Below are 119013 nucleotides of genomic sequence, written 5' to 3'. Positions count from 1 at the left end.
AACTCTGTTACTCTGGATTAGGCGAGTCCATATCTGTCATCACGGGATGTCCTTCTAACCTCAGACCCAACCCAAGATTAATGCAATCACTGCCTAAATTGAATGTGGTGGTCTCTGAGTCCCATCGTTGTACCATCTCGAGCATAAGAACCTTATCAAATGTAGTGGGTGGAATTTGCAGTGGTTGTCCAAACGGGGTGGCATCCAGAGCTTCAATGTGCTCTCTCGTTAATGACAACTGTGAAATAAAGTCCCTGAAGTGTTTTGGCAAACATCTAGTGCAAATTCCCCTTGATGCCATGGTTTCAAAATATTTTCCTTAATGAAATTGTAAATCCAAAAAAAATGCATAATTACTAAACATAAAAAACATGGACTCACAATGGATGGGGTTTGAATGCGACTATAGGTTATAGGCTAAACAATGGAATATTGAGTTGGGTTCAATAAGACGCAAGATATCAGACAAAAAAAATGGGGGAAACTAATTTCTTTCATACAAAATAGCAGGCAAGAACTATTCTTCATAATCCAAAGAAATATCAGCGTCAATTATTTCTTCCAACAAGTAATAGATAGCATGAAATTGCCTAATTTTTTTTTACATTGCAATATGAACTTCAAGTAGTCCATTCAGTTGAAACAACAATTATGGAGTCTGGGGAAGAAAAGAAAGTTCACCTCACCGTCTCGTCTGTCTACGTCAGTGCAAGGAAGGGAAGAAGGCGGGAAGGTCAAGGGGCAAGGGAAAAGATAAAGGATATTTACGAATAGCGATTAGATGATGAAAATGAGAAGAAGAATGTAGATTCCCAATGGACTAGAACAACTGATTTTCCATTGGAAGCGCTGCTAAAAATATCGGAGGTCAACATAGTCATCCATGCCGGTGCAAGAGAAGAAGGATGTTCGTTCAGTTAGAGGTTAGAACGAAAGGGAACAGGGAGGAGAGAAAAATTACAAATTGCATTTACTACTAACCCCTAGGGAGTAGTTGAGGGCCATCTTTTATATATATACGAAAGGGATGGTCTCCCCTTTCGCCAAATGGCGGTAATTTAATTACTGATTATGATTAATTACCGATTATAATTATTAACCATTACTGATACTAACTATTACTGACTATTAATACCAAATCCGATTTTATATATAAACCCAGTTTAGATAAATACTTTTATCTATTTATTTTAACTCGGTTTTAATAATTCTTGATTATTACAGTAATTTATTAAATATATAATTAGTGATTATAATTAATAATTACTGTTATTATAAATATTGTTAATAAATAGATATTTACTTTAAATTAAAATTATAGATAATGTTAATAAATTTAGTAATTATTGTTATGTCAAAAAATAATTAAAAATGTTATTAAGAGTTATCGATTATTTAATAAAATATTATAAGTATTGACTATTACTGATATATAAATACTGATAATTTAATTTAATTTTGGTAATCATTAATTTAATGAATATTTTTAATAAATCCTATTCATAAATTTAATAATTACTGCTATATTAAAAATAAGTAAATAATATTATTAAAACTATCATTACTGATTATTTAATAAAATGTTATAATTACTTACTATAATTGATAAATATTGTTGATAATTAAATATTTAATAAATAATGTTAACAAAAATCACTAAAAATAATGTTTTGTCTTTTTTCTTATTGAATTTCTTTGGTTTAAATTTTTGGGTTTTGTGCTTTGAAGATTGTTACATAATGTTAGTTAAAAATGCTATTTGCATTTAGCTTAATGAATTTCTTCAAGGTTCTAAATATTGACACGGGCCGATACACCCTGCGTCGGTGCTTTTTTTTTATGTTTTACTTATTTTTTCAGAATCAATTCAAAGAGGCTGGGTTAAGGCTTGGCTACCCTTTGAACTAGTGGCTCACCCGATACAACCCCTATAGGGCGTACCAGGAAGCCACCAGCACAATACGTATTGGCCGATACAGACCAATACGTGTCAATACTTTGAACCTTGAATTGCTTTGGTTTACATTTATAGATTTTGTAAGTTGAAGATTTTTACATATTGTAAGTTAAAAATATTGCTATTTGAATTGTTTTTTTTGAAATCTGTTATACCTAAAATTGTCAAATAATGTAACAATAACAATTGTCAAATAATTATAAAAATTATCAAATATAAATTAAAAGAAATTACCACCATTATACATAAATTACCAATATTTATAAAAAAATTAATAAAAATAAAAAGAAATTATCACAAATTAGTAGACTTTAGGATGATAATTACTTAAAATTATCAAATAATATAATCCTAAATACACTAAAATAATTTACCAAAAATTATCATAAATTAGTAGAAATGTCCAAAACTAGCCATTAAATTCCATAAAATGGATAAATTATTATAATTTACCAATAAACTATCATATAATAAATATAATATAATTAGTAGAAATTAGTATATTATAATAATTCTCATAAATTATTGGTTGTTTATTTTTTTCTTTACCTGCTTGTTTATGGTGCAATTTTGAGCAGTAATAGTGAAGGGAGCCCATAAAGTAGGCACAATGGTTAGGTTAATATCCAGAACATTGTAGTAAAAGCATGCATGCAGCATTAGTGCTCAGCATAACGGTTGTTAGCTGCCTGTGGATGAAATTATCACCTAAATTCAAAGTGAGAAAGATGAGATAACTTTTGCCTAATTGAGTATTTGATTGATAGATTATAGACATGAGTGGATCTTTGAAATATTTCCTGGTATTAGATTTTGATATTTGGAAGAGTTATTTTACTTTTTGCACAGAAGAAGATGCGTTATTTATTTCTTTAACTGATCCCAACATGATGATAGACGTGCGCTTTGATGAAAATTGAAAATTAGGGGTGGTCATCCTGGCCTAAGCTTAAGATGCTATTTTCTTTTCGTTTTTTTTTTTTTTTTTTTTTTGAGCACAGCTTAAGGTGAAAATTGAAAATCAACTCTGAGTGAAACATAAGCTGGATTTCGACTTTAATCCTAATACAACATAGGCTGGATTCAGAGTTGGTTTGGATCAAACCGAGCCTAATCAGGCCTAATGGGATTTGAAAGGATTTAGGAGTATATTTTTATACAACCATCTATTATTGGGCTTTGTTCGTCTAATTCCCAAAGTAGAATGGAATCGATGGATTGAAAAACAATGCGTAAATTTCATTAACAAATGTATATTTCATACATAAATACACATATACAATTAAAATGAATAGGAGAAAAAATCCATTATAACAACACATAACAATGGGTACAGGTATAAACAGCACCTCTGAAAAATCTAGTGCACTTAACACTCAAAACCAATTCCGGATCTTCTGCCTACGAAAACTCTGCCCACTTCTACTCACAGTACACTATTCCCGTAAATTAAGAACTTCTCTTTCTTCATAATATTACGTAGGAGGATGAGATATTCGACTGCAGTGTTCTGTGGGTAAAGGTGGACAGAGTTTGTGTGGGCAGGAGCAAGAGATCCGGACTCCATAAAACCCAGTCTCTTGATCATTCTTTGTGATGTCAAACCCTAGAAACAGGTATGGGACCCATATAAAAATGGGTCAGGTTTATACTGCCAGAGCTCAGCCCCTGCACAGACCTCAAAGAATTTTTTTCCTTTTGGGTTCTTTACAAGTGTTGGGTCGGGTCATGGGGCGAACGACAACTAAGAATTCAAGACACAGAAACGCAACCCTTTGATACCACATGCCCACACTTCATACTTTCGTCTAACAGCTTCCTACCACCGTCGTATTGACAGGTCAAACCACCAAAAGTTTTGACCTGCGAGATCATCAGTGTTAAGAGCTAGATGGTCAAGGTTCTAATTAATTTAATCAAATCGACATTAAGGTTAAAAATGTCATTTTGTACTTAAGTAAATAAAACTGGTAATAGATAATACATTTGCAAAGTATAGACTACTATATATAAATTATAGATAGGTTTTATTAAATATGCAAAATTACAGGGGTTATTTTAAATGACCCTTTATAGACATAAACATAACAATATTAGTTTGCACTTATAAAATGTTTTAAAAGCCACTTTTCAAAAAAATATTATTTTTCCTTCAGTTGTCTGGTCATTAATTCAACCGTATGTACACATACATATTTTCATCAAAGTTTAAAATATTGATATGCTTGATACGTTCGTAGAGGTGTATCAGGCGATATCAGTAGTGTTTTTCTTTTGCTTTCTTTTTATTTTCTTTTCAAAACTAATTCAGGGGGCGGTTTAAGGTTCCTCCACCCTTTAAATTGGTCAGAACCTTGATACACTCCCTGTAGGAACATATTAGGAAGCCACTGGTACGATATATATTAGTCGATACAGTCCAATACATATCGATACTTTGAACCTTGGTAACAACTTAAAACTAGATTTTTGATAATATATATATATACAGAATGAGGATACGTGGCCACCTAAGCGTAGAGTAAATGGAATCCACACGAGCTGGGCATTAAGTCAGCATGCGAAAACATCAATACTCGTGCGACTCTCACACCCCATCTCTCTATCTATCTATCTACAGAATCGAGATACGTGGCCACCTGAGCGTAGAGTAAATGGAATCTACACAAGCGGGGCATTAAATCAGAATGCAAAAGCCAAAAACATCAATACTGGTGCGACTCTCACACCCCGTCTCAATCTTCCTCTTTCAACCCCCTCCGAGGTTCACTCCCCTTTCTCTTCCTGTTCTCTCTCTTTCTCTCTATTTCCCTCTCTCTCTCTCTATTTCCCTCTCCCACTCTTTCCCTCTCTCACTTTATCTCTCCCCCTCTTTCCGTCTCTCACTCGGTCTCTCATATCCGTCTCTGCCAACTCTGACCAACTGGCTTTGGTTGTCTCTCACCATCCCACAGTGAGTCATAGGGACCGGCTTTCGTTGTCTTTCACCATCCCGCCACGGCGAGTCACAGGGGCCGGCTTTCATTGTCTCTCACCATCGCACGGCGAGTCACAGGCAAGTGAACGCTGTTGTTTCCAACAATCGTTGTCTCTCTCCCTCTCTCACTCTGTCTCTCATTTATGTTCCCCTCTTCCTCTCTCACTCTGCCTCTCGTTTATGTTCCCCTCTTCCTCTCTCCCTCCGTCTCTCCCCCTCTCACTCTGTCTCTCATTTCTATTCCCCTCAGATGCTGTTGTGTCTCTCCCTCCGGCCAACTCTGTCTCTCTCCCTCTCTCCCTTTCAAGTGAACGTTGTTGTTTCCTTGAATCTTTGCATGATGGACGTGTACTGTAGACCACCTCCAGGCGATTAGAAGATTAAGAGCCCATAAGACTTCACAAGTATCAATAGGGCTGCCAATGGGTTGATTCTACCTGACCGCCCAAACTGAACCAAACCGATTATGTCGGTTCAGGTCCCATGATTTTGTTCTGATTAATAATTGGGTCAGTTACAATGAACTAATGAACTCCCAAGATTGTATGCCTTTGTAGGTTTTATATCCCCTACTATGCATGTTAGACAATGTTGATGTAAATATATTCTTTTTTCATCTAATTAGTTTACTTTCCCAAATCCTAGACATATCCAAGGTTCAAAGTATCGATACGTATCAACCCATATAAGCCAATATATATCGTGCCAGTCACTTCTCGATATATCAGGGTTCTAACCGATTCAGGGGGCAGAGAAACCTTAAACCAGCCCTTAAACCAGTTTTGAAAAAAAAAAAAAAAACATTATCGATATCACCCGATACGCCAGTAAAAAACACTATTGATATCGCCCGGTACGCCCGAGCGTATCCATATTTTGAACCTTGGGCATATCCCAAATCCTAGGCACAAGTAATATGAAACTAAAACCATATCTTTCACGTAATATATGGATTCAGTATTTAATTGGAAAAACATTAAAGAATGTGACGTAGAAAGTAGCTCCTTGGCAGGTTCCAGTTCTAACCCCCATGGTTCTACCAAGGGGATGTCACCCCTCTTTACAAAGCAGAAAACGAGTATTGAACTACAATACTACCATATCATTTTAATGGTTCTACCACACAATGCATTGACTTGTAAAAGCAGAAAAAGAACTGAATTGTCTCTGTATAATTATAAAATATAGCAAGATATCTAGCTTCACAGTTTAGTTCTTGGGGCCAATGTCCTTGAGGGCGCAGATCTGCTCTTCTCCCATTGCCGACATGACCGTCACCACGAGATCCTTTCCTTCAGCAAACCCATCTTTAATCTGTATGTAGAAAATATAAATCATCAAAGCCCAAGTCCACCTATGGTAGCCAATAGTTTAAGTAACAGAAATTGCACTTGAGTAATGGGTTCTTGAAAAGTGAAAACTACTCCAAATCCAAACCTGGGTGAGCAGATTATCATCAGTGGGAAGCCTCAAATCATCCTTGGTGTTCCCACTTTCAGTGAGAAGACTCACCTACACAACCACAACCACAATTAGTTTGCTAAATGAAAACTTACCAAAATTGATTTAATTTACTGAATAATAACAAACAATGCTAGGCACTTCACAGTTTTTAAAAATATGCCCTCAACAAGTATGAGTTTTTAAAAAATAATGTGCACAACTGCATTTCTCATGTGTTGAGGAAAGGTGGCACCAAATGGTGACGTGCCAAGCTTTTTTTGTACTAGCAGATCGGATTGTGTGTAAAGGAGCTGATGTCAGATGCATCACCACCACCAATCAATTTTCCACGTGAGTAATACTTTGCACGGCCAAGAGTCAAACTGGTCCTTATCCTATATATCTCTTAATCCATATTGTGAGAAGTACAAACCCAAAGATCCTTACAAGAAACTAAAAGTGACAAATCCAATTGTCTCCATTGGTAGATTTCCTCTAAGGCTCAGTTTGGAAGGAGTACAAATGCAAATTTATAGAGTGCAAATACATACAAAATTATACAAAATACAAGGTTTTACACAACAAATTTGCATTTGTACTCCTTCCAAACTGAGCCTAAAGTTCACCATGTGGATCCCAAACCCCCAACTCAAGCTAGCTAGCTTGGTCACTCCAGTCTCTTTCAAGTATTTGTAAAGCTTGAAGCACAACTAGACTGGAAGGGATTCCCGAAGCCTAAGACACAAGGCAAGGCACACACCTGGAAGGAGAGAGGTGCCACTTCGGAAAAAAAAAGACTATAAATAAATTTTATATAAATCTGTATGTTGAATCATTGAAATATTTCAAAAAGCCAATTAGTTCAATTCGTTAGAGGCTGTGAGCACTAATGTCATTAATACAAATGGTGTAATCTAAAATATTGGAGTCCCAAATAGGCATAACTGTCTAAACTCTAAATATCATAATTATAACCTACAGTATACTAGAATTGTAAATTACATGCTCAATTTTAAAAATCAAGGTTAATTAATCAAAACATAGCCAAGACAGATGAGTCTCACTTGGGATCAGGTGAGGTGCACCCCACAAAGTGAGCCTAGCCTGTGAGCATCGGCACACCTGTGGTATTTAAAGCACTGCCACTTTCATAAAACCCCACTTTTCCAGTAACCTGTTCACACTCCATAAAAAATTGCCCTTACTCTCTCCTACAATAAGGAATGAAATCTATAAATTTCACTTTTTCCTCTCTATTAGAGATGGCAACAGGTAGAGTACCCATGAAAATTGCCTTCCCATTCCCAAACCTGCCTAAGCACCTTTGATCCCAAACTCGTTTAGTTCTTCCTCCCAATTTCCCAAACCCATCCCATCCCAAATCCATTAAACCCATCATCCCTCTTATGCAAAAAGGTTCATGGTATTTCTATTTATGTTATAGAAATAATGGGACACAATCACACAAGGGGAAGGATTTGAATCCTCCCTAAACCCTTTTTACTATATATGTTATTTCTTATAAGATACATTTATTAGGGTTTGACTATGATACCAAAAGAACTAATAAACAATCAACTGGTATCATGAAAGTGATAACAAATTAGATGTTCTTATTTAAATTCATGGGGGTTTTGATTGGTAAAAGCTCTCCCAATATTATCAATTCATGGCATCATAGATTTTCCAATACTTAATAATATACTATATACACAGGTTAATAATCAAATAATGGGAGTAAGTACCTATACATACTATACTATATCCTCTGTATTATGAATTTGAAATGTAATCTTCACCTTTTCATGCCATACTAAGCACTAACTCACTACCATGGCTCATTATAAACTAAAATGGAATAATGAAACTTTCTGAGTAAATAACTTACAAAACCATCTTCAGAGATGTCAATCAGCTGATAGTCAGTGCGATTAACATGGGGAGCCTGCAAAAGATATAAAAAAAAAAGTGACTAGCCAACCAATAATAGTCTATAACACCCATGGAAAAGGTTCCAGAAAAGCAAGGCAAAGAAAGAAGTCCCGCAAAAAAAATAAATAGATAAACAAATAAATTAGAAAATGAGGGGAAAGGAAGATTACATCACAGTTGTGGGAGGAAGGTACTATATCTTCAAGCTTCTTCCCATTAAATATATCAATACCCACAAAGTGACACTTGGCATGACCATGCTTCCCTGTTTTGGAGGTAGAGACCTCAACAACCTGTATGCAGAGAAAAACACACATACAAAAAGAAAAAAGAAAGTCATAAATTAGGGTAGACTATGAAGCTCGGCATCATCCATTGCAAACAGGCAGGGCTGAAAAGTCATTCAAATTGTAAAAGCCTACACTACACAACATTTTTTTAACAATAAAATTACACAACCTTAACATAGAGCACGATTGCATTCAGTTATTCACATTAAAGCAAATGCAATCAAAATAATAAGACTAATAGTAAATAAATAGTGATCATGTAATAAGCACAAATTATGAAATAAGTAATCTACAGCAGAGCAGACTCCAACCATTTAAGGAAAGTAGGGTGGCCAGGTCTTGTTCTCTATCATTTAAAAATGGCAGATTCAGCATTGCTTCGTTTACACAGAGTATAGACATACTAAGGGGCCATTTGGTAACATAAAAGATGAAGTTGCTGAACTGAATGACTTATTACTGTCTTTCAGTGGATATATAATTAAACAATAAAATATTCAAGGGTAATAGTAACCTCCCAACTTCCAACTTCAGCCATTAAGGAGCCCCCGACCTTCTTAAAATCTTATTTACTGAAAGACAAAAGCAATATGCTTTTCAGTTCAGCCGCTTCAACTGTTATCAACAGCCCCTGACTCACCAAGTAGCTCCATGAAAGCTGTGTTTTAAAAGCACAAGGGGCAATTTGCGCTGAGGTGCAAGGCACAAGGCACATGCCCTTCTGAAGCAAGGTGCAAAAATACAAAAAAAAAAAAAAACAAGAGATTCAAAAAAAATTACATAAGCATAACATGTAAAGCGTATTCAAATGAAAATTTAAAAATAAAATCAAACATATAAAACATTTTCAGGCATGTAAAACCCACAAGCTCTCTTTTCCTCAATTGCATTACTTTTAATAGCTAATGTGATGTGAAACATTTTGCATCATGCTTCTACGAGCCACCTTTGTACCATGCCCCTTGAGGCAAGCCCAAACAAGTCCATATTAGGGTCTTAAATTCTTAATCCTCACACAAAATAAAATGATTTTATAATTTTAATTGCCTTTTAAGAAGATATTTTATTAGGATGAATCATGAATGAATGAACAACATTAGCAAAGAGGGTGTTTGTAGAGCTTCGATGAGCAAGCAAAGTGAGTGAACCGTTGGGTCAAAAAAAAAAAAAACAAAAGGCAGACGCTGCACAAAAATTAAAAAAGGCACACCAGGCACACCTTTTGAAAGTGTTATGCCTAGGGCCTAGGCGCATACCTTAAAATGCACCTCGCCTGAGCACCTAGGCACGCCACACACCTTTTAAATCACTGCATGGAAGAGAGATTTTCTGACATATTGAGGTCTCAAGGAAGAAATCTGGAATATGTATCTATACGAGAGAGAGAGAGGAATGAACGACACCATCCGAACTCTTCCTTTTCTTAACTATTAATTCAAAAAAGAAAAAAAAAAAAAAAAAACTCTTGGAACAACCAGCTCATCATTGAGCCCCACCTTCCCACATCACACGCAACCAGCATTTAAATGCACTGGGGGCATCTTCCAATGATTTAAATAAAATGGCCACACCTTCCATCATGACTCAATTCCTACAAAAGTCCAGACATATCATTCTTCCCAAAAGACCCAATAAGAAAACCAGAATGAAAATCTCAAATGAGGTCTCCTTGGGCAAATTCTCACAAGACCAACACCCATATTACAAGGATAATGATCCTAGAATGATAATAAACACCAAAAGAAGAATGAAGTGGTGCCACATGCTCCAAGCATGACTGCAATGAAACAGTAAACACAACATAAAAAACATCCACACTGATTACTGTACAAAGATAGAATAATTCACCATAAACTATGTTCCAAAAGTAGCAGTTCACTGTTCACAGCAGAAAAGAACAATCTGAGGAGAGGCTAGAGCCCCTAAATCTTCTTAGCATTATCCAGGACAACTTCAAAATGAGTAAAGGCATGAAAGTAAGATACAACATACAACTTTCCATTAACTTCCCACTTCCATAAGCATCCTAGCTTAAGGTAACATAATGAGCACCCACAAAGCCTAAGCAGAAACCAACAAGACTAGCCCACAAAACCTCAGTATTCAACTTATGGTCACTCCCTTCAACTCAAATGGCTAGATACATGGTAATCTCATGAGAGGGAAGAGGCAAAAAACTATAAAAACGTCATTATAAAAGAGGCCCCCACGGCCACACCACTTCAAATTTCCCACTACCAGTCATAACAATAATAACACCTAAGTCCTAACTGCAACATCCATACTCATGGAAATGACAGAGATCCTCACTTCCTCAGGATCAGAACAAGCTTATACATCATAAACACAGAAAATTGTTAGAAAATTAACATAAACGCTTAGAGCTTAAAATCCTTTATAGAAAATACCAAAAACAAAATTAAACTAATCTAGGAAGCAAAACCAACAGGACTTACAATACAAAATAGCACCACTTAGCAAAAGCAAGAACACTACCAGTCATAACAATAATATATTCACAGGAAAAACAAAGATCCTCAGTATCAGCATAAGTTTATACATATTGAGCACAATAAATTATAAAAACACTAATGTGTATGCTATTGCGTTTGAAACACAATAGATAAAGTACCAATAACAAAATTAAATTAATCTGGAAATCAAAACCAACAGGAATTCCATTACCAACGAGAACAAATTCAGCCACAGGCGATGCTATTGAAGCAAAAACGATACCCTTCCTAATATGAGCTTCTCTAACAGAACAATCCAACTTCGTAACTGAACCAGGACATCTAAGATGTCACCAAAATTACAAAAACCTGACAACTCCAATTATAGTATCCAAGAACCCAGAAAGAAAGTCCAATTTCTACGAGAAGATTTGCACAAAGAGATGTCGTTGCAGAAATTATGAGGGAATATAAATTTGCTAATAACAAGTCCTTTGAAACCAGAAAACAATACCTGATAGGAAAACGAAATATCTGGATAAATATCCATATTGACCCACCTAATAGAATATAAAGACTCCCATATAATTTGGAACAACCAGGAAAAAAATAAAATACCACTGAAAACTCATTAAAAGAGGAAAGTAATAAAAAGAGAGAGAACCCACATATCATGGAGGTTCGAATACTAGAAAAAGAACAGAAAAACAACAACAATCCTGAACAAAAACATAGCCCAAGCAGAACTTATGAAAAAAAAAGGAAAAAAGAAAAAGAAATGAAAAGCACCTATGCATTAATTAAACAAAAATGCACCAGATAAATAAAAAACAATATCCACGAGGAATGAAATCTAGCAGACAATAAATTTTGAGAGTCAAGTAAATCATTGAGATCTTGCAGAGACTCAATTTCCCAAATGAATGCCTTCTTCAAGCGATAAGTAATTTAGAAGAAGAAAAACAAACACAGACATGCATAGAGAGATTTATAGATCAACAATTGATACCTTGCAGGGCCTTCCCTTAATGACGATGTAGCCGTTTTTACGGATGGTTCCAGCCTGCTGAGGAAAGGTCTTGGATGCTCCAGCATCGGCCTTCGACTCAAAGTGATGATCGTCGTCCGACATCTTTTCTCTCTCTCTCTCTCTCGAGTCGCGTCTGAACTGAATACTCCTCTCTCAGGCTCTCACTTTACTCAGCTCAACAGGAGACCAAAAAACACATACCCCCTTTTCAATATCTGCCCCCGTATCTCTCCCAAATTCAGTAAATCCCAATCCCCCTCGGAATTTTTCTTTCAAAAATTTAAACCCTCACATTCTAACTAGCTAGAGTTTCACCCTCATCTGGTTAAGAAATTATAATCATGGCTCTTACTTTCTCTGGCCTCGTTGATTTAACGGCGAAGATCTATTAGACAAAAGGATATTTGAAGGTGTTGGATGCTTGGGGTACGAGCGCTTTGACCGATTACCGAACAAACCTTTTTGGATTTTTGTCTACTATTTCCTTTCCTTTTTTTAGAGGTGACATGCTAGACTGTTCGGTTCTCCACTACTGAAGTGTCAAAATGACACGTGGTAAAAGAAAGGTTGTGCAGGTGGCATAAGATGACCTTTTAAAAGAAAAATTACATATTCGTGTCGTTTACATTAGGCTAATCTCATTTGGTCCCCTAAATTGTATCAATTCAGTATCTAAAGTCTAAACTTTCAAAATGTGTAAATTTAGTATCTCGTTAATATTTCATCATTTATTATATCATGTGATAGATATATATAATTTAAAATTGTGAAAATTCTCGATCAATACTCTTACTTTGACTAGAGTCGACCAAATTTAAAATGCGACAATCCAGTATTCAAATTTTTAAAATGTGACAATCCAGTACCTACCATTGATCAGTCCATTAATCAATGGTTAAGTGTCATTTGAAAAGTCAAAAGTGCCATTTGAATGTTATTTAATTCTCTTTATCAACCATCCAAATGTGACAAAAAAATGAAGAGTCCCAAATCCTAGCCTCTTCTATTCAAAAAAGTTGGTGACTGTTTAGAAGAAGATAGAATTTGAGACTATTCATTTTATTGTCAATGTTTGACTGGTTGATAAAGAGAATTAAATGGCATTCTAAGGGCATTTTTGACTTTTCAAATGTCACTTAAAAGTTTATTAACGGATTGGTTAACGATAGGTACTGGATTGTCACATTTTGAAAGTTCGAGTACTGGATTGTCACATTTTAAAAGTTCAGGTACTGGATTGTTGCATTTTAAAGTTCAATGACCAAATTGTCACTTGAAAAAGTACAGGGGTCAGGGCACTCATCGGGAATTTTCCCATTAAAATTTTTAGAATATCAAAACCATATGATGTAGGTATATTCGGTCGGTACCTTGACATGTAGCATCGCCCAAGGCACCCCTATCAATCTACACACTACCGAGGGCAACAAGGTAACTCCCACGGCATGCCATTAAGGAGCGTTTATTACAGGCACACATTCTCAATGAATTTACCCTCGACACACTTATGAAAGGATTTTGACCAGCTGACGCCTCTCTAGCTCCCCTCTACGTGACAGTGATCTATGAGACGGTTACTCGTTGTTCATTACTCCTCTCTTGGATGGCTCTAACTATAAATCACGGCTAAAGATACGAAAACACATACTCAAGCTAGCACTTACTCTCCTGTTGTGACCTCGGCTTTACTTTGAGCCCTTAATTGACTTGACTATCGGAGTCTTCGCCCCTGGGAACACTATCGGGGCCTTTGATGTCCTTTCACTCTTAGTAAGTGGGACCTGCAACCTTTACGCCTTGGAAACTACTACACTACCTTTGGTTCCAAATCGATAGCAACACTACCTTTCAAAAAAAAGGGTAATTTCTTAAACTACCCTTATGATTTAACTAATTGACAAGTGTACCCTTAATGTTTGAAAATTGACTGATGCTACCCTTATTGTTTCTGACAATTGTCGAAACATTACCAGGACCATTAAACATGGACGAAAAAATGTAAAATGATTGTTTTACCCTTAAACTCAACTGGATGAAGCCACCAAAGAGATCGAAGGAAGCGAAGATTTGAGAGAAAAAACTAATTGTTTCTGATCTAAAACCCATATTAGAAATGATCGCCTTTTATTGTTTAGATTTTAGATACATGTTATCCGGTGAAGGAGGTTCAATCTAAATCGCCGCAGCTAAGAGTGCAGCGGGGATGGTAGGGAAGGAAAAATAGGGGTGGTGAAGTTGACAAAGAAGGAGAGAGAGAGAGAGAGAGAATAGTCCTCTAAATGCGATGTAAAAGGACTAGAATGTAACAGTGATTTCTGGGTGTTGAAGAGCTAATGTTCCTTAGACGCCTCTCTATTTTATCTAGCCAATACCTTTACCTGCTCTGTCTCTTCTTCATTAGATACACATATAAACACTCTTTTGGAGTTTTCTTGGCTTAAGGATGCAAGATCAATCAAAGAAGGAAAGAGACAAAGTACAAGTAAACTACATAAATTGTTGACAAATTAGAAGCCGTGATGTTGTATCTTAATGTTGTTTCCGCTAATTTGACCTGCGATGGAGATAAGGTGATGATTGGCAAGCTTTCGGTGGGTTTTGACTACCAAATGGATGATTCCGGCTCTTCAAATTCCTCCGTTGTCAATGTTGATGCTTCGAGCAACGGAGGAGATGATGATTCCTGTTCAACTCATGATAGGCGTGCTGGCGGCGACGATCTCTTCGCCTTCAGCTTTGATATTCTAAAAAAAGAGGCTGTTGCTGATGAGGACAACGACGACGAAGGTGATTCAGAGAACGGTAATATGATGATGCCGACTGGTTTTGTTATGAGGCAGCTCTTCCTAGTCACATCGGACGAAGGATGGAAAACTGACTTAAATGTGCGTGTAGAAGGCCAAAAAAATAAAAGAAAGGAGAGTCAGGAATCCTTTGGTCTTCTGCATGCACATTTCAGTCAGTCATGCTTTCCTTCTTCAGGTTCTCCGGGGAGCAGAGCGTCAAGATCCATCTCCTTCTCTGTGCTCTGTGAGGAAGTGAATTAGAATCCACAACTATTGAAGATGGTCTTCTTGGCTTTCGCTTTCCCAGGATCTCTCCTTGGCTTACTTTCTTTCCTGTTGCTAGAATAATTAGTGTTGATGGAATAAAAGTTGCCACTGCAAATCTGATTCGATCTCTCTATCAGCCATCAATACATCTCGAGCAACAGCCTCTGGTCTCTTCGTCAGCCATCAAAATCCAGATTTGCTCCTCCAAGCGATTATACCTACACGATCCTAGGTAAGAGAGAGAAAAATAGAGAGGTAAGAGAAAAGAGACCGGAGGTCTGAGGAGAAGGGGGTTGCCGGTCAGAGGAAGGGGGCGAGGGAGGAGTAATATTGGGTTTTAAAAGAATTTTAAACGTCACATGGTCTCATGTGTATGCAGGTTTTGAGAGAATACTAACAGATGTTAATAGTAAGGGTAGAGTTAGTCAATTATTAGAAACTGTAGGGGTAGTGTTAGTCAATTTTCAAACAATAAGGATACACTTTGTCAATTAATTTAAACGTAAAGATAGTTTAAGAAATTTACCCTAAAAAAAAAGCATTATTCATTATCTTCTACTTTAAAGAATTTTGAGTCAGACCAAAGACCTAGATTAAAATTTTGCATTTTTGTGAATTATTTCAATCAAACTCAAGAAACCCATTTTGGTTCTGTGTCATTTGGTGTTTTCTTAGAGATGGGTTTGAAGAATTTCGAGTCAAACCAAAAACCCAAATCAGAAAGGTGCATTTTTGCGAGTAATTTCAATCAAATTCAAGAAACTCATCTAATGAGTGGACTGACTGCCCACTGATCCTTTTTGTTCTCTAAAACTTGGGTTTATCCTCTCACAATCAACTTGGCAAGGAGTTGAAAATGTGGACGAACTTGTGGGTAAGTGGGGTGCCCAAAGGTGGGTGAAGTGTAGTGAGTTGAGGAGGAAGCAATAAGAATTGCCAGCCAAACAGTTTAATTTTTTGGATGTTCTTTTCATAAAAGGGTTGACCAGGTAAATCCTATAATATTTATTTATTTATTTAAATTTACTTTGATATAAAGATAAAATAAATTTAAATGATAATATAAAATTATTTGTTCTTTTTGATATAAAATATGTCTTTAAAATGTCTCTCTCAATCATATTTCTTTTTTCTTTTTCTAGTCATTGTTTTGCTCCATTCAATGTATTGTCTAGCTTAAGAATATAAATAAAAGTGGAATAGAAAAAGAGTATTATTCCTATCAAGGATATGGTTTGCTTTTTTTTTTTTTGGTAATGAAGGCTATGATACAATACTTGCTAAGTGCGAGTCTGGGTTGCCTAATGAGTGAGCATTTGGGCACCCATTTGATGAAATTGCCAAACGGCAAACACCCATTTCTCTATCTGTATCTTGCTCTACGGAGGATAATGGACGTGGATCATACCCAATTAGGCTCTATGAAGATGGGTGTTAAATGGGCTAATGGGATGTATCCTAACCCACCCTATTGCCACTCATGTTTCCATCAAAATGACAAAACCTCTCTCCTTGCAAGAACTATCCCTCCTCTTTCCTCTTCAATTTTCCTTTGTTTTTTTTGGTAAATTGCTGAAACCTCCTCTGAAGTTTTTATCTGTTGCTAAAACTTTCTCTAAAGTTTGTTAATTGCAATCATCTCTTCTGAACTTTTTGACATAGTTGTAAGTAGACCCCCTGGTATAATTTTATAAAAAATGGCATGAAAATGTCCAAAATACCCATGCAATTAATTAAAAAAAAATGTTTGTTTTCCAAATTTTCTCTTCATATGAATCACTACCCTAAACCCTTTCCATCTTTTTTCTGAAATTGATTTATTTTCTAAATTTGCCCTTCATATCAATCACTCAAAGGTAAAGCTGCAACTTTAAATTCTCTTTCTTTTGCTGTACATAAAGTTTGTATTGTTTTTTCCCATAGAAACCAGCCTCAATAGTAATCGTATGGGTATTTTGGACTTTTTCATGCCTTTTTTTAGAAGATTCTACCAAAAGGGGGTCTACTTGCAACTGTATTAGAAAGTTTAAGAGATGTGATTGCAATTACTAAACTTCAAGGGAGGTTTCAACAATTTACCCTTGTTCTTTTTAATGTCTGTTTAAAGATGCTCAACTCTTATAAATTTGGATTGATTTGGATTGTTATGTAAGGAAAGGAATGACTCACAGGAATATTTTAGTTGGCAATTGACTGGCCCTTATCAATTGGAATCAACTAATGTGTTGTCTCCAATGGTTTATACATTTATCTTGCTTTGCTACTTGGAGAATTGCTTTTTTAGATCCAAATTCCAAAGCTTCACTTGGACTTCTACATTTGTTTTAGCGTTTGTTTGGCATCGTTGTCGTTGCTCTAGAAAACGGTGTCACATCAGTGCTATGCCAAAAAAAAATGGTGCTCCAGAAAACGGGCATTTGTTTGGAACCATTTTCCATCAAAGGCAATGCTCCAAGCCACGCTTTGAAAATCAAGAAGGCATGGCCTGGAGCAATGCCAAATTTGATGTTTCCTGGAGCTGCAACTTGTTACTGCCAACATGGATGTGAGGTGGCAGTGATATGGCATTGGATAATGGATACCAGTGCTGAAAACATTTTCCTGGAGCATTAGTACCAAATAAAAAACATTTCTGTTGCTCTAGGAAACGTCCTACCTGGCAGAAAAGTTTCCAAACAAAAATAAGGCACCGTTTTCTCATTAGAAAATGATGTTGCATCTGCAGCATCAATGCCAAACAAATACTTAGTTACTAACTAGTCAAGCCTGTATAATATATGGGTGTTGTTAAAAGAAAGTGTGGCATGATTCTTATGACAATATCAATTGGGCCAAGTGGTACCAAGTCCAACCCAAACTATCTTTGGGTTACATGTTGTTAAAGAAAAATGTGCTAATTTTTATTATTTCTATTACATTTTATTAGTTTTATTACTCTTATATGAGATGCATAGGCTTTGTTAAGTGATATTTAGACAAAAGACTTGGGACATTTGTAATTGGGCCACTTGAGCTATGTATTGTCTAATAAATTAAAAAAAAAAACAAAAATCTAGAAGGGATTTAGGAGATGGAGAGTTTCTTTTTATTAAGTTAAATTTTAAACATAATTTATTATTTTAATTAAATTATGTTTTTATTAATTTGTATCAATTTTAACTAATAAAATAAATTTTACTAAGCCTGTTAACAAATTTTTTATTGTGTTTATTGTGTTAGTTGTTTATTAATAATTTAAGTTTTAATTTTTTTATTAATTTTACTAATTCTAAAGTAAGTTAAGAAAATTAATTTAATCAATTTGTTTTAATAATAAGTTACTTAATAAGTTAATCATGTAAAGTAATTTTTAGATTTTTAATTTTCACTTATTTTTATTTTTTGTTTCTACTTTTTATTTTTAATATTTTCTCGATAAATATTAATTTTATATGTTAAAGTTTTCTTTGTTATTTTTATTGAAATCTTCTCTTATTTTATCAATTAATTAAAAAATTAAATTTCTATTTTTGTTATTTTTTTTATCTTTTTAGAAAATTTCCCTTATTTTATCATTTTCGGTCTATTAAAAAATTGTTAATAATTTTTTGTTATCTTTCTTTATTTATTTTTTAATTAACAAATTTTTTAGTAAAAATTTCCCTTATTTGCCTTTTGTTTTCAAAATTGCATAAACAGGTCAAACTGACCAAACCAGATTGGTCCAGTTGAGTATGAATTGGTAATTGAAGCTAGCAAGTGGATGGTTCTCGAGTAAAACAACCAACCTTGCTCTTTTTTGTTTTGAAAATTGCATAACCGGGTTGAACCGAGTAAACCAAAATGGTCCAATTTGGTATGAACTATTAATTGAAGTTAGTGGGCTTAACAGTTTTTGGGTATTCAAATAACCTAACCATTATTCATCTTCTTGATGCATAGCAATTTTTAGGCCTGCGATTCATTTCTTCTTTTGCTTTATTCTTCTCCTAGGAAACTAATAAAGTTTGAGAAATAACCTAATCCATTTAATCTACCACTCAATGCTTAAAAAATTAAGTTTGTCGCAATAAAGTTATAAAACAAAGGAAACAGTTCATGTTCATAGTAAGTATTTTTAAAAAATTCGTAGTGAAATTTTCACATTATTTATAGAAAAATAGTTAATTTTTAACAAAAAAATTCTAAAAATATGACAAAAATATTTTATTAAAAAATTAATTATTAGTGAAATTAATATTTTAACAAAAAATCTTAATTAATAATAATGAAATTAATAGTGTTTTTAATATTTTTCAATATATATTTTCTAAAAATTTATATGACAAGTTTGGTAAACCAAATTGGATCAATCAAGATCTATTCGAATTGGTAACTTAATAGATTGGGGCAATCACTTTTGGGGTTATGTAATGATTTAATCCATTAGAGTAATCCAAGGTTCAAAGTATTGACACATATCGGTCGATACGTATCGTTCTGGCACTCAACCGATACGCCCCTACAGTGGGTGTATCGGTGGTTTGATCGGTTCAGGGTGTGGCGAGGACCTAAACCGGCTCCCCTGAACCAGTTGACAAAAAAAATAAAAAAATGAACCACCAAAAGGAGTATCTATTCACCCGATACGCCCACACCGGCGTATCGAGTGTATCAATATTTTGAACCTTGGAGTAATCTTCTTGAGAACCTTGACCCATCCTACTACAATGTCCGCTCGACGAGCATAGTATAAGCAAACACAATATCATTCAATGTCAACACAAATAGTAATGTGTGAGCCCCAAAACGTCCAATGGAGAGAGGAAGAGAAACATTTTATAAGGGTAAATCTAAGAATAGTATCTAGTACTTTTGGGGTTGTCGCAAGTTAATACCCAAACTTCAAAACATGCCACTGCAGTAATTGAATTCCTGAAAACTATCAATTTAGTACCCATGTTGCTTCCATATATGATCGATAGCTTCAACATCTCCAAAATAAAATTAAAAAAAAAAACAGGAATGGTGGAAGCGAACCAAGGATGGGCAAGGACTCCATCCCCCATCCTCGATCATGACCCATTGGGTTGGGGAGATTGGGCACACAGCGAGGATGGGGAAATTTTCCATCCCTACTACTTATAAGGGGAATTGACATAAAGAGTTGAGTCTTCTTGTCATATAATTTTTTTCTTAGAGTTTGACTATGATACGGGAAAAACGTGCGACCAATCAATAGGTATCATGTAAAAGTAGTAAACAATGATATGGTATTTATCAAAATTCAGTGGGGGCGTTTGATTGGTCAAAACTAGATCTGGCAAATGGGTTGGATGGGTCAGTTTCGGGTTGGGTCAAGGCACTTGGGGTTGAGTTTTAGGTTGGGTTGTCAACCGTTAGACCCTAACTCTAAATGTTCGGGTTAGGGTTGACCCATGGGTCAATTTGGGTCATCTCAAAAAATAACTAAAATTAAAAAAAAATAAAGAAAAATACATAAAAAAGTCAAAATTAAAGGACTTAACCTTAAAATTCCAAATATAAAATAAAAAACTTGAACATTTAACAATTTAAAGAATAAATAATAAAGACTAAAGACTAAATAGAAAAAATTAAAGAGTGAAAACTTCTAACAATGCATAAATAGTCCCAATTAAACTTGACAATCGGGTCAATGGGTTGACCCATGACCCAACCCAACCCAACCCCTTTTTTTCCTGATTGAATCGAATCGGGTCATTCTCACATTCAGGTAGCTAAATATGAGACCTTAACCCTGTTTTTTCGGATTAATTGAGTCAGATTCACGGATTAGATCAACTTTTTGCCGGTTGTAATCAAAACTCTTCCACTATTATGTCTTTTTGGAAGCATAGATTTTTCCCCTTGCTTAATTTAATACCTCCATTTAATTTGATACCTTTTGGTTGTAAGTTCATAAGTGCCAACACATGTAATCGCTACAGTGAAGACTTTGACCAAAAACACCAAAAAATCTGCAATAGAGATAAGGTTACACATGTAAAACTCTTTATTATATAAGGTTATTTTCTAATTAATTGCCGGTCTACAATAGAGGCCTCCCAAGTCCCATCTCCAATGCACATGTCATCAGTGAAGTCCTTGTAACAGATGTTCTATAGAGGCCACTTCAAAGCATAATTTTCATTGAACGACAGGTATGACATAGATTGACAAGATAGACAAGGTAAAAGAAATTAAAAATGCCATATGAATTAGTTAGTAAAACAATATTGAATATAGTTACCACTTACCACTAAAAAAGGATCGAATCCTGCCTTCACTCTCCACTCCATCTTCCTCTACCCCAATTTTTCCAGGATGAAATCCGCCATAAACATGACTAAGTTGTGAGGCTTCTCCCTACTATGATTTTATATGCCTTCATAAGGATTCCCTCTCTAAAAGATAAACACAATTATGTATGTGATATGTTCCATAACAAAGTTATTTATGATGTTGTCAACCAGCTTGTTAGTAAAGTTTTATATTGGTTGTATGGAAATTTGGGATTGAATCTCATATACACCTGGGTTGAGAAATGGATTAGACCCCGTACCATTGTAGGAAAGGTTTTTTGTTGTAAATATATAGGGGATATAATGTTCCAATTATATCTTAGATTTAAAAGTTTTCATTAGGGATAAATCTGCTGGCACCTCCTCTATACCATGACAGGTATATTTGCACGGTATATAAATAATATATATTTATCTCAGAACATCTAATTCCAGTGTAAACTGCTGAACTATTTGATAATGGCTAAATTTCTCCAACTGAATGACTTAATACTGTCTCATAGTTCAGCTATTCCAGTGGTTACATAGTTACTATCACTTATAATAATTAAGAAGGTTCTAACTGGGTGGTTGTTAAATAGGGGGCGTTCTTTTTTGGAATTTTGAAAAGAGTGAAAGTTGGTCAATGGGATTTTGGTTTCCCATTGACCAAGAATCCCATGTTCTTTTTTCATATTTATGTGGGGATTAAGGAAAGTTTATTTTCCTGAGTATATCCATCTCTTATGTGGATAAATAACTTTACACTTTGGAGGAAAAATTATCAATATTTAAATGGGGCAAAAATGTCAATTTTAATAATGAATTTTTATGGTTAAAATGATTATTGCCTTATTTACTTAGGAAATAAAAGAACATGGATAAATACACTTACCCAGGTAAGGTAATTGCATTTATCCGGATAAATAACTTACAGAAAAACAAACGGGGCCATAGGGTCAAATCCCACTTATCTCAGGATTGAGGGACAAACTAGCCCCTCTTATATATAGCCTGTTTGACTCTTTGTCTAGCAGAAAATAAAAAAATAAAAAAGAAAATACGTACATAATAGCATGTTAGTAGCTTGCGTACTCAAATCTTTAACTCTAGTGATCCTTACATTGAATATTAACTAAACATGATGTTACCACCAATTGTAGAGCAGTTCTCAGCTTGATCGTTGCAAATTATTCCTAGACCTAAATATTATCTAATCCGATTTTAATTTGAATCCAATTTACTTTAATCAAATTCAGATATATATCCATCTAGCTATAATTGGATCCAATCAGATCGCAAAGTATGATCTACTTACTAATGGCAGATCAAATTCGGATATTCTAGATCCAATCCGTTAGGGTTTGAATTAATCTGATTGTATATATACCTATATAAAAGATCAGTTTTTAGTATTATAGTTCGAATTGGGAATTTAAATAAACCAACCCATATTTTATGTAAAGTATATAATCCCTTTTTATATTTAACTTTATTACTTTATATTAATTTTATACAAATTTATTGATATTCCAATCAGGTTAGATCCGAATCAGGTATCTAGATATGCAAATGAATTGAATTCAAATATAAGTTTTACACATCCATTGGATATCGAGCTTGGATTCTTATGGGATCATATTCAAATGTTCCTATCTGAATTTGATTTGATCCAGGGGAGGAGGCACGGAGCCAAGTATAAAGTTGGGGGGTCCTTACCCCCCCCCCCCCCCCCCCCCCCCCCCCCCCCCACACCCCACCCCACCCAAACATTTTGTTAAAACCAGACCTTTGTATAAATGTATAGTAATGCAGTAATAAAGTGGGTCCTACCCCCCCACACCCCACAAAAAATAAATAAATAAAAAAGAACGAAAAAAAAAAGATAAAAGCAAAAAGGTCTCATTAAAATGTTAAGGAGTGCTCTCTAATTCTCTAATGTCCTTCCACTTAACTCTCAAAATTATAAAAAAAGAAAAAGACATTGTTTATTTTTCTTTCATAAAAATCCCATAATAGACCCAAAACCTCCAACCCTATTTCTCTCCAAGCCTTATCTATTCTCTATCTCAATTTCTTATTTTTGCCAAGAAAACAGACCATAGGAAAAATAAGCCAATTACATTTGCAGCCCCATATGATTGTATTACCTAATTTACTATATTAACTTCTTTAAACTGCCAACAACAGATCTTAATTTTAATGTGTAACTACTTAATTAGAATGGGCTAACTTCACAGATTCATGTAGTTGGCCCCATATGTTTTATATTTTTTTCTAACTCCCAAAGCAAATTCATTCAATTAATCAAAATCTCAGTTACATCAGACTCCAGAGTAGGAACAACCCTATTAGCCTAGCCAGTTTATAAGCCGCCTGGTTGCAGATTTTCGGGGCAAATGTAACTAATTTCGATTAGAGATGGCTGTTGGGTAGGTTGTGGAACTAATGATAATGTTCCACACCAATAATAAATTATGGGCCCTATTATGAGAGGTGCAGGTATATTTGGGGAGAATGAATTATGGGCCCCATATGGGTTTACAGTGGGGCCCATAATTTATTAGGGAGAATGATGGTTCAGCTCAGGGTCAGAATTTGTAGGGTCAAAGTACATTTGGGGGAGACCGGGTCTACTCCTCACATAGGACGCCTCACAAGCACATCCTACCATTCATTGGGAACATCTCCCATACTTATAAGTTATTATTCATGGGAGATGTTCCCAATGCACGGTGGATGTGCATGTGAGGAGCAGATCCCATTCTCATTTGGGGTAGGTGCCAACTCGGAATTGATACCAATTCACGAGCAGATATGGATGCATAGAATGTGGGTTTTTGACCTTTTAAATATTTATAACTCTGTAATAAAAATCAAAAATTTGCATTGGGCCTATCCATACTTCCCTGTATATTTTATTACTGATTTAAAACATTATCATTAATTCCATAACCTGCTGAGTATCCATCGCATTCAGTTAATCCTTTCTCAAATGTGACTGAATAGCCAGGAAGGTATGAACGAAGGTTCTTGTAGCTCGCAATGAGTTTGTATACCCCCATTATAGTTGGAACAAGGCTTGATGATGATATGTAGTAACTACATAGGAAATAGTAGACTAAATATGATCCAGAAATCTTTTGCATAGAAACTTAAAACAAGGTAACATTCTACAAGAATGTTTCAACTATTCCGACCATGAGCATAAATATTGGGTTAAGGACTCATGGGATCTGTGGCACTGGTCTCAACTAGTGGAGGATCTACTCAAATCGCTTTCAAGTAAGTTTGTTTCACTTCTACGATGAAGGTGCCAAAATTGTTGATTTCCTCGCCAATTTTGGATGTGGTAGGAGAGAGAGTTATTTTTTATACTGTGGAGGAATTTCTCACTGGAGCCCCAGAAAAATTCCTCAAGATGAAGTATCTGGCTGGCCCTTCCTTAGAGTCAATTAAGTGTGGTTTTCCACGGTCTATGGGTGTGGTTTGGCAGGAGATTGGCTGTGCTTCTCTTGTGTGTGGTTTCTCTTTCAGCTGTTGGGCCAACAGGCTCTTGTCCCCATGAATGCCATCATTCATGAGTAGATGTTCCCAATGTCGTACGGCTGTAGTGTCGGGCAATCGCGGGTAAGAGATTCGAGCTCCATTTTTTATAGTTGCCCCTCCATTGAGAGTAAACTTGAAGAAAGAGACTTTCGAACCTGTCCAAGCCCAACTTCAGTTGAATTGGTAAACTTGGCTTTTGACCTCAGGTTGGGTCGAACCCAATGAGTTTTAGGGCTGATATGGACTATAGGATTATGATTGATCTAATGATGGACAATTTTGTTGGCCACAATAGTCCTTATGACACAAATAGATTGGAAAACGTAAGGAGATTTGGTACGGAACCCTTATTTTAGAAAAATGTCATAGGAATATTGAGTGTTGAACTAAGGTGTATTAAGTATTAGACCTTGTTTATAAAACAACCACAAGGGATAAATGGGTTTGAAATCAAAAGGGAAAAATGAGTTTCTCTTGGCAGCCTCCATTGCTGAGGCAAATTTCAGCTTGTAAACCTTGGGAACAAAGAAAACGTAAGCCCTTTTATCAGTTCATGGGGCAGTTGGGGTAAAACATGAGCACAAGCTGGGTATAGGGTAGGTGGAATTTCCATAGTTTTTAGATTGGCTACATCATTAGTTGACATTGCCAAATGAGGTAGATTGTGTAGGCAAATATTGCATACTGAGCCTATATAAAAACATTATAGGCTGCAAATGTTGCACGCTACCTCATGTAAGATTTAAAACCTGAGTGTATAGTGGTATCAGGATCCAATATTTACGGGTTTATTTTCACTTCTTGAATTCAAGGGTGCAAGCATCATTAACACAAGGGTGAATATTGTAACTTTTTATAATTCTAGGAAAACTCCAATAGAAGAGCTGATATGGATTATTTGGTCAATAAACGGAGAGCCCCAATAATCTTCGGATCAACCTGATTATCAGTGAAAATGATAAGCTCTCTAGTTTACTCGATTAGGAGTTTAACCCTTTTACTGGTAATGTAATTAAATTCCATAAACAGAGAAAAAGAGCCATTAAGTACAGCGTACAGAGGTTTACTCGATTAGGAAATTAACCCTTTTACTGCTAATGTAATTAAATTCCATAAACAGAGAAAAAGAGCCAATAAGTACAGCGTAAAGAGATTGATGAGGAAATTTTTTTGTTTAGGCTGCGTTTGGTTGTAGTACAAAACAAAATTAGATAAAAATTTGTACCTGGAGATGCAGCTGCAGGTTGGGTTGCTCGCAATTAACAGGGAAACATCATCAACAACAATTTTAAAAATAATGGTGAAAACTCCATCACCGTTGTGGAAGCTTGGGCAGTTTTGGAAGTGATCAAATGTGCTAGAGATTTACAAAGACGTAATTGAAGGGGATTCAAAACTCATCATAGACTGCATTACAAGAAGGGTCATCCCTCCCTCCCTGCTCTTCAAGTAATGTGACAGAGGATATTCACAAGTTAATACAAGGGAAGCTTATTTTCCACCATGTCTATAAAGAGGTAAATGAACTTGCTGGCTTTCTTGCTAATTATGGGCTTATCAGAGATGACAGCTCTTAATTTTCTTCGATGAATTGGAATTTGGAAAGGATCAGAGTTGAGGATCTCTGTGGAGTGGGGATACACTACCCTGAAGAGTTTCTACTCCTCTTTTCCCTTGTTTGTACAAAAAAAAAAAAAAAAAAAACTATGATTTGCATTTGTACTCTTTTTTTTTTTTTGTCTTATCTACACTCCTCTTTTCCACTACCTTTCCTCCTATTTCAATTCTCTTTTAGTTCATTTAAAATGGGGATCATATCATCTTGCTCCCAGTCTCACTTCCAAACAAATAAGAAATAACCCCCCTACTACCTCCATTCTCTTGCATAAAAGATGGGACCACACCATTTTACTTGCTCACTTTTTACAAACAAACAAGGTCAAAGAAAAAGTAACTTGGCCTATTTGCACGCCCACGCATTTACACAACCAAACGCAGCCTAAATTATAGAGAACCCTACTGATGAGCTCGTAATAACCAGCAGTGTCTAGCATGTAACAAACATCAGATACCTCCCATGAAAAGCCGAGCCAATGCAACTCACCTTGTTTCTATAATAACTGTGAATCTCACTTAGTCACTTGTACCGTTTGGACAGCAAAAACTTTCCAATCCACATGTATGGTTTGGAGAGAAACCCTTATCCCCCTTCCTTGTGAAGTGAAAACTCATTTTACTAGGTGAAGAAACAACTGGTGTATACAAATAATTCAAAATGCTTTGAGGGTTTGAATGTATCTGCACTTCCTTTGATAACATGTCATCTAGGGTAGAATCTGAGAAGGTGGTAAAAATGAAAATTTAGGAGGAATCACAACATCTAGGTCTATAATCTATAAATACTAGTTTGGATTATAAATTGGCAATAGGTATAGGCTTTGAAATGTGGAAACAGGGGTTTTGTTTTGTCTCCTATTAAGGACTATCTTAAGAGATGTAGATCTTCCATTTGACAAAAGCTCTTGCGGGTTGCTTACAAAAAAAATGTCTTGTGGGTTTATTACATTCAATTTGTCCTCGTCCTCATTTTCCCACTACCCAGTAGCCACACTTCACAATCCACCTGCAATTTCCTACCAAGCTATTGATTTTTTTTTTTTTTTAGATGGGAAAATGGCCATTTCTACCACGCTGAACATGGCTATGGATAAGACTTGCACATGGAAAAATGGTGATGATACAAGCCCAACATGGATTGCCTTGGCTGCGTGCCACGTGTCAAATTTGTAAAAAGAAAAACAAGATTGTATGAACAACAAGAATTTTCTTTTCAATTTCTTTTCAAAATTGATTCATATCTCAATAAGCTCTGGAGAATGGATTTGAACTATCTATACTTAAATTGGAAGCCACTGTCCATGTATGTATGATCATGAAAAATGTGGATACCAACTCTAGTATGACCAGAAGAGCCTGAGAAGAACTGGATAGATCACAACCCCTGCATGAGAAGTAATAAAAGAATAAATTCATTGAGGGATGAAAACTTCAGATTTTGACTTTTCCACCAAACACTTAAATTTTACATTTCTGATTTGCAAGTAGACAAGCAGGACCAGGAAGGAAAAAGACCACATATCTTTGAATAAGGACATATATTTTATTACCTTACTCTTCCTATTTTGTTTTATATTTCATCCGTCTTTGTTGACAAGTTAACATCTCAGTACTCATAAATATACTGAGAATTCCTGCCAGAAGAAAAGTGGGGAAGAAAGGAAGGAAAGCTCTCTGCAGGTTAATTCACATGTCCAGTCCCTAAGTTAATTGGTATATTATTGGTTATAGATATCACACCAATACTTGTGGAGCCACAGTTTCAACCAACTCTTCCAGATTTTGGTTGGCAGGTCACTATGTGATGAATGAGTTCTGAGGATGGATGAGTGTGCTATAGAAATGAAAAGTACTTTTGTAAAAATATTTTTAAAAAAGCACTTTCGTAGAAGTGTTTTCGTAAAAGTAATCTTATAAAAGCACTTAGAAGTGCTTTTATAGAAGTAATTTCGTAAAATTGCTATTGTAAAAGTGTTTTCGTAAAATTTCTTTCATAAAAGTATTTTTGTAAAAATGCTTATATAAAAGTACTTCCACAAAAGTGTTTTATAAAAGTACTTCCATAAAAGTGCTTTCGTAAAAGTGCTTTTATAAAAGTGCTTCCATAAAGTTTTTTTGTAAAAGTGATTTCATAAAAGTGCTTTTATGTACAAGTACTTTTATAAAAGTGCTTTTGTAAAAGGACTTTCATAAAATTACTTTTATAAAAGTGTTTTGATAAAAGTGATTTTGTAAAAGTACTTTCATAAAAGTGGTTTTATTCCAGCTTCAGTTTTGATCGGTTTCAAATTGGACAAGGGTTTCACCTCATGATTGGATTATTAAAATTTGGTTTAGGTCCAATTCAGACCAATAAGAACATGGACTGATTTATTTTGGATTGGCCCAATCCAATAATTATAATGGACCACCCAAATCCAATTTGATAAGGTTTGGATCAGATTGGGTTCAACCCAAAACCGGTCAATTGACACCCCTAAACACCACCACCAACACAACCAACATAAGCAGGACCATCAATGTCCACTTCTACACAGTCCTTCCATATAAAACACAAACAGAGAAACAACTGTATAAACTTGAGACTTGAGATATCCAGCTGCTTGTGTAACTTGAAACCTGAAGTATCTCTCCTTCATGCCTGTCATAAAGAGTATTATTTCATTTGCTATGAGAGAGAGGGGTGAAGGTGGCTGAAGATCAAACTCCAATGGAAGAAGCATTAAACTAAAACAACTCCCAGCACAGCAATTTTACTTGCTAAATTTTTACCAGTGAAATTGAGGAATCAGAACTGTTTCTCTTTCTGATGAGGAAGAAGAAAAGAAGAAAAATAATGAAGAATGTGCTTGGAAGAATAAGTGAATGGCATTCTCAAGGATCGATTTTTTGTATTTTGGACTTCTAAGCTTTCATGCTATAGATGATAAGATTAAAAAAAAAATCAAAAAGGAAAAGAAAATACAAGAAACCATCCAAGTTGAAAACAGGAGCTCAAAAATACTGTACAATTCCTCCCATGGTAGCACAACTAAACTCAAAACAAAAAAAAGAAGAGAGAAGAAAATTGTGAATGGCAAATAACTTAAGAAAACAAACTTCTTTCTCTTAATCCTTTTATTGCTTTCTTTAAGGATGCATCACAGGTTCAATGTCTTTAAGGAGCCCAACAATCTGCTGCATACTTGGCCTCTTTGATGGGAGATCAGCTGTGCACAAGTACCCAATTCTCAGGACCTCCTCCATTTGCATCTCTGACCTTGTCCCACAAATTTTTGGATCAATTGCTCTTGAACCCTGATTTTTTCTGACGAGTCCTCTAACCCAACTCACCAAATTTGATTCTTTCTCCTCTGGATAATCATCTCCAATAGGTTTCTTCCCTGTAAACAGCTCGAAGAGAACAACTCCAAACCCATAAACATCTGACTTCAGAGTTGGTGTTGGGGAACCGGCTTCTGGTTGAGAGAATTCTGGAGGCACATAACCTGGAGACCCACGTGAAATTTCTTCCTCCAAACTATTTCCAAAAATCCTAGCCAGTCCAAAGTCAGATAGCCTTGGCTCCAAATTTGAATCAAGATAAACACTGCTAGCCTTAACATCTCTGTGAATTATTGGAGGAGAGCAACCATGGTGAAGGAAGGTTAGTGCTCGAGCTGTGCCAAGTGCAATTTTGTGTCTAAATCGCCATGTTGTTAATAGCCCTTCAGAGCCAACATTCTGAATCCCATTATTGTTATCTTCTTCCCACATATCCGTGCTCCAATCTTCTGTTGTCTGAACTCCAAGAGGTAGATCATGAAGCAAATTTTGCAAATTCCCATTCTCCATGTAATCATAGATCGCAATCCTCTGATCTCCAGCTAAACAATAACCTGTCAACGGAACGAGATTAGGGTGTTTGATCCGGCCAAGATATTCGAGCTCCTTTGCAGCGTCCTGGTCATTCATAGTCGACCCATGCACCAAAACTTTCACAGCTACATGGATTCCCCCAGGTAGCAATGCTCTATAAACTGGGCCAAATCTCCCTTCAGCCAGAAGAGTTCCACGATCAAAATGTGAAGTTGCAGACAAGAGGTCGGCAAAAGTGAAATTCAGCAATGGCTTCTCAAAAATTACAACAGGGACTGCGGTCGCAAGCTTAACATCAGCAACCCAAGTGGTTGAATCTGTCTGGAAAGAAAAGGGGCCTAAGATGTTGGGTTCTTCTTTGAACGAGAGTTGCTTAGATGCCCACCTCCTGGTTTTCCTTCTGCATCCAAAGGCAAGACAAAGCAAGCCTACGAGAAGGCAGACAACTGCGATAGTTATGGCTAAAATAAGTTTGAATCCCTTGTGCGTAGAGGTTTTTCTTCTGAAAAGATCTGGGTTTGCAGCTATTGGGCAGCTGTTCAGTGATCCAATGAACGCAGTTCGTAAGGTTTCAGGGGGAAATCTTGAAGCACAGAGGGTTAAGTTGTTATAAGAGAAGTTGAAGTTCTTCATCTGGTGTAGTTTTTCAATCACAGATAATGGGATCTCCCCGGTCAGATTGTTCTGTGAAACGTCTATAACTTGGAAATTGTTAGTACGCAGAAATGGAATTCGGCCAGTGAGATGGTTCTTGGAAAGGTCTAGCACTGTTAAGCTACCCAATCGCGAGATTGCATTTGGAATTCTTCCTCCGAGATGAGTTTGGGACAGGTTGAGGTATTCTAGAGCTGAGAGCTTTTCGAGTTGGGGGAATTCCTGCTCAGAAAATCTATTTCCGGCGAGATTAAGGTGTTTGAGATTCTGGGCTTGGTTCAAATTATGGAAGAACACTCCGCTGAATTCATTTGCAGAAAGATCAAGGTAAACCAAACGAGACCAATTGAAGCTAGAATTCAAATGTACCTGGGATATGTGACCTTGAAACTGGTTGCGACTGAGGTCGATAACTTCCAGTGGCTCCTGAAAAACAGCCACCACGGAACCCTGGAATAAGTTCCCAGAAATATTAAGATGAGTGATCGACTGCAGCCCAAGAAAATCAGAGGTCCTTCCACGAATCTCATTTTCAGAAAGGTTCAAGCTTCGGAGCTTGGGAAATGCGGTACCGAAACCATTTGGAACAGTTCCGTTGAGTTGATTGTATGAAAGGTGGATGGAGACTAGAGATCTACAATTAAGAATTGCTGAAGGAATCTCACCGGAGAAGTTGTTGACAGAAAGGTCGAGACTTTCCAGTACACCGAAGTTGCCGATGTTACTAGGAATAATCCCAGAAAACTGATTATACGAGAGGTTAAGGACCCTGAGACTATTCCCCAAATTCCCGAAATCAGACGACAAACCGGTGATATTGTTCTTGCTCAGATCCAAAGTTTGAAGCTTGTTGAGTTTTCCAATGGTGGTTTCAGGGATGAAACCAGTGAGACCTAATCCAGAAGCCAACAATCCAATAACATTCTCTTCTTTGTCACATAAGACATGTTTCCATGAACAAACTGGAGCGGATAAGTTGAAAATGGATGAAGAGTTTACACTCATTTTGTTGAAGAAATCAGAGACAAGGAACCTATCTGTATTAGAATTTTGAGAAACTGAAGGTTTAAAGAAGAGTGTGAGAACCAGAAAGGAAACAAATAACCCAGAGCCCATTTTTGTGAAAGCCCTGAAAAGAACAACAGAAGGGGAAAAAAAAAAAACAAAAGAATTGAAAGTTCTTCAGGCTCCAGTTACCTCCCTCAGAGGTCAAAACAATCACTTTGACATTAACGGTTTTGGGGTCACTAAGAACTCCGTCTTCTGCCTTCTGCAACTGTACGAAGAGGCAAAACCACTAACACATAGTGAAGAGTAGTTTTAGGCCTTCAAACAAGAATGCTTTCTGGGTTCAAACTCATCTCAGAATTTCAGAGCCACCACTTTTCTGCAGCTTCAGGGCCATGTTACATCAAGAAAAACCCAATCCTGATTTTAAAGAAACTGTATATAAAGACCACTTACTCAGGAACAAAAAAGATGGCCTTTTGAGGACTATGTGAACACCAAATCGTCTTCTTTTTCTTTCGTTTGGGAATTGGGAGTATTACTATTTAGAAGAGAACGTGACCTAACATTGTCTGGCTTTGTAACTCCATGAAAGACAAAAAAAGACAACCCAAGTATGCAAATACTCAACACTGATGAAGCTCTTTTGTCTCTATTTGGAACATGAGAAACTTCGACTTTCTTACATTTTTAAATTAAAAAATGTAATTACAGAGAAAGGAAGAGGGAGTGAAGTGAAGAAAAGTAGACAAGTTCAATCAATGTGGTCAGAGGTTGGTTTTCATAAATGGTTTGAATGCGATCTATTAGGCTGATGAATTTAACAGAGCCGTAGGTAGGATTATGATTCAGGCCAGCTTTTCCTCCCAATGGGCAATGGGTTGTGTTTCATTCCAACCCCAAAAAATGAACAGAAATGTCAAGAGCTTTATAGGGAAAGCAGGATTGAAACTGCGTAGAAAGTCAAATACTCTTGCAACCAACATTAACCATACATATTTATTAACAAATAAAATATCCTTTTTTAACTTCTTTTGTTAGTTCAAATTTCAGGTTATGAATAATTAACTTAATTTCTCCTTTTATTTATATTTAATGAATATTTGTATATTGTAAGGATATACCTTAATCCATGGCAAGAAGATAGAATCTATAAAGTTAAAAAATAAAATTAAAATTCCACAGCTCTAGAGGTTCACTGCAATAAGATTTGTTTGGTGGCTTGAGAGGAACCCATGAGTAATTTATTCATTTAAACAAGTGGGTTGTTGTATTTTGAATCTTTGATGACTTCATTCAAATTTCATGACCATTTTTTTCTCTTGAGGGTGGGTCCGTGTTTGGTATGATAAAATATAAAAGAAAAACAAAAAATTGAGGGAAAGTTCTTATGGAATTTTACAAAACTTGGTAAAATTTCCTCCAATCTTCTGTTTCTCTTTTGTGTTTTTTATCAAACCAAACATTTCTTAAAGTCTTTAATGAATCAAGTTGTTTTCTTTAGTCATTACTCAAGAAATCAAATTGTATTATGGGTCCCAAGCCCAACTCATTGTTAGGTTAAAAGAACCCACTAAATCATCAATATGGATCAGCTTATTTGTGGGGGTCAGCTCTCTGAATCTTCATAGCCGAAGTGATAACAAGTGATCAAACACATCCAATTGTCTAATCAGTCCAATTTCTAAGCTAAGGACCTCCATCTCTTATCATTGTAAACTTGGGCTAGACTCAATCTAAGAGGAGACCCACCGATAGAAAGGTCCTGGTCTATGAGTTGGTCAATTGGCCTTGTGAATGGAATCTAAGGACCACCATTGCTGCTGATTCTGCCCCCTGTCACATGGTTGCTCCTTTTTTTTGAATATGCCAAGTTGAGTACTTGATGAAGAATAATGGGTTCAATGAAACATGTGCGCATGCCAAGACTGACAACCCTAGGAGGAGAAGCCTTTCATGATTTGCATTTATTGAAGTGATGGAGTAAAAAATAATCAATTGGCACGATTAGCAACAAACAAAATAGAGAAGAATTCTGTCTTGTTTCATGGAATTGGAGACGATGCTGAAATAACTGAATAGAGTGCATATTGTTATATTGATTTGAATAATAAAATATTGAGGTAGAGTGATCAACCCAATGTCAGCTTCAGCTATTGGGAACTTGCAGCCATTCACTAAAAAGCATGGTTTTGAAAATGGGACTGGACGGTTGGACCGGTTGACTTGGAAACCGGTCATGCAACTGGTTCTGTTTCACCCTAAAATCGTTCCTGAACCAAAAATCTCCATTGATTAGGTCAGGCTGGCCAGCAACCCACTGACCCAAGTGATTGAACTGTTAGCCGGTTGATCCAGATAACGGTTTGGCTGTTTTTTATTTAAATTATTTTTATTTAATAAATTAAAACAAACTATACATTTGAACTGAATGGTCTAACCATTCGACCCAGGAACCGGTTCCCTGTCCGATCCAGTTTCTAAAACTTTGCTAAAGAAACAAAGAAATAAGTTATTCAGTTCAGCCACTTCAACTATTGTCAAAGGGCCCCCAAGATTCATCAATGTTGAGGGTATTTGCTGATGAAGTTTGTTTATGCTCAACAGCTTGGTTGGCTCCATGTGGGTTGCATTTGGTTGGCCAATGAAATTAAGGCTTAGTGAGATACTCTCAGCACTCCCAATGAAATTTAAGTATAAGAAGCCTAAACTTCTTGATATGGTGTAGTGAATCAAGAATTAAAATTTAAAAATGAACTTTGATGTTATAAACAAGATTCCATAGTTGAATGGGTTTGAGAGTTGTGCCTGATGCAGTTGAATCCCATACCCATTCACAGAGAGAGAGAGAGAGAGTTTAGGTGGGCCATTAGATAGCTTTTGTTTTGGATTTAGATCGAGTTGATAAGGAAAAGATTGCTTGGGCTGGATCACCTGTCAGATGGGTCTCAGTTCCTTGCATGCATAAACTGGCCTTGTACAACAGCAAAGCATATTTCAACCTAGATTCTCAGCCATTAGATTTGAATAGATAATGGGCAGATTTTGGGAGATTGGTGGATGCTTTTCCCAACTCCAAAGCATTTGGTTTCAAGATATACCTGTGTCATTCATGTACTGAATTACAAATGAGGCTTCAATTTCTGATTACGATCCTGGTTTAGGAGGTTTAAAATCAGTTATACATTCCTTTTGTTTGTAAATACGATTTGCATTCTTACTTGATATAAATTTGTACTTTTTATCAAATTTGTATTTACTTGCAATATATTGTATTAGATGCAAAATTTGAACCACCTTCTTCCTATTTTAATTTTAGGCAAAGTTAAATCTAAAGCAAAAGTAAATTAGAATTTACACTCCCATGCATATACAATATGCATCAGAAATTCAGAGTACAAATGAAATTCTCATTACAAATAAAGGAATTAGGATATGTTCCTCACACCAACCTTACAGGCACATCTCACCATGCATTGAGAATATCTCCCGTAAATAATAACATATAATACAGGTGATATTCGGATGTACCTGTAATCTGTGTGAGACGCCGTGTGTGAGGAACAGATCCGATCTCCAAACAAACTGACCCTTATCAACAGAGAGAACTTGTCAAATTTGTATCATCTCAAATTACAGATTCCAACAAGGAATACAACAGTCAATTCAACAGAACAGGATCTGCTCCTTACACATGGGCGCCTCACAGGCATATCCACCGTGTGAGGTCGGTGTAAGGTCCGTGCAAGGAGGTGAGGTCGGTGTAAATATGATTTGCACTGTGAGATCGGTGTAAGGCGCCCTGTGTCAGGAACAGGTCCGGTCTCCAACTCAACCCATTAATCAGGCTACCCAAATAGCAAGTTTAGGTCTGGACTGGACCTTAGCTGCTTGATTTAACCCGGCTGAGCTTTTAAGTTTTGGGGCTGAGTTGTTAGATTCTTTGCTTTTGTAGTTAATACAGTTATGATCCAAATGCAATATGGTACAGTGTTGGTACTTCTGTTACTGCTCTACCTAATTCAATCATATTTATGACTATAGACCATTTCATTCCATAACTTGTATCTAAAACAAGGACACTGGAAGTCTGGAAGACTGGATCTTACTGGCCTGAATTAAATAAGAAAGTAGAGTCCACTCACATTTTGGCACTAACTTCACTCTTTCGGCAGATCAGATGTAGACCTGCACATGGGCCTGGGCTGGGCCGGGCCAGGTTCGGATTGGGCTTTCACTCTGTATTAACAGATTTTTTTAAGGCCCGAACCCGAAATTTAGCCCATACTGTTACTATTACTGAAGCGGCTGAATATATATATGTATATATATATAAGAGAGAGAGAAAAATTATAAAGAAAAGAATAAAAAATATATATATTAAACTATAAATATGTATTTCAATAAATATTATATTATTTATATATTTTATATAATATATAAAATACATATTATATATTTTATAAAATATATAATGCTGAATCGGGTCGAGTTTGGTTTTTTTGACAAATCCCGTGCCCGGCCTGAAACATAGTCGGGCTTACTGTGTTAGGCCCAAAGTTAGGCCTGTGGACCTAATTACATGACCAAGCCCGACTAGGGTGCAGGCCGGGCCGAGCCACTGGACTATCCGACCCATGAACAAGTCTAATCAGATGCTATCATCATGCTAGTGCGTTAGGTCCTGGTCCAGATTCAGGCAGCGCTAGTGGGACAGAAATTGTCAAATTCTGAGAGTTATTGCATGCTCTTCGCTGCAACCTAGGTTCTAGATTTGCCACGTGGCTAATACAAAACACCGATTGGTTTGGTCATGGGTCATCTCCCGGACCACATCCTTTATATTGACTTTTTTGTGATCAGGTGATAAACTGAAAATTAATTGATGTTAGTTGCCCAACAATTCAGCTTGTTGACGCTGGTGCATACGAAGGAAGCCTACCTGAAAAGCCAATCCGGAGAACCCAATTTACATGGTCGTCTATTAAAGCTAATTTTGTTAGATTCTTTAAAGCAACTATAAGCTAAAGCAATGCAACCAAAGCTGGACATTTTGAACAACTCTTACAACGCCATCTACTTCTTTGCCACGTGGAAAATTCTGAATCACGTAATAACTCGGTGTCTATGGTGAATTATTTCTAATACTATTACTATTATTATGAAAACCCCTATTATTTCTTCTTGAGGAATTGGTAGATTTCCTAAAGTGTCTCTAGTGAATTGAGTCCGACACAAGCAATTTTGTTTCAACCAGACAAGATTTGACAGAGTAAATGCATGCTTATATTGACAGGTGACAAGAACGATTCACGATGATGGATTTAGAGATGGAAAAGTCAGATATCCCCATCACAAGTTGACCCCACCCGTGGACCATGGTCTATCAAATATCAATCCCATTAGGCCATTACAAAAGTGGAACTATTGGTTAATGGGTCCCACCCAAGCCCAAAAATACCAACCCTGATAAAGAACTGACCCAATGAAACAATTATTAGCCCTCTGATCATCTGATCACATGAATGGATATAGATACAGTCACCAATTCCACTGAGTGCCGGATCATAAAACCTATGGAAGTGGCGAAGTGTTCACTGCTCAACTCCCTCAATGGTTGGTGAGAGACCATATATGATTTCAGACTTAGCATTGAACATGACAAGAATCTGTATCTGAGAACTCTTTGATTGCAATTGAATGGTGATCTCAGTTGGGGTACTGGCCTGCATAATTTCTCTCAAAGGATGTGCACGTGTCTATCAGCTCACAACTTTAAATGTTGTCACAGCTTTACTTTGGTCTAAGTCACTCAGCACCCAGGTGGATGTGACTCATCAAGGCCGGATGATCAAACCCGGCTTGCCCATAACACAATCTATCATTTAGGTCCGAGATGTTTGGGTTCATGGATGTAAATAACCCATGCAGGATGTTGACGTAGCAGGAAGGAATTCTTTTCATGCTTGGAATTACTGAGGGTACGTTTGGTTCCATGGATGCCTAAAATCGGAATCCCGAAGTCCCATTCCTGGCGGTATGGGCTTCCTCTACATGGGGAATGGAATTTTTATTCAAAAGTCTTCAAGAACTAAAGAATTTCTGAACAAAAAACCCCTCAATCCCTAATATTAATAAAATAGTAATAAAATAACACTACAATAAAATATTAATAATCTAATAATAAAATACTAGTATAAATTAAGTACCAATAAAAATATTAATAATCTAATAATAAAATATTAGTATAAATTAAGTACCAATAAAATAATATTATAACAAAATATAACAAAAATAAAATAATAATAACTAAGTACCAATAAAATAAAAATATAACAAAAATAATAAAATATTAATAAACTAACTCAATTGAAAAATTTTGGATAAATCAAATTCCGACTCCAAATGAACCAAACACCAATGATTAGAATCCAACTCCGATTCCATCTGAATCAAATAGGCATTGGGAATAGACAATTCGGATACTAACAGTAAACCAAACGGATCCTAAAAAATGCTGCAAAGTATACAAAGATAAATTTCACCTGAAAGAGAAGTGCATCAACACCCTATACAACGAAATCAATTTCATTTCTCCCCATTGTTTATCATCTTCTCATCTTCTCGTCGGCCTCACTATTGACTACCCCTTCTGTGAATATTCCACAAATCGTATCCCCCAACCAAAAAAAAAAGCAGCATAATAGAGGAAAGAAAAAGGATGCAAGAGATCCAGATATGATTAACAAAAGATTTACAGATATGTGCTATATCAAGACTTTCTTGATGTAATGGCTCTTTGAAACCATGGCACTTGACTTGACAAGCATGTCGCTACTGGGACATGCTGAGAGAGAAGCTGGGCAGTGTCCTTCCACCAGGAAACCTCCATTTCTTTCTCACGGAGTTTGTGCATTGTGCATTCCAAAGCAAACTCAAGCTCTGCTATCCGTTCTTGCTGTCTTTCTTCCAGTAGCTCATGCAACTTTCTCTCCAGCTCTGTAGGAGAAACTCCATAGTAATCCTCAGTATCTGCATCTTGTAGATTGTCCACTTCTATAAAACTTGTACTTTGGCTTCCAGAGGGAACAGTATCATCATCTCCCTGTTATTTTCAGCGCTTATGTGTTTGAGAATAGAAAATGATGGCATCATAAATTCAAGACAAAAAGAGAATATGTTCCTGGAGATTTCATATGGAAATTTCTCTTTAGAATGACCTGAATATGTTGATCAGAAGTAAAAACCTGTATAATCAATATCAGTTAATTCATAGGAAGATGGATTTTCCACCCTCAACATCCTTGCCCTGTGCTCAGGGATATCAGTTTAAAACTTCACCTTTCAACGTTTAAAAGTATATTCAACATACACCTGAATTTTATAACATGCACTCAAAACCTTTTGCTACACTTGGAAAATTAAAACTGCAAATATTTTAGGAAGGAATAAAAAAGTAGGAATTGGACATGCAAAGACCAGCAATTGGCAATATGACACAGGAGTAACAGCATAAAATCCTATAATTCCTAATAAAATCTCAAACCACAAACATGTGTAACAAATTATTACTTGGTCATATGTACTCATGATTCACAACCCCCCCCCAAGCTTTCTAATTTCTCTAGAGGAAAGGAGATCTTCAAATGTTTCTCCCAAATATCATGCAAATTTGATATATCGGCAGAATTTTAAGATGGACTGTCCTAAATATTCCAAATTCTGAAAAGATATTAAGGTTTTTCTTTTCATTTGCCACAATCAACAGAAAACAATTGCAAGGCCTAATAAACACTTGACTCCACCAGAAAAGAAAAAAAAAATGAAAAATCTTTTGATGCAGAACTTCTAAGTCCTTAAAGGATAAGTACCTGAATCTAACACTTAAGATCCATCTAAAAGATAAGATAGAGACCCAGACTGCAGTCGAAGATAGGTCCATAGAACGAGAAGTTTACTTGGCACTCTTTTATATCCTTCAAAACTTTTGCAGGGACAAACTCAAGGTTTTAAATGGATAAAGGCATAGTTGAGGTGTAATGTCCAGGAAAAGTGAGGTGTAAGCCTCAAGGCGTTGCGAGGCATAAGACTCAAAAATTAAGAAAAAAAAATAATTGACAATTACATAAGTTTATAAGCAATAAGTTATTGCTTTTAAACATTAAATAAAATAATAATACATCAATTAACAATTAAATATATTTTACATTACATGTTTCAAAATGCAAAGTTCTCAAATTATTCCAATGACCAAGAAGAAAGAAATCATATGAGAATCATTCATATAATTGATATTAGATTTATGGTGATCCATTATTTAGATGAAAGGAAAAGAAACGAAAAATAACAAACATGGGATGTTAAATTTAGAATAATAAGGAAAAAATCCCACTTGATTTATCCAAGAGAAACTAAGAACCTGATAGGCCCTTTTTCTTTGCACTGAACCCTCCTAAAACACTAAGAGAAACTAATAGAACTTGATTTTCCCTATTGGTTTTTCATTTTTACTCTTTATTTGGCCTACAATCATTGAACTGCTCAATCTTTACATTTTGAACTATAAAAATGCATAAAATATATTTTTTTTGCATTAAATCACTAAATAATCATTGATTGTTGACGCTTACGCCTTAACAATTTGAACTCAACCTACACCTTATGTCATGAGGCTTGAGGCTTATGCCTCATTCTTCCGAAGGCTTAAGCCTTGAGGCAAAATCTGTGTAACTTGTCTCAAGGCATACACCTCACGCCTCAAGGCTTAAGCCTTTTAAAACAATGGACAAGCTTCACATAAACCACTTTTGATATAGAAAAGAAAGACTTTCATAATATGAACCAGGTGCAGATTCCTTGATCCCTTGATCCTTCTACCTATGCTATCATCTCCAACTTGGAAGATTCATCAATAGGTGGCATCATCTTTCCTCAATATGCACACATATGAAGCCTGTTAGGCAAGAAGATACTTGTTGACAGTTGCTCCTTCAAGGTTTTTGTTGAGTTGGGCTGACTTCTAGTTATTGGGCCCAGTTATTTTGTTCTTATTTTAATTTGTTAAGTTAGGAAGTTGTTGGGCTTTAGGCCCATTAGCTTATGTTTTTTAAGTTGTGACTATTCAGCTACTTTAGTAGCCGCCCTACTAAGGGCATTCTTGTAATCTTTCATTCTTTTAAGTTAAGTATAAAATATAATGAGGGGTTGGCGGCCAGAACTAATTCAATTCTGATTAACATCCCACTCTTTCTTTCCTCCCTTTTCTTCTCTACTGCTGAAACTCTTCATCTTCTTCTTCTTTCTCTTCACAAGGAATTCATCCTGATTTACAAACAGTGATTTCTACTTGGTATCAGAGCAAGGCCGAAGGTTCCTTGAGCTGTTTTCTCATGCAGCCCTAGATCGGCCAATTGCATGGTGATTTAAGAGGCTGATCAAAGATCTCAAGTAAGCCCAGTTTTTGGATTTTTTGGTGAATTTGTTTTGCCCTATAGCTGGTCTAGGGTTTCTCATCAAAATCAAGAAAAACTGGAGAATGGGGGAGAGTCATGTTTCCGTTGGACTCTTTAATTTTGACCTAGGAAGTGGTGCCCTAATTTTTTAAGGTTCCTTGGATTTTTCTATAGGGGGCCTCAAGTCCTGCCTGATTTGGAGGTTTCTGGAGAGAGCGGCTGCCTCTTCTCTCTCTTCTCCCATCCCGTGGAAAAGGAATCTTTTGTAGAAGGACCATCTGGGGCACCAGAAAGGTGTCGTTGGTTCCAAAAGTGTTTCATTTGATCTTCTTGCATATTACAATAATTTTCTTTGCACCTTTTGAGAAGTATGGATGGTCATGGAGTTGAAAACAAGCCCGAGAGTGAAATGGGACCAGTTGGTGGAGGTGTTGGAGACCTTTTCGGGGCTGAGACCATTACTACAGTTAAGTTGGATGGTTCAAATTACTTAGAATGGTCACAATCTGCAAAGATGGCCATTGGTGCTCGTGGGAAGTTAGGGTATATCACTGGTGAAGAAGTGAAGCCCGAAACTAACAGCTCCAGGTGGGTACAAGAGAACTATATGGTGATGACTTGGCTGTGTAATTCAATGTTGCCCCATATAAGTAAAAACTTTTTATAGGCAAATATAGCTAAGGAAATATGGGATGGGGTTGCAAAAACCTATTCACAAAGGGAGAATGTTGCTAGGACTTGTCAATTGAGAAATCAGATTATTGCTACTAGGCAGGGAGATAGACCTATGGTAGTTTACTTTTCAGCCCTTAAAACCCTATGGCAGGAGATTGACCATTTAGAGACATTTGCTTGGGAGTCCACTAAGGATGCAGCTGCCTACCAGAAACACCTAGAGAAGTATAGGGTATTTGAATTTCTTGTTGGCCTTAATCCCGAGTATGATATTGCAAGGCAGTACATTCTTTCCAGGGGCAATGTTACCCTCTCCCAAGCATATGCCTTTGTGTCAGGGGAGAAGAGCAGGAGAAATGTGATGATGAAAAATTCTGGGTTTGATCAGTCAGCCATGGTTAGCACTGTGAGACATAAACAAGGTGGAGACCGGTGTGGCAGTGAAATCAAAAAGGAAGACAAAAAAGATTTGATCTGTGACTATTGTAAGAAGCCTAAACACACAAGAGATACTTGCTGAAAGCTTCATCCACATCTTGTGCCGAATAGACTCAAAAATAAGAAGGGAAATGCTCACATGGCAATCACTGGTAACATTCCGACCCCTCATACTACAGCTGCTCTAGAGTCTGTTGCAGCTGCTACAGTAAGGGCCGAACTTGAGTGGTATGGGCAGTTTCTGAACCAGCGGGATACAGCCAGTTCTAGTTCAGAAATATGCGGACAGCAAGGTACAGGTGGTTCTGGTGGAGTTCATTCTACTTCCTTTGCTCACACAGGTAGTTCACATGCCACTACAAATAATGTTTCTACTTCAGGTAAGGAGGGACCTCCTTGGATTATAGATTCTGGAGCCTCAGAGCACATGACTCATAGCTCCACCATTTTTTCCTCTTACCAGCTCTGTTCTGGCAGAGACAAGGTCTCCACAGCTGATGGATCTCATGTTCCAATTGTTGGGAAGGGGTTTGTCAAGATTAGTGATTCCATTTCCCTTCCCTCTGTCCTTCATGTTCCTAGATTGAGCACTAATTTGTTATCCGTTAGTAGTTTGATTAAGAACCTAAACTATTCAGTAATTTTTTCTCCTGGTCATTGTATCTTGTAGGATCTGGATTCAAAGAGGACGATTGGGAGTGGTTGTGAAGTGAATGGAATCTACCTCCTGGATGTGCTTCCTCCTCATCAAAGTCATCATGTCAGCAGGAATAGTGAGTTAGGGTCTGTGGGTCAAATTATGCTTTGGCATAATTGTTTGGGCCATTTTCCTTTTTCTTCTTTGAGTCTTTTGTTTCCAAAGCTATTTGAGTCCGTTAGTTTGCCAAGTCTGGAGTGTGAAGGTTGTCGATTTGGAAAGCATTGTAGACATTCCTTTAAAGCTAGCATTGTAGACATTCCTTATCATGTTCCTTTTATGGGTGGTTATCGATATTTTCTCTTATTGTGGATGATTTCTCTCGATATTCTTGAGTTTACTTGATGAGATCTCGAGATGAGGTACCATCCTTGGTAAGGCAATTTCATCAGATGGTGCTAACACAGTTTGGAACACGAATAAAGGTGTTCAGATCAAACAATGCCAGGGAATATTTTGAAAAACACCTTACTCCATATCTGTTAGAATATGGTGTTGTCCATCAGAGCAGCTCTATTCCTACAGCCCATAGTAGAATGGTGTTGTAGAAAGGAAGAAGATACACATTGTTGAGATTGCAAGAAGCATGATGATCACATCTATAGTTCCAGTTGGGTTTTGAAGTGATGCAGTTCTCACAGCAGTATATTTGATGAACAGGGTGCCCTCTCGTTTACTTGGATTCAGCACCCCATTCAGTCTTCTTTTTCCTGAGAGGGAAATGTTTCATATTCCTCTCAAGGTGTTTGGGAGTGTTTGCTTCGCACATATCCTTAGTCCTCACCGCTCGAAGCTTGACCCGAAGGCAAAGAAGTGTCTTCCTTGGATATGTAGAAAATCAGAAAGAGTACTGTTGCTATGGTCCAGTCTCTGGGAGTCGGTATGTTACCATGGATGTCACTTTTTTTGAGTGAGCAGTCTATCCCTCTCTCAGTTCCAGTCCTTGTGTCCACTACTGTGCCTGCTCCTCCTGTGTCACCTACCTTACCACCTCCCTTGTGTCTTGCTTCTCAGCGTTACTCACGACAAAGACTTCACAGGGAGGTTGATTCCACTGTAGTAGAACTCACATCACTTCCTATTGGTTCCTTGGAGACTCCAGATTCAGTTGACACGGATTCAAGTATTCTTCTTGATCCCTCTACTGTTTCAGTTCCCACTGATTCTACTAATCCTGTTACAGATAACCTAGACCTTACTATTGCCCTCAGAAAAGGGAAGAGAAAGTGTACTGCTCATTGTATTTCACAATACTTATCCTACAGTGGACTTTCTCCTTCCTATCGTGCTATTCTTTCCTCTCTTGACTCTATGTCTATACCCAAGGGTGTCAGTGAAGCTCTCTCCAAACCTGAGTGGAAGACAGCTATGCAGGAAGAGATGGAAGCTTCAATTAAGAATCAGACATGGGAGATTGCGGACCTACCAGAAGGCAAGGAGACTGTTGGATGTAGATGGGTTTACACAGTAAAATATAAGGCAGATGGAAGTATAGAAACGTACAAGGCCAGACTCATTGCAAAAGGGTACACACAGACCTATGGCATTGATTACTTAGAGACCTCTGTTCGGATACTTCTCTTGCTGCCACATACTCTTGGCCCCTGTTTCAACTTGATGTGATGAATGCTTTCCTAAATGGGGATCTGCAAGAGGAAGTGTATATGGATCTTCATGCTGGCTTCTACAGTGATGCTGAAAAGGGATAGGTATGCAGGCTTAAGAAGTCACTTTATGGCTTGAAACGATCTCCCAAAGCATGGTTTGACAGGTTCAGAAAGGCCCTGGTTGCTTTTGGCTACACTTAGACTCAATCTGAGCATACCTTATTTGTGAAGCAAAGGGGATCCTTGGTGTCAATCCTAATTTTTTATGTGGATAATATTGTTGTCACAGGGAATGACCTAAGTGAGATTGATTGTTTGAAGAAGAATTTACACAAAGAATTTGAAATTAAGGATTTTCGAGAACTTAGATACTTTTTAGGCATTGAAGTTGCAAGATCAAAACATGGAATTTTTATCTCTCAGAGGAAGTATGTCTTGGATCTTCTTCAAGAAACAGGGAAGCTTGGAACAAAGGCAATCAATACTCCTATTGATCAGAATCATAGAATTAATGCATCAAAAGGTGAGCTAGTAAAAGACATTGGGAGATATCAAAGACTTGTGGGGCGGTTGCTATACTTGTGTATGACAAGACCAAACATTTCCTATGCAATAAGTGTGGTAAGTCAATACATGCATGCTCCACGAGTCCAGCATTGGAAGGTTGTTGACAAGATTCTTGCTTATCTGAAGGGACACCTGGGCAATGGCATATTGTTTGCTAATCATGGACAATTGAAACTCTTGACAGTGTGGCCAGCCAGAAATAAGAGGAAGAGAAGAGAAGTGAAGAAGAGAGAAGGGATTGGCAATGTAACAGTGCTGGCGGCGCCAGCTTTTATTATAATATATATAGGGCGGCAGAAATAAGAAGGGGAAAGACCCTTGTGCCCCTGCTATAAGTGAGTACAATAGCAGACATAACAGAAGTAAAAAAATAGAAATAAAAAACGCTTTAACTAGCCAAACAAACCCTAACACCAACAACTAAATTATTTCAACACTCCCCCTCAAGTTGGAGCATAGATGTTAGTCATGCCCAACTTGTCACACAAATCTTTGTGCCGCACATGATGAAGACCTTTGGTGAAGATATCTACAAGTTGTTCTTCTGAGCTGACATATGGAGTACACACTTCTCCATTTACAAGTTTCTCTGTAATAAAATGCTTGTCCACTTCAATGTGTTTCGTCCTATCATGTAGGACTGGATTAGCAGCTTTATTGTCACAGTAGAGTGACATAGGATTGCTCACTGCAAAACCCAATTCACCTAACAGATTTCTTATCCACATGATTTCAGCAACCCCATGAGACATAGCTCTATACTCTACTTCAGCACTAGATCTAGCCACCACACATTGTTTTTTACTTCTCCATGTGACCAGGTTTCCTCCTACAAAGGCACAATACCCACTGGTAGACTTTCGGTCATTGACTGCTCCTGCCCAATCTGCATCAATATATACTTCCACCTTTAAGTGACCATGTTTCTGGAACAACAAACCAGCTCCGGAAAACTTCTTGAGGTATCTCAGGATCCTCTCTGTAGCTTCAAAGTGAGTTGTCCTAGGATTGTGCATGAACTGACTAAGGACACTCGCTGCATAAGCAATATCAAGCCTGGTCATAGACAAATACAAAAGTCTCCCTACGAGTCTCTGGAACTTCTTCACATCTTTCAAAAACTCTCCCTGATTGTCTCCCAGATGATGATTAGATTCAATTGGTGAGTCAATTGGTTTTACCCCCAACTTGCTTGTATCTTCTAGTAGATCTAGTACATATTTCCAATGGGAAATAAAGATGCCCTTGTGAGAGCGGGCAACTTCAATTCCAAGGAAATAACGTAAGGGGCCTAGATCTTTCACCTCAAATTGAGTGGCTAAGAATTTTTTTAGTCTCCGTATTTCAGCCTCCCAATCTCCTGTGATCACTATGTCATCCACATACACAATAAGGGCTGCAATTTTCCCTTTACCTCTTTTGACAAATAGTGTGTGATCTGACTGGCATTGTTTGAACCCCATCTGTTGAACTGCTAAATGGAACTTACTAAACCAAGCCCGAGGTGATTATTTCAACCCATATAAAGATTTTTTTAACCTACACACCTTTTGTTCACTGCCTTTGGCACAGAACCCTGGGGGTTGGGTCATGTACACTTCCTCTTCCAAGTCACCATTCAAGAAAGCATTTTTTATGTCCAATTGGTGAAGTTCCCAGTCAAGATTTGCTGCCAATGAAAGAAGGATCCTGATAGAGTTCATCTTGGCTACTGGAGCAAAAGTCTCTACATAGTCCACTCCATATACCTGTGTAAAGCCTCTTACTATCAGTCTAGCCTTGTACCTTTCAACAGTTCCATTAGCCTTGTGTTTCACTATGAACACCCACTTGCACCCCACTTGTTCCTTCCCTTCAGGAATGTCCACCAACTTCCAGGTGCCATTTTTGTATAAGGCATCAATTTCTTCCTGCATTGCATCTGCCCATTCAGGTTTAGACAAAGCTTCTGCCACATTCTTAGGAACGGGGACACTATCCATAGAAGAGAGGAATGCACGGAATGAAGGTGAAACATGATCATAGGACACAAAAATAGAGATAGGATGATTAGTGGTACAACACCTAACACCCTTTCTCTTAGCAATAGGAACATCAAGATCAGTGATGACGGGTGAATCAACATTTAGAGGAATAGACATATCAATAGGAGCAAGTGTACCTAACTGATGAGACGGATCTGCCTCTGGTGAATCCGATGATGTTGGTTGCATAGTGTTAGGTTCCACGGCTCTTAAACTCTGCTGGCTTTTATGGCGATGATGAAAAACCCGGAATGGAGGAGGATCGGGTAAAGGAGGTAGTTGAGTTTGAGTCGCCTATTTCTCCTCAACCCTACTCTCCCCCTAAGGAGAAACCGAGAAAAAAGGTTGATTCTCAAAGAAGGATACATCAATGGAGACATACACTTGCAAGAGGTAGGATCATAGCAGCGATACCCTTTTGAGATAAAGGGTAACCAAGAAAAACACAAGGAATAGCCCGAGGATCAAGCTTACCTCGAGTAGGGGACAGGTTATGGACAAAGCAACGACACCCAAAAACACGCATCGGAATGGTGGACAACGGAGCTGTAGGAAACAAAAGCTGATGTGGGGCCTTATACTCTAGTAACCGAGAGGACATGCAGTTGATGATGTATGTAGCACACAAGACTGCATCCACCCAAAAACGTTTTGGCACATTCATATGAATTAATAAGCCATGAGCTACTTCGAGAAGGTGACGGTTCTTTCGTTCAGCAACACCATTTTGTTGGGGTGTCCTGGCACAAGAGCTTCGTTGAAGTGACGCACTTGAAGCAAAAAACTCTGTGACATCACTATGGAAGTATAACTTCGCATTGTCCGACTGGAAGATATGGATTTCCGTTTGGAACTGAGTGAATACCATGCGTTGAAAATCTTTCACAATTTTTGGCACTTCATCTCGAGATCGCATAGGGTAAACCCAGGTGTATCTAGAATAATCATCAATCAATGTAATGAAGTACTTATATCCAACCTCAGTGGGTAGAGTAACAGAGCCCCAAGCATCAAAATAAACAATATGAAATGGAAATTCAGATCTTTTATTTCGCAAAGGTAAAGAACTTCTACAATGTTTACTCAATTGACATGCCTGACACACTAACAAGGACTCAAACAACTTTGGAAACATAACATTTAATGACTCAAAAGAAAGATGACCTAGACGACTATGCCATAAATAGGCTTGACTCTCACTTGACAAACTCATGGACTCTGTAGCCACAAGACCAACTTTATTCTCTAACACATAGAGACCATCCAACATGCTTCCTCTACCAATCGTCTTCCCCGAGGCCAAATCCTGAAACACACATGAAGACGGAAAAAAAGTGACTGAACAGTTCAAGGAATGAGTTATACTACTAATGGACAACAAATTAATAGGTAATTTCGGAACATGCAGTACATTAGGAAGAGTAAGGCCAAGTGGGAGAGGTATGGTACCTCGGCCAGCTACGGTAGAAAAAGAACCATCAGCTAGTCTAACCTTATCTCTCCCAGAGAGAAGGTTATATGTCTGAAATAAATTTGACTTACCAGTCATGTAGTTTGAGGCTCCGGAGTCAATAACCCAAGGAGAATCAGTGGTATGGATGACACATGGAAGGCAGTGGCAACATTACCTGATGTAGACGCAAAGGAGGTAGAGGGAGTAAGACCAGAATCCATCTGGCGGAGAGTCCTACCATACAATTCCAAATGTTCACGAAAGGAGTTGATAATTTCTTCCTTAGGGTTAGAACTGGGATGCCTCTCCTGAGTTACCAAAGGACTAGTTTCTGTCGATGCCATATTAGTTGAGTTACACTTTTTCTGATTCTGCTGGCTTGGTTTCGATGCCATATCTCTCGTGTGTCGTGTCTTCTGGCAGTGAGTGCACCAAAGTTTACTCTTATCATCTGTTTTTTTTCTGAGTCACCTTTTTTAAAAACACCTCCGACATTTGTATATGAATTTCCCCGAACAGCTAGGGCAACTGACTCCCCTTCTACACAATTCATCACACTTCTTCTACTCTCTTCTAACAGCACTAAGGCATACACTTCCTGAACTGATGGCAAGTCTTTACTACCCAAGATCTGCACCCTGATGGACTCATATGAAGGATTCAGCCCTAGGAGAAAGGCAAAGACCCATTGTTGAGGTATAAGTGACTTATATGCCTTTGCATCTTCATCACACTTCCAATTCACATTTTGATAGTGATCAAGTTCTTTCCATATCGATGTCAAATCAGAATGGTACATCGAGAGACTCCTCTCCCCCTGCTTGCAAGTAGAGGATTCAGCTTGCAGTTGATATATCTTGTCATAGTGTCTCTGCTCTGAATAGGTGGACTTCGCTTGTTCCCATATCTCACAAGCAGTTTCAGCCCACATAAAAGTCTTCCTTACTTGTGGCAGCATGGAAACCAAGAGCCAAGACATCACCATACTATTCTCTTGGTTCCACCTATCATATTCAGCACTTCTAGAATGTCTAAGAAAATTAATCAGCAGGAGAGATCCTTAACACTTATAATCAAGCCAAATAATTGAGATAACAGGTCATCCTTGACCTACAGTCGCCTTAACACAGGAACAGAATCACACGATCCCGAAAAGCAGAGGTATAAAGATCTGACAGCATTCAGCAGCCCAGATTCATTGGTTTTTTCACTTGGTACACGACCAAGGAGGGTAAGGAAAAGAAAAAAAGGAAGGACTGTACCAGTTGTAGATCTGTTTTCCTCAGTCCAGATTCAGATCTTTGTTCCGCCCAGATTCAACAAGTTGGAAGAGTGAAGTTTGTTCGATCTGTTCTCTCAGTCAATATTCCCGCTCTAATACCATCTTGACAGTGTGGCCAGCCAGAAATAAGAGGAAGAGAAGAAGAAGAAGAGAGAAGGGAGAAGAGAAGAGAAGGGATTGGCAATGTAACAGTGTTGGCGGCGCCAGCTTTTATTATAATATAAATAGGGCAGCAGAAATAAGAAGGGAAAAGACCATTGTGCCCCTGCTATAAGTGAGTACAATAACAGACATAACAGAAGTAAAAAAATATAAATAAAAAACGCTTTAACTAGCCAAACAGACCCTAACACCAACAACTAAATTATTTCAACAGAAACTAGAGGCTTATGCAGATGCAGATTGGGCAGGATGCCTTGATGATAGGAGATCTACTTCAAGAGTATGCACCCTTGTTAGGGGTAACCTTGTTTCATGGAAGAGTAAGAAACAGACAATGGTGGAAAGATCAAGTGTTAAAGCTGAATACAAGGCCATGGCACATGGAGTTTCAGAACTTCTTTGGATCCGTTCCCTATTGGGAGAGATTGGTGTACAGGCAGAAGAACCTATGATGTTGTACTGTGATAACCAAGCAGCAATTAACATTGCCCATAACCCAGTTCAGCATGACCAAACTAAGCACATTGAAGTGGATAGACATTTCATCAAAGAAATGGCGACTTCTAGGGAAAGTTTGTCTCCCATACATTGCTTCTAATTTGTAGCTTGCTGATGTCCTCACAAAAGGTGTTGCAAGGAACAAGCTGGAGCATGATCTACGCAAGTTGGGAATGTGTGACATTTACTCCCAACTTGAAGGGGAGTGTTGAGTTGGGCCGATTTCTAGTTATTGGGCCCAGTTGTTTTCTTCTTATTTTAAGTTGTTAAGTTAGGAAGTTGTTGGGCTTTAGGCCCATTAGCTTATGTTTTTTAAGTTGTAACTATTCAACTACTTTAGTAACCGCCCTACTAAGAGCATTCTTGTAATCTTTCATTCTTTTAAGTTAACATCCCACTCTTTCCTTCCTCTCTTTTCTTCTCACTGCTGAAACTCTTCATCTTCTTCTTCTTTCTCTTCACAAGGAATTCATCCTGGATTTCTACTGTTTTTTCATTTTTTTTGATAAATAAAGATTTAAATCAATTCATTCATGGTTTTTTATTTCAGTTCTATTTATTTGTCTTAAGTTGTTGGGCCTGGGCCCATAATACTTTTTATGCTTTTATAAGTGCTTTTTAACAGCCGCCCTACTAAGGGCTCATTAATCTTTGTACTTTAGCCACATGATAAAGTATAAATACAAATAGAATGCCAACGGCCCAACACTTATGACCCCCCTTTTCCTTCCTTCTATTCTCTTTATTTTCCTTTTCTTCTCTCCTACTGCTGAAACCTTTTCTTTTCTGTTTTCACCTTTTTCTCTTATTTCGTGCTGTTATATAAACTTCTACTTGGTATTGGAGCCAAGTTTGAAGCCTTGGAAGTGGGTTCCATGCTGGTTTAGGGTCAGCCGACTACATGGAATAGGGAAAAGGCTGATCACCCTCAATTTTGGAGCCTGATTCTTAGTTTTTTTGGAGTTCTTTTGCTGCTGCCCAAGATGCTGGACTCGGGTAACTGCCCAAAACAAGAAGAATCAGAGAGAGAAGGGTAGGTTCTTCAGTAAAATCCTTTTCTAGACTTCCTTGGGATAGGCAATTCCCTTTGCAGAGGTTGTTTGACATATTCTTGGGGATCGACAGCTGCTGGAACTCTGACCTCTTTGGACAATTTGGTGGATGAGATCGATCTGCTTAGGATTTTTTTTTCAGGGTGTGTCTATTCTCGAGTGTGATTTCCCCTTTCTACTGGGTTCCCAGGTTGTTTCTGGGATGTTGTTTTTGCTCCAGAAATCAGTTCAATTTGACCCAGAAGCTTTTCCTTTGACCTTTTTTGGTGAGATTGTTTGAAAACCAATGGCTGCTGGTCGGAGTAACCAGAAGTCTCCTAGTGATAACAAGAGACACACCCTTTGCAGAGGTTGCTTGACATATTCTTGGGGATCGACTGCTGCTGGAACAGTCTCTGACCTCTTTGGACAATTTGGTGGATGAGATCGATCTACTTAGGATTTTTTTTCAGGGTGTCTCTTCTCGAGTGTGATTTCCCCTTTCTACTGGGTTCCCAGGTTGTTTCTGGGCTGTTGTTTTTGCTCCAGAAATCAGTTCAATTTGATCTGGAAGCTTTTCCTTTGACCTTTTTTGGTGAGATTGTTTGAAAACCAATGGCTGCTGATCGGAGTAACCAGAAGTCTCCTAGTGATAACAAGATGATTCTGGCAGGTGCTAGACACCCAGAATGCAGGAATAATAACCACAGTGAAATTGGAGGGTGCAAACTACCTAGAATGGGCTCAATCTGCACAGATGGATATTGATGTAAGAGGGAAATTGGGATATACCACTGGGGATACAAAGAAGCTAGAGGTCTCAAACACATCGTGTGCAAAATGGATGCAAGAAAGTATATGGGGATGACCTGGTTATGTACCTCAATGCAGCAACGTATTAGTAAAAAATTCATATGTGTAGACACTGCAAAGGAGATTTGGGATTGTGCAAAGGAAACTTATTCTCAGGGTATGAATGTGGCTCGTGCCTACCAGTTGAGGAGTTAAGTGAATAGTTTGAAACAAGGGGATAAGTCACTAGCAGTTTATTTATCATCCTTGAAGACTTTGTGGCATGAGATTGATCATTTGGAGACAGTTGAGTGGCAACGTACAAAGGATGCTAGCACATATCAGAGGCTTGTAGAGGCAACTAGGGTTTTTGAGTTCTTGACAAGACCTAACCCAGAACACAACATCATCAGGCAAAATATTCTCTCTTGTGATAGTGTGAACATGTTTCAAGCATATTCTCTTGTTTCAAAGGAGGAAAGTAGAAGGAATGTCATGCTCCGACCTTTTGTTTTTTAAGCCACATGAATGGTTAGTGCTACTAAGCCCCGACCTAGTGGAGATAAGGGAGGTAGTGGTGAGAATAAGAAGGAGAAGAAGGATGTGGTGTGTGATTACGGAAAAAACCTAAACATAGTAGAGACACCCACTGGAAACTTCATCCTAATCTTATTCTACCTTGTCTCAGAAACAAAAAGGGCAATGCCAATGTTGCAGTGATTGATGAAACCATGGAGTCTATTGCTACTACAACTGTTAAGGCCCAGTTGGAGAAATATGGGCATCTAACTCAAAAGGATACTGATAGCGGGGAATCCTCTAGTGCTAGACATTCTACTTCTTATTATGCCTATACAAGTAGTACATATGCCACTATCAATTATGTTTCTATCTCAGGTAAGGAGGAACCTCCTTGGATTATAGACTCAGCAGCCCTAGGACACATGACTAGTATATCCTCTACTTATCAGTTATGTTTTGGTAGGGATAGAGTTTCCATCACTAATGGTTCATATGCACCCATAGTTGATAGAGGCACCATTAAGGTGACCAATACCATTACCTTTCTCTCTGCCTTACATGTACCTAAATTGCATGCAAATCTCCTTTTTGTGAGTAGTTTGACCAAAAGTTTGAATTGCTTAGTAACGTTTTTTTTTCTGATCATTGTGTTCTTTTAGGATCTAGAGTCAAGGAAGATGATTTGGAGCAGTTATTAGGTGAATGGGATCTACCTTTTAGGCTTCTAGAGACACATCCTCGGCATCGAAGTCATCATGTTAGTTGCAATTCTGGAGAGTCCAAGTCAGTGAGTGAGATTATGTTGTGGCATAATCGATTGGATCATCTATAATTTCATTCATTGACTCTTTTGTTTTCTAAGCAATTTGAGTCAATTAAAGTGTCTAGTTTGGAGTGTGAAAGTTGTCAATTGGTGAAGCATTGTAGACATTATTTTTCCCCTAGTAACAAAAGAAGTGCTTCTCCTCCATGGGTAGTTTTAGATATTTTTATTGTTTGCTGATGATCATTCACACTATTCTTGGCTATATCTAATGCACTCACATGATGAGGTTCCATCCCTTGTTCATCAATTTCATCAGATGATTCTTACTCAATTTGGCATATGTATTAAGGTGTTTAGATATAATAAAGTTACACAGTATTTTGAAATAAAAAACTCTAGCTGCATATCTTGTGGAGTATGGAGTTGTTCATCAAACTCATGTACCTATTCTCCCCAATAAAATGGGGTGGCAGAAAGGAAGAATATACAAATTGCTGAAGTGGTTCAAACCATTACGATTGCTAACTCTATTTCAGTTCATTTTTGGGGGGATGCAGTTTCCACAGCAATCTTTCTAACTAATTGTATGCCTTGTAGAGTGCTTAGCTTTTAAACCACATACATTTGCAAAAGAACATGGGATTAACCAACTTTCCCACCCCAAGATAACGGTAAACAAATGGGGCCTAAGTTTGATCCTAAAGCTAAGAAGTGTGTTCTCCTGGGATATGCTCTGCATCAGAAGCAGTATTATTGTTATGACCCTGTGTCTAGGAGTCATTTTGTTACAATGGATGTCACCTTTTATGAGTCCACTACTTTCTTTTTAGATCTTCCTTCTCAGGAGGAGTGTTCTTCTGTTCCTCCTCACGGGGAGAGTTATTCTGTTCCTTTGCCATCCCCTCCTCTTCTATCTAGTCCTAAAGTTCCTCCACCACCAACTTCTATAGTTCCTTTACCAACTCCTCTCCATTGCTCTTCTCAATTTTTTTGGCAGCAGCATAGGAGGGCTGATTCTGATGCCCTAGAAGAACTGATGCCACTCTCAGTTGATCCTACTTCAGATTCACTAGACATATATCCAAGTATGCCTATTGTTCCTATTACTGATATTGTCCCTATTACTATTAATGATACCTCAATTCCTTGTGATATTGATCTTCCTATTGCACTTCGCAAGGGGAAGAAAAAGTGCACCTCCATGGCCCATTGCATTTCACATCACGTCTCATATAAATCCCTTCCATCATCCTACTATGCTTTCTTGTCTTCTCTTGCTGTTGTGTCTATACCTAAGGAATGTCACTGAGGCTCTTTCCAAAATTGAGTGGAAAAAGGCTATATAAGAGGAGATGGATGCCCCTACAATGGGCAGTAACCCATTAGAATCAAGAAATATATGATAACTACTTACAAATGGGACCATTTGAAAAGACGAAAACCCTTCACTGGTGGGTTGCAGATATCAATTGTCAGCATGCTTGAGGTGACTTTTTTTGATAAACAACTTATTTAAACAGGATATAATACGGAAGAAATAGCAATCCACATAAAGAAAAAATATATGATGAACTCAAAAGGAAAAGAAAATAAGGTATATGCTATCAGTGCCTCATACCTCTCTCAATTGCTCTTGTGGATGCCTCATAAAAACACCAGTATCCAAATTGATTTGCATAAGCTCCAATTCAGATTCAAGCTCTGCCCCCAGCTTTTCCATTCCCACTATACCTTCTCCTGTGGGTGTATCACATTTTGAAAACTCATCACATTCCATGGTGATTTCAGAATCTACCAGATGCTGAAATGATGCACAATTTTGAACAGAAAGATGGTAATCCGTCTTTCCACCATCATGTGACTCTTCGGTGAAACAAGGGACATTATCATGTGGATCAGACTGCTTAGAGATTACATCTCTCAAACATAGTCCATCTTTAGCTTCTTTAAGAAGCATTTCCATTTGTGCCTGCAGCTCCATCATTTTACAGTATTCATTTTTTGTTGCAGCAACCAGAAAAGCCAGACCAACTCCTAGACCTAAGTTGAACGATAGATCCTTCATATGCTTTCCTGGAAGGGGAAGGAAAAGAATATTTGCTTGAGATAAAAAAAAAAAAAAAAAAAAAAAAAAAAAAACAGATCAGATAAGACTAACAAAATAAAATAATTTAAAGAAAAAAAGGATCCGATGAGGCTGCTGGAGTAAAATACTAGCTTCTACATGCATTATGTAGCGTAATGATTCCTAAACTTACAACTTCATATTGCAGAAAAATTATCAATACCAGCAATAGTTATTTACAGCAAATTTCAATATCTTGGAAATTATAAGATGCAAGTAACAGGCCATACAAAATATGAAAAAATAGCAAAACATTTTCAGTTTTTCTCACATATCCCAATACTCTACATTAACTATGACAAAGTGGATGGCATTCTGTCTCACAATATCAAGCTCAAGGTTTCCATACCATATTACCTACAAAAGAAAAAATATGTACCTTGAACAGAAATGTTCTAGGCACTGCATAAGATCCTAGCACTAATAAATGATTATGTCGGGTTTTTCATGTGAAACACTTCCTAATTATGAGTGCCATCCTTAACTTATAAAAACAAAATTTCACACAGTTGCTTCTAACAGGGAAGTGTCAGTTGAACAACTAGCTGGTGTGGGTCTGTAGATTCCACAGGAACTTGGATGATTGGGAAGTGGGAATTCTTGAGGCCATATTTAGTACACCGCAAGATGTCAGGCCTGGTCCCAGCTCTAGGGATTCTAGGGTTGCGGGTATGGGAGAGTTCTCACTGTTTCTCTACCAGATGTTGCTATATGGCATTGCTTGGTGCATTTCAGATCTCTTGGTCTTGGATTTGGGGTGACCAAGTCTCTATCAGCATCATTTTCTTTATGTGGTGTGTCGGGAAGGAGAAGATCCAAACCATTGATAATCTGCTGCAGTAAGGTATGGAGATGGATAATGCTTGTAGCCTGTGTAGATTGGCACCTCAACCTGTCCATCATTTGTTGATTCACTGTCCTGCCACCTACCAGATTTTGTGTTGGTGCTTTCTGCAGCTATTTCAGAATCAGTGGGTCCTCCCCCTACTGTTGCTGATTTCCAGTCTTCTTAGAGTGTTGGTGGTTTATCGGTTAAGTGGATGTGGAAATGGCTTTCAAGGAAAGTCTGTATCTTTGGAAGCCATTATTGGAAGGTGTTTGGGTGGCATTGTAGTGTTTAGCTTCCAATGCTTTGCATCTTTGCATTAACATACAAGAATCTTGTTTTCATACTCATTTATGCAGAAAAGTTAACATAACGGCATACTCTAAAACCAGTGTTTTAAAAGCACAAGGTGCAAAAAAAGCACATAGGGCATTTTGTGCCTGAGGTACAAGGTGTGTGCCTTTTCGAAGCAGGACACAAAATTTTTAAAAAATGCAAAAAAATCAAAATAAATTAAGAAAATACAAAATACAATTAATTAGAAAATTGCAAAGTTTAATTTTAAAATAGATATTTTAAAAGGCCTATTAGCTCAAAATCTAAAAAAATGCAAAAAAAAATACTATTAATCTAAATTAAGAAGAATGCATTCCTTCTTGAAGCATGGCACAAAATCTAAAAAAAATAAAAAAATGCAAAATAAATTAAGAAAGTACAAAATACTATTAATTAAAAACTGAAACTTTTAAAAATCCTATTAACTCAAATTAAAATACATAAACATAACATGTAAAATATATTCAAGGTGAAAACCAAAAATAAAATCAAACACAGAAAACATTTTTTTGATAAATATAGCACATAAAAGATATTCAAGCATGTCAAACTTTCGATTTCTTTATTTCTTTCCCAATTGCATTATTTCTGTAAAATCCCTATTCAATTCTAGGTTCAAGTAGAGAAGAAGAAGAGAAGAAGAAGAAGAAGAAGGAGAAGAAGGGTTCGACCAGATGAGGAAAAATCAGTCCCCCCTCTAGTCGACCCACTTGTATTTATCTCCAATAACATAGTTACAAGAAAGACTATATTGTCCCTCATAAGTGATGGGACACATAACTTAAACTTAGATAAAATAGACCTTTCACTCTCAAATAGATAAACCCAAATGACCAAAATACCCTGATTTGTGTACTCTAACACTCCCCCTCAAGCTAGAGAGAATATGTCATATAGTCCCAGCTTGTCGCAAATATAATCTACTCTGCCCCGAGACAATCCCTTTGTAAAGAGATTTGCCCACTGATTTCCTGAGCTCACATGAGATGTGGTTATCACTCCACTTATCACTTTCTCTCTCACAAAGTGACAATCGACCTCAATATGCTTGGTTCTCTCATGGAAAACTAGGTTGGAAGAGATGTGAACAGCAGCTTGGTTATCATAGTATAGTCTCATGGGTTTGTCAACCAAGAACCCCGTCTCTTGTAGTAAGTTCTTCAACCATACTAGTTCACATGTGGTATGAGTCATAGCTTTGTACTCAGCTTTTGCACTACTCCTTGCCACCACTGTTTGTTTCTGGCTCTTCCAAGTTAACAAGATTGCCACCAAGGAAGGTACAATACCCTGTAGTTGATCTCCTATCTGAGATAGAACCAGCCCAATCAGCATCTGTATACCCTACTATTTCAAGAGTCCCTCCACTTAGGTATAGCAAACCACGACCTAGAGCACCCTTCAGATACCTAACAATCCTTCGAACTGCTTCCCAATGAGGAATCCGAGGATGTTGCATAAACTGACTCACCATACTCACAGCAAATGATATATCTGGTCGGGTAATAGTCAGATAATTCAACTTTCCCACCAACCTCCTGTATCTTCCAGGATCATCAAACTCTTCACTTGCATCAACACTCAACTTGACATTAAGTTCCATAGGAGTCTCTGCTGGTTTAGCACCTAACAGTCCTATTTCTTCAAGAAGGTCAATAACATATTTCCTTTGACACAAGTTAATTCCATGCCATGACCTTGCAACTTCTATTCCCAGGAAGTACTTCAGCTTACCCAAATCTTTCGTATTGAAGTGGTCCTATAGGAACTTCAACCTGTCAATCCCATTACTGTCACTCCCAGTTATGACAATATCATCCACATACACCACTAGCAAGATTTTCCTTGAGTCATGGTTGAACACAGAATGGTCTACCTGACATTGTTTCATCCCAAAGTCTTTCACTACTTCACTGAACTTGCCAAACCATGCACGTGGAGATTATTTCAGTCCATAAATTGTCTTTTTGAGTCTACAAACATTACCATCCTCCCCCTGAGCAACAAACCCTGGCAGTTGCTCCATATACACTTCCTCAATGAGATCGCCATGTAGGAAAGCATTTTTTATGTCAAGTTGCACAAGAGTCCCAATCATACATAGTAGCTAATGAAATCAACACCCGAACTAAACCAATTTTAGCCATAGGAGAAAATGTCTCCATATAGTCCACACCATACAGCTGAGAATAGCCCTTGGCCACTAACCTGACCTTCAATCGCTCCACACTACCATCTGGAAGATACTTCACTGTGTAGACCCACTTACACCCAACAGCATGCTTACCAGGAGGAAGAGCAATGAGTTCCCACGTGTGATTGTGTTGTAGAGCAGAGAGAAGAAGAAGAGAAAGAAGAAGAAGAGAAGAAGAAGAAAAAGGAGAAGGGTTCGGCCAAATGAGGAAAAATCAGTCCCCCCTCTAGTCGACCCACTTGCATTTATCTCCAATAACATAGTTACAAAAAAGACTATTGTCCCTCATAAGTGATGGGACACATAACTTAAACTTAGATAAAATAGACCTTTCACTCTCAAATAGATAAAACCCAAATGACCAAAATACCCCTGATTTGTGTACTATAACAATTTCGAATAGCTAATGTGATGTTAAACATCTTCCAACCCTAATTCTATGAACTGCTTTGTACCAATCCCCCTAAGGAAAGCCCAAACAAGTCCATGTTAAGGTCTTAAATTCTTAATCCCTTCAAAAATTGTTTTATAATTTTACTTATCTTTTAAAAACATGTTTTATTGGGAAGAATGAATAAACAACATTAGCAAATAGGAGATTCTCATGGACTTGCCTCAAGGGGCTTGGTTAGGGGTCCAGCGGCAGAGCCCCCAAGCCAACCAATGTATTCCAAAAAGTACATGCTTGAAATGAGACATAAATATAGGAAATGTTGGAAATATCATGGATATATTGTAAAAACTATAGACATGGTGGAAATGTTAAAAATATAGAACAATGTTCTACGAAATGATAAAAGAAGCATAAACACACCTTTTTAAATTATTATCTTGTTCCAAATCATTAAACAAAGTTGAGAAACTAAGGTTATAGACAAAACAATACATTGTAAAGGTGTCCTATAAACCTTAAGATTCAGAACTACATAATAGAATGAGTTCAAGTAAAATTTAAACTCATAGAAAATGCAAATGGTTCTAATAGATCAACTAAATAATCTATTACACAAACAGAAACAATATTTAGTTTCATGTTTGAAATGAATATCAAGCTAGCTTGAAGTGATAATCATGTACAGGTGGGTAATGATATTGCCACTCCACATATCTACAATATTGTCACCAACTTATGTTATAATTCTATCTCTTATACTCTACATGGCACTCGTAGTGTTCACTAGGAAATATGCCAGTTCTAGTGAAATTTTGTGTCACTACCCATGGAAATGAAAATATTAGGACATTCATGGACATTTTAAACCATGTTCTCAAGAAGCTGACCCTAGGCCTAGGCAAGGCACAGAATTTTGCAAGGGGGCTGAATTGGCTGGTTGTAGCATTCAAAATTGGCATTGTCACAATTGGTCAAGGAGGAGGTTGTTGCTACAATTCCCCCTACGCTGTGGCACATTAAAAAATGAAAAGCAAACCATTTTTCTGAATTGCCCTCTTCTTATTGCAACAATACCTTTAATAAAAATTTAACACTTAACACCTAGCCAACACATCCCTTTACTAAACTTGTTTAAAGAAAAATGTTGAAGAATCAGATATTTGTTGTGTTGCTGATTATACTTCACTGCAATGGTAGATATACACCAAGATGCCAAACACCATCTTAGCTCCAAAACTAAATCAAGAGTTGAAAACTGTTTATACAAGAAACAATCAGATCCAAACATCTCTTCCAGAGCTTGGGCCCATAGTTCAGATGGCTCAAATTCTACATGAAAACCCTAAGTTTGTGCACTGAATGTCTGAACATTGTTATCAAAGTGTTGGCTACTCACCTACTAGGCATCAACTTGGTAATACTAAACAAGTTGACAATCTAGTCAACCAGAAAGTTATTTTTAGGCTTTACTTCTATTACAAATTACTTTTAAGATCTATTTGTTTGTGTTTATTTCTGATTGTTTAAAATAATACTACATACTTTGCTTAAAAAAAAAACATACTACAGATGCATTATTTTCCTATATGAATGCTAGCTGCTTTCTATGATTTATGATGGCATATGGTTGGCTGATGTATAGCTTTTTTTTCTTGATAGGTAGCTGATGCATAGTTTTCAAGGCACCAAGTTGAGGCTAGGTAGCAGGGAATATCTTGTTACTCAGGCGTCACCTAGGTGAAGTGTTTTTTTAAACAAAAACCCTAAATCTTAGGGTAATTTCCTAGGCTCCATAGCAACCAGCTATAATCTTTCATTGGTAATAACCAATAATCCCAACATGTTAATGAGAATAAAAATAAGAATGTGTTGATTCGACAAAGTTTGAAGTTCTTCATTGCTTATTGGTTCAGGTCAAGTGTTCAAGACAACACACATCAACATGTGTGTTGCTAAAACCCTAACAAGTAAGAAATTAATAAAAAGAGTGCAGTGAAAATAAAAGTGCAGTGAAGTTCTTCTGGATCTTCATCCAATCAGTGATGTGTTGGTCTAAAGATGCAAGCAAACAAAGGGGCCACATGAAGTAATCAAAGTTGCACCAAAAGCAAAGGTTATACTTTCTTATCTTAGGCCATGCTTCCTTTTTATGTTTGGAAGAAAAACTATAAACTAAATGGTATATTTCATTCCTATATGACATTCTTGTAATAAATACCAACTTATATATGATTTGCATCAATATATCAAATATAGAATTTCCTTTTTTATGGTCCATTAGTACCTAAGCACCAAGTGATCATTGCATCATCTAGGGAGACCAAAATGACTAGTCAACACCTTATCATGTTACACTGACACTCATGTCTAATATAACTAATAAAAGGGCATTCTCTTTTCTGTATTTCCACTCAACTTTTTCAGGCCCTTAAGGAGCTGAAATGGTGTGGCAAAATTCTGAAACTTCTGTTTCCAATTATCCACTACAGTCCAAACAAAACTTACCATATAAATCTTAGGTGAACAAATATTACGGATTGAACTTTGAATTCAGAGTAAATCATAGTTTGAGTATTAGAATGTTTCTTATTGTGTAAAATTAACCTTGCCAGCTTTTAGGCAGAAGAGCTACAGCAATATTTTTTTTTTTTGGTGAAAAAAGAGCTACAGCAATCTGAGGGCTTGGGTTTAGGACTGGAAATAATATCCCCATTGGATTGAATTAAAATGATTTGAAAACATTTTTGCTTAGATGTTGGTATTGAATCATGTGGAATTGACACTTCAGATTCCACATGTTTCCATCAAGTTCCTTTCTATTTACAATTCTTCATGAGAACAGAATCAGCAATGACAGCTCTCCCAATTATTTTAATTATGAACTTCTGGCCACTTTTAATTCCACAGGGGAATTGATTCCGATTCAATTTCACCCTTCAGTAAACACGCACAAAATGATGGAAAAGGAACTTGGCAGCCTAATCTCCACTCCCAATTCCAATTCCATCATAAACCAAACACAGAAGTCAGTTTCTCACTGAAATATTCAAAATATACTAGTATGATCTTTCCTGACTCTTATCCACATAACATGAAGGAAAATAATTATGCAATTGACTGCAGATTTGAAACCATAAACTTCATTTTTTGTGGCTTCTGATGACTAGTTGTTCTTTTGACAGGTATTAAGCCAGTCCAAGTGGGTTGGACACGCATTTTATTAAGTTCTGCGTCAATTCAAACCCCAGTGAGCTGCTCTTATAAAGGGGTTTCCTCAAATCAAAATTCTGAGAACCTATCAGTAACAATTCTTAGATTTATGAAACAACAATAACCAGTGATTTATATCCCAAGCTCATAAGCATTGTTAAGATGGGTATAACAGTAAGAATCATGAAAATACTTACAAAAGGACAAAAAGAATTAATAACTAACTCAAAGAAAACGTGTCCATCTCTGCAACAAAGTTAAGCCCATAAACCAAGCTAACCAACTAAAGAAAAATATCGAATTTAAAAGGAAAAAAACAATTTCTTTGGAGTGTTGATCATCACCTAATGGAGCGACAACATTAGAAGCTCCGGCAGTTTCTTCTGCGATGGTTGACGATGATGATTCACCTTTTGCTCCATCACTCGAACAGCACAAAGTTAGTGACTGTCCAACTTCTTCTCTTTCAATCTCCTTTCCTCTCCGACACCACTCAATTTCTCTGTTCTTTTCTTCAGCCTTCGACGACGGAAACCTGCGCTTGGACCCGCTATTAGGCCCCTTGGGCTCTCGCTTGAGTAAAGATAACCAACGTGAGACAATTCCAGTTGGCAAAAAACACACAACATGCTCTCGCTTTCTGGTCATTTCACCGTCGTACTCATCGTCGGTGTCGTAGTCACCTCTGTTCAGTATGTCGATAATTTGCATCTCTTGCTCTTGCTTTCTTCAAAAGCAGAATCTCGACCGTCGACGAGAGCACCTGCACTACACTTCAGACCGGAAAGAATAGAAAATTTGAATTAATTTAAAAGAAAGTAAAAAAAAAAAGAAAAAAATCGCAGAGCTAAAGCATGGAAGAATACAGACTCACTTCCCAATGAGTCAGAGAATTTCGCTATCTGAAATTAATGATTCCAGAACGTTAAATTGATTTTTAAGCAAGAAGAATTAATTAAAGAGATAAGCTCATAAGCAACCTCGGATTCTGTTCGTTGCATAGCTGAAAGCCTATGCCATTGCTCTTTCTCGATGTAGTGATTGTGGCGTACCATATTATGGTGCAACGAAGAGAATTAACTCTTTTTCACTTTAAAGCGCCACATAATCAAGCTTAAAAAGAAAAGTATTTTCAGGTAAAAATTCAATGATAAATATGAAGGGGTTCAATTGTAGAATTAACATTATGACCATAATACCCTAACCGACGTCTGTCTTATTTGTTGTTAACAATTATTATTTTGGGTTTTATGGTCATTTAGCCATACCCTTTTCAGTTTCAACTTTTGACTGGAACGTACGGGATAGAAAGTGTTCATCCCCATCAGCCGTTCAGCGAAGATTCCCGCTATACCGAAGACGTTTTTGGAGTTCCCTCTAAGAGAATATTATAGAATACTCCATGACTTATTTTTATATCGTACAACACATTACCATCATCCGATCCGACTGGGTCCCAGTTGGTCATACGTACATCAACTAAAATCAATATCGAGGTGGGTCCCACGCTTTGTTCGCGTCTATCCGTGGAATTGTCTTGGACTCATGTGTCTTGGGACTGCCCGGCTGTTGGGGTTCTGGAGGATCGTATAGACGGGAAATTTCGTCTTGTGTTGAACCTTGAGGCCATCCGGTGGGTCCAACCTAACAACAGAGCTACACTTAAAAAATAGTAGGAAGGGGAGATTTATAACCATCTGATACACTGGCTTTATTTCTCGACCGTAAGATGTTTCACCGAAAGTCCACATAGATGGAATCGTGTTTCACGCGTGTGTGGACCCATTGAAGCCCAAAATCCAGGCCCAAGGTTTCCTTGTCACAGATTTGAAAATCAGTCAGGCGCAAATTTCCGCGAGTTATTATCCATCCCGTCATCCGTCGAACTTATCCTACACGCTCAAGCATTATAGGGCGAGTTCGGATGGCTCCCGACGGAGTGTGCCCCACAGCCCGAGTACGGATACGGGTCGGGGTTTGAGCTTAGAATGCTATTCCGGGCTGGGGTTTTTGGATCAGGCTCATTTTAATTTTGATACAATATTAAAATCTAAATCCGAACACGGCCCATGAACAACTCTATTCACGACTGCTTTTATAATCGTACATTAGGAACATCTCTAGCCAGGGAGGATAGAAGAGGGAGATGTTCCTAGTGCACAGTTGTAAAAGCTGTTATGACTGGTGGTTGGGACCCCCGTTGGGATTAGATCGTCTCCACAGCCCATCCTCATAGACCTCCAAAAGTGTGATACCTTTCTACTCCAAATTCAATTGTCCCACATCTGATTAATAATCCAATCGGATACATCCATTAATGGTCAAACTGAAGAGTAACTGATCAGTTAATCGATTTATTTTCCTATGAATGCATCTTTTTAATGGATTGATCCTTGGTGTTGAAAAAGTTGGTACCGTTGAAGAAATGCATCACAATGAGCAGTTACTAATTCCATTTTTAATGAAGAAATTTCGTTAACAACATAACAAATGCCTTACCTACCCCCCCCCCCAAAAAAAAAAAAAGTTTAAATAAATAAAATAAAATAAAAAATGAAAAAAATAAAACATTAAAGACAAGACATAGACTCAAGCAAAGCTTAGCTAACCATGTTTGGGAGTGATTATGTTAAAAACTTGCAGGGTCCCATGCGATGCACAGGATTTATCAAGGAAAGTAAAATAACCAATACTTATAATTAAGGAAAGAATGCAATATTGTTTAAACTAATTAAATCTTTATTTTAATAATTTTTTTATTAAAATGTTTTAATAATTTAATAATTTGGATTAATTATATTAATATTTTTAGCAAGAAATAATAATCATTGCTAACTACTCAAAAAAATAATTATTTTTCCACATTATTTGTTAGTGTTCTATTTTATTTATTTTACTTTATCAATGATTAAGTGTTTTGATTTTTTGTAAATATCACTTAAATACTTAAAATAACTAAATATCAGTAAATATATAAAATCAGGCTATAGTCATAATTAAATTAATCTAAAGTTAACTTTTTTAGTCATTAACTAAATTAATATAAGCTCAAACTCAGGGTTTAAGACTTTGGATTAGGCTTAGATTGATCCTCGTCCTCACCCAATTGGCCCAAGTTGCATGTATCTTAACATTCATAATTGGACTAGACCAAAGTTTTTCTAATTTTCACTTCTTTCCCTACCTTTTCTTTCAAACCAAACACAGCCTTAAGGGCTTTTGCCAAAAAAAAATTTGTGATTTGTAGTGGAGATTTGAGCTAAAGAGGATCTCTGAATTGTTGAGATTCACCTATTGCCCCAAAGTTTTGCTATGGTTGTTGATCGGGTCATAGCTGAGCTGGCCCTACAAGATATGTGGCCGCCCAACTATCGCCCTGCCACGTCATCCTTGCTCAACCACGTCGACCTAGCCCGTCTAAGCTACGCTAGTGTGGTGACCCCCCATCTTTTCCTTTCAGCCACATCAACTACACGTCACAGGGATGAGCACAACCACGAATAAAGAGGAACAGGGAAGACAACTCCGCCGGGGAATGGGACTTTATCCCGAATACCTCAACGGCTAACCTCATCCCGGCAACCCCAGAATCCCAATCCGACCAAGACATGGATCTTTGGCTATAAAAAGGTACCCCATGCTCGAGGTAAGGGATCCGACTTTTGAGACCCCTATAGCCACTTAGCTCGGACCAACATCCTCATAGCTCAGACCGACCATCCCACCACCTTCTACTGACTTGAGCGTCGGAGTTCTTACCCGGGGATAACTCCTCGGCCCTCTGACTTTTGTTTCCTTGATCACAGATCTTGAAACGCGGCCTCGTCCTTGTAGCTCGGACCCACCCTGCCAACAAGAACTATCTGATCGCCTTCCTCAGTTCATGCACTACCATAGATTGAGCAGCATCAAATTGGTGCCATCTGCGGGAACCGAAAAAAAAAGCCTTTCCCGAAAATCTTATCCCTCGCTACGCAATCAAGGAAGTAATCAAGATGCCTAAAAACTAGCCTGAGCGATCAACTGACTATTCCCCGACTCAGGAGAAGCGACACTCCCTGCACCAAGAAGTCTCGTAGCCTTCTGTCATGGTAGATCAAGAGTAGTTCCGATCCATTCAGGAAAAGGTTGATAGGATCTTCAAATTTATGCAAACACTAGGGTCTGCTACACCGCTCAACTGGGCTGCCCCTCACACCCCGACATGCACAAAAGACGATCCTCGGACCGAGGACCCCAAAGCGCGCTGGACAAACGCAAGGGGAGAACATTCTGAGCACATGAGGCAGGACACGACCCAAAGGCCCACCGCCACAGCCAGACACACCAGTCAGTGTGCACCCCCGCCAAAGAAAGGCTCGGCAAAAGGACGTCGCCCTTCGTGGTCTCCGTCATCGAGTCAAGTTCAGTCAAGGATCACCCCACACGGCCCAAAAGGGATGTCGTACGCACTACAGCCTTGAGTAGTAGAGACGCCAAGATTAAGGAATTGCGGCAACGTCTGGAAGAGTTGGAGCATACGTCCGCCCCTAAGAGCCCAATATCCGCCGCAGATCAACCTGTGCAGGCCACCGAGCATATCACCAAGGAGCCGCCCCTCATCCAGGACATCATGGACGAGGTACCCCTACCGGATGGCGAGCCCCCCAACTCGACAAGTACGACGAAAATTCCGACCCTTTCGACCCCATCACGGTGCTCCAAGCTCATATAATGCTACATTGTGCATCGGAGGGACTGATGTGCAAAGCCCTTGTAACCACAATGCAAGGCCCAGCCATGGCATGGTACTCCTCCCTGCCGCCGATGTCTATAGCGTCTTGGGCACAACTGGAGACCCAGTCCCTTAGGGACTACCTAGCGAGATTTAACAAAGAAGTGCTTCAATTCAGGGACTTAAATCAATCAGCCGCGGTGACGGCCATACAACACGGACTCCGCCCTTCCCCGTTCAACTTCTCCATCTCCAAGAACCCTCCTCAAACATTGGTTGTGCTAATGAGCAATGCACAAAAGTATATCAATGCTGAAGAGGCCCAAACACAACTCAAAGATGAGGATGAGAAGCCTGACAGAAAAAAGAGAGAGAACAACGAGCGAAAGTCAGAGAGAGCAGACAGAGATCCCAAGAGTCCTCGCACCCCTCCGCCGACCTATCGGAATATTACGCCGCTTAATGTTCCGTGATCTAAAGTCTTGATGCAAATCCTTGACCGCAACTATGTCAGGTCGCCTGAGAAAATGAAAACCCAAAGCAACAAGAGGAATCGAGACAAACATTGCAAGTTCCACAATGACCACGGCCACGATACAGAGAACTGCTTCGACCTGCGTAACCATATTGAAGATCAAATCAAGCATGGTTATCTCAGCAGCTTTGTAAACAGAGCGGAGAAGTCAGCCCAAGAGGAAAGAAGAGCAGACAAAGCTCGGAACCCTCCACCTCGTGGCCCCCAGCCGGCGTTATCCATGTGATATCGGGCAAAAGCGCCTCCGGAGGGGAAAGCAGCTCGGGACGAAAGAGATATGCTCAGCTGTGCAAGATCGATGACCGAGGTCGAGGGAAGAGGCGCGGCATGTCTATTACCTTCACTGATGATGACCTTCGAGGAGTCTAGACACCGCACGACGACACCTTGGTCATCACCGCCGAAGTGGCCAATTTCGAGCTATGATGGATCCTAATCAACACAAGAGGTTCCGCCGACATGTTGTTCGAAGATGCGTTCGAAAAGCTTGGCACCGCCAGAGATCGACTTGCACCAGTTAGCACTCCTTTGATGGGATTTTCTGAAGAGTCCCTCCAGCCAATAGGGAGGATAGCTCTTCCCCTCTTGATTGGGGATGGCAACGTAACTGCGACGGCCATGGTAGATTTCATCGTGGTACGCTGCCCCTCCACTTACAATGTGATCCTCGGCAGGCCAACCCTCAACGCCCTGCAAGCAGTAGTCTCAACATACCACATCACCATGAAATTTCCAACCAAGTACGACATAGGTGTGGCGTGCAAAGATCAGAAAACAGCGTGACATTGCTACCAGTTATCCTGCCGAGGACCACATCCACTGACCGAGACATTGATGGTGGAAGCATATGAACTACATGATGAGGTAAAGGCACAACGCAGCCAACCTGTGGAATACCTCATCCAGGTCCCCTTGGTTGAGGAAGACCCCAAAAAGACGATCCGAGTTGGTTCCCTGCTAGGCGACCATCTACAAGAGGAACTTATTTGATTACTGAGGAACAATGCTAACGTGTTCGCCTAGTCGGCAGAGGACATGCTTGGAATCGATCCCGAAGTTATCACACATCGGCTGAACATCGACCCTTGTTACCGACCTGTGAAACAGAAGAAGAAAAACTTCACCCCAGAGAGGTGACAAGTGATCGCCGATGAAGTACGGAAGTTGCTCAACGTCGGATTCATTAGGGAAGTCAAATATCTTGATTGGCTGGCCAACATGGTGATGGTGAAGAAGGCCAACGAAAAGTGGAGGATCTGCATTGACTTCACCAACCCAAATAAGGCATGTCCCAAAGATAGCTTTCCCCTTCCCCGGATCGACCATCTCGTCAACACAATAACAGAGCATGAGCTCCTAAGTTTCATGGATGCCTTCTCAGGCTACAACCAGATCCAGATGGACCCAGATGACCAAGAGCGGACGGCCTCAAAAATGCCAGCGCTACCTATCAGTGGTTGGTGAACGAGGTATTCAAGGAGCAACTCGATAAGAATGTGGAGGCATATGTCAATGATATGCTCGTAAAAAGCAAAAAGGCCAAGCACCACCTAGCCGACCTCTACGAAGTCTTCGACAGACTTAGAAAGTACAAGATGAAGTTGAACCCGACCAAGTGTGCCTTCGGGGTTGGCTCCGACAAGTTTTTGGGATTCATGGTAACACAGAGAGGAATCGAAGCAAACCCAGAGAAGATAAAAGCCATCCTTGACATGCCATCCCCCCAGACCCACAAAGAAGAATAGTGACTCACCAGGAGAATAGCCGCCCCCAATAGGTTTATGTCCAAATCAACAGACCGGTGCCTCCCCTTTTTCAAAGCGCTCAAACAACCAAAGAACTTCTAGTGGACGAAGAAATGTGAGTAATCTTTCCAGGAACTAAAGCAGTATCTAAGCTCGCCGCCCCTCTTGACTAATCCAAGCCCAGGGACAAGCTATTGCTCTACCTCTCAGTCGGGGATGAGGTCGTCAACTCGGTGTTAGTTAAAGAAGAAGACCGAGTACAAAAGTCGATCTATTACACTAGTAAGGTCCTCAATGGCGGTGAAACCCGATACTCCAATCTTGAGAAGTTGGCTTTGGCTCTCGTCACCGTGGCCAAGAAACTCAGAACCTACTTCCAGGCCCACAACATCCGAGTACTCACTAGCCAACCCCTCAAGCAAATGCTATAGAGACCGGAAGTGTCGAGCCGTCTGGTCAAAAGGAATGTGGAACTGAGTGAGTTTGACATCACGTACGCCCCCGACTGACGATCAAAGCCCAAGCCTTGGAAGACTTCATCGCGTAGTGTACGTTTGCTGTGGAGGAACCGGCCCCACTGCCCCTAGCATGGACCCTCTACGTTGATGGCTCGTCGAACAAGCAAGGCAACGACGCGGCCTTATCCTCCTCGGCCCAGATGACGTAGTATTGGAACACGCCCTCAGATTCGAGTTCAAGGCATCTAACAACGAGCCTGAGTATGAGGCCCTGATTACTGGGCTCTACTCACCTTAGACCTTGGGGCACGACAGGTCGAGGCCTTCAACGACTCTCAGCTCGTATTCAACCAAATCCATGGCCAGTTTGAAGCTCGGACTCTCTCTATGGCGAGCTACTTACAACAGGTACAGGAGCTCATTCAGCGGCTTGAGCACTTCGACATCCAGCAGATCCCCCGGGCCGAGGATGCTCGAGCCAACGCCCTTTCAAAGCTCGCCAGCTCGCCACAATCCGACCTTGATTCAATCGTCCGTCTAGACACGCTATCCTAGCCGAGCATCGCGCCATCAGCCGTTCTCATCCTTCCAGTGCAACATGGCTCATCTTGGATGGACCCCATAATCGAGTATCTTCGAGAGGGCACCTCCCCGGAAGACTAGTGTATATAAAAGAGGGGAAAGGTTAAATGTGTATTTTTGCCATATAGAACAGGGTAAATTACTTAAACCTCTCATTTAGTTTCTCCCTTGAACTTTGAGCTCTCCATAAACATCTCTTCACATTTCAAATAAATTATACAAATAAAAATAATAATGGCACAAAGATATTAAAAACTGTGATATCATTTTTTTTCTATTAGCGTCTCAACATCAAACTAGCAAAAGGGGTTTATTTGTGGGGTTGAAGAGATTAAAATTCAAGGGAGGCTTAAAAAGTTGTCAAAAACTATAGAGGAGGTAAGGGTGTTCACGGGTCGGGTTGGTTCAATTGACCTGATCTAGTCGGTTTATTTATTGACTAAATCGAAACCAACCGACCTTGAAGCAAAACCAACCCAAACATGAAGGGTTGGTTTTGGTCAATTTAATCGGTTTATTTAACTTCTCTTTATTTCTCTTTTCAAAACTAAATAGTGAAGACTCCAACAATTGTCTCTCCATTCCAATTTTCAAGAGTCTTTGACAGTAATGCTTGCTAAACTCAAAAAGGTAATAAATAACTTTATTTAACCTCTCTTTTTTTCTCCTTCCAAAATTGAAGATTGAAGACTCCAGCAATCCAACATGTATGTCCATTCCAATTTCCAAGACTCCTTCACATCAATGCTTGCTAAACCCAAAAAGGTAAAAAATAACTTTACTTAAATTTAAAGTTAACCATGATAGGGAGTAGGGCTGAATAAGGACTACTTAGTAATTACCTAAAGCATATAGGGTCAGTTCGGTTTTCATGTGTAAAAATTGAACCACGTTATCGGTTTATTTTCTCACACAAACCAGAACCGACCGCTCATTTTGAAAAACCGATCAACTCGGATTGAGTCGGGTCGATTTGGTCGGTTTGACATTTAATGTGAACACCCCTAAGAGAAGGTTTAACTAATTTACCCTATAAAAATTATTTTATAGAGTAGGCTGTTTAGTTAGGGTTAGTTTTGTCATTAAAAATAACAATGGCACATGTAGATCATCACTTTTATTGTAGCCAAAAATGTTGATTTATATACCAAAAAAGGGGGGCATAGTTGGTATTTGAAAATGTAAAATGTTGGGAGTACTTAGGTCATTTTACATTTGGCATTAAGACTGTTTCATTTGGAGTCTTTTGGAAGGTTGGTGAAGTCATTCCATTCTGGCTTCTTGTAGCCTTTAAACAAGTTAGGATGCATCCTTGGCCATCCTAACGGTACTTTCTCAAATTGGTGCCTTAAGATTTCACTCCCAAGTGCAGAAAGATGAGAAGAAGATTTTAGTCCCATGAAAGAGTTTGATCAGGGAGAAGCAGGATGAAGGGCAAGAAAGAGGAAAGCTAAACAAGAAAAGGGGCATCCATTTCAGGTGTAGACAAGTTCAAATTTAAAAAATATGCAGCTTCAATCTATTCTTATTATTGGAACTACAATGATTTAAGTCACTTCAGATACCATATTGATTTACCCAAAAAAAAAAAAAGAGACAAATTGGACAATCTGTTCGTCTCTTTGATCTTCGCCATTTGCCAACTCAAGGCTCAATTCTCCATTCTCTGGAGGTTGCTTATAAAGAAGGCGAAATTATTCTTCATGGTTAAAACAAATGCTCTCCAGTGATAGGTCTAACGTGAAAGCCCAACTCAAACCTTCAAAGTTCTTGCCTCCATCACCATCATCACTCCCTTGCTCAGCCTAGGGGTGCAAAATGACTGGATCATGATCTCATCCGATCCAAATCTAATCCTATTTTTGCCAGATTTTAATAACCCACTGTCGGAATTTTTGGATCAGATAATAGGATCCGATTGAAAATTAGATCAGATTTAGATCACCCCTATCCTATCCAAAAAGATCCGATCTGGCCTATATATTATATTACATTTTAATATATATGTTTATATTACATTTTTGTAACTTCTTTTATAAAATGACATGTATATATTAATATATATGATGAAAATATTTGAAAAAAAATACTTGTATTTTTTGTTTTCTTTATATAAACTGTAGTTTTTTTTCTCTTTTAATAATTTGTTAAATTTTTCAGAAATTAAATCAAATTAGATTTGGTTTTGGATTCAGATATCCAACATTCTTAATGGATTAATTAGGATTCAAATCACCATTTGATAGGATCTACGATTTATATTATCAGATCGGACTTGGATGTACCCCTTGAATCCAATCCAATCCATTTACATTCCAAGCTCAACCTCCCTTTTCCTCTGTTTGTTGGTGTCTTGGTGATGGTGTTTCACCTCATGCAAATGTCCAGCCATGAGTTCCTGTCTTCCCGTTCGGCTGCGTTAGTTTTGAAGGAAAAAAAATGGGGAAGGGTAGGGAAGCCTTACAAACCTTGTATAAGTTTCCCTGTCTTTCCCTTCCTGCGTCACCTCTACCAGTGGGAAGTCTCTCACTGGTGACTGGTGTATGCATGGCTGCAGCTACTTCCGGCTGCTCTCTGGGCTCAGCAACAAACAAGCGAGACCCCTCTAAAAATCAGTGCCTGAGATCTGTCTTTGCAAAAGTTTAAAGAGAGAGAGAGAATAACGTGTGTACAAAATCACAACTCCCATTCATAAATTTTGTGTAACTGATCTTATGCATATTTTGCCTTGGATTGTTTTTATCTTCAAAGATCAAAATCTGAAGGGACAAAATATCACGGTCAAAATTAAATCAAAAATATGATGATAAACCTTTCTCTATCCTCAAGCGAGTCATGAGACGATACAGCTTGTACCTGACTCAATAACCACTTGTACTTGGTAACTTGATTCCAGAAGTTCATTATAGACTCTTTCATTGGACTTCCTTTTGCCTTATTCCAGCATCTTCATGTTCAACCTGACAAACAACAAGAACTTCAGATATTTAATTGGGTTAGCAGAGATTTCTTAACTGGGAAAAGGGTAGAAAAGAAGTTATGGCCCATTAATTGCACTGTTGGGTCCACCTTCCAGAAGGGATAGCTATAGCCTATAGGGTTGTCTAGTGAATAAATTGCAGATTTCTATCATGTAGGTTATTTAACGAAGTTGGCCACTACCACAAACTTGTTAGTTCTCATTCCAGGGAGAAGAAAATTCTGTAGTGTAACACTGAAAGTTGCATACATTTCCATAAAGGACCTCGATCAACAATTGATATACTCCTTCAGAGTAAGGTTCCTGACCACCTTTTCCCTTCGTGTTTCTTTTTTTGGTTCCTAGTGGTATGCTGCATGTGTTGCTAGGTGTACCACGTCTTTTTGAACTGGTTTAGTGCATGTAGATTTTTGTGTGCATGGATGTAGGATCTCAAGAATATGATTGATATTTACCTCAATAATCACCCTTGCTTTCTTTTTCAACTTTGCACCAGGTTCTTCCTTCTCAAGCTTTTGCTGAGAATCTCTTCTCTCCCTTTTCTGATGAACTGTTTTCACATCATCTTCACCGATGTCATCTGCATCATTAACTAATCATGTTCAATCCAGATGAATATTATCAGAACCAGTGCATTCTTTTGGATACATGTTGGTGAGTGGGACTGTGAGTCTAGATATTATCGCACATGTCAGTTAAACAGCTAGAAGCTTGCCAGCTGTAATTCCGTTATTTACCTTGTATAAATTCCCCTGTATATTGAATAAACCGCAGTTGTTCCTTTCATTTTTTAATTATCGCGCATGTCAATTAAACAAAGTTGAGCTGTGTCGGTTAAACAGCTGGAAGCTTGCCAGCTGTACTTTCCCGGCTGTGCTCCTAGCCAGCTGTAATTCCATTATTTACCTTGTATAAATTCCCCTGTATATTGAAAAACCGCAGTTGTTCCTTTCATTTTTTAATAGATGCATAAAACATGGACATGCACAAAACATGGCTATATACAAGAAAACGTTAGGACTTGGTCCCATTATTAGCTGTGTACCTATTATGTATATAAATATGCATGTCTGTAGTGAAATTTTTACTATATAATGCCAACATTTGCCTTGGCCTCACATCCAGACCACCATCACTTTGGTCTATTTATTTTCCTATCCCCTACTTTTCTCTTCTCTTGTGCATGTAAATGCATATGCCACTCAACTAGTGAAATGTTAAAATAGACTCAATAATTGATTGGCAAGAAGATTCATGTTATATTACCATAATCACCATCCTTCAGAGACTCATCAATGGCAGGACCACCAAAATCCTCCATATCTTCTTCTTCAAGTTCCTCATAGCCTTCTACATATTCTATCTCAGGTTCCTGCTCATGTCAGCAAAGGACACAAAGGCATTCACATTATTGATCATGAACAGGAAAAACAAGTAACTTGTGATGACCATACCTCCTCTTCATCCTCACTAGCAGCCTGTAGTCCTTCCATATCAAGAACTTTATTATATTCCTTGACAGGATAATTATATATGTCACCATAAACTCCTTTTTTAAGACGTTCTAACAATTCTTTCTCAATACTCTGCAAAAGATCCAATATTTTTAGAAACAACTGGGATGTAGATGGAAAACCGAGTGAACCAACTCATAAGATGAACATGATAACCTTATCCAAAAGTGCAGCCTTTTCAGCCTTTTCTTCTCTCCTAGCCTCTCTCTTTTTCTCCTTCCTTGGTGTTGTCATTATCTTTTCCCTGCAACACAGAAAAGAATGAAAGAGGTTAAGGAGAGGGAGAAGTTTAATTATAAATGATTAATAGTGCATGATGTAATATGTAACCACCACCGTTTCTGATATAAAGAGCACCAGCTTTTAAGATGTTATCTATGATCTCATGCTTCACTGCAATTCAAAGCCCACAATAATCAACTTTCCCCCCATTTATTTGAACATGCTCCAGTTTGATAGTATTTTGTATGAATGGTTTACAACATCTAATTATTTCCTAATATTGTCACAAAATGTTTTAATTTTCATGCATATCAACATGAAATGATGATGGCCTCTTCTCCTTGTTGATTGTCTGCAAGATTTTTTTCTTTTTATCTAATGAAATTATGTTACTAACCAAAAAATTATATTAAATGCAAAGTTCTCATTTTACTTGTACATAGATATCATTCAAATAATTTGAGTTTCTCCTTAAACTCGTTGCTTCTTTCAAATTTATCACTATAAATGACTTTTTGTTCTTTTTTCCTTTATGAAATACTTTTAGTTATACATAATTTAATAAATATAGTCAACATGTTAACATTTTAAACTCTTATGAGAGAATAAATAATGTAATGGTATAAGTATATTCATATCCAAATCAACCAATCAAAAAGATATTCATATGCAAATAGAACTTTTATGTTAAACAAAACATAACAAAATAATATTAATAAATAAATTATACACAAGAACCACTACATAATAATTTTTAACCCTAAAATTTATTCTGAACGGACAAAGAGGCCATATTGAAACATGGCAATCATGTTAGATTCACAATAATGTCTTTTTTTAAATTTCAAAAAAAAACCCATTAAAAGAATAAAGATAGAAAAAGGTGATAAGACATCATCCAAGAGAAAAAACCCCAAAAAAGCAAACAATTGCTGCCAAACCTCACACTCAAAACCTGAAAAATAAAAATAAAAACATCAAACTTAACAAATATTTTGAAAGGTTAAACGCCATAAATTTTACAATAAATCCAGACAAAAATTCAGGTACTTCTGACATATTTCTTATTTTAAGTGGTTAGCCTCTCCAACAAACCAACATTTTAAAACTTACTTGCATGTTCATTTCCATATTTCCTCTAGTGTTTTCAACCCGCCATTGACCTGGACAGTTGAACCATCTGAATCATCACCCTGGCATGATTCCAGGCCTGGTTTGCCTAAAACCCGAAATTTGGTCAAAAGTCAATGACCTGGTCAAAAACCATCCAACCCGAACAGTTGAACCTTGACTCGACCCGGTCACTAGGCCACGGGTTACACACTCAATGTACGTGCAAGCTTTCGGAGTCCATAACTTTGTGCTCAATTGTTTGATTTGGGTGATCTTTATATCGATTTAGGGTAACTTTTTCAGATCTATGCATTCCAAGGTGATGAATGCCCCACTACTTTCACCAAAAAGTTCTTTTTGGCCTCAAATCACAATTTTTAGCAATTTAACAATTAAAAAACTGAATTAAAAATATAAATTAAACATAAGATGATTATTATATATACATATATTGCATGTAAAAATAAAAACACATTATTTTATTGATAAAATACATCTTTATACATACATACATACACATATATGTATATATAAAACATGCCATCATGTCACAGTCTGACCCGTAAGACCCAGACAGTCAAACCGGTGACCCACGGCCGAGAGGCAAAAATAGATCAGCCTCCGGGTTAGTTTTTAAAGCACAGATTTTCTTTCCCCTTAAGATGAACATTTGGCTTCTGGTAATCTATCCTATCTTGCAAGATGGAACTCTTGCAAAGTTTTAACCTTAGATGTGGTTGGATTGAAGGAGTCATAGTTTGACTCAGATCCATATACCCAAGTTTTTTTATCACAATACTTGCTACATGTCTAATGTCAAGCTCCAAACTTAAACCTGAAATAATTGAATAAGGTTTTGGGTGGAACTAAGTCATTTTAAAATATGATTTACAGGTCTAGATAATTATGAAAACATGAAAATGAAAATTATTAGCTAAAAGTGACATGAGATAATCTATATTAGCTATATCTTTCCCACCTTCAACCATGAATTTTAATTAATATAAGAAAAAACATTCTTTACAAACAAGGTTTATTTCATGATATTCCACATCAACTTGCAGAACTGAATAGTCAACAGTATGTCAGTGTATAAATACTAAACTAGTGAAAGAATGGTAGGATCCATCGTATGGAAGCCAAAAAGGTTGCGGAATGGGTGGGCGAATTTCAAAAAAATTTCCTACCTTCTTCCAACTGGGAATCATATTCCCTAAATTTAGAATACAATATTCAAGGATCCTACTTGAACCATAACCGAACCAGATCTGAACCAAAAGGCAAAGGAGGAATTATACCTGATCCAGATAAGCAGTATCTCCCAAAGTTGGTGTTCACGCCCAAAGAAGACACCAAGAACCGCTCCTAATGAAGATGACACAGCAATCTATAGAACGGTACCAGCAGAATGCGTCCTACACACTGAATCCTTCACAAGAATCCTCTAGAAACACTGAGCACCAAATCTTTTCAGTTCCTTCTGCAAAACTGATATCAAGAACTGATTTCTTGATTTCTTTTCTCAAAGATCGAATTTTTTCAGAGAATGGCGGCAGCTGGAGGAGAACTCCTGAGATGAAGATGGCGAATGCTGCTTCTCTTCTCTCTGAAGTGTATGAGATCCTATCTCAATTCGCAGGAAGATCTTCTTGCTCAAAAACCTAGGTTCGAATTCTGTTAATTCTCTTTGGATTTCTCCTCTTTCTTCTTGATTAAGAAATCTCCTAATCCTATTAGGAGTTATCTCAATCCAAATCAGCATCTGGATAAGGGATGATCTTAATCCTATCTGCATATTAGGTTAACTTACTCCTGATCTTATCAGGAGATTACCATATTCAAATCTTATTCGAATTTGGTCTCCTGGAGTGGATTAGGTTAAAGGCCCAATCCTTTTGCTAACCTTATCTCAGATCCACCCCATAAGTGGGTGATCATATCAACCCAGTTCGAAATGGGCTTTTGGCCCATTAAGTAATCAGTGCTCAATTGGTTTCCAATCTGCTGCCCAGTTGGGCTTCTTTGTATGGCATGGGACCCAAGCACTGATCTACACACCAACCACATGGGTTCGGCCCAACCTTTATTACAAGGCCTAGCCGAATTCACTGAAAAGCCCAGTGAACCCCTGAGCCCATCACATGGACCCTATGGGCCCAACACACACTAAGTGGTCCCTAGGCCAAACCATCTTATAAAACCTAGGGACTGTGGGCAGGTGCAAGATTAGCCCATCAGGTATTATCCTAAATGGCCTTACACTTAACCTCTCAGCCCATAATGATCAAGCACTGCCCGACAAGAGAGGACCTCTCCCTCGGCTGCAAGGAACAGTGCTGCACTCTCTTCTCACATAGATCCGGGGAATTAAAACCATTTGCAAACAACTTGAAAATGAAAATACCTATATATCATATATATAAATTTTGCAAAACAAAATTCCAACGATTGAAATCAACTGCCGGCAGTTTGGTTTCCATCAGAGAGAGTGCATTCCCGATCATTACCTTTGTCCAACGAAGGGGCTGATCCTATCACTATGATCACACACTTAGATGAATTCTCAGACTGTCCCAACATACCCAGGTTTTAACCCCCGCTAAGGATATCACTGATTGGCATATCAAAGACAGCCCAATCCGACACCTAGTGAAGTATCATAATCGAGTCTAGGGGTCAGGTGTAACTTTCCAGTTTTGCCCATCTGTCTCTAAGGTCCAGCGCAATACTGGAAATCTGGTCCGGTTCAAGGATTCGAGTAATCCCATACTGCATGTGCCTTGGGTCTTACCCTGGTGGCCGAGACAGGCCATCCCAACACTTGGCGGCAGTTTGGTTTCTCTAAGGTCCAGGGCAATACTGGAAATCTGGTCCGGTTCAAGGATTCGAGTAATCCCATACTGCATGTGCCTTGGGTCTTACCCTGGTGGCCGAGACAGGCCATCCCAACACTTGGCGGCACACCAGTATCAGCCTTGGTAGGATAAATCTCCCCAGACTTATCCAATGGCTGTGAACATTTAAAACTAACACTAGTCTCATTAAGTGTCCAGTTTTAGGGTCTTACACAGAATCATACCATATAACATGAATCAAACATGCACTTTATTTATTTACACTAAATGTCAAAAGTACATCAAATCAGATTGAAACTAAGGGCATACAAAACTGTCTAACAACTAGGACACAATTCAAGCATAAGCTGAGAAGGGTGCTAAAAAACAATTGAGAATTTGGGGAAAAATATAATTTACAATCAAAGAAAACATTTTAATGAGTTTTAATATCTCTTAAAAAGTAAGAAAATTCTTATTGATACATAAAGTGGTCCTCTAAAGGGTTTCTTAGCATGTTTAAGAATCATATTACCATAGGTGGAAATCATGGTTATGAAGTCTATATTGATAAAAAAAAATGGTTATGAAGTCTATGGTTGACTGATTTTGTCATGACAGCAATGTTGACTATAAAGCTAAAGATAGTTAAAAGTGGAAGAAACTTCAGATCTAAGAGACCTAGCCTGATAGAATGAAGTTCGAGGAGATAACAACCTGGAGAAGATTTCAAAGAGCTGAGGCAAAGACATTCCTTTTTGAGAGATGTAAAGCAAAGGGGAAGATCACACTGAAGATTAGGGAGTTGCGGAAAGCCATGGTTATGCTGGTTGGGACTGCCGTGATTGAATGGTTCAGAAACTTTGTGGAAAAGGCAATTCAGACAGACACAGAAGCAGAATGGAAAAGTTCCAAAGAAGGAGGTGACTGAAGATACTTTGCTGAAAAAACATGGAACAAAAAGGGAAGGTTCCTGATGTTGGTTGAATACTTCGGAAGAGGGAAGAAACAGTTAGTTTGTATCCCTGAAGGGAAAAATAGATCAAGTTGGAGTGAGACTAAATCTTGTTACAAACTTTCTTAGAAGAAACAAAGAAAAAGATGGGGTTGAAGCAGTGGTATGGAGAAACAAGTGAACTTTACCCTGAAAAGGAAAAAGAAACTGAAAGTCATTTCTTGGTGAATGGTCTGGGTATTGATAAAGTGGCTTACAATACAGAAAAGGTAGTTTGGGAAAAGAAATTGGTGGTTGAAGTTGAAAAAAAAAACCAGAAAACTGGAAGCTTATCGCAGAAGACTTAGTTAGAAATTGGAAGGTAAAAGGACCAATACTGTTTACCCCTTTTGAAGATTGTAAAGTTCTTTTAGATTTGATGGGAGACGAGCTAGATATCAGTGCATTGAGTCTAATATTGAAGACAAGGGCGGATACAGTGATGAGATGGTCCCCTAGCTCAAACTCAAAAGACTTCTCAATGGAGGATGGTATAACCATTCGGATTGTTGGTCTCCCTTTCCACATGTTGAAGAGGGAGATCTTCCACTCGATTGCTTCCTTATGTAAGGCAAAACTTGAAAGTGTTTTTGCCTTAGATCTCCGATCAGTGGCTCTGAGATTAAACAGAGTGAAACCTGAAGAAATCCCAAGAAAGGTGCAGGTGCTAGCTGATGATGTTTTCTACTCAGCATGGATCTTGACCTCCATTGAAGCAGCTCTGTGGAGGGATTCCAGGAGAGAGGAAGACGAAGAGCTTGAAGAAGAATACCTAGGTGGGTCACAGAGATTGGCTGAATTTAAACTAGCAGAAATTTACTTGGAAATGGAAACTTTGGGGCTGCAGAACACAGAGAACACAGAAGGTATGAAAGTGGAAAAGTTGAGGCGTGCAAGCAAAGTTAAACCAGTTGACTGTTGCATGACCCATGCAGAGGTTCTGACAAGGTGAGTTAATGCAAAAGTTGACTGTAAAGGCTCTAGAGTAAGTGTGGATGACACGTGTACTGCAACTAAACCAAAAAAAGATATCTCAGTGAATGGGTTTTCAAATGAGCCAAGGCCCATCTTAGAGCTAAAATCTGTTGCATCTACTTTGGGGCCTGAGGCATGGTTGGTAAATGAAGGAAATGGGCCTTTGAAGAAGCCAGAACAAGTGAAATCTGGGCCTAAACCAAAACAAGCTGTTTCAGTAATTAGGCTCTCAAATGGACCAGGGCCCAACTTAGAGCTAAGGTCATATGCCACTTTAAGTGACCACGTGATGAGAGAGGCAAAGAAAACAGGAGATGATAAAAGATGTCTATCATCGTCCCAGTCTCAGCCCTGTTCGAAGGTTCAATCTGTTAAGGCTGCGGAAAAACTGTTTTGGAGGCCAAGGCTGGTCTCCTACTCCACCAGCCCTGAACGACCAAATCCGAGGTATAGCAGAAGCAAAGAGGAAGAGGATGAGTTTGATTCAGATTGGGTAAACTTTGAAGGGGAAAAGACTGATGAGGAAATTTCTGGAGATTCCAGTATAGGCAGCGCCAAAAGTAGGTGTGACAAAAGTTTCTTGGAGGAAACGGAGATGGGAACAAGACTTCTGTTCGAACCTTCTTCACCAGCACCCTCTGGACTTCTTTTGGGAACTCAGATACGGTGCAGTAGTTCCTCACCTGGGCGAGGATAATACCTCGGTCAAAGATGGAGCAGTTCCTATCCCTGTCCAGAGACATAGCCAAGTTGTTAGTAGAGTGCCTCCTTCTTCTCAGCATTCAGCAAGCAAAGCTACAGGATTATTCCCATCCCCGGCTTGCCCTTCAAAGGTTGGTTTGGAGGAGAACCCCCGACTTAAAAGCCCTTTAGTCCAGTCTTCTGTGGAGATTAGTGCAGACCCTTTGAAGCCCGGTATGCTGTGCCAATCCTCTTTAGTTCCTTTTTGTGTTTCAACTAATCCTATCTCTCTCCGGTTGTCTTGCCTGTTCAGCCTACAGGTGTCTCCAAGTCCTGCCCAACAGCTGCCATTCCTAGTGACTCGGTGGGATTAACAGAGGAGATAGGGGTTGGTGAGGATGTAGAAGGGTCTAAGGAGGAAGGGGAGAGAATTTGGGAATTAATAGTGATCCTTTTCAAGCAGTTGATAGAGGTGGAAATTCACTCCAGGTTGGGATCAGAAGAGGGGACTGAACTGATTGGGACTACTTCTAAGGAAAAGGAGAGGGAGATTAATAAGAGTGGTGCTGGAACTAAAAAGGCAAATAAAAAACTTAGCAAGAATAAGAAAAAAGGACAAGAAGTAACTCAGTTAAAAGCTTTAAACAAGGAGGAGGGAGAGAATTCTAAAACAAGAAGAAAAAAGATGAGTGAAGTCGAAAGACTTAGGTGTGGTGTGGATTATGAAAGAGGAGGTACAGGAAGGAAGGAGAGAAAGCAGGGTTAAATTTAAGCTGAGCTGTGTGGGCTTTTTACTTAATGTTTTCCATGAAGATAATTAGTTGGAATGTGAGGGGTTTGGGGAGCTCAAGAAAAAGAAGTGTAATTAGGGAAGTCCTTAGGAAAGAGAAACCGACCATTTTCTTAATTCAAGAGTCAAAACTAACAGAGTTGGACAGAAGAAGGGTGAGGAGTGTTTGGTCAGCTAGAGGGTTAAGTTGGGCGTTTACACAATCATGGGGAGCATCAGGAGGCATCATCACAATATTGAAGAATGAAGAAATGGAGTGTACTGAAGAACTAATTGGCAATTTTACATTAACAATCAAGTTGAGAAGAAAAGAGGATGGTTTTGAGTGGGCCTTAACCAATGTCTATGGACCTAACTCGTATAGGGAGAGAGATGATTTTTGGGATGAGCTTGCAGCCATAAGGGGTCTAGGGGGTGATTTTAATGTCATAAGATTCCTAAATGAAACTACCAATTCAAATCATAGGCTGACCTCTAGCATGAGAAAGTTCAACCTTTTTGTGGACTCAAATGAATTGAGAGAGCTACCTATGTTGCAAGCAAACTTCACTTGGTCCAACTTCCAAGAAGAACCGGTGTTGTAAATTAGATAAATTCTTATTCTCTTCAGAATTTGAATCTGTTTGGAGGGGACTAGCAATGAGGGTCTCCCTAGACCTACCTCAGACCATTGTCCAGTTAGGTTATCCCAAGAAAACATAGGAGGGGGGCCATATCCCTTCCAGTTTGAGAACATGTGGTTGCTACATCCTGATTTTATAAAAAAGGTTCAATAGTGGTGGGAAGAAGACCAAGTGGAATTCAGATGGAAAGGGTACAAGTTCTATAAAAAGCTGCAGGCCCTAAAAGCTAGAACCAAAGCTTGGAACAAGGAGGAATTTGGAAGAGTGGATTGCAATAGGATTCAAGAAATTGATGGAGGTGAGGCAGAGAGGAGAATGACAGTAGGAGAGAGGGAAGAGCGTTGGAAGCTGAAACAGGAATTGCAGGAAATCACAAGGAAAGAGGAGATAAGTTGGAGACAAAAACCTAGGTGTAAGCAGCTAAAGGAGGGAGACGGGAATACCAAATTTTTTCACACCTTAGCAAATGGAAGGAAGAGGAAGAATTTTGTGGGGAGGCTGGAATGGAATGGGGAAGTGATTACAAATGAGGAAGAGATATCAAGAGCCTTTATGGAACATTTCAAATCCATTTATGACAACCCAAGAAGAGAGAGAAAGAGAGAAGAAATCCCTGACCTTGATTGGCTACCTGGGAATAGAGTTTTGATAGATCAACTAGAAAAGAATTTTGAAGTCCAAGAAGAGATGCTATTTTTTCAATGGAAAGATCTAAAGCCCCAGGCCCAGATGGTTTCATGATGGCCTTTTACCAAGATTGTTGGGATATTATAGGTGGTGATTTAATGGAGGTCTTCTTGGAATTCTTTGACAGAGGTAAGATAAATTCGGGTTCCAATGCTACTTTCATAGCTTTGATTCCTAAAAGATAAATGCAAACCACCCAAAGGATTTTAGGCCCATAAGCCTAATTGGGAGTATGTATAAGGTAATATCAAAGGTCTTGGCAGAAAGAATCAAAAAGGTACTACCTTCTTTGATTTCTCCAAACCAAGGGGCATTTGTGTCAGGAAGACAAATTATTGATCAGATCCTTATTGCCAATGAATGTGTGGATTATTGAAAAAGACAAGGAGAAAAGGGTCTAATTTGCAAACTGGATTTGGAGAAGGCCTATGATTTGGTGGGCTGGGACTTTTTACTAGAAGTATTGAGCATTAGAGGATTTGGAGAAAGGAAGTGCATGTGGGTTAAGGGTTGTATCTCTTCATGTCACTATTCCATTCTAGTAAATGGGGTAGCCAAGGATTTCTTCCCGGCAAAGAGAGGATTAAGACAAGGGGACCCTCTTTCCTTTTCACCCTGATAGTTGAGTGTCCAGATTACTAGAGCCGATGCTAGAAAATTGATTAAAGGGTGGAGAGTAGGGAGGGAGGAAATAGTTGTAACCCACCTTCAATTTGCTGATGACTTGATCCTCTTTTGTGAAGGAGATCCAGAGGAGTTGGAAAATTTAAAGGTCTTGGTAGAGAATTTTGAAAAGGTCTCCAACTTGAGAGTAAATTGGAATAAAAGTTGTGTAGTTGGAATTAATAGGCAAGAAGGTCAGGTGGCATTGTTGGCTTGATCTCTAGGTTGTGAGGTAAGTGAATGGCCCCTTAAGTATTTAGGCTTACCTTTGGAAGGAAATCCGAGGTCTGTTAGCTTTTGGTACCCAGTCTTGGAAAGATTCTCAAAAAGACTAGCGGGTTAGAAAAGAAACTACATTTCTTTGGGGGGTAGAATCACTCTAATAAAGTCAACACTAGAAAATTTGCTAGTGTACTTTTTGTCTACCTTCAAATTGCCTGTTAAGATTGCAAACCAAATTGAAAAAATAATGAGAGATTTTCTGTGGGAGCCTGGAGATACCAAAAAGGATCATAGGGTAAAATGGGAAGTGGTGTCTAGAAAGAATGACTAAGGGGGTTTAGGGATTGGAAATATTAGAACAAGAAATGCAGCTTTGTTAGGCCAATGGTTACGGAGGTTTCCTAAGGAGCAAGAGAGTCTATGGCATAAGGTGATAAGAAGTATTCATGGAATGGCAGCAAATGGATGCGATGCTGGATTCGATCCAAGGGCTTCGCGTTTTTCCCCATGGAAAGATATTGTTGGTATCTTGCCTTTCTTCTATCCTTTCATCAGGTATGATGCCTGTGTGGGTAATAAAATTCTTTTTTGGAAGGACTTGTGGATTGGGGAATCTCCTCTTAAGGATACATTCCCAAACCTTTATTCCCTTTCTTTGAAAAAATCTCAATTTATCTCTTCTTTTCGTACTTCTGGGGATTCTTGGGATTTGGGACTAAGGAGAGGTTTGAGGGACTCAAAAGTGGAGTCAACAATTGATATTTTTTCTCTTCTGAGTTCAGTTTTTCTAGACCACTCCTCTCCAGACAATAGAGTTTGAGCAAAAACTTCTACAGGTAGTTTTTCTTGTTCTTCGTTTTTCAATGCTTTGGTGTCCCCCCAAAAGTAAGGGCTTTTTGTTGAGAAGTGTTTCTCCAAAAAATCAATACCTTGGAAGTGCTTCAAAGAAAGAGACCAAATTGGTGCTTGCCACCTCATGTCTGTAGCCTTTGTTTAAGGAATGGTGAGACGATGAATCACCTATTAATTTCTTGTCCTTTTAGTGCTCTAATTTGGGATTGGTTCTCCTCTCTCTTTGATTGTAGGTGGAATCCTCCCACAAGTGTAGCGGATTTATTTGACCCTAGCTTTTTCCGACAACCAAAGAAGAAAGGAAGGGTGATGTGGAGAACAACAAGGGCAACTATCTTGTGGGCAGTATGGGAAGAGAGAAACAATAGGATTTTCCAAGGGAAAGAAAAATCAGCTCCTGAAGTTATTAAAGGGATCACCATCAAGGCAGTACATTGGCTGAAAACTCTTGAATTGTTCAAGGATGTCTCTACAGATGATTTGATTAGAAGATGGAATATTTTAGCAAGATCTTCTACTTCACCTACCATACAAGAAGTTTGGTCCCCTCCTTTGCAGTGTCATGTCAAACTGAACTTTGATGGCAGCTCTATTGGGAACCCCGGACCTTCTGGAATAGGGGGTGTGTTTAGAGATGCGGAAGGAAAAATCCAAGCTCTGTATTCTGGCCCAATAGGTGTGGGGGACTCGCTTAGAGCTGAAGTTTTGGCGCTCCTCTAGAGGCTCAGATGGGCCAAGCAATAGGGTTTCCAACAGTTGGAAGTGGAGGGGGATTCAAAATTAGTAGTAGGATGGCTGCAATCAAACAGTTTGGGAATGTGGTCCCTTAGACAACAGGCAAGGGAATTATTGAGCCTCACAAGGGAGCTGGATGCAAAAGTGTATTGGTCTAGGAGGTCAGCAAATGCTTTAGCTGACTACCTAGCAAAACAGGGGGTGAATCGAGAGTTTTTGTTTTGTGCAGTGTTGTAAGATTTTTGTTATTTAGGGGTCACCTTTTACTTTGGAAGGTGACAGTTGTTTCTTATGGTTTTATCTAATGAAAGTTACTGTTTCCTATAAAAAAAATAAAAAGCTAAAGATAGTTTCAAACTGCATACCTTGTTTTTAGTGCAAGTTTCCTCATGCGTATCCGCATTTGAGTCATTTTAGTGAGTCGTTGCTTTATTTTGTGTACAAGGAACTTAGGCCAATACATCTGTCAAATCCAAAATGAATGTAAAAAGGTAAGCATTTTAAACCGAGTGCAAGGCAAAGCAAGAAAAGCAAAGGGACAACGTTTTAGGTGAAGGGGAATACCATATGTTTGTCAATGATTTCAAGTGCCTTCTCATAGTTTCTTGGCAACTTAACTCTCTCCCATAATTTATTTGGCATATGAGCCCTTTCTATAGTTTTCATATATAAATAAAAGATTCCTGCATAATGCACAAATGGCTCAACATGAGAACGGAGGTATATGCAGCTGTAATATCGAAAAGAAGCCTTATCATCCAATTCTTGGTGACCACAGAAGAGATATTACATGAAAGGAAAGAAAAACAAAGAAAACAAACTCTATACAGAAAAAGTGTACAAGTAGAAAAATGTACTGGCGCATAACACGAAATATAAAAAAAAAAAGTATAGAAAACAAAATGCAACTAAAATACATTTAAGAACATTATTATAAAATCCATTCATGCACCAAGCAGTTTTTGCAAGCTAGTAATTTAGCATCATTTATAGAGAACACAAAAGCAAAGGGTCACAGAAATAAGCGCTATTACACAATGTTGGTCCCTACGATCTAGGGCGTTGGTCCTGTGGACTCCAATTCGACAGTGGTCAAGTCTCCGAAGGTACAGAGGGAACAGCAGTGGAAAAGAGAAGAATAGGGAGAAGAAGGTTGCAGAAAATCCCAGGGTTAGGGTTGCAAAATGGTGGGACTTACATGGGATTCCAAGAGGGTCATCCTCCTGGAAGGCTTTGAGCCTCTCCTACTTATATAGACAAAAGGCTAGGGTCTGAGAGGAAAACAAGGAGACAAAGGAAACTTTCCCGCCATGGGAAGGTGGTTAAAATTTGTTAGGTAGCAAACAAGTAAGTGATTCGGTGTCTTGCCACGTGTCCGTGCAAATCTCCTGAGATTGGGAATTCATGCTCCTCAGAGTCCAGTGGGCACGTTCATAGCTATGGCCCCTTCTAGAAGCTTACCCATCGTCACATGGCATGATCCCTCTCACGGTAGCGCCTAAGTACTTGAGTGTGGCGGCATCGCAGTGCTGCGATGCTACAACCTATTTGGCATCACCTTAGTGGGCCTCTGCCGCAATTGTGAATCTGAACCTGCACTGTGATTTCTACGATTTGACACCTGCAATGTGGCATTCTTAATTCATTACTGTCATCACAATGATGTCATTCGCAAGCATGCACTTAATTGTTACCACTGGAAAGGGAATTGTGATATCGTAAGCGACATCGCAGATTTTGGTATTTCTGTGCTGTGAGTTTCGGGAGATGTGGATTTGTGACTCTGGTTCTCAGACAAGCGATCACACCTATGTTCCGTGCACTGACCTCCATCGCAGGTTCTGCAATGATTAACCCCATGTACTTACAAAGGGTCTTGGGAGGGGCAAACTGACATGGACCTAACCTTTGGCATTTTTTTACACAAAGTAGCTTCTCTAGGCCTAAGGTTTCACCCATGCACCAAACAATGGCCCTTAGCAAAGGATCAAACAAATCATTAAGAAAAGCAGGTTTTGGGAATGTCAGAGTTCAAAAAAGAACTTGGGTAGCAGGATTGAGTAGTAAAGTCGCAATGAAGTGAAGCTTCTTGTTTCGAATGCTGCTACAGTAGTCCGAACCAGGAAGAGAAGGAAGGAGAAGAGGAAGAAGAAGAGAAGAAGAAGAGAAGAAGAAGAAGAAAGAAAATACGGGTCTGTTGAAATCTGTTGGATTACCCCTACAGTCAACCCCCTTAATCTTCATTAGATTCTAATGATCTTTACAAAGACAAAAATGCCCATACTTAAGTGTGGGGCAGAGTGACTCTAATAACACTGCCACATAAGCAAGCTACTTAACAAGCATAAGAAGACTAAACTACCCCTATTCGGCACACTTTAAAACTCCCCCTCAAGCTGGAGAATATATGTCATATAATCCCAGCTTGTTACATAGATAGTTCACTTTTCCTGAGCTTAGAGCTTTTGTAAACAAATCTTCCCACTGGTCATTAGAGCCCACATGTTCTGTATTTATCTCTCCAGCAAGGACCTTCTCCCTCACAAAGTGGCAATCAACCTCTATGTGCTTTGTTCTCTCATGAAAGACAGGGTTGGATGAGATATGGAGTGCAGCTTGGTTGTCACAGTACAATCTCATAGGTTTATCCATGTGAAATCCAATTTCTTGTAGGAGATTCCTCAACCACACTAATTCACAGGTAGTGTGCGTCGTGGCCCTATACTCGGCTTCAACACTGCTTCTGGCCACAACCGCCTGCTTTTTACTCTTCCATGTCACAAGATTTCCTCCAAGAAATGTGCAATAGCCTATAGTAGATCTTCTGTCATTCACTGAGCCTGCCCAGTCTGCATCTGTATACCCAACTACTTCAAGTTTTCCTCCTGATTTATACAATAGCCCACGGCCTGGAGCTCCTTTCAGATACCTCACAATTCTAAGGACTGCATCCCAGTGAGGTATACAAGGGTTCTGCATGAATTGGCTCACCACACTGACTGCAAAGGAGATGTCGAGTCTCGTGATAGTCAGATAGTTCAGCTTTCCCACTAGTCGTCTATACCTTTCAGGATCTTCAAATACTTCTCCTGTATCACTACTCAACTTAACATTTGGTTCCATAGGGGTCTTAGCCGGTTTTGCACCTAACAGTCCTGTTACTTCCAATAGATCAAGAACATATTTCCTTTGGCACAGATTTACACCTTGTTTTGACCTGGCAACTTCTATTCCCAAGAAATACTTTAATTTCCAAGGTCTTTTGTTTGAAAATGATTTTGCAGAAATACCTTTAGTTTGCCAATCCCCAATTTATCACTACTAGTAATGACAATATCATCCACATAGACCACTAATAAAATCTTCCCAGCTTCTGAGTCATAGCTGAACACTGAGTGATCAACCTGGCATTGCTTCATTCCAAAACTCTTCACCACTTCGCTAAACTTCCCAAACCAAGCACGTGGAGATTGCTTCAACCCATAAATTGCCTTCTTCAGTTTGCACACCTTACCATCCTCCCCCTGAGCAACAAACCCAGGTGGTTGCTCCATATATACCTCCTCCACCATATCACCATGGAGGAAGGCATTCTTTATGTCAAGCTGAAAGAGAGGCCAATCATACATAACTGCCAGGGAGATTAGTACACGAACAAAACCAATCTTAGCCACCGGAGAGAATGTCTCCATGTAGTCCACTCCATACAACTGTGAGTAACCTTTAGCAATAAGTCCGGCCTTCAGACGCTCCACACTACCATCTGGCAAGTATTTCACAGTATACACCCATTTACAACCCACAGCATGCTTACCAGGTGGGAGAGTAGTAAGTTCCCACGTTTGAATATGTGGAAGAGCAGAGAGTTCCTCCTCCATTGCCTGCCACCATCCAGGTGAACTAAGAGCTTCTTGAACATTGTTAGGTATGGAAATAGAGGACAAAAGTGAAACAAACTGGCGATGTGAGGTAGAAAGACGAGGTAATGAAACAAAATTGGAAATGGGATGGAGGGTAGAACTGCGTTTACCTTTCCGTAAGGCAATGGGTGGTCGAGGTCTGAAGGTTCAACAATAGGAGCCATGAGAGGATCCACAGATGAGGTAGAAGCTGGAGGAGGGGCCGGTGTCGTCCGACGTGTATACACTTGTCGGATCGGTGGTCGTTCGATGGTGACCTGCATTGGATGAGGTGATGAGTCTAGTCCCACAATAGCATCTAGAACTGGATCACTAACAGGAAGAGGAAGAGGAAGTAAGGGTGAAGACAATGATGCATCAGGATTTGAGAAGAATGATACAGACTCAAAAAAGGTGACATCAGGGCAGACATAGCACTTTCGGGTAATGGGATTATAACACTTGTACCCTTTTTGAGTCCGAGAGTAGCCAAGGAAGACACATTTAATTGAGCGTGCATCTAGCTTCTCTATTCCAGGACTCAAATTGTGGACAAAGCACACACAGCCAAAGACACAAGGAGTTAATGGAAATGGAGATAAAGTGGGAAACAAAATAGAGAAGGGGGACCGACCATGAAGAATAAAAGAGGGCATCTGATTAATGAGAAAACATGCAGTGAGTACAGCATCACTCCAAAACCGTTTAGGAACATTCATGTGGTGAAGCATAGACCGAGCAGTTTCAAGAAGCTGACGATTCTTCCGTTCAGCTACCCCATTTTGTTGAGGGGTGAATGCACATGAGGTCTGATGAATAATGCCATGTTGTTCTAAATACTGTTGAAATGAAGTAAGAAAGTATTCACGACCATTATCTGAACGGAGAACTTTGATTGGAACGCCAAATTGTGTGTGTATTTCAGCATGGAATTTTTGAAAAATGGAAAATAATTCACTTCTTTCCTTCATTAAATAAATCCATGTCACTCTTGAACAATCATCAATAAATGAGACAAAAAACTTGTACCCATTATAAGACTATTTTGATTGGACCCCAAACATCTGAATGAACCAAAGAAAAAGAACTCAACATACGACTCTCAACTCTTGGACTGAAGGACACACGACGATGTTTACCAAACTGACATGACTCACATTGCAAAACTGACAACTAACTCAATGACGGAACCAACATCTTGAGAGCCTTGAGAGATGGATGTCCCAGTCGGCAATGCCATTGTAGAGGAGTAAGTGAAGTCTGAAGAGCAACTGAAGATCCACCACCGTCAAGGTAATACAATCCACCAGCTTCATGCCCCCCACCAATCTTCTTCCCCGTCTTGAGATCCTGGAAAACACAAGTGGAAGGAAAGAAGGTAACAGAATAGTTAAGAGCTTTGGTTATTTTACTAACAGACATAAGATTGAATGGAAACTTAGGTACGTATAAAACAGATGATAAGGGCACAGAAGCATGTCAACATTACCAACACCATAGATGGGAGATGATGACCCATTGGCAAGTGTAACAGTTTGTGATGTGGAGGTTTCAGAAAGAGAAGAGAACACACCTGGAGTCCCGGTCATATGATCTGAGGCTCCAGAGTCAATAATCCAGGGAGAGGTTTTAGATGACATCCAAGCAATACCTGAATGGGCAAGTGTGGCAGTGGTATGCTGTGAAGTAGTTTGAAGGAACCGTTCATACTCATCACGCGGTACACTCACCATCTCCCTCCCAGAAGTAGATGCAGATGTGGGAGGAGTTCGGTCTGCCTGTTTACAGTCACTGATGTCAACCTCACCTGCTACAGCAAGATTAGCCCATTTAGAGGGAAGGCCATGTAGGTCATAACAGAAATTCACTGTGTCCTTCCCTGCCACAATGAGTACACTTCCTTGCAGAGTTATTCTTCCCTCTGCCACAGCCTCCCCCTGAGTCACGACCACCCCAACTAATCATGGAACTGCCACGGCCTCCTCAGGAGGCATGTCTTCCCCCTTTTGTACTGTGTCCACCTCCTTTAGCAGTCACAAGTGCTGATCTATCAGACTGTGTGGGATTCTCTGTCTGTCCCAAAGAAATTCTGCGAAGCCGTGAGAATACTTCCTCAAGTGTAGGAAGGGTGGAGCTCCCTAATATTTGGGCTCTAACTGGTTCATGCTCTGATTTCAGCCCCACCAAGAATCTTATAACATCTAGTTGTTCCCTTTGTTGTTGTTGAACTTTAATATCTGGAGTGAGGGGGTGATAGACATTGAGTTCATTCCTTATATTCTTCATGCAGGCATAGTACTCTTCTAGCGTTTTGTTTCCTTGTTGCAAATCAAAGTACTCCTGATAAAGTTGATATACTCTTGTTGTATTATCTTGTCCAGAATACAACTTCTTAGCATGTTCCCATATATCCTTAGTTGTATCAAGAAACATGAAGTTGGCACTAATTTTGGGTTCCATACTGTTCCATAGCCAAGTCATGATTTGAGCATCTTCTTGTTCCCAATCATCAAACCCTGGGGAGTCAGCCGATGGTTTCTCATCTTTTATGTGCTTCACTTTCCTCTTTGCCTTGAGAAAAACTTCCACAGATTAGCCCATGGAACATAGTTCTCCCCATTCAGTTTAATTGAGGTCATCTGTACACCTAGGTAGTCAGAGGAAACCACCACACTAGGTTTCTGATCATTATACCCATCTCCTATTGCTACCATTGTACTCTTTCACAATTGCCTCTAACCTGAATTCTCAGCAACAAGCTGACTGTTGTTATTCAAAAAAAATGATGTTCCAGCACCTATAGCAACTCCTAAACACAACAGTGGGTACACACACCTTGTTCTTATTCACACTACTGCTGATTTCACAACACCACTGACCACATAGGCATCAATTTAACACTCACTAATCACATGTATACCCTCTTACATCCACTCAATAGGGATTGTGCAACATAAGCACCACAACATAGTTAAACCCGTTACACCTAGTTCAGACTAGTTTAACAATTTTAAGAGGGCAATAAACACCCACAAAAAAAACTCGGCTAGGTCATAGCATTACACCTTACACCACTCGGCCACTCATAGCAGCCCTAACACCACTCAACAACTCACAGCAGCCCCTACACCATTCAGCTACTGCACACACAGCCCTTTCTAGGGCAACAATGAACCTAGTTCTCTAGGTTCTGATCGATACTAGCAGCTTCTTTTAGGGTTTCTACCCAGAAATATTAGTAACACAAGAAGAAGAGATAACCGACCTTCCTTTGAGAATATCAACCAACCATTCACTGCTGAAGTCACTTTTCTTGATGAAGAAGGTTATGCGCAGCAGAGAGAGACGACCTGTGATGTTTCAGACCTAGGGCGAACCAGTTCTCTCCATAGACTGACTAGAAACGAAGGAGGACCTGTGACTTTTTCTACATAGACGACCTGTGACTTTTTCTACCCAAAAAAAAGTCACGAACACTGCTAAGGTGCTTTACCAACTGAAGTAGGTCAGGAGCATGGCTCTGATACCATGTTTCGAGTGCTGCTACAGTAGTCCGAACCAGGAAGATAAGGAAGGAGAAGAGGAAGAAGAAGAGAAGAAGAAGAAAGAAAATAAGGGTCTGTCGAAATCTGTTGGATTACCCCTACAGTCGACCCCCTTAATCTTCATTAGATTCTGATGATCTTTACAAAGACAAAAATGCCCTTACTTAAGTGTGGGGCAGAGTGACTCTAATAAAACTGCCACATAAGCAAGCTACTTAACAAGCATAAGAAGACTAAACTACCCCTATTTGGCACACTTTAACACTTCTAATTGACAAACCTTCTAGCCAATCCAGCTATTTGAGGCCAATGAATGCATTTTTTTCAAAAACCACTTAGATGGGATCCTAAACATATCATGCAACCTCATCTGTTACAAGGACCTTAATGAAAGATGGATTAGAGCTCCAGTCCACTCCAAAGTTTGATGTTTTGCATATCCATGTGCATAATGTGAGTCATTTAACACCTTGCACATATACATGATTGAAGTTCAGGTCTATCTGGATCCCTCCCAACCCCATTTTTCAAGTGCTCTCAAGAGAGCTAGTGAGATAATCAACTCTTGAAACAAGAGCAAAGGGACTATGGGAATGGGATAGAGAACTACATGTTGTTTACCAAGACTTCAGGTAGGTTGTGGTAGATTGAATTTAACATCTTAATAAATTAAACCCAAATAAATTGAATAAGAGGGGGGCGGGGTACAGAAAGAAATATTGATAGAAAACATAATTAAAATTGATACCGTCATGGTCCCGTATGGTGGCATAGCGACTGTTAGCAAGTGGGCAAGAGCTTCGGTTGCAAATTCCAGTCACATTATATGGGTTCCGACAGAAATTCCCAGTTGTGATCCTGATAACCAAACTAAGTGAGATGGCAAAGAATAAATTGAATAAAGCCTAGACATGTAATTAAATAAAACTAACAGCTTTTTCTTCTTCCATTCACTTATTTTTTTAATGTCTAGAATCTAGATTTAAGTGAGAGTCAAAGAAAATAGTTTATATACTTACTTGGCCATAAAACTACAGTGGTTGTGCCTGATGACTTGCCATATAACCTCATCATGCTGCATCTCCGCTTCTCTTCTTGCCTCTTCCTTCTACTTCAATTAAAATATGTACAGCAACTGGAAAGTCAAAAAAATAAGTGTGTTAAAAAAACATTGTAATATTTTTTTCTGGAGACATGGTTTGCTGAATCAGAACAAAAAAATTGTTGAAAGATGCCCAAATATCATAGTGTATCCAAAATAAAAAATGACACAGTACCAAACACCTCTTTACGTTTCCAATTGAAAAGGATTGCATGCTGGACTCATTTCCACTTTGAATTCAGTTAGTTAGAAGGAACTTTTCTTGAAGTCCACACCATATGTTGTCATTTTATGCACATATTCTTCAATCTTCAATTATTTTCCATGCAACTTTTCTCCATGGAAAAATTATAGAGCAAGGATCCAGCAACCAAAATAGCAAATTGATGAACAGCTTCAGACTCCGTTTTTTTTCTCCTTTGCCAAAATAATAAACAAACTTGAGAATATCGTTAAGGATTTCCTTTGAGAATAAGGAGTAGAGAAGAGGGATCATGTCCTTAATTGGAAAGGGATGTGTAGGAGAAAAGCAGATGAAGTAGAGAGCTGGGGAGAGTGAAAGACAAAAATGTTAACTCTTTTAGGCAAATGGCTAAGGAAATTCCTTTAGAAATACACTCTCTTTGGAACATGGCGATTCAGATTAATTTTCTGGATGTAAGATTCCTTGGTCATACATATAGGGAAGCCCGCTATTTTATGGAAGACCAAAGAACCTCACATGTTCTATCTTAACACAAGCCCATACATCCTGGTTTACCCAAAAGATAAAATTCCTCTGTACACTATTTCGTAGCAAGAAAGCACAAGAATATCAACCTTGTTAGCTAAACCCATCTCTCAATCATCACCTGTTATTCCTCTTATTAGGGCCCTCCTCCCTGGCAAATCAAGCTAAATTTTGACTGTATCTCCCAAAGCAACCCATGTCCCAAGTCCATCAAATATCGAATGAGTGAACTCATAGTTGTCAAGGAAATTAGGAAACACCTAGGCAATAAGGCACTCATGGAGGGTTGCCTCACTTAATCACCAAGATATTTCTTGCACAGTGCTCTTGAATACTTTTACATCCTTAACTTTTTGAAATTATAACAATAATAAAAAGACATTATTAAACTAAATCGTTCGGTTTTTGAGTTAATATACTAGTTTCTTTTTATTATTTTTCTTATTTGTTAGGGTTCAATCAAAATTTATACTCTCTTGAACCTTCGACGACTTAAAAACCTGAACTGATAAGCAAGGAAAAACTCAAAATTTTGCATAGCGTCTTTCATCCTTTCTTTTCTTCTTTTCCTAGGATGAAAATAGAGGCTCAGCCCCTTTATTTTCTGAAATTCTTTTCTCTCTTCCATTTTTTCATGAATATATTTTATATGAAGATTATAGACAATCAATAGATGGTTGCTACTTGCTATGGAACCTAGGGAATTACCCAAGAACTCATGGCTTTTATTCAAAAATAAAAAAGAAAAAAGAAAACCATCAATTAGGAAACAAGGCACTCCCCTGTTGCTTAGCCTTGCCTTGGCACCTTGAAAACCATGGGTGATCTTCAAATCTAATTATGGTGTGTTTTGGTCTTAGTGTGGCCCTACTGATCGTGCAAACTACTAAAACCAAGTTCATGCCTTCCTTTTAGATTCCCAATAGAAAAACAAGCCACCACCATCTCTTGTCATGGAAAATGATTCAATAAATGCCATTAAATGGGGGCATAAAACCAAAGTGTGGGTAAAGGCACATGATATGTTGTCCATTTCTTAACAAAGCAAGAGAGAGAAACTAAGGCTGCAACTTGGGCCGGGTTGGCCCGATCCCAACCAAACTTTTCGGGTTGGGTTGGGTTGGGTTGATGCTCGGGTTAGGATTAGGGTTGAAATTCATGAAGCCGACTTTATTTCAGGTTGGGTTAGGGTTGACCCCTTGGGCAACCCAACCCAACTCTATAGTATATGTTATATATATTATATATCATACATTGATTTGTTTAGATGTATGATAGTTGCATAGCCTTCACTACATACTATCATGTCTTTCTTTTAAGATAATCACTTCACTTAATCCTAAATGAAAAGACTAAAACCTTAATAACATATTTTATGTTTTTTGAATATTTTATTCTTCATCTCCTCTCTAATGTTTGCCACCCATAAAAGTTCTATCATAAGTCATAACTCATAATAAACTATAGTCATTTCAAACACTTATTTTTCCGAATTTTGTACTAAAAAAACGAATAATAACATCAAAAAAACAAATACTAATAAAACATAGGATTAATATATATAGTGAAAATTGAGTTAAGATTTGAGATTAAATAGTTTTATGAGATTTTAAGGGATGAGAAGAAGGTTGGGTTGGGCCAAACCCAAAGTTGACTTCGGGTTGGGTTAGGGCTGAAGGAATTTAGTTAGGGTTAGGGTTAGGGTTGGGTAGATCGGGTTGAAGGTCAGGTTGGGTTAGGGTTAGGGTTGGGCTAGGGTTGGCCTCAACCAAGCCCGACCTGCAGACCTGAGAAAAATTAGCTACATCTAAGTTGAAATTAGACGGAACCCCCCATTGGTTTGAACTATATAAGAAAAAATTTTTTTTTGAAGAAGGTAAAGTATTGTATTGAAAATTAAACAAAAGTACATCAGCCCATGTACAAAGAGGCTGTACAATGGGATTATACAAAAAGATCATCTAAAAAGAAGGTTCAACTTGCACAGAAGAATTCAGTTGGACATCCTGAAACAATCTTTGTACACCCAGTCAAGAACATAGCTGACCAAAAAGATTACTTTTGATTTCCTACAAATTGGAGTATTTATTATCAAAAATGCAATGGTTCCTTTCCTTCCAAATTTCCCAGATGATAGCAGCTGGGAATCTGTTCCATAAAAGTTTACCCCTCCTGTTTAAAACATTAATTGTCCAAACTTGCAGAAGCTGTAAGACTGTATTTGGAAAGCATAGATGAATACCAAAGCAGGATAGTGCCATAACCCACTGCTGAAATGAAAACTTGCAGTGAATGAAGAGGTGATCCATGGATTCTGTAACCTCTTTACATAAGAAACATAGGCAGGCCTCTTCTCAACAACCTATCTATAGTTAAATATCTACCATGGGCTGCTGTCCATACAAGAAGCCAATCTTTGGAGGTATATGGGAGCACCAGATTCTGGTCCAAGGGAAAGCAATAATTTGACTGTCTTGCAATTGAGAAACATTGTCATAGAAGGATTTAACAGAGAACTTGCCTGAAGTTTCCAATGACCAAATTCCTTCATCTGCCATTTAGGGGTTGGGCTTTATACCCTGAATGAGGTGTGGTAGTTCATCCAAAGGACCAACTTCCCAGTCATTATGAGCCACAAATGACCTCTTCATTCACCTGGTCATAGCAATCCTGCACCACTGCATCTTTGTTTTGGGCAATATTGAAGAGAGAGGGAATCTTTCTCTCAGTTTGAGATGCCCACAGCATTTTTCATGCCAAATTCTGATCTGGTTGGATCTGGTTGCCCCTGCCTAACTTGAAACTGATTCCTTTCAGGAAATCCAGGAGAGTTTTGAGGATGTTGTCCCACCAAAGACTTGTAAGACCATATTTTCCTGCTATAACTCTTCTCCACAGGCTTCTCTTTCCTTATGGAACCTCCAACACCGTTTACCAAGAAAAGATTTATTGGTTTTTCTCATATTTCTGATACCAAGACCCCTATATTTTCTTGGCTGACATACAGCGTTCCAGTTCACTGGGTGAAATTTGAAGCTATTTCTCCATCCATCCCATAAGAAAGTCCTCCTTCTCTTCTCTAGTTGTTTTTCCACTCCAGCTAGGATTTGGAATAAGGATCAATAGTAAAGTGGGAGTGAGAACAAAACACTTATGACCAGTGTAATCTTGCCACCTTTGGATAAGTATTTGGCCTTCCACATGGCCATTTGATTGGCTACATTTCCTTCCCCAGTCAGAGATGATTCGTGCAATAAATGGGGCAGAAGGGGCATTTTTTTATTTTGGCAGTTCTTTGCGTACCAAGTTTTTGTGTGTGTGTGTGTGTGTGCAATTGGAAGAGAGATGTTATTGCACAGTCTCTGTATTTCTGTACATCTATGTACTCATGCATACCTCTCTTTGACATACATTAATAACAGACCTTTATATCGTTTCTCAAAAAAAATGATATGGGATATCTGATAATACATGCAAATTAGTTCCAGATGGATTAGCAAAATAAGGTGCTAAATGTTCAGCTGTTCTCTCCAGCTTTTTCTTGGCTCGATTTTACTTCAGTCTACATCCTCTCATGTACATCCTTTGATATAAAATGAAATTTCTGTTATTTCTTCTCCCAAAAAAAAAAAAATAGTTCCATATTAATTAGCCTATATCTGGTAGTTCATGTCAGTCTTGTCAAACGCGAAGGGGTTTCATTCTAAAGTGACGCCACTGATGCAGAGCAAAAAGAATTTACAAAAGGCCTAGATACAATTTATAGAATCAGTGTAACCAAGATAAGAATGCTCGTATGGCTCTTTAGAAAGACCAAAGGGAAAAAAACGAAGCCCAAAGAAAAATTAGAACGTTTAAGCAATTTAGGAACAGCCCCAGTAAGCAATAAAGGGGCTAGAGTATATGATTTGAGCATTTAGAGAACACATCAAAGACAACTACAGAAAGGAAGAGTGTCGATGCAGGTTAAAGGCGCTAAAAGGTTTAGGAAGAGAATCAAACAAGACATGTATTAAGGTTGAGGAAAATATTGTGATCATGAGATCTAACATAAAGGCATTACTCCAGAGAAAAGGTTAGTCCTCTAAGAGTGAATGGCTGTCATTAACCCATATAAACGACATATATTTTCTTGAGGATGATCCTAATTGTTCAGGCTCTAGATTCCTCTATACACAAAAGTAGTTCTTATTACTGCAGATGGAAGAATGCAGGGCAAAAAGCCAAAAACAAGAAGTTAGGCCAATTCATTGCAACTTAGAAAACATCATTCTATCAACACAAGAATTCAATGCAACTTACAAACATATGAACAGGAATTCCTGTTCGATGTGATTGAGATTTAATAAAATGGAGTAAATGCAGTTCATCTAAGGTAGGAGAAGAGCAGAAACGAGGAAAAACCAGAGGTATTAACTTCAACTAAGGTACCGAAAGTACGATTCTCCTCCCAATAGTTGTTCTACTGATCGAAGACAGATTTTCCAAAGATAGAGGCACCTGAAGCTTCTTCTGTTGTTGATAGTGGAAAACAGAGTTTGCGGCGTCTGAGGTAGCGGTAGCGGAAAACAGAGGGACCGTGAGAAGACTGGTGGCGAATGGCCACTAGAAAACTTCGAACAGAGCTGACGTGAAGATTGGAGATAGAGGCGCCGAGAGGTTGCAGCGATGAAGCTTCAGTCTTCTTGTTCAAACGGTGAAAAGCGGAGGTGAAGGCAGTTTGCAGAGGCTGAAATTAGAAAACTTCGAACCCCAAACCTGACGACCCTATGGGTACCCACGACCCAACCCACCCTAACCCTTTTGCTATAACCCAATTCAGTTACCCTACCCAGATTTGGCCCGCTTGTAATATGAGGCACATGACATGATGACTTTAAAGAATCCGATCCGTTACGAAATTCGATTTATCCGAATTCGAAATTGAATATCTTATCGGATATCATTTGTGGGAACGCTGATTATTGCTGAATGGGCATGATACATGACTGTGTGGGCTCATTTTGAAGATAAAGCCCAATTTGCTGAATCACTTCCAGCGATATGGTATATTGATAGAAGTGTAGAACATTTTGAAAAATATATTTGTTCCTTAGTCCTTACCTGTCAAATTAAATAAAGGAGAATACAGCCATTCCCAAACTTAACAAGAGCTTCTTCTTTGTTAAGACTTGTGTATAAAATTGCTGACCCACTTAGATGATAGCATGGACAAGCTGTGTTGTAATCCCATTTGGGTTTAAACTGAGTTGTGCTTGGCACTATTAGGGGTGAGCATTTGATTTATTTGGTTAAAAATAAAATTGAATAAACCAAAATTTAAAAATCAAACTAGTAAAATAAAAACAAATCAAAACCGAAATTTTTAGTTTAATTTTCAGTTATTTTTGTTAAAATCGAATTTTAATAATATATATTCTATTATATATATTATAACATATAATATATATTATATATTATGAAATCAAATTTTAGTATATTATATATTAATTTATACATATATACTATATATTATATGTTACATATTATATATTATATATTACATATAATAATAAAAACTTTGATTAATTCGATTAATTAAATTTCTAATTCTAAAAACCATAACCAAAAACCAAATTAACCGAACCAATTTAACCAAAAACTGAAAAAAACTAAAACCAAAATTTTTTGTTCGATTTTTCGATTTTAACTGAATAATGCTCACCCCTAAGATAGTCCATGAGAAGAGACAGTTGAATAATAAGTGGTTGCATTGTTTCCATCCTCCGAAGCTTTTATTTGGAGTGTTAGAAGTAGATGGGTGCTTTGAAAAACCTGGATTGTTCCACTGAAAGTGAAAAATCTAGAGTCCCAATTCTAGAGGAGTCCCCTTCTACCTTTATAAATAGGGAAAGGGTCCTAGCTCTTACACACAAATTTGCACAAGCAAGAGAGGCCTCACTAAGTGTAGGAGAGCAATGGAGAGCATGGTTTTAAAAAACGATCCGAAAACGGAATCGTTCTAGCAATAAAAATAAAAAATGGCCAAAACTGTTGAACGGGTCAATAGTTTGACCGCTCGGGTCAACAAGTCATTGACTGATTCAATAGTTTATGGCTAGGGACCAGGTTTAGGGTAAAATGGAATTGGTTGCCTGAACGGTTCCTGGGCTGAATGATCCGATCATCCGAGTCAACGGTGGTTCAAAAACCATGATGAAGAGAGTTGAAAAGCCCACAAGATCAGCATTCTAGCTTTCATGAATTGGATTAGCAGTGGAACCCGTTTGGCACGTTTTTCTGCATGATCTGCCAGTTATTTATAAACCCAGCAGACAGCGTTTTGGTCTTTTCCCATTTGGTTTATGGCCCCAATCTCCATCTCCTTCATTTAGTTATTTTGTATTTTCTACGTGAAAAACAAAGGCTTTGCTTCAATTTTAAGCATTTACATTTGATTTCCAAAATCCTGTATTAAGCACTTTTTGAATGTGAAAACAAGTAGAAGAGTATGTTAAATGTGTTTTGATTCAGTTTTAAATGTAAAAACTCAAGTTTTAAAACAAATTTTTACTTCAATTTTAAGCATTTACATTTGATTTCCAAAATCCTGTATTAAGCACTTTTTGAATGTGAAAACAAGTAGAAGAGTATGTTAAATGTGTTTTGATTCAGTTTTAAACGTAAAAACTCAAGTTTTAGAACAAATTTTTGGGTTGATCAGACCTGTTTGATAAAAATTGCTAACATTTGTTGTCGGGGTGGTTGGGGACGCTGGAATAGGGGGCTACTAAATTCTCTTTTCAGTTTTCATCTAAGGTCGTTCGCTTTTTAGTAAGTTATTTTATCTAGTGATGTTATTTGAGTAAGCTTTTTATGGGAAATACTTATCCGGGTAAGTATTTATTTATATTCTTTTATTTTTTATTAAATAAGATAATGACCATTTTAACCATAAAAATTCATTATCAAAAGGGGCATTTTTGTCCCATTCAAGTGTTGGCAACTTTTCAATTAGGTGAAAAATTTACTCACTTAAGAGAGATACCCAAGAAAATAAACTTTTCCTAATTCCCATATTATTCTGAAAAAAGAACATTAGATTATTGGTCAATGGGAACAAAAATCCTATTGGCCACATTCCCCATTCTCAAAATCCAAAAAAATAATGCCCACCAAACCTCACCTAAAAAGACAATGCTTTTGTTGCTGTCAAATATGAGACTGAGGGCAACAAGGGAATTTCACTGATGTCCGAGGTCGATGGATCCGACCTGTCTACAAGAGAGAAGTACACATCAAAGGCCCTAGGTGTTATCCCAGGGGCGAAGACTCCGACAGTCAAATTAGCCAAGTGCTTAAGAGGGATCAGATCGTGCTATAGACGAGGGCTCATAGCTTAATTCTTAATAGTCAATAATGATTCTCTTGAAATTCTGAATGTGAGTGAGTGTCTTTACCTTGAGATGAGTATCTCCTTTTATAAATGACCTTGCCTTGGGAATGGTTGGAAGCAGTTGGTGATGTGCAATCAAAATTTGATCTAACCAATGCCACATGACATTGATCCAAGGCCCGCCAAGTATCCCTACATCAGTTTTCATTCAAATCTCAAGTGCTCTAGAGCCTAAAGGTGCAGTAGGTGCTCCTTGAGCGCTCTGAGTACGATCCAACCAAGTCACCGAGTTAACTCGATGAGTTTAGCCGAATTAACCCACCAATTCGAGCAAGTGGACCTAGCGAATTGAGACAACTCGAGGTGATTTGACCTACCTTATTCGATATGATAGTTCAAACCATTGATCTGGACCATAACTAATTTCATGTCCAGATCCAAGGCCCTCCAGAGATCAGATTCCAATAAAATCTGGTACATTGGGGTTCTTTTGGCCTTTTGAATCCACCCATGTGTTTTCCATGCCCTAATTCACACTAAAACCTAGCGGTTCAATCTTGATTTAGTAAAACCCAAATCTTTGACTAGCTTGTTCAAGGGTTTCCCTCCATAGTTTTCTAAGGTTTATTCTATCCTCTCTAATAGAATTTCATGGATTTATGAATTGGTTCACTAATTTTACTTGTCTTTGACGATGTTTTTAATATTTATTTACAATTCCATTGCATATTATTGTGATATTCTTTGATGTATGCCCATGATATGTGATTCCATTATGTAATGATCTGATGCATCACTGTTTTGTCTCAATTTATTATAAATTTCATGTATGTATATGTCATTTTACAGGGAATTGAATCATCTTGGACAATCCCTAATACTAGAACCATTTTAGTTGAATTGAGTGTTTAGTCACCAAAGTGGCACATTCATGAAATTCTTGTGGTTCTAAGTGTAAACAAACAGTCTGATTGAGCTTGTTCAATCAAATGAAGATGATTAATGTAAACAATCTGATTGAGAATGAAGTATCTTATGCCCAAGGTGTAGATATTTTGAAAATCAGGTTGTCTACAGGTCCAAAAGGTGATAATTCTTTCACCAGTGAGAGACTAACATGGTGATAATCTTAGCCCTATTACATGGACAATTGATTACATTCACAATTGATGGTTTTTATATATGTTCTTTGATTTTGTAAAGCTTAATGGATATACCCATCAGTTGAACTATTTCTTTTGTGATTTTTTTTTTTGCATGTATGTGAGTAATGTTTATTGCTTAGTGAAAATACTAGAAGTTTTATCAAATAAAGTGAGGACCCTAATTGAATTTAAATTCTTGTATTAGAAAGATGAAATCATATTTGACTTAGGTGTTGCTAGTTCCAACTTAGGCCTTTAGGGCAGATGCACCTCCAAAGCCCATTGAGAACAATGGTGTAGAGGAGAACAAAACATATGAAGTATGGGAAAGGTCTGATAGACAGCCTGATGTACATTAAAAGAAATCTTTCCAAATATATCAAAGGGGCCATCTTAGGCAGACCATTGACCAAGGAATATCTTCAAACAATTGAAGAACATTGTACATCATCTACCAAATCATTGGCCAACACTCTGATGATATAATTAGTAATCATGAAGTATGTTAAACATAGTTGTGTACGAGAGCATAACATGAAGATTTCAATCATTGAAAACTAATTAAAGATAGTGGTGTTCGCAGTCTAATTTGGTTCAGTTTGAAGAAGATCTCAAACCAAACTAATAAGTTACAGCTTGAGAAATTATTAAACCAAACCAAACCATTTTAGTATAAAAAGTTAGAAACCAACCCATAATAGTACGATTTGATCCGGTTTCTAATTTGATTTGGGTCATTCTATTGGGCTTAATCCAATTACAAAGTCCATATAACATGCATACTTGCATAAATAGCAAATATAATTCAAATATCAAATTGAAATGTTAACAAGTGTCATTTATTGCTATTATATAAGCTGCATTCACATTTTCTCAAGCATAAACAACTCTTTGGTAATAATTCAGTTTAATACAGTTTATTGGTTTGGTTTGGTTTCTAAAATCTAAAATACCAAACCAAATAAAAAAATATATTATGGTTTAAGAAATTCTTAGACCAAAGCAAATCATTTTAAGGCCAAACCGCCAATTACAGTTTGGTTCGAAGCAGTTTTGTGGTCTAGACCATATCATGAACACCCCTAATTAAAGACCTTGGACATGAAAGTCCCATGGTTTTAAAGAAAACATAGTCGATACTTAAAATTGACATGAAGCTTGTCTCTAGCATCTATATATTAAAACAAGCGTTCAAGAAATTTTCTCCTTTTTTGTTTTTTTTATTCCATCTCATTTTTTAAACAACCAATGAGATTCACTTTCGCAATAATCTAAATAATCTCTTCTCCTAAAATTTAACCTAAACTACCTCCCCCACTTTCTCCAAAATTATATCTAATTCCTATTTATCTTCTAAATTAGCTCTAATTCCTATTTATCTCCACAATTATCTCTAATTTAGTAGAGAGTTTCTCTCCTAATTTATCTCTAATTCCTATTTATCCTCTCCCCTACTTTTTATCTATATCTATCTAAAGAAACTTTGGATTACAAAATTTAAGAATTATTTAAATATTCTAACAAAATTATATAATAACTTTAAAATATTTATCAAAAACACAAAAAATAATTTTATATTTTTACAAAATATATCATGATATTATGTACTAACAATTTAAATAATGTTTTTCCAGATTATCAATTTTAATGCTTTTCAAATATTTAATAATATGTAAAAGCTTTAAATAAATAAAATTCAAATAACAAAAAATTAAATATTTTATAGATTATTTAAATATTTACCATAACTATATTTAAAATAACAAAACTATCTAATAAATAATTTTATATTTATACAAAATATATCACAAAATTATGTACTAACATTTTAAATTATGTTTTTCCAGATCATCAATTTAAATGTTTTTCAAACATTTAATAATATGTAATAGCTTTAAATAAATAAAATTCGGATAACAAAAATTTTTAAATAATTTATAGATTATTTAAAAATTTAAATAACTATATATTTATCATAACTAGATTTTAAATAGTTAAAATAACAAAATTACGTAATAAATTTTAAAAATTTATTTAAAGAAGAAAAATAATTATAAAATAATATTGAAATTAGTAATAACTTAATATATTATAAAATTAATAATGAAATTATGTAATAATAGTATAAATTATGATTTTATGGATAATTAAATTCCATAAATAACTAATATTTTAAAATTTAAATATTTACATATTATTTAAGTATTTAAATAACTGATCATTTTAAATAACAAAATATTTAACATAACTAGATTTTAAATAGTTAAAATAAAGAAATTATGCAATAAAATTAAAAAAATTCTGAAAAGTAGAAAAATGATTATAATATTATATTGAAATTAATAATAATTTAATATTTTTATATAATATTATAAATAATTAATTTCACTTATATCAAGTAATAATTTAAGAAAATAACTTTAAAAAAATAATATTTATTAATAATAATTTTAAACTCTTAACATGTATTTATTATATAATTATATATACTAAAATTAAAATTTATTGTATTTCAATAATTATTTATTATTTTTGTGATAAATGTATTTTCAATGATTATGTATAAATTTATTTTTTTTTGTTATTTAATAGAAACCTTTCAATAATTATTAAAGATTAAACTACTATTAATGAAATTTTTAAATTTAATTTATTGTACTTTTTGTATTTATTGTATTTTTTTATAACTTATTGATTAGTATTTATTAGAAACTAAACTATTATTTGAGATTATACTATTTATTGACTATTTTAATATATTTTTAGTAATTATTTTATTTTTTATTATCAATATATTTTCAATAATTGTGTATTTTTGTTATAAATTTTCAATAATTGTTGGAGATTAAACTATTGTTATTTATCAAAGATGAGACTATTAATTTAGCTAAAATTATGAGTGTTCATGAGTTGGTTTGGTTCGGTCATAGGTTATTTGGCCAACGAAATTGACTTGGCCAGGTTGGGGAGTTGGTAAGCTGAAACCAACTGACCTGAAAACCAACCCACCTTATAATTTTCATATTTACTAAAACCCACCTTATAAGTTTCATATTATTAAAACATCCCATATATTTTACAACTTATTTACTTAGTCAACCTTTCATTAACAAGTGTTTGTTTTGCCATTAGGCCCATGATCTTTTATTCCAAAAATACCCTTAACACTTTTTTTGTACAAAAAACAAAATTAACCAAATATAGCCAATACAATGGTTGCCCATGTCTTATAAAGGGAAAAATGGTATTTTTTATTTTTATTTTCTTTTGATTAAATTTATTTAAATGAACATTAGGGTCAACACTATCATTTTCCATTGTCATCTAATGGAAGATTGATTAAATCCATTGCAAATTATAAGTGGTGCTTTAGTAAAATTTTAAATATATGGTAGATTTTAGTAAATCCATGAAACTATAAGGGGTATTTTAGTAAATGACCTATTTCTATCATTTAGCTTTTGCTTAATAAATCCCGTGCACGTACGGGTCCCCACTAGTGTAGAATATATAAATAACTAAAGGAGGGAGATGTGGACTTACCATACATCGCTAATCCAAATCACGTACACTTGAATGTTGGTCTTGAGGAATGGTTTTTAACTCTCTCCACTGCTCTCTTTTACTAAGTGATGGGCTCTCTTGTTTATGCAAACTTATGTGTGAGATTTGGGACCCTTTCCCTATTTATAGAACTAAAAGAGCCTTCCCAATTCCCATCAAGAACTCCTCTTCTCTATGAGGCCCTAGAAATTATTTATCTGGGTAAATGCATTTACCAGGGTAAGTGTTTCCTAGGAAATACTTACCCGGGTAAGTGCATTTACCCATATTCTTTTATTTCCTGGATAAATAAGACAATTGTCCCGTCCAAATGTTGGCAACTTCCTTTCGTGTGGGAAAGTTACTTATCCACTTAGGAGATGGATATCTCAGGAAAAATAAACTTTCCATGAACCCCATATATGTCTAAAAAAAGAATATAGATATCCTAATCAATGGAAACCAAAATCCAAAAAAGAACAAACCCTAAAATTGGGGCTCAAAATTTCTCACTAAGTAACTTTGAATGGAACAATCCATGTTTTTCAAACACCCATTTAGACCAACTTCTAAACATTCTCCCACTTTGGTCTAAACAACCATTCTAAACTGAAAAGTAATCTCTTAGATTATCAACCTTAGAAAGATTGTTGAATGTACACTCTAATTTGGAAAAACAACCACTCGTTGCATGAAAAACATTATAACCAATGGAGTTTCGAAATGCATTAACAAACATTATTACATGGTTATAATGTTCACGCACCCAACTCTAGGGTCCAAGTTCCATGACATAGCCAAATTTCAAACAAATTAGCCATGCCATGCACGGGCCCAAATTGTGTCATAATAGGATACAACCAAAAATAATTTCCATACAGACGTTCACTAACATGGAAAAGAATAAATACGGATAACTATATCTTATCACAATTACAAATGTCAAAATTGAGCCATATACAAACTTCCATTATCCAAAAAAATCCTATGACAGCCCTTAGTCATAGGATCAACAATCATCTGCTGTGTTCTTATGTGCTCAATGGGCACTAGTTGATTTCGTATCTTCTCTATCACAATAAGATACTTTATGTCTATATATGCTTTGAGCTCTGTATACTTTGTTCTTTGGGCTCCATTTGGAAAGACTACAAATATAAATATGTAGAGCGCGAAACCTTATATTTTGTTTTATTTTGTATAGATTTGTATGTATTTGTATTTGTACTCTTTCCAAACTGAGCCTTGAAAACAAAACTATAGTATAATTGTCACATAAAAAACACTAGCCTAGAGATTGAATCCATCACTTTTAATCCTAAGATGAAATTCTAAAACCATAAAGTATGATTTATAGCTTCGCTACAAATTCTGTTGCAATCATGGACGTGGTTGTGAGCATTTGCTTAACACTTTTTCATGGTGTGGCTTTGTCAACCATCATGAGAATATAACTTGAAGTAGGTTTTAGGGGTGCAAATGGATTGGATCATGATCTAATTCGATCTGGAGTACGATTCTGAATTATCAGATTTGGATATCCCTATTTTGGATCTTCAAATCAGATTAGATCATATAAGTGGATCCCATTACACATCAAATCACCCCTTATCCGATCCAGAAGTATATATATATATATATATATATATATACATATATATATATATCATTTTTGCAATTTTTTATATTATTTATTTTTTAGAAACAACATGTATATATATGATAAAATTAGTTGAAAAATGCTTGTATCTTTTTATTTTTCTTTATTTAAACTATTATATTTTCTCTTCCTTTTAATAATTTATTAACTTTTAAAAATGAAATCAGATCGGTTCATATTTGGATATCCGACATCCTGATAGGATTTGAATTTGAATTAATATTTATGAGATCTGATTGGAACAAATCTACAGTGTATTAGATCGGAGTCGAATCAGGGTATATTTGAATCTGATCCGATCAGCTTGCATCCCCATTCATCTTCTTGGCCACATGAAAATTCTAGATAATTTTTAGAATTCTAAAAAGCATTATTATTATTATTATTATTATTATTATTATTATTATTATTATTATTATTTAATGAGTTGAATCGGACACAAGCAAAATTATTTGACAGAAGGAAATGAATGTTTTATAGGCCTTTTTGCAGTCCACTCCACCTCAGAATTCATAAATTAATTCTCGTATTTATCGCCAGCCCCGCTGTAACTCCCTTAACACTGTAAAAAGGCCTATTTAACATTGACAAGGATTTTGCGCATTAGAGATGGAAAATTAGAAATCTCCATCAGGTTGGTGCCACCCGTGGAAAGGCATATCAAATACGGTGCTTGGGAGCGAGGCGTTTCACAAGAGATTCAATTCTGCTGCTGTGGATTTAGTGCCACATCAGAAATAATGAAATCAGTAAAAAAAAAGCTGCATTTTGATAGCTTGTTTTTTTTTTTTTTTTTGAAAAAAAAGAAAACACTTTTGTAATGATTAGCTTAAGAGTTCAGGAAAGAAGGGATTTCTTGAAACATAGAATTGAAGTTTCTTGAATCGCCTTCGTAATCTTGAATAGCCAAGGTGATGTAACATATTGAAATTTTAAAAAGCTGATTCTTAAATGTCATATAATTATTATTATAAATTTATAATAATACAGTGGATTATTTGCGTTTCTCAAGACATTCCCAATTTTGCAAGAAACGGATCGCTTGTGCAACGCCTCGGATCTGTAAGAAAATGGAATGGTGCATATCAAAGTGTGGAGCAATTGGTTGATGGATACCACACAAAGCCCAAGCCCAAAATATCTACGCAGCGTAAAGAACTGACTTAACGAAACAATTATTAGCCCTCTGATCATTTGACCTTTTAAGCGTGACTGTCACGTGAATGCATACAGTCACCACTCATGACTCACCAATTAAACTTGAGTGCCGCATCATAAAACCTAGTGGATGTGACTCATCAAGGCCGGCTTGCCATAACTCAATCTACTATTCTGGTTCTGGTCCGAGATGTTTGGGTTCATTGATGTAAATAACCCACACAACAATATTGAAGTTAATCATGGCTCCGGTGTCAACAGTATTGCAAAATCTGATTTTGAATTCGAATTTGACATTATCGAATCAGAATCAAATCAGGTCATATCTGAATTCTTATATATAATATATATAACCGATTATTTAATTCTTAAACATATAAATTGTTTACATTATTTATATAATAATTAAATTAGATAAATAATTTATATATTTATATATTTTATACAAATAAAATATTTATTTTATATATTTTATCAATTACTTAAAACAATTAATTGGTCACATTCAAGTCAAATCAAATATTCAAATATTTAACCGAATTCAAATTCAAATATTAATTTTTGATGGAATGACTACATTCTTTTCACAGTTGGAATTACTGAAAGAGTGCAGCAAAGTATACAAGGATAACTATAAAACCGCAAATTCATCACTAGATAAGTGCATTAACACCCTATACAACAAAATCAATCCTATTTCTCCCCATTGTTTTTCATCTTCTCATCTTCTTGTCTTCCTCCGTATATACTCCACAAATTGTTTCACCCAATAGAAAAGAAGCATAACAAAGAAAAAAAGAACAAAAGATTTACAGATATGTGCTACATCAAGACTTTCTTGATGAAATGGCTTCTTGAAACCATGGCACTTAACTTGACAAGCGTGTGGCTTCAGGAACATGCTGAGAGATGAGCCGTGCAGTGTCCTTCCACCATGAAACCTCCATTTCTTTCTCATGGAGTTTGCTCATTGCACACTCCAAAGCAAATTCAAGCTCTGCAATCCGTTCTTGCTGTCTTTCTTCCAGTAGCTCATGCAACCTTCTCTCTAGCTTTCTAGGAGAAACTCCGTAGTAATCCTCACTATCTGCCTCTTGTAGGTTGTCCGCTTCTACAGTACTTGTACTTTGGCTTCCAGAGGGAATAGTATCATCATCCACCTGCTATTTTCAGCATTCAAGTGTTTGAGAAATGGAAAATAATGGCATCATAAATGGAAGACAAATAGAGAATATGTTCCTGTAGATTTCGTATGGAAACTTCTGTTTAGAATGATCTGTTGTCCATAGAACAAGAAGTTTCCTTGAGTTTCCATGACACTCTTTTATTGACTCTCAATTTTTTTGCAGCAACTAGCTGCACATAGACCACTTCTTAATATAGGGAAACAAACTTTGTAGCATAAACCAAGTGCAGATTTTTTCATCCCTTGATCTTTCTCCAACTCAGAAGATTCTTCAATAGGTGGCATCATCTTTCCTCAATATTCAAACAGATGAAGCCTGTTAAGGGAGAAGGTTTCCTATTTGAGAGATGATGAAAGAAGGAAAACATAACACTATTTTTCCTTAAGAAGGAACTAACAAGAGAAACTTGACTATGAATCATGAAATATATGGTAACTACTGTCTACATGGGACCATTCGAAAAGGTAAAGACCCTTCACTGGATCCACAATTTGATGATCCATGAACTGCAACCTAGTAAATCATTAAAAATACAAGAAGTCACAATAAACCTCCCCCCCCCCCATTAAATCCCTTCTTTCCTCTTAAATCTCTCTTGACCCCTTTTGACTCTCTTAACAAAACAGGGGTATAAATTAGATGGGGGTCAGGTTAAGGACCAATCCAAGATTAACCCTGTCTTGGACCCAAACTGATTTCAGAACCCAAAATTGCCAACCCAATCCAAACCAAATTTCTATTCAACCCCATGCATTGCATGGGTCTAATTGCTACTTGCTAGTAAACAACGTATACAAAGCGGATCTAGTACAGAAGAAATAGCAGTCCACATAAAGAAAGGACATGCAATGAACTACAACAAAAGGAAAAGAAAAATGGGGTTGATTCTATCCGTGCAACATACCTCTCTCAATTGCTCTTCTAGATGCCCATCACCAGTATCCAAATTGATCTGCATTTGTTCCAATTTGGATTGAATCTCTTCCTCCAGAAGATCCATTCCCACTACACCTTCTCTTGTAGGTGTATCACCTTTTGAAAACTCAACACATTCTGGGATAATTTCTGAATCTACCATATGCTGAAATGATGCACAATTTTGAACAGAAAGATGGTAATCTGTCTTTCCACCACCATGTGACTCTTCGGTGAAACAAGGGAGGTTATCATGTGGATCAGAATTCTTAGATATTACATCTCCCCTACATAGTCCATCTTTAGCTTCTTTAAGAAGAATTTCCATTTGTGCTTGCAGCTCCATCATCTTACGGTATTCATTTTTTGTTGCAGCAACGAGAAACGCCAGACCAACTCCCAGACCTAGGTTGAAGGAGAGATCCTTCATATGCTTTCCTGGAAGGGAAAGGAAAAATAATATTTGGTTGAGAGATCCTTCATATGCTTTCCTGGAAGGGAAAGGAAAAATAATATTTGGTTGAGATAAAAAAAAAAAGATAAGATATGAATACCAAAATAAAGAAACTCATAGAAATGAAAAAAAAGGGATCCAATGAGGCTACTGGAATAAAATACTAGATTCAATTATGTATTATTTATAAATCAGGACTTCTTTTCTTTTCTATCCTATCCTTCATGGATGCCTGATGTACAGGACTTTATTGACTTCTCTGTGGTTTAATAGATCCTTTTTATCTATAAAAAAACACTGTGTTATTTAGGATAATGATCCCTAAACTTACAACTTCATATTGCAGAAAAATGTTTTTTATTGGTATATTGTAGAAAAATTATCTATACAAGAAATAGGTATTTACAGCACATTTCAATATCTTAGAACCAGAAGAAGCAAATAGCAGGTCATATAAAGTATGAAAACAATAGCAATATATTTTCAGCTTTTCTCAGATATCCATATACACTAATTAACTTTGACAGACTAAACGGCATTCTGGTAGCAAAGAAGAAATGTGTGCCTTGTATATGGTAGTTTCTAGGCAGTGCATGAGTATCGTAACACTGATAACTGATTATGTATTTTTCATGTGAAACACTTAATAATTATAATTTATAAGGACCATTCTTACCTTAAGAAACAAAATTACATAAAAGGAACAATTTCACATCGTTGCTTCTAACAGGATGGGTCAGTTAACCAGCTGGTGTGGGTCCTTAGATTCTACAGTAACTTGAATGATTGGGAGGTGGAGATGCTCTATGCCTTATTCGGTAGACTGAATGCTTTCAGTCTTCATCCCAACCCCAAGGACTCTAGGGTGTAGGTGTGGAAGAGTTATATCTTCTTCTCTAACAGGTCTTGCATTAAGGAATTGCTTGGCTCATTTCAGAAGATCTCTTGGTCTTGGATTTGGAGTGTCCAAGTCCCTATCAAGATCATTTTCTTCATGTGGTCTGCCAGGAAGGAGATGATCCAAAGTTCCAAACCATTGATAATATATTGCAGTGAGGTATGGAGTTGGACAATGCTTGTAGCCTGTGTACATCAGCACTTGAATCTGCCCATCATTCGTTGATTCACTGTCCTGTCACCTACCAGATCTGGTGCCACTTTCTGCAGCTATTTCAGATTCGGTTGATCACTCCCCCTACTATTGCTGATTTTCTGTCTACTTGGGGTGCTTTAAAGGAAAGTGGCTGTGGAATTCTGTACCCTTTGTCATTTTCTGGGTTTTCAAGAATGAAAGAAATGGCAGGGTATTTCAAGGAAAGTCTGCACACTTGAAAGCCATTACTGAAAGACTGAATGAACAGTAATAAGATGGGGTGGTGTGTTGAAGTTTTTGTGGGAATTCAGTCTGTTTGCTTCAAACTTCAAAGATCATTGGTCTACTATCATTTTTGACCTTTTCTTCTGTGTATGACCTGTGAATACATATAGTAATACACTCTTTTGTAAATTCCTGAGGGTTTCACATCCTCCTTTATATCGATACAATATTATTTTACCATTTATCACAAAGAAGAATTTGTTTAGTTGGCATTGTAGTCTTTATCTGCATTTCATTGAAATAATTAGTCACATCATTGTCATTACATTAACATACAACAATATTGTTTGTTTATGCTCATTTATGTGGAAAAGCTCACATAGCAGCATACTCTAGATGTGAGGGGGCTGATTGTAGCCATCAAAATTACCATTGTCACAATTGGTCAAGGAGGAGGTTGTTGCCACAAGGCCCCCTAAGATGTGGCACACTGGAAAATGAAAAGGCAAACCGCTTTTCTGCGTTGCCCTCTTCTTACTGCAACAAATTTTTCTAATAAAAATATTAACATTTTCAACACCTAGTGTTATAGCCAAAATATACCTGTAGCAAACTTGTTTAAGGAAAAATGTTGAAGAATTAGACATTCAATGTGTTTCTGATTAACTTCAATGCAATGGTAGATATACACAGGTGTCAAATACCATCTTAGTTAGCTCCAAAACTCAGTCAAGAGTTTAGAACTGTTTTCTGCAAAAACAATCAGATCCAAACATCTCTTTCAGTGCATGGGCCTATCTTTCAGATGGCTCACATTCCTAATAACCCTAAATTTGTGCACTTAAAAACGTTATCAAAGTAATGACTACTCACCTACTAGTCAATTAAGGGCCGTACTGACTGCATCATCAACTAGTTAGCAAGCATTTACTAGGTTGACTAGACAACTACTGACTAGTTGACGATCTAGTCGACCAAAAAGTTATTTTTAAGCTTTATTTTTATGGATTATTTTTAAGATTTATGTGTTTGTGTTTATTTATAATTGTTTAAAATAATATTACATGTTCCTTATTTTGATATATGAATGCTAGTTGCTTTATATGGCATATGGTTGGCTAATGCATAGCTTTCAAGGTGCCAAGGTGAGGCTAGAATCTAGATGACAGGGGGAGGAGCCTTGTCACCTAGGTGATGGGTTTTTTAAATGAAAGCCCTAAATCCTAGGGTAATTTCTTAGGTTATATAGCAACTAGCAATCATCTTTCAGTAGTATTATCAATAATCTCAGCTTATTGATGAAAATAGAAAAAAAAAAAGAAATTTCAGAAAATTAAGAAGAAAAATGTGCTGATTTGATGAAGTTTTAAGTTCTTCGTTGCTGATCAATTCAGGTTTTGGAGTAGTCAAAGTTGCACTACAAACAAAGGTAATAATTTTCTATTAGTCCATGCTTCCTTTTTATGTTACTATGAACTAATGGTATATTTCATTCCTTTATTACATACTTGTAATCTAATATAAACATATATATGAATTTCCATCAATATATTAAATATATAGCTAACTCTTTTAATGGTCCATTAGTCAGTACCTGGGAACCAACTAATCATTGCATCATTTAGGGATGCCAAAATGATTATTTATCTTTTACCAAAGAAAAAGGACTAGTTATCGCTTCACCATTTGACAACACCGGCGCTCATGTCCAACATACCTACTAAAGGGGCATACTCTTTTCAGTATTTTACTCAACTTTTTCAGGCCCTTAAGGAACTGAATCCGTGTGGCAAAACCATGAAACTATTGTTTCCAATTCTCCTTTACAGTCGCAAACAAAACTTGGCATATCAATCTTAGGTAAACAAATATTAGGGTTTGAATTCGAGTTAATCAATGCTTGAATATTACAATGTTTCTTACAGTTTGGAAATAATATTCCATTGCATTGAATTCAAATTATTTGAAAACATTTTTGCTTAGATGTTGGTGTTTAATCGTGTGGAATTAACACTTCAGATTTCACATGTTTTTTATCAATGTTCAGATTTCACGCCTTTCTGTCAAGTTCCTTTCTATTTACAATTCTTCATGGGAACAGAATCAGCATGACAGCTCTTCCAGTCATTCTAATCCTGAAATTCTGGACACTTCAAATTCCACAAAATGATGGAGAAGAGCTTGGCAGCCTAGTCTCCATTCCCAAATCCAACCCATCATTAACCCAAAACAGAAGTCACTTTCTTACTAAAATATTCAAAATATATAAGTATGATATTTCCGGACTCCATCCACATATCATCAAGGAAAAAAATTCTGCAATTGATTGCAAACTTGAAACAATGAAGTTCAATTTTTATGGCTAGTTAGTTTTTTTCAGGAAGCATTAACCATTAAACCAGTTCAAGTGGGTTGAGCATACATTCTGTTTGAGCTTGAGCTAATTCAAATCACAGTGACCCGCTCTTATAAAGGGTTTCCTCAAATTAAAATTCTTGGAAACTCTCAGTAACAACAATTCCTAAATTTAAAAAACAATCATAACTAGCGTATTTTATATTCCAAGCCCATAAACAACGTTAAGATGTGCATATAACAGTAAGAATCACGATAATACCTTGTAAAGGACAATAAATAAATAAATAACCAATTCAAAGGAAAGGTGTTCATTTCTGCAACAAATTAAAGTTAAGCCAATAAACAAAGACAGCCAATTAAAGATAAATATCAAATTTAAACGAACACAAAAAACAATTTCTTTGGAGTATTGATCATCACCTAATGGAGCGACAACATTAGAAGTACCGGCAGTATCTTCTGAGACGGACGACGATGATGATTCACCTTTTGCTCCATCCTTCGAACTGCACAAAAACAGAGACCCTCCAACTTCTCTTTCAATCTTCTTTCCTTTCCTCCACCACTCATCGTCTCTCTTCTTCTCTTCAGACCTCGACGACGCAAACCTACCCTTGGACCTGCTGCTTTTCCCCTTGGACTCTCGCTTGAGTAAATAAAACCAATGTGAGACAATCCCCGTTGGCAAAGAACACGCAACATGCTCCCCCTTTCTGGTTCTTTCACCGTCGCACTCGTCGTCGGTGTCGTCGTCACCGCTGTTCAGTATGTCGATAATTCGCATCTCTTGCTCCTGCTCCCCACAAAAGCAGACTCTCAACCGACGACGAGACCACCTTTCACCTCCTCTTCAGACCGTAAGAACAGAAAATTTAAATAAAATAAAAAAAATCGCAGAGCTAATTAGCTAAAGTAGGGAAGAATTCAGACTCATTTCCCAATAAGACAGAGAATTTCGCTATCTGAAATCAATGATTCTAGAACGTTAAATTGAGTTTTAAGCAAGAATAATTAATTAAGAAGATAAACAACTTCGGATTCTGTCTGTTGAAAACCAAAGCGGCAAAGCCGTCGCTCTTTCTCGATGTAGTGATGGTGACGTACCATATTATGATGTAACAAGGAGGATTACTCTTTCAATACCGTCCGATCGCCTCGTCCAGAAGTTGATTCACTTTTAAGTTTTCCTTCTTTTGTTTTTCCACGTTCACCTGAAAAGTGGTTTTAGGTAGGAATTCAACAATAAATGCTTAAACAAGCAGATTATGGAATTAAATCAACATCAAGACTTAATTTTACGCATTTATCCTAATTATTTTAAAGAAAAAAATGACAGGATTAATACGATGACCGTAATGCCCTAACCGACGTCTGTCTTATTTATCACTAACAATAATTAGTAAGGGTTTTATGGTCATTTAGCTTCACGTTTTTCATTTAAACTTTGACTGGGTCCCGTTTCGATCAGCAAAGATTCCAGCATACGTTTTGAAGTTCCCTCCAAGAGAACTTTGCACAGTACTTCGCGGGTTATTTAGTATCATAGGACACTGCCGTGCATCCCGATGATCTC

At 37.6% G+C, this 119013-nt stretch overlaps 4 protein-coding genes and 1 pseudogene across 16 annotated transcripts; all 5 read right to left on the bottom strand.

Annotated features, from left to right (window-relative positions):
* Positions 1–5851: 5851 nt before the first annotated feature.
* LOC104610738 (eukaryotic translation initiation factor 5A-like) lies at positions 5852–12308 on the bottom strand. Its single transcript, XM_010277504.3, has 5 exons — positions 12062–12308; positions 8480–8602; positions 8266–8322; positions 6372–6446; positions 5852–6248 (listed from the first exon to the last, which is right to left on the bottom strand). The coding sequence occupies exons 1-5, from the start codon at positions 12182–12184 to the stop codon at positions 6144–6146; spliced, it is 483 nt and encodes a 160-aa protein (XP_010275806.1). The 5' UTR covers positions 12185–12308; the 3' UTR covers positions 5852–6143.
* Positions 12309–29428: 17120 nt separating this feature from the next.
* On the bottom strand, positions 29429–32964 carry LOC104610737 (putative LRR receptor-like serine/threonine-protein kinase At2g24230 pseudogene; annotated as a pseudogene). Its single transcript, XR_016079125.1, has one exon. The product of XR_016079125.1 is annotated as a putative LRR receptor-like serine/threonine-protein kinase At2g24230 pseudogene (transcript).
* Positions 32965–38502: 5538 nt separating this feature from the next.
* Positions 38503–64236, bottom strand: LOC104610736 (protein POLAR LOCALIZATION DURING ASYMMETRIC DIVISION AND REDISTRIBUTION-like). Of its 8 annotated transcripts, none has more exons than XM_010277501.3 (4): positions 64113–64236; positions 63477–63905; positions 55666–56147; positions 38503–39186 (listed from the first exon to the last, which is right to left on the bottom strand). In XM_010277501.3, the coding sequence occupies exons 2-4, from the start codon at positions 63841–63843 to the stop codon at positions 38854–38856; spliced, it is 1182 nt and encodes a 393-aa protein (XP_010275803.1). In that variant the 5' UTR covers positions 63844–63905; positions 64113–64236; the 3' UTR covers positions 38503–38853. The 8 variants fall into 8 exon arrangements, with proteins under 8 accessions (XP_010275803.1, XP_019055535.1, XP_010275798.1 ...); XM_019199990.2 differs by having other exon boundaries at positions 63477–63900; positions 64113–64205; XM_010277496.3 differs by having other exon boundaries at positions 64007–64147.
* A 9597-nt stretch (positions 64237–73833) lies between these two features.
* LOC104610734 (uncharacterized) lies at positions 73834–101118 on the bottom strand. 4 transcript variants are annotated; one of them, XM_088893994.1, is made up of 10 exons: positions 100732–101118; positions 95515–95603; positions 95244–95353; positions 87616–87734; positions 87417–87514; positions 75817–75904; positions 75601–75732; positions 75413–75518; positions 74602–74726; positions 73834–74126 (listed from the first exon to the last, which is right to left on the bottom strand). In XM_088893994.1, the coding sequence occupies exons 2-10, from the start codon at positions 95574–95576 to the stop codon at positions 74082–74084; spliced, it is 885 nt and encodes a 294-aa protein (XP_088750120.1). In that variant the 5' UTR covers positions 95577–95603; positions 100732–101118; the 3' UTR covers positions 73834–74081. The 4 variants fall into 4 exon arrangements, with proteins under 4 accessions (XP_088750120.1, XP_088750119.1, XP_010275795.1 ...); XM_088893993.1 differs by having other exon boundaries at positions 95515–95630; positions 100732–101117; XM_010277493.3 differs by having other exon boundaries at positions 95515–95630; positions 100745–101117.
* Positions 101119–111766: 10648 nt separating this feature from the next.
* On the bottom strand, positions 111767–118433 carry LOC104610733 (protein POLAR LOCALIZATION DURING ASYMMETRIC DIVISION AND REDISTRIBUTION-like). Of its 2 annotated transcripts, none has more exons than XM_010277490.3 (3): positions 117861–118433; positions 113300–113748; positions 111767–112371 (listed from the first exon to the last, which is right to left on the bottom strand). In XM_010277490.3, the coding sequence occupies exons 1-3, from the start codon at positions 118222–118224 to the stop codon at positions 112078–112080; spliced, it is 1107 nt and encodes a 368-aa protein (XP_010275792.1). In that variant the 5' UTR covers positions 118225–118433; the 3' UTR covers positions 111767–112077. The 2 variants fall into 2 exon arrangements, with proteins under 2 accessions (XP_010275792.1, XP_010275794.1); XM_010277492.3 differs by having other exon boundaries at positions 111767–112368; positions 117861–118432.
* Positions 118434–119013: the final 580 nt, after the last annotated feature.

Source organism: Nelumbo nucifera, chromosome 8 (assembly GCF_055504915.1).
Source record: "Nelumbo nucifera cultivar China Antique chromosome 8, China Antique-T2T, whole genome shotgun sequence".
NCBI lineage: Eukaryota > Viridiplantae > Streptophyta > Magnoliopsida > Proteales > Nelumbonaceae > Nelumbo > Nelumbo nucifera.
The sequence above is the reverse complement of the archived record's forward strand: the minus strand, read 5'-3'. Positions and strand labels throughout refer to the sequence as shown.

Excerpts from the sequence above, each read along its gene's own strand:
- LOC104610738 (XM_010277504.3), bottom strand. The coding sequence starts at position 12,184 with ATGTCGGACGACGATCATCACTTTGAGTCGAAGGCCGATGCTGGAGCA. Across the intron at positions 8,323-8,479 it reads CTTCCTCCCACAACTGTGAT|GCTCCCCATGTTAATCGCAC; the intron begins GTAATCTTCCTT and ends TATCTTTTGCAG. Across the intron at positions 6,447-8,265 it reads ACATCTCTGAAGATGGTTTT|GTGAGTCTTCTCACTGAAAG; the intron begins GTAAGTTATTTA and ends GTGGTTGTGTAG.
- LOC104610736 (XM_010277501.3), bottom strand. The coding sequence starts at position 63,843 with ATGCAAATTATCGACATACTGAACAGAGGTGACTACGACACCGACGAT. Across the intron at positions 56,148-63,476 it reads TAATGTTGTCGCTCCATTAG|CAAATATTCTTTTCCTTCCC; the intron begins GTGATGATCAAC and ends TTTTATCTCAAG. Across the intron at positions 39,187-55,665 it reads CACAAGAGCAATTGAGAGAG|GGAGATGATGATACTGTTCC; the intron begins GTATGAGGCACT and ends TGAAAATAACAG.
- LOC104610734 (XM_088893994.1), bottom strand. The coding sequence starts at position 95,576 with ATGCAGCATGATGAGGTTATATGGCAAGTCATCAGGCACAACCACTGT. Across the intron at positions 75,905-87,416 it reads AAACTTGCACTAAAAACAAG|GGAAAAGATAATGACAACAC; the intron begins GTATGCAGTTTG and ends TCTGTGTTGCAG. Across the intron at positions 74,727-75,412 it reads TCTGAAGGATGGTGATTATG|ATGACATCGGTGAAGATGAT; the intron begins GTAATATAACAT and ends TTAATGATGCAG.
- LOC104610733 (XM_010277490.3), bottom strand. The coding sequence starts at position 118,224 with ATGCGAATTATCGACATACTGAACAGCGGTGACGACGACACCGACGAC. Across the intron at positions 113,749-117,860 it reads TAATGTTGTCGCTCCATTAG|GAAAGCATATGAAGGATCTC; the intron begins GTGATGATCAAT and ends TTTCCCTTCCAG. Across the intron at positions 112,372-113,299 it reads TAGAAGAGCAATTGAGAGAG|CAGGTGGATGATGATACTAT; the intron begins GTATGTTGCACG and ends TGCTGAAAATAG.